Raw genomic sequence first — 143,413 nt, forward strand, 5'->3', positions numbered from 1 at the left:
TAGTCTGGGAAGGCCTCTTGGAGGAGATGGGCCTTCAGTAAGGCTTTGAAGCGGGGGAGAGTGGTTGTCTGGCGGATTTGAGGAGGGAGGGAGGATGTGGGCCAGGGGTCGGCGGCGAGACAGGTGAGTTCTAGGCACAGTGAGAAGGTTAGCATTAGAGGAGTGAAATGTGCGGACTGAGTTGCAGAAGGAGAGAAGCGAGGTGAGGGAGGAGCGGGCAAGGTGATGGAGGGCTTTAAAGCCAAGGGTGAGGAGTCTTTGATGCGGAGGTGGATGGGCAACCGGTGTCACCCGGGGGGTGGGGGGGTGACACGTACTGAACGTTTTTGTAGTTCTACAAAGAGCGACGTATGGAATGGAGTGGAGAGAGACGGGACGTTGGGTGGTCAGTAAGGAGGCTGATGCAGTAACCCGAGCAGGACAGGATGAGTGACTGTATTAACATGGCGAGAGACAGACACCAGACAAAGATGGAGAGATGGAGACAAGAAACATGCAGTTGAGAGACAGGCATACGGAGACAGAGGGACATGGAGAGACACAGAGATGAGAGACTGATAGACATGGAGGTGAGAGGCAGAGAGACCCGGAGAGATGCTGAGATGAGAAAGAGATGGAGATGAAAGACAGATGCAGAAACAGCAGGGCACAGAGAAGACAGAGGGAGATGATGGAGATGACAGAGACAGAGATCTGTAGATGGAAAGACTGAGGTTGAGACGCGCAGAGGCATAGAGAGACATGGAGAGATATGAAGCTGAGAAACATGGAGAGACAGGGATGCCAGGTGGAAAGAGATTGAGAGATGCAGGCACGAGAGACAGATAGGGAGAAACTGGAGAGAATCATAAAGGTCTCGAGAGCACAAGAGGGATCAATTAATCAGTGGCATTTATTGAGCACTTACCGTGTGGGCCGAGGACCGGACTAAGTACTGACACTATAACAGAGTTGGTAGGCGCCACATTCCCTGTCCACAAGGAGCTGACAGTCTAGGGGAACAGACCCGGGTAGACTTAGCTACCGGTAGGGCCGAGCCTCTGCCAACAGGGGAGCGAGCCCTACCCAACGAGCCTCTTCCCCCTTGAGCCCACGGGGCAGCCCGGCTCTCCTGGGGAAGTATCCTCCACAGCTCTGAAAGCACAACCACTGCCCAAGACTTCAGTTCAATTTGCTTCTGTGTGCAGAGCACTCTACTGAGCGCCTGGGAGAGCACACTATAATAGACACATTCCCTGCTCAGGACGAGTTTACAGTCTAGAGGACTGACGGTGTCATCAGCCTCCCTCACTCCCTCCTTACTGACCCGCGTTGTCGTCAGCGCGCTAGCGTCTGGCCTCCCATCTTTCCTCCCGAGGCACACAACCCCAGAGGGCTCAGGGCCTTCCTGAAAAGGGGTGTTGCTTTTATTTTTTTGTTGTTATGGCATTTGTAAGTGCTTCCTCCGTGCCAGAGCTGAGGTAGATACAAGTTAATTAGGCTTGTCCTCACAGTCTAAGGAGGAGGGAGACCAGATAACGAATCCCCATTTCACAGTGAGGAAACTGAAGCACAGAGAAGTTAAGTGACTTGCCCAAGATCCCACAACAAGCAAGTGGCAGAGCCAAATTAGAACCCGGGTCCTCCGACTCCTAGGCCCGTGCTCTTTAGCTGCATCCCACGCGGCTTCATGGAACTTCCACCTGCCGTCGGAATGCTTTCGCAGTCCGAAAAAAGACGTCTGGCTTTCAGCAGGCCCTATCTCAGTGCGATCGCTTCAGCTCTTCTCTTTGAACTCTGCCTTTGGCCTGGCAGCAGCCGAGAAGACAACTCTCCATTTCCTCTGCTTCACCCGCCCTATCACGTCTCAGGACCGATTTCTCATCTTGGCTCCAATGAGTGTTTTCTTCCCACTGCTTTAGCCTTATCCTTTTTTTTCCCAACTCTTGCCAATAGCCCAGCTTTTCCAAGTGTTTCCTATTAAGACTCAGCGACTTTCTTCTCCTCGTTAGCCTCTGTTGTTCCATTTGCTATTTTCAATGCATCCTCTTGAGGAAACGCAAGATCTTGGGGGAGTTTTTTCACCTTTTTTTCCTTAGCCACCTCACCCAATTGCTAGTACCCATAGAGCACTTTTCTTTTTTAAAAAATTCAAATCTAGAGTACCATGAGGTACTCCAACTTTATTTCCTTTCTCTTTCCCTCTCAAAAGCTTTGGCATGAACTCTGAACTAGGCTCAGTCAGTCTCAGCCTGGGCTCCACCAGCCGCCACTGAGGCATTGTGGACTTCAGCAATGCTCCAACCTGTCCCTACCAGCTGAAAGTGCTCTTCTGGTGACGCCTACTCCATTCTGATCCTCCTTGACCTCTCTGCTGCCTTTGACACTGTCGACCATCCCCTCCTCCTCCATACCTTATCTCACCTTGGCTTCACGGACTCTGTCCTCTCCTGGTTCTCCTCTTACCTCTCTGGCCGATCATTCTCGGTCTCCTTCGCTGGAGCCTCCTCCCCCTCCCATCCTTTAACTGTTGGAGTTCCTCAAGGGTCAGTTCTCGGCCCTCTTCTGTTCTCCATTTACACTCACTCCCTCGGTGAACTCATCCGCTCTCACGGCTTTGACTACCATCTCTACGCAGATGACACGCAGATCTACATCTCCGCCCCTGTCCTCTCCCCCTCCCTTCAGGCTCGCATCTCCTCCCGCCTCCGGGACGTCTCCACCTGGATGTCGGCCCGCCACCTAAAACTCAACATGAGCAAGACTGAGCTCCTCATCTTTCCTCCCAAACCCGGTCCTCTCCCAGACTTCTCTATCACCGTGGATGGCACGACCATCCTTCCCGTCTCTCGGGCCCGCAATCTCGGTGTCATCCTTGACTCGTCCCTCTCGTTCACCCCACACGTCCTATCCGTTACCAAGACCTGCCGGTTTCACCTCTACAATATCGCCAAGATCCGCCCTCTCCTCTCCACCCAAACGGCTACCTTACTATTACGGGCTCTCGTTATATCCCGGCTAGACTACTGTGTCGGCCTTCTCTCTGACCTCCCTTCCTCCTCTCTCGCCCCGCTCCTGTCTATTCTTCACTCCGCTGCCCGGCTCATCTTCCCACAGAAACGATCTGGGCATGTCACTCCCCTTCTTAAACAACTCCAGTGGTTGCCTATCGACCTCCGCTCCAAACAAAAACTCCTCACTCTAGGCTTCGAGGCTCTCCATCACCTTGCCCCTTCCTACCTCTCCTCCCTTCTCTCTTTCTACCGCCCACCCCACATGCTCCGCTCCTCTGCCGCCCACCTCCTCACCGCCCCTCGGTCTCGCCTATCCCGCCGTCGACCCCCGGGTCACGTCCTCCCGCGGTCCCGGAACGCCCTCCCTCCTCACCTCCGCCAAACTGATTCTCTTTCCCTCTTCAAAACCCTACTTAAAAATCACCTCCTAAAATAATAATAAAATAATGTTGGTATTTGTTAAGCGCTTACTATGTGCCGAGCACTGTTCTAAGCGCTGGGGTAGACATAGGGGAATCAGGTTGTCCCACGTGGGGCTCACAGTCTTAATCCCCATTTTACAGATGGGGAACTGAGGCACAGAGAAGTGAAGTGACTTGCCCACAGTCACACAGCCAAGTGGCAGAGCTGGGATTCGAACTCATGAGCCCTGACTCCAAAGCCCATGCTCTTTCCACTGAGCCACGCTGCTCCTCCAAGAGGCGTTCCCAGACTGAGCTCCTCTTCCCCCTCTACTCCCTCTGCCATCCCCCCTTTACCTCTCCGCAGCTAAAGCCTCATTTTCCCCTTTTCCCTCTGCTCCTCCCACTCTCCCTTCCCATCCCCACAGCACTGTACTCGTCCGCTCAACTGTATATATTTTCGTTACCCTATTTATTTTGTTAATGAATTGTACATCGCCTCGATTCTATTTAGTTGCCATTGTTTTTACGAGATGTTCTTCCCCTTGACGCTGTTTATTGCCATTGTTCTTGTCTGTCCGTCTCCCCCGATTAGACCGTAAGCCCGTCAAACGGCAGGGACTGTCTCTATCTGTTGCCGACTTATTCATCCCAAACGCTTAGTACAGTGCTCTGCACATAGTAAGCGCTCAATAAATACTATTGAATGAATGAATATTCCTTACCAGGGAGGAAATGAGCACAGGAAAATACTACTAACAGTAGCGGCCTTTACGTGCTTACTATGTGCCAAGCACGCGTGCTAAGCATCGGGGTAGGTTTGAGATAATCAGGTTGGACACAGTCCCCGTCCCACAGTGTAGGGAGAAGGAAGAACAGTACGACAAGCAGCGTGGCCTAGTGGAAAGAGCATGGGCCTGAGAGTTGGAGGACCTGGGTTCTAATTATACCACTGTCCACGTGCTCGCTTCGGCAGCACATATACTAAAATTGGAACGATACAGAGAAGATTAGCATGGCCCCTGCGCAAGGATGACACGCAAATTCGTGAAGCGTTCCATATTTTTGGAGGAGCAGCATGGCTCAGTGGAAAGAGCCCGGGCTTTGGAGTCAGAGGTCATGGGTTCGAATCCCAGCTATGCCACTTGTCAACTGTGTGACTGTGGGCAAGTCACTTAACTTCTCTGTGCCTCAGTTACCTCATCTGTAAAATGGGGATTAAGAGTGTGAGCCCCACGTGGGACAACCTGATTCCCGTGTCTACCCCAGCGCTTAGAACAGTGCTTGGCACATAGTAAGCGCTTAACAAATACCAACACTGCTTGCTGTGGGAGTGTGGGCAGGCCACTTAGCTTCTCTGTGCCTAAGTCTTCTGAACTGTAAAATGGGGATTTAAATCATTCAGTCATATTTATTGAGCGCTTACTGGGTGCAGAGCACTGTACTAAGCGCTTGGCAAGTACAATTCTGCAACAAATAGCGACATAAATCCTCCTCCCTCCTATTTAGACTGTGAGCCCCATGTGAGACAGGGACCGGGTCCAAGCCGATAAGCTCGTATCTACCCCAGGACTTAGAATAGTGCTTGCCACACAAAGTTAAGCGCTTAACAAATACCATAAAACAAAGGTTATATGTGGTGGGCGCACTTGTTCGTCAATAACTTCCTTCTGTCTCTGGCTTGGGAAGACAGGCTCCAACTCAGGTGCTCATAAGAGTTCTTGCCTGCCCTCAGTAAACGCTCAAGAAACACCTACTGATCGACTGTCCTGGAACGGACACGGGGCATGACTCGGGGCACCCTGAGTAAGTGAAAGCAGTTTCGATTCTGACTCACTGTCCAACCTTCTTACAGTTACCCCACTGATCCAGGCATCCATCACTTCCTACCTTGACTCCTGCCTCAACCTCTCTACTGGCCCTCGGCCACCAGTCTCCCCTCTCCAAATCCACAGTTGGAGCCCTGTGATGATGCTGCCCTCATCAGTTTTCTAAAATGTCATTCAAATGTCAGACAAGCGTGTACGATACATGTACCCACAAGAATGAGATGGAAAAAAAATGGGTCATATGCACGACCCAAAATGCACTCACTTTTTCTTGTTTGGGAAATGGAATCCAAAACCTTCTTTCCTCTCTGGGTAATAGGGATTTCGCTTCTGTGGTCTTTTCTTCTTCTGTCCTCACAGTCCACTTACCAGAGCGGTCAATTGCTACCAGTCTCGCTCCAAATTTGTACCCTACAGAGGAAGTTGTGGATAATTTGAAAACAGATTATCTTGGTAGAGCACACCCCTTTTTCTCTTTAGATGAAGGCTTTAGCAGGGACAAGGTGTCCCGGATTAAGTAGTGGAAAGAGAAGACAAAGTGTAGGATAGTAGCAATGATACTGAGTGAGAAACAGGAGGGCCTAGTGGACAGAACCTGGGCCTGGGAGTCAGAAGGACCTGGGTTCTAATCCCAACTCTGCCAACTGTCTGCTGTGTGACCTTGGGCAACTTACTTAACTTCTCTGTGCCTCAGTTATCTCATATGTAAAATGGGGATTAAGACTGTGAGCCCCATGTGGGACGTGGTCTATGTCCAACCTGACTAGCTTGTGTCTACCCCAGTGCTTAGTACAGTGCTTGGCACATAAGAAGCACTTAATAAATACCAAAAAACAAACGCTGAGGGCACCATAGTGCACTGTGCTCGGGTGAGAGCCACTCAAGGGTTTGTTTTGGCATTGTGTCCCCTGAGTTCTTTTGGGCTTGGGGGAGGTCAGAGGACCCTGGCACCTTGTGCCTCTGTGGACCTGAAGTAGATCCACAGAAAGAAGGGCAGGGGGTGCCCAGGGCTTGTAGGAGGGAGGGGAGATGGGTCCACATGAACCGCTATTGGTGGTTGCCAGAAGATAGCCTAGGGAACTCAAAACAAAGTCCTCTTCGGTTCCGGACCAGACTCTTCTTGTATGCCGCAGGCAAATCGAGCATTTACCCTGGGGCTGAGGGTGTCGATGGCTATTTCTCCTCTGTCATGGAAACCCAATACAGCAGTGAGAGGGCCGGGTAAAATTTCATTTCTTGGCATCGAAGGAGGGTGAATTTTTTTTTTTTTTCCAAAAATTTCTTCAGTAAGGACACTGGGCCCCGGTGCCTCTGGGAGCCCATTCGGCCGAGATCTAACAGTTGGGACCTAGGAATCACTGGGTTAATAGAATGAGGCGTCCGTGAGCCAAAAAGGGATTCACACCAGGAATCTGGCTAGACTTCTGGGTCCCACCCGGTGGAGTCAACGAGTTCTGCTTTCATTCTGATTTGGAGGCTGAAGGGAGTACCGTGCAGAGGAGAGTAGGGCTCGTGGAAAACACACAACCCAAAAGACATCCGGCGAGGACACATCGGCAGGTGTACACACATGTTGCCCACATAGGCATCCCATATCCTCCACGTGTGTTCCCCCGGTTTTAGTTCCTCTCTCCAAACTTACCTGCATTGAGAGAAAGAGGCTGTATAAGCTTCACGGGCCTTGCCCCATGCACAGCTATAGGAGAGTTGTCCTCTCTTCCATCTTCTTAGCTCTTTCTTGGTACTGGCCCACAGAACTCCCCCACCCCTCGGGGAGGTGGAGGGCAGAGCTGGTTTCTCTGAGGACGAACACAGAAAGCAGAGGAATCCCCGTCAGCCCCAAATATGGCCATCTTCTACTTTTTACCCACACAGGTAACAAAAATCCAGAGGCAGCTCTCCCCACGGGAAACATCAAACCACCCAAAAAGCTCAGCTCTGACTTCCAGGCCCCGCAAGTGAACGATGCTAAAACGTCAGCGTGCCGGCTTGGAGACGAAGCTAGCTGAAATATTCCACTGGGCTCGGAGTCCTTAAACAGCGGAACACGATTTTAGCCCGCTTATGAAACAGCTTCATTATGATTAAGTTTTCAGTGCCCGGGGGGAAGTAACATTGTGGAGCAAAGAGGAGAGTTTTGCTCGGATAACTGAGCGGGGGCTCCGATCTTCCGAGAACCACCGAGCAGCCCATCTTCCAGGAGGAGGGATCCAAGGCCTAATCCGGTTCTGGCCCCTGACATACCGTTTTAATTTCTCCTTTCTCGGGGCCCTAAATAAAAGGGTTTCTTGCAGGAGGCAGAGCGAGTTGCATTTTGGGAGCTGGTGGGACCGGGGGCCGCTCGTCCTCCATCTCGCTCTCTCTCCCTCTCTCCCCATCTTAAACTCTCACATTTTTCTGGCACGCGAGCAGCCAGCCTGGAAGGGTTCCTTGGACGGGGAGTTGGGGATTGCAGCTGTCTTAAGAAGTCCAGCCCCGTGCAGCCCGTTACCAGTCCGCTCCCAGGCTTCCCGAGAGCAGCAGCAGCCGCCGCCGCCTGCAGCAGCATGGGCTTCAGAGCAAGCTATCTGCTCCTGGGCCTCTTCTCCCTCGTGCAGATCGCCGCCCAGCAGTCAGCGTCCAAAGCCTCAAAGGCGGCCAACTCCAGGAAAGGTGAGGGCCACGCGCACGACAAGGCGGCGTGGAGTCTGGGGGAGGGTGGGGGGCCGTCCGGTCGGGGAGCTAAGCACCTCAGAGGGACTGGCGGTGCACAGGCAGGGGTGGGTCAAAATTTCCAGGCCCCCGGTTGTTAGCAGCACCCGACCTCGACGGCTCTTGGAAGAACAGAGGCGGACCAGGGGTGGCATCACCTCTTCCCACCCCACGCCAACCCTCTGGGTTCCGGGGGTCCGACAGGCTTCCAGTTGACATCATGTCACGTCCTACAGAAGGCTGTGAGTGCAGATGCACGTGCAAGGGAACAGAACTGTGTCTTATGGAACCGGAGTGGACGGTGGTGAATTTTTACCCCCATCTCTAACGGTCAGATGTCTGAGGTTGGCCTTTCTTTCGTGCGAAACAGATCGATCCTTTCTTTCGTTTGATTTGTCTCCCTTCTGACAAGTCCCGGTTGCCCCCGAGCAAAGCATCTGCATCATCCTGAAGGGCACCGTGTCCATCTGCTGGATCTCCCTCACCTTTTTAACTGCTCCTTTTACTTCTCTGTGCCTCTTGCTCGCAAGAGGGGGAATCAGTGCTCGTGGGTTAGGACGGAGTCCCTCAGAGCTCTGAAGGACCCCACAGCGTATGAGCGGGCAGGCTCTATACTCTAATGCTCAGCTCCTGTTGTAGGTTTCATTAAAGTGATGAGGATCCAGGAGGAAACGTTACCAGTTGGCTTTTTGTTCGTTTGTATGATACCGGTCAAGTGCTCACTATGTGCCAGAAACCGTACTAAGTGCTGGGGTAGATACAAGCTAATCGGTCTGGACAACGTCCATGTCCCAAATGGGGCTCACGGCTCTAATCCCCATTTTACAGATGGGGGAACTGAGGTACAGAGAAGGTAACGTGTCCGAGGTCAAAGAGCAAGCAGTTGGCAGAACTGGATTAGAACCCGGGTCCTTCCTACTCCTAGGCCCGGGCTCTACCCACTAGGCCATGCTGCTTTTCAGTTTGTTCCGGTCTTTCTGTGCAGCCAAAATAGTTTGGGACGGCCTGCCGGAGATCAGAGGAGCTTCGTCTGCGGCGAAAACTAAAGGAAGCAGAGTGAGAAGCAGCGTGGTCTAGTGGATAGAGGCTGGGAGTCAGAAGGGCCTGGGTTCTAATCCCAGCTCCATCACTTGTCTGCTGTGTGACCTTGGGTGAGTCACTTAACTTCTCTGTGCCCCAGTTATCTGTAAAATGGTGATTGAGACTGAGAGTCCCATGTGGAACAGGGACTGGGTCCAAAGTGATGAATTTGTACCCACCCCAGTGCTTAGTAGAGTGAGTGCTTAACAAATACCATAAAAAAAAAAGGGAAATGCAAGTCCGGGGATGAATTTGAAAGAAGATAAAACCCAGAAGGCGGCAGAGCGGTATTTCGGTGTTGGCCTAGGATGGCTCCGGCTCCCTCTGCTGTCTTTTTGGAGCCTTGGCTTGGGATCGGAGTCCCTTCCCTCACAGTGAAACTCGTTCATCTGGCTTACTAAGGTCATAACCCTATGTTGTGACAACATGAACCGATGCCATGGAAATAAACTGGGACGTTACCAAGGCAGAATTCAGCTCTCGGACGGGCCAAAGACCGGAGGAAGGGAATTCGAATTGAGAGAGGGCAGGATTTGCAGGAAAAAAAAAATGCCTCAGGTTACATAAACTGTGGGGGGAAATTGGTCAAATATAAAGGAGTGTGGGTAGTAAGAGCATTATCTTTGGGTCAGGCTGGGGTTCCCTCCATAACACTGGATAACTCAATGACTGGGTCCCACAGCTTGGGGGATTCTTCCCCCATCCTGCAAGGGCACTTGAACAGGCTACAATCCTCCGAGCTCTATGACTATTTCCCTTCCCTCCTCTCGGTGCTTATGCTTGACTTCAGTTAAAAAAAAAAAAAAGTGGTAGATATGTGTGAACCAAAGCACTTAGCACATATTAGATGCTCAGTAAATACAACAGTGATTTGGAGGGCAGTCAGTAACTGAGATCCATAGCCCCTGCTTCATGCATTCATTCATTCATTTGTATTTATTGAGCGCTTATTATGTGCAAAAAGTGGTAGATGTGTGAACCAAAGCACTTAGCGCATATTAGATGCTCAGTAAATACAACTGTGATTTGGAGGGCAGTCAGTAACAGATCCATAGCCCCTGCTTCATTCATTCATTCATTCATTTGTATTTATTGAGCGCTTATTATGTGCAAAGCGCTGAACTGGCACTTGCCGACCTTCCTGTGTATCCCCCTCTGGAAGAGGACTCGCTTTTTTTTATGGTATTAGTTAAGTGCCAGGCATTGCGCTACATACTGGGATAGACGAGTTAGACTGGACACGGTACGTGTCCATCATGCAGCTCACGGTCTTAATCCCCATTTGAGGTCACTGAGGCCCAGAGAAGTAAAGTGACGTGCCCCACACGCAGACGCGTACAGAGCCGGGATCAGAACCCAGGTCCTTCTGACCCTCACGTCCGTGCTCTACCCACTAGGCCACATTGCTTCTGCTTATAGTCCCACCAAGTGGAGGCCCATGTACGAATAAACTAGGGGCCAGAGGAACTGGACTATTGATAGTGAAACAGAGAAATTCCTCCAGGGGAGAGGCTCCCTTGGCCCAGAAACCAAACTGCCTACCCCGTAGCAGAGAAATGCCAAATTCAACCACATCCGAAATACGAGTAACAGCTCAAGGGCTCAGCTGCAAGTCCTTATCAAGAGCTTCCACCGTCTCCTTCAGCCAGGGGAGGGGAAACAGGCCAGCCTGAACCTAGCCCATCATCCTCCTGCCCATCCCAAAGCCCACAGGCCTGGTCTGGATGCCCACGGGATGACCAGAGTGTGTCTCCAGGAGGGCACCGACCCCAGGGCACCCTTGGCTTCCCCAGTTAAACGTCAGCGAGACCCTTCACGTGCCCCAATTCCACACACGCCCTGGAACAGAACTCGCCTCGGGAGGAGCAAAGGAAGCAGTGAAGTATAGGGGGAGGCGGCCACCAGAAAATCTACTGGCTGGCAGGTGGGGAGACGCCTGTCGCCTGCCTCAGTTTACCTTCCTGGGAGGCTGTGATGTTAGGAACCCTCAGGGGCTGCTTCCTCTACAGAGTTCGGAGGAAGGGGATAGAGAGGGACAGTGACACTCCGTTGGGAAGCAGGGTGGCCCACTGGAAAGAACGAAGGGCCGCAGGTCAGGAGACGCAGGTTCTAATCCCCGTTCTGCCACTGGCCTGCTGTGTGGCCTTGGGCCAGTCATTCCAACTCCTTACACCTCGGTTTCCTCAACCGTTAAAATGGAAATGAGATTCCATATTGAGATAGGGGCTGAGTCTGATTTGGTTATCCTGTACCTTGAGCTTGGCTCAGTGGCTAGAGCACGGGCCTGACTGTCAGAAGGATCTGGGTTCTAATCCCGGCTCCACCACGTGTCTGCTGTGTGACCTTGGGCAAGTCATTTAACCTCTCTGGGCCTCGGTTACCTCACTTGTAAAATGGGGATTAAGAGTGTGAGTTTCATGTGGGTCAGGGACTGTGTCCAACCTTATTAACTTGCATCTACCCCGGCACTTAGAACAGCACTTGGCAAATAGTAAGTGCTTAACAAGTACCATTATTATTATTACTGTTATTATATTACTATTATTAAATCTCTGCTCCAGCACTCAGCACAGTGCTTAGCACAGTGCAAGCACTTCCATGATTACTAGACTATAACTTCTCTGCTAAAGCTTTGGCCGAGGAAAATATTCCAATATCTGCTAAGCACTGTGCTAACTGCTGGGGTAGAGATTAGATTCAGGTCAGACACCGCTCCTGTCCCACGTGGGTCTAAGGGAGAAGGAGAACAGGTACCGAATCCCCATCTGTAGGAGCAGCATGGGCTCGGGAGTCACAGGTCACGGGTTTGAATCCCAGCTCCGCCATTTATCAACTGTGTGACTTTGGGCACGTCACTTAATTGATCTGCGTCTCAGTTACCTCATCTGTAAAACGGGGATTAAAACTGTGAGCTCCACGTGGGACACTCTGATTACCTTCTATCTACCCCAGGGCTTAGAACAGTGCTTGGCATATAGTAAGCGCTTAACAAATACCATCATCATCATTTTACGGTGAGGAAAATAAGGCACAGAAATTAAGTAATTTTGACTACGGTCACAGAGCAGGCAAAAAGAGTTGGGATTAGAACCCAGGTCTCCTGTTTCCCAAGCCCGTGCTCTTTCTCCTAGCCCACCCTTAACGGATTGATTAAATTTCCTGGTCAAAATGAAGGGGCAGGAGAGAGGGAGGCCGGGAAGAGAGGAAAGTATGAAGGAGAGAAAGCGGAAGGGAGGCTTTTCCAATGACTGTCTCTTCCTATTTGCAAAGGGCGAGGTCAGCCTCACTCTGCCAACCGACGAGTGATTCCCGCATTTCTTAGTGGATAGAGCACACACCTGGGAGTTTCAGGAGGTCACGGGTTCTAATCCCCGCTCCGCCACTTGTCTGCTGAGTGGCCTTGGGCAAGCCATTTCACTTCTCTGGTTCTCAGTTACTTCATCTGTAAAATGGGGATGAAGACGGTGAGCCTCGTGCGGGACAGGGACTGGGTCCAACCCAATTTGCTTGTATCCACCCCAGCGCTTAGTACCGTGCCTGGCCCAGAGTAAGCGCGTAACGAATACCGCAGTCATGATCCTCTCCCTGTTTGCTGTCAGATGCCGTGAGCCCCAAAGTGATCGAAGAGCTCAAAAGCCAGATTGACAGCCTCGCCCAGGAGGTGGCTTTGCTGAAGGAGCAGCAGGCTCTCCAGACAGGTAGGAGCAGACACCCGCCTCCCCCACCCCCGGGGTCCCTCGTGGGCGGTGGGAGCGCCTCCACTCAGCTACCAGAGCCACCGGGTAGCAAACTGGTCCCCCACCTGCGATCCCCCCTGCCCCGACGGCCCCTAACCGGTGGGGTCGCGAACTGACCGGCCCCAGAAAGGAGAGTCAACGACTGCAAGTACCTCAGCCGGGAGCTAAACTCATTACACCCAGATGGCCAGGCATGGTTTTCCTCATTAGAAACTGTGGAAATGGTACCCGGCCTCTGACACGGGCAGGTTGGGGAGGGAGACGGGGGAGGTGCCCGCCTTGCTGCAGGAAGAGCATCCAGACACGCTGAACCACCCATCGAGGGGGAAGCGGAGGAACAGTAAGTTACCGTCCACCCCACGCCCTGTCCCAAACCTTGGCCCTGCAATGAGCGGGGCCATTTGGTGTGGCCAGAAGGAAGAGGAGCTGTGTGTTCAGGGGACTGGGGGGGGAGGGGGAGGTGCCACTCTCTAACCCCCAAGTCACCCCCACTGTCACTGTTGTTTGGTGCTCCCAGAGGGGACCCAGGAGAAGGAAATGGCCTCGATGATGCCTAGACTGACCCCACCCAGACCAGGGAGATCTCTCCTTTTTAGCCCGGCGATACTGACCATTGCTCAGTTTCTGTGGCAGGGGCTCCACTGCCACATCTTCCCAAGGGGTGGGAAGGAGGGAGGAGGGTTCATGACAGCTCCCTTCAGTCCTCCAAGTGAATCCATCATCCCTAGATCACGGAGCTGTGGGCCAGCCAGCTCACGTGAACAAGGAGCCACTGTGGATGGTGAGAACGGTTCCTTCTCTGAGAACACGGCTAGGAAGAGGGAGAGGGATAAAGAGAGAGACCCACCCATTCCAGATGACAAATTCCCATTAACCGGGGCCCATCTAGACAATGAGCAATATCTTAATCCTTTTGTACCTTAAAATGTGTGTGTTCCAATCACCCAAGTTCTCAAAGCGTAACTTTGTTGATAGCTTCCTCTTGCAGCTCTTTTGGATTCAGTTCCCAGAAAGGACCCACTGCGAGTTTCGAGTAAGATGTTCAAATTCCAGTCGAGAGGCGGAGGCTGAGTCTAAACAAACGAACGAGGATTAGGCTCGGGCTAATTACAGGGCAGCCAGAGGGAGGAAAACCCACACCTTCAACCCATAATTCATGGCAGGAGGATGTGTTTTAGCTGATTTTGTTGGCGTGGCTTTTTTCCACCACGTTCATTTTCAAAGGCCCGTAGCTCAGTTCTTTCCCCTCTCAGCTTGCTCAAACCTCTGCTGGGCGCCGAGGGCTCTCTGCCAGCCCAAAAGGTCGTGCTCCCTTTTACGGGTTCTTTTTCGTGGGAGGGGAAATGACGGCGGGACCCGAGGCCAGTGTTGGACTAAGGATCCTGGCTTGGGTCAGGGGTATGACTGGAGACTAAGGATCCTGGCTTGGGTCAGGGGTATGACCGGAGAAGGGGCGAGAGACCTCGGTGCCAGGGATTGGAGGGGCAGAACAGCTGACCGGGGGCCAACCAAAGCGGGCAAAGCCACTGGCACCCCTCAGGGCAAACATTCAGGTCTCTGGAGACTTTGGGCATCCCAAGTGACCTGAAAAGCGGTCCACTCCTCTCACCGTTCTCCCACAGTCTGCCTGAAAGGCACCAAGGTTCACCTGAAGTGCTTCCTGGCCTTCCCCGAGGCCAAGACCTACCACGAGGCCAGCGAGGACTGCATCTCACGGGGCGGCACCCTGAGCACCCCTCAGACCGGCGACGAGAACGACGGTCTCTATGACTACCTGCGCAAGACCGTCGGCAACGAGGGGGAGATCTGGCTCGGCATCAACGACCTGGCCGCCGAGGGCAGCTGGGTGGACATGGCAGGCGGCAAGATCGGCTACAAGAACTGGGAGACGGAGATCACCACCCAGCCCGACGGAGGGAAGGTGGAGAATTGCGCCGCCATGTCCGGGGTGGCGGTGGGCAAGTGGTTTGACAAGCGCTGCAAAGATAAGCTGCCTTTCATCTGCCAGTTCATGATCGTCTAGGCCCTGGGGGGGGGGGGGGGGTGGAGGCATCAGAAGAGATGACGACCGGGTGTGGGGGGGATGGGAAGGTAGGGGCTGGTCGGGGAGCGGGGTCGGTGCCCAGGGTAGGAAAGCTGCTGTAGCTCCAGGCCGGCTACTCCGCCCAGCACCAAGATGCTCTCCAGTCTCTCCTACCACTCATCTCTTCATTTCCTATTTGCAAATAAAGTCTATGCAGCTTAGTAACTGGTCGGCCCCAGGGAGATCCACGTTTAGACAGGAAAAGAGAGTGAGAGAGAGAGAGAGTGTGTGTGTGTGTGTGTGTGTGTGTGTGTTGGTGTGAGGGGAGAGACAGCCTAATGTGTCTCACTTAAGAGGGATACATTTTGCTTGCGGGGACCAAAGCGTTTTGAGATATGTTCAAGGAGTGGGTGTTCTAGGGAAGGATACGAAAAGGAGACATAAAATGATGAACACACACAGAATTTTATCTGAGGTCTGCATCATTTGAACTTCCCAAGGAAACGGTACCACAGCAACAGTCCAGGAAAAGGTAGGGAGGCGATGAGAAGGGACATGGGGAAAGAGAGACAGCGGGAGAGGAAGGCGAAGTGGAAGGGGGTGGGAAGATGAGGGTGTACCCAGAAGCCAGCTGCTTCAATCTGGTGAGTCGGCTACGATCGGAGGTAGGTTTTCTATGGCTCCTTACCTGCTCCCTGCTGATTTCCTTACCACCATTCACCAACCCTTTCCTGGCTGAGATCAGTTTCTGGTCCAATAGATGTTCTACATCTAGCAACAGCACCAAAGGATGTTGGGAGGGACTAATAATGGTCACCTTCCTGGAGATCTATCCCAGTGGGTAGAGATGGACTACCTACCTGCCCTCGCTTTCTCTCTAGTCACCCAAATGGCCGCCCATCAGGACTCCCTGCTGACCAGCTCATCACCTCCATCAGTCCTGCCCATCAACAGCCTTGCTATTCTCCCGAGCCAGGGTCAGACCACAACCCCCTCCCACAGGGTTACTCAGCCCCTCACAAACCCACCCAGAACCGGCAGAAGACTCACCTGTCAGATACAGGCTCCAGGCTGTGGGCGATGGAAACCAGCGAGGGTGGCATCTCCAACAGGGCCGCCAGGCCTTTCCCCTCCAAACTTTTGAGACCCAAGAATGGAATCTGCTGGGGAGAGGAAGCAGAAAGGGAAGAGGTTGAAGATATCTGGCTCCTTTATTGAAATTTCCTCATTTCTCACCCATATTTCGGTTTTTCCAGAAGTCACGCAATACACCCACTCCCTCCCCAGAAGCCCCAGTTTCACCCACCTCAGCCCTCGGCAGAGTTTGAACTCTGGACATCACCAATAGGTTTCCCACCCCTCCCACATGGCCCTGGCAGGTGGAGCTCAGCCCCCGTCACCCAAATGGAGCTCGGGTCACCCCGGGCAGAGGAGACAGTCTCGGCCGAAGGCACGACCACAGCCCTACTCGTAGGCCCTAAGGAGCCCACCGAGGACATGGCTGGTGGCCACCAGCACACCTGGACCCTGAAGTCCCTGAATAAGAAGCCAGCCAGGTGAAGGGGCAGTTGGACCGTGAAATGCTCTGTCGTGCATGTGCCTGTGTGTGAGGGTGTGCATGTCTGCACAAACACAGAGAACCTCACCAAACCCTTAGCTGAAGAACCCAAAGAACAGCTTACACTCAGGTCCTGTCGACAGAAGAGAGCAACCTATTTTGATTGTTGAAAACTCCTTTGCCTCCCATCCCGAATCTCAATCGATCGCTCTTCGACTGCTCTTAAATGTAGAAACGACGAGCACTGGTCCAGGGGCTGAAGAGTCCACCCCGTGCCTGAGAGCAAGTGCCTCAAAGGGTCGATTTTATCCATAAACACTGTCACTGGCCCTGGGATCCTGACCACACACATCACAGGGGAAAAGGGCCAGAAGTTCAGGTAACTCACGAGTTTCCCCTTAATAGATAGGGCAGAACAGAGATCGTGCCAGCCCCCGCTATTTTCTGCCTTTTCTCTGTCCCCCACCACCCTTCTCCCCAGGACCATAGCCCTAAAGCACGGAACTGAAGAAAATGGCTGGGGACACTGAAATGGACCTGATCTTCGCATCTCCTCCCTTCCCACGCTGGCCTGGGCAAAGCTCGGAGAGAGGCCAGCAGGCAGAGAAACGATCCAGCCCCAGCAGCGGCCTGCTCCCTTGAACAAATGGTTCGTTTCCCCGGTCGGCCAGGATTTCTCCCGGGTTTGCCGGCAGTGCCGGGGTTCTGTTAAGTCAGGAGCTCTTGCAACATTCTTCTCCCAACATTTTTCGACCAAGAGCTCTCCAGGACAGATGGATTCCATCTGCGAGGAATGGACACCCTCCCTCTCCCTCCCCATTGGATCCCTCCATGACACACGAGAAACCAAATACCCCCCAGCACAGGAAACGGCTGCTCTCTGTGTGGGTTTCAACCCAAGGACACTGACAAACAAATTCTGCCAAATTCTGCCTTGGGCTGGAAACAAGCAGCATGGCCTACTGGAGAGAGCACAGGACCTAGGTACTAATCCCAGCTCCACGACTTGTCTGCTGTGTGACCTTGGGCAAGTCACTTTTCGGAGCTCAGTTCTCCCTCCTAATTAGACTGTGAGCCCCCACGCGGGACACAGACTCAGTCCAACCTAATTAATCTGTATCTACCCCAGCACTTAGAAGACTGTTTGACATATAGTAAGCACTTAAGCACTTAATACCATTTAAAAAAAAAACCCAAAAACAAGGAGCCAGCGATTCTGCTCAGACTGGCTCACAGTGATACTAGAAGTTGTCACGATTCTTTCCGTGACACCTAGTTCTGAAGGGCTTAATTCTTCTGTGAGGAAATAACTCTCTGAGTTTTATACACCAATTGTTACTGGCACCATCTTCCAAAGTAATGGCAGAACTGAAAGAAAAGCCAGGTGTTCAGGTTCCCGGGGCAGTCTCTAAACAAAGCGACTAAGACAGATTTTGGATTTCAGTTGGGTCTCCTTGGAGAAGCAGGATGGACTAGGATTCAGAGGACCTGAGTTCTAATCCTGGCTCTGCCACATACCTGCTGTGTGACTTTGGGCGAATCATTAACTTCTCTGTGCCTCAGTTACCCCACCTGTAAAATGGGGATGAAATACCTGTGCCCGCTCCTAGACTGTGAGCCTCACGTGGGACAGGAACTGTGTCCAACCCCAGATTATCTTGTATCTACCACAGCACTTAGTACAGTGCTTGGCACACAGTAAGCGCTTAACGTGACTCACCATCATAATAACAACAATCGGCAGCAGCAGCTCTGCAAACAGAAGCAGGAGACAAATGAGAACAGTGCCTGCAGGGCATCAAACTAAATGCTCAGGGAATAAGCATGTTGAGGGCAAGAAGAGGAGCCACGTTAAAAGTGAACGAAGAATCAATCTGGAAAGAAGCATTAAACCGTAAACTGTTTCCATTTATTTGACCAGTGTAGCTTTCCTAACCTCAATTAATTAATTGCATTCATTGAGTGCCTGCAGGGCGTAGTGCAACACAGTAAGAATTACTTAAATTGATCTCTACCCTAGAAGAGTTTATAATCCATCTGGGAAGACTGACACTAAAATCTATTAGAGAAAGGAGGAGAAACGAAAAGGTGACTTGGATGTGAGCTAGTACTTGAACAGCAAGCACGGTCTGTACAGAAAGACTGTGAGAGGCACCTAAGGGCATGGGTGGGCGCAGAGTGCTGGAGAGGAATATAAATGAGGGAGAAGAGAGATTAATCAGGGAAGGCCACCTAGAGGAGTTGTGATTTCAAAAGGCTTCGAACCCGGGGAGAGCCGCGGGTGGTCTGTCAAGGGGCGGGGGCCGGCTCATGAAGTCGGGCCTCACGAAGCTGTAGGAGAGGAGGGTCAGGGCAGGATCGGGTCGGGGGGAGGAGGGAGGACTAAGGCCCGCATCCATGGAGGCTCCCCAGCTCCTCCGATGCCACTTAGATGCCTCCCCTCGGGCGGGCGGGCAGCCTGGCGGATGGCTCCTCCGCAGCCCACATCCAGCCGCACGTGGCTGACAGGACCCAGTGCCCACGGACTGGGCTGGGGCAACGTCTTCTTCGGTTCATCGGGGTTGACTCACTCACTCTTTCCTCTCGGCCCATTCGCTTCCTCCCCACATCAACACGTACAAAAACCATGCCAGTCATTTTACCCTTTGGAGGGAAAGCTGCTGAAGTGAGCATTTTAAGGGATTGCTCTCTCCAGGACTATTCATTGTGGGCAGGGAATGTATCTGTTTACTGTTAGACTGTACTCTCCCAAGCAGTGGTCTGCCCACTGTAAGCGCTCGATAAATACCACAGACAGACTGACTGGGCGGAGACATCAAAAGATTAATAGGGAAAAGCCCCAAACTTGAGCAATCCTGAGTGAGCGTGTGATGGATGAGACGGTGAGGGTTGGAGGTCACATAGCCTCCCGGAAGCTACTAACGGTCACCGGAGGGAGGAATCTCGACGTCAACTCTCTTCATTGGAGAGTTCAGTTCGAGTAGCTCAATCTGTGGATCGCGGATAGTCTTCCCCGACTAGGCCCTCATTTCCTCATCTCCCACTGCCTTCTGTGTTGCACTTGGATTTCAATCAATCGGTCACATTCGTTGAGGACTTACTTTATGCAGAGGATTGTACTAAACGCCTAGTAGAGCACAATATGACTATAAAACAGACGTTCCCTGCCCACAACGAGCTTACAGTCTAGAGATCTGCACCCTTTATTCACCCCCTTTCCCGCTTAGGTACGTAACTGTAATGTATCTATGTATATTAATTATATATTTATATTGATATTAATATCTGTCTCCCCTCTACACTGTAAACTCGGGGGCAGGGACGAGTTTACCTCTCTCCGCTAGACTTAACGAAGGCCCGTAATTCCAGGCCACTGGGCTGAGAATCAAGGGAGGGGTACCAGGATATTGTACTCTCTCAAGTGTTTAGTACAGTGGTTTGCACACAGTTAAGGCTCAAGTAAATAGGATTGAATGATTGACGAATGATGTTTACGGGGCAGGGTAAAGGTGGAGTTTGGCAGCCAACACCTACTCGTTCCTTTCCAGGCCACCAGCCAAACGTCCCAAATGATCTCCGAGGTAATCGAATCCTGAGATCGATCGCTGGATGTGTCCGTAGAATCTCCGGGGGGGCCGACCTGGGGTCCTCCTTGCCTTCCACCCAGAGGCACCGGGAAAGACTGAGTCAATGAGGGGAACACCCTTTCCGTCTCCCAGAAACAAGACTGTGGAAGAAACTAGATCTTTCAAGGAATGCCCTCCCTCCTCACCTCCGCCAAACTCTCTTCCCCTTTTCAAAGCCCTACTGAGAGCTCACCTCCTCCAAGAGGCCTTTCCAAACTGAGCTTTCCCCTTTTCCCTCTGCTCCCCCTCCACCCTCTGCTCCTCCCCTCCCCTCATCACTGTGCTCATTTGTATATATTACTTATTACCCTACTTATGGTCATAACGTTGTCTGGTTTTTGTTTCGTTCTCTTTCTCTCTGCCGTCCGTCTCCCCCGATTGGACTGCGAGCCCCTCACTGGGCAGGGATGGTCTCCATGAGAAGCAGCGTGGCTCAGTGCAAAGAGCCCAAGCTTGGGAGTCAGAAGTCATGGGTTCGAATCCCAGCTCTGCCACTTGTCAGCTGGGTGACCGTGGGCAAGTCACTTCACTTCTCTGTGCCTCAGTTCCCTCATCCGTAAAATGGGGATTAACCGTGAGCCCCCACGTGGGACAAGCTGATGACCCTGTATCTCCCCCCGTGCTTAGAACAGTGCTCTGCACATAGTAAGCGCTTAACAAATGCCAACATTATTATCTGTTGGCCAATCGTCCGTTCCAAGGGCTTGGCACAGTGCTCGGCACATAGTAAGCGTTCAATAAATACTATTGAATGAAAGGCCCGAAGGGGGGAACGTCGTCCCTATAAGGCAACTCCATACTTGGACCACGTGAGGGCACTCTTGGCTCACACAACACGAGGTGCCCCCCCCCACCCCCCCAAAAAAGACCCCAACCTGAGCCTTGGCCTGGGCATTTCAATCTTGCCAGCCCTGGGCACCCCTTCCCTCTCCACGCTGAAGCAATCCGGCCAGTTTCACCCCCTGCATTCACCCCTCTCAATTCAGACCTCGAGAAGCAGCGTGGCTCAGCGGAATGAGCCCGGGCTTGGGGGTCAGAGGTCACGGGTTCGAATCCCGGCTCTGCCACTTGTCAGCTGTGGGACTGTGGGCAAGTCCCTTCCCTTCTCTGGGCCTCAGTTTCCTCATCTGTAAAATGGGGATGAAGACTGTGAGCCTCCCGTGGGACGACCTGATGATCCTGTATGTACCCCAGCGCTCAGAACAGTGCTCTGCACGTAGTAAGCGCTGAACAAATACCGACAAATACCAACATTAACCCTCTGGCTCGTTCACTAATTGCCTTCTGAAAAAAAAAGATCCCTAGTTACCCCGGACCTGACACCCAGAGACAAAGGCGTTAGTGATGACGCGGACTTCAGGACGGACGAAACCCCGGTTAAACACCTCGGTCCAAAAGGTGAGTTGGGAAATAGGACGGTGTCTCCTTTAGTCACCGGCCTGACCACTAAAGCCTTCCGGCAGAACCGTAGGCGGACTAAGCCTTGTCGTTTGACCTTGGGCAAGTCGCTTCGCTCCTCTGTGCCGGTCTCCTCCTTGGTAAAATGGGGATATCTGTTGCCCCTCCTCCTTAAAATGCCAGCCCCATATGGATTGGGGAAGCAGCGTGGCTCAGTGGAAAGAGTCCGGGCTTGGGAGTCAGAGGTCATGAGTTCGAATCCCACCTCTGCCACTTGTCAGCTGCGTGACTGTGGGCAAGTCAACTTCTCTAGGCCTCAGTTACCTCATCTGTAAAATGGGGATTAAAACTGTGAGCCTCACGTGGGACAACCCGATTCCCCTATGTCTACCCCAGCGCTTAGAACAGTGCTCGGCACATAGTAAGCGCTTAACAAATACCAGAATTATTAGCAGGGACGTTGTCTGACCTGATTAACTTGTATATACCCCAATGCTCAGAGCAGTGATAGACACGCAGTACTTAAATATAATAATGATAAACATTATTAGACTGGGAGAAGGAAGATCTGGAGCAATTTTCAGACGGGCATTCCCATTGCGATGGGAGAGCCAGGTTGTCTGAGCCCATATCTGGCTGATACCCAAGTACCAGAATACCTTTGATCCGGGTGCTGGGAGTGAGCTAATTATGCCTGTCAGGCACCGTGAGCTCCTCAGGGGGATGTGCTTTCCGAAAGACGACGACTTCAGAAAACGCCTCCCTCCGATGCCCCTTTCTACCCACCTTGGCAAGGAACGTGCCCTCACGCTCGGGATCGGCTACGCACCCGGATGGGTTCGCCAGGGCACGTTGGAGTCTAATGCGGCGTCAGGCCTTCTTCGGCACTTCTCGGGGCCAGGGCCAGCCCCTCCGTTGGGCTCACAGAGTAGGAAGAGTGACTTCACACATATTTCTCGGGTTCTCCTCTCTGGGACTCAAGTCCCCCAACTGCCGCAGAATCTCCGCTCAAAGCCTTGACGAAGATAGAAATACTGGGGACATCCTGGCAACTGAGCAACCCGGAACAGCCAAAAATAAAGTAAGCAAACATTTGCACCCCAGGCAAGCAAGAGGAAAGTGCTAAAATGACTTGTTAGCTTAATCAATAATTGATTTCCCGGGTGCTTGTAGTTTTTGACCATCTGCCCTGCTTTCCGGGGGAGGTTTAATTTTCCAGGCCTCCTCTCCCCTCGCCAAAGACCAGAACCAAGCCTCTGGGCTGCCGTTGGCTCGTTGCCCGCTCCTCTGCCCGTCAACATCCAAACCCCACCGATGGAGTGCCTTCTGGGAACTCGGTAGTGATTCGGCTGCAACAAACTCAGAAAGAGAAAACGGACCTTGGGAGCCTGTAATCCAGCTCACTCTTGCTGGGCTGCCTCAAGGGCACCATGTAAAAGTGGATCCTGGGCATTTGCGACAGGAAGTAGTTAAAAAACTACCAAAAATCAAGATCTCTCAGGTAGGCAAAAAGCAGGTGCAATACCACGCTCGGTCACTCTGAGAAGCAGCGTGGCCTGGTGGCTAGACCATGGGCCCGGGAGACAGGGGGATCTGGGTTCTAATCCCTGCTCCGCCACCTGTCTGTTGTGTGACTTTGGGTAAGTCACTTCACTTCTCGTTGCCGCAACCGTCTCACCTGAAAATGGGATTAGGACTGAGCGCCCCATATGGGACACGGACTGTGTCCAACCTGCTTAGCTTGTATCTACTCCAGTGCTTAGTACAGTGCCTGGCACATAGTAAGTGCTTAAATACCATACAAAGCATTCATAGTTTAAGAAGTATTTGCAGCAGGTTGATTATTGCATCTTAAAAATCAATTTCACACTTGGAGAGAAAAATCAAAGGAAAGGTTTTCGTTTACTCAAAAGGTAACACCTCTTATCTGAAAAGCAGTGTGTAATGTAACTTTAAAATAAGCCAACCCCCAATCTCAGATAGAACGCTTGTGACCCATCAACACTTGTCTGACTTTTAAAAACATCCTGTGGTTTTTCACCTTCTATTATCAGAAGTTTGTTTTCTGCTCCTTTTGACAGCTCCACTCGGATGGAGCCGGGAGACGGGGGAGTGTCCAATGGGCTGTGCCCCGGGACAGATGGCAACTTTGGACACCCTTTTTGACCTGGGCTTCTTGAATAATTTAGCCTCAGCTCACTGACCCAGTCTCCTCATCTCTAAAAACGGGGTGACCCCGGGAGGGGACGGAGCCTCAAAATGAGCACAGAGTGATTAGACTCCTCTAGACTGTAAGCTCCTTTTGGGCAGGGATCGTGTCCACCAACTCTACTGAAGTGCTTGCTCCCAAAGGCTTAGTACAGTGCTCTGCACATGGAATGCACTCAATAAATATCACTGATTAAGTGAGCGATGGAAAACCAGACCTGGCAAGACAGAATCCTGGAACTGATCATCTCACATTCAGAACATTAATCCGGTAGGCCAACCTTCCATTAGTCCGCTCCTCAGTTTCCAGGGCAATAACCAGGATAGCCCGGGGCAGCAGTAGCCTGAGGAGGTTTCAACTGTTCCACAGCATAAAAATATCGGGACCTCAAAAAGAGCCTGCATGGTCAACTAAGGGGAAAAGAACGCCCCTTTTTCCAAGTAAACCTACCTCCTGACCCATCACCCACCAGAGGAGAGGCACCAGCGGAGCTGAAGCCCTCAAACCACATGGACTCCGGGCCCCTAGCGGCCCCCTGCAGTCTCCCCACGACACACCACAACCACGGTGGAGGATCCGTGGATCCTGCTCACTGTGAAGAGTTGAGAGGCAGGAGGCTTGGGAGGGATGGAAATTCAACCCCTACTTTCATAATAGGCAACCATTTAAAGAAGGGAAGTTGGGGAAGCTTGAAGGGTGACCTTCGTATATCTACCTAGCCGTCTGCCCTATACAGAGCCACTAAATTCAGTTAAGCATTTTAAACCGACTCACGAGACACGGTGAGGTTAAGAGTGTGTGCCTTATGGGTTACTTTTTCAAGTTTGTGGAGAAATGCCAGGAAATGCAGCCTTTTCAGATACGTCCCGATATGAAAGTACTTCCAAATTCTGCTTAATCAGAGAGGTGTGGCCTGGGGTGAGCTCTAAACAAGGAGGAGGGGGGGTTATGAAACCTGAGATCTAAAACAGCCTCCTCTCTTCCTGCAGTTCCACCCTCCCTCCAGAAACCTGTATGAAAGGTAGACCGTGGATACTTACACTCTCACTTTCTCCTGTGATTTCTAAAGGTGTCATTAAAAGGTGAGTGGCACCAAAAGACATTTGCACCCCTGGTTTCTAACGAATGAGCTGATTTGGTGCTCTAGGTTCAGCAGGGGGTGGCGCCTTGTTCTCATTCAGTAATGTTCCTTTCGGTTTCCTTGGAAATCATGCCATCACAGGTGAAAACATGATTCACTCCTGGTTTGGGGAATGAGCCTTGGGGCTTTCAGGACTTCAGAACTTTGCTTCCAAGAGGGCACAGCGGCTAAAAGGGGGAGACCAGAACACCCCGGTGAGGCCCATCCACTCCCAGCATCCTTTTCCAACAAAGCCATTCCTGAATCAGGTCAATGGTCCATCCAGCCCAGCCTGATGGGAGGGAGCCGAAGGGGAACAAATCCTTTTGTTCATTAACTTAACCAAATGCTTCGAAAGTTTCTAACGTCTCTAACGTCACTCTCTAATTACTCATTATGGACGGATGGTCCAGGAAAATGACCCCAACCTTTTATGAGAAGCAGCATGGCCTGGGACTCGCAAGAACCTGGATTCTAAATCCGGCTCTGCCATGTGTCTGCTGTGTGACCTTGGGCAGGTGATTTCACTTCTCTGGGCCTCTGCTACCTCATCTGTAAAATGGGGATTAAGACTGTGAGCCCCATGTGGGACAGCGACTGTGTTCAACCCGATTTTCTTCTATCCGCCCAGCGTTTAGTAGAGTGCCTGGCACATAGTAAGCGCTTAAACCCAAACCAGGGAAAGAGACTGAGAGCCTTTAGAGTGTCTCTGCAGGGTATGACTGTAAGCCTGTCAAAGGGCAGAGACTGTCTCTGTTACCGATTTGTACATTCCAAGCGCTTAGTACAGTGCTCTGCACATAGTAAGCGCTCAATAAATACTATTGAATATGAGCTGGATACGACATGGGGTGGGGAGGAGGAGTTGATGTTCTCGAGCAGGTCCCCTTCGGCGTGGGGGGAGCCCCTGGAGGAGAAGGACAGGGACCACCTCACGGGAAGGGGCTTGAGAAACTCTCAGCACAGAGATTAAAAATCCAGTTCTCATCCAGGGGAGGTTTGGCAGCCATCCTATGAGAGGCCCCCTCACCAATCACAGAACAGCCTGATGGATGACGGGCCCAAAACACGCTGGCTTAAGCCTGACCTGAAGTCTGACTGACCTGACCTAAACAGGACACCATCATCCACCCCCACCGGTAACTTGGAAAAAGAGCCCTCGTTGCGGGGAAAGGGGCTGAACCCAGAGATCAGCAGATCCAGGATGTCAACCTCCTGTCACCGGGTACACACAGGGCTGGGTCCGCATCCGGGGGATGGAGGGTGAGAAGCCAGAGTGACTGGCGCCTTGCAGGAAGGAAGAGGAAAAAGATCAATACAGTCCTGGACCTTCCTTGGCTCTCCGCAAGCCCCGGTCAGAGTCCAAAATCCATTTGATCACTGGAGACCCAAACGTCTGGGGAGACAGTCTGTCCCAGTCGCTGCTTCGCGTTGCCGCCCAGGCGGAGTTGAAAAGCATCGACTCTGATGGTGCGGTTCTCCGGATGGAACCTCTCAGAGGCGGGGGAGCTGGCGGGCCCGGGCTCCACTCCCACAGAGCAGAACTAGGATGGGCATGAGGTCAGAGGAGGAGGAGGGACGAGGGGCTCTGGGAGGCAGTTTGAGGGGCAGCCTCTGCTGTGATTATGTGGCCTCCCACAGGGTGGTCTAATCTCTCCTCCTCCCAGAGGCCGGTTCCAACCCAAATCTGGCCCGGAGTAATCCCGTGGAGGCCAAAGACCCCCCCGAGGGTCCGGGAGCTCTGAGACAGGGCAGAGAAGGGATGAGCCAAGGGAATCTGGCAGGGCCAACATCAGAACTCACAAACTCCTCTTGCTTAGCCACAGTCGCTCTCCACGATCCTACCCAAGACGGCAGGTCAGTGTCACACTTTGTATGAGCATGGAGCTTTCGGGCTGCCTGGTTCCTCTGTCTGGGACTGGAATTAAAGGAAATCGGAAGGGAAAAGTTAATTTAAGCAAAAAGACCTAGCTAACTATGGCCCAGGAATTAGTTATTTCCCCAAACCCTGAAATATACTGAATTTACTTCAGGCTGGAAGCAGCAGCCGCTATACACTAAAAATCCCTCTGGCTGTCTGGGGGCTGATTTTGGGCAGGCCCCAGGTTATCGGCTCCCTTTGGACTCGGGCCATTGCAGGACTTCGTTCGGAGTCCATCTGGCCCATTTCAGCCACCTCCAGAGACCGCAGTGGGGCAGGCTGACGGCAGAGGCTCAAAGCCACCACCTAATAGGCCAAGCTAAAGCTGCTTTTCCACATGGGGAAATGGTGCCTGGCCCCTCCTTCCTTCCTCACCTGCTGCCTCTCACTTCTCGAAATTCCAGCTCTCATAACTAGTCCCTTCACCTTTATCCCCTTGCTTGATCTCATCGCCCCTGAAAGCCAGGCCTAAGAGAAGCAGTGAGGCCTAGTAGAAAGAGCACTGGCCCGGGTCAGAGGACCTGGGTTCTAGTCCCAGCTCCGCCACCTGCCTGCTGTATGACCTTGGGCAAATCACTTCTCCGTGCCTCAGAGCACTCATCTGTACAATGCAGATTAAATCCTACCTTTTTTAAAATTATTATTAATGGTATTTGTTAAGCACTACCTATGTTACAGGCACCGCATTATGCACTGGGGTAGATTCAAGCTAATGAAGTTGGACACAGTCCATGTCCCACATGCGACTCAGTCTTAATCGCCACTTTACAGATGAAGTAACTGAGGCACAGGGCAGTGAAGTGGCTTGCCCAAGGTCCCACAGCAGACAAGTGGTGGAGCCAGGATTAGAACCCAGTTCCTTCTGATTCCCAAATCCATGCTCTGTCCACTAGGCAAAGCTGCTTCTTACCAAGTACTCCTACTTAGACTGTGAGCCCCATTTGGGACAGGGCCTGTGTCCAATCTGATAAACTTGTATCCGTGCCAGTGCTGAGAACAGTGCTAGGCATCTAGTAAGCTCTTAAATACCACAACAACAAGCAGCAATGACCCAACTTACTGACCCCCTCAAAGAAATCCAGGCAGGCCTAAGGGGAAAGAGCTCGGGGGGGAAAGAAGGGGCTGAATTCCTGTTTGTTAATATAGGCCGATGCTGTGTTCCCTTGGAGTAGGGGTTGAAGGAACAGAAGAAGCAACCTAGTATGAATCTACCCCAACTCTTAGAACAGTGCCCGGCATACAGTAAGCGCTTAACAAATACCATAAAAAAATAATAAAAAGGGGCAGGGGGTAGATAGCACTGATAAGTGTGGGTGGGGGTCAATGAAAGCTTAATTACCCAGCGGTTTGGGAAGAGAGTTTGCCAGAGCGGGTCCAACACTCACACGAACGCGGGCTCTTCTAGCGACGGTCGGGGTGGCCGATCTCAGCTGTCACTGTGGCTCCGGGCTTGGGGGGGTCTCCCCGCTGCAGTAGGCACCATTCCTAGAAGGGATGAAACTGACCTCCCGGGCCGGGACTCGGGACCGGTGACCAGGCGGCCCCTTGACAGGAACCGCTGGTCTCACCTCCTGGTCGGCATCCACAGCTCACGGCGATTCGCAATCCATCAGTGGTATTTATGGAGCACTTACTAGGTGCAGACCACCACACATCCAGAGAGCCAGACACCAGTCTCTCCCCTGGGTTTCTAAAGTGCACAACTAACACCTCAATTCAGGGGTGAACACTCTCCTTAGCTCCTTCCACCCCATCAGGCAGGAGGTTGCTTTTACCAGAGTGAGGGAATATGTAAACGTGTTCTTGCCCAGCCTGGATGGGCTCTGATGAGCTGGAAGAGCTGTAGAGACGCCTCCACCTTGCTTCTGATTCACTATCTTGTAGAGACGGGGGGGATCTCGATGCTCTTCAGAGTTGTGGTCCCTCAACTCGAAAGATGAATAATAACAATGGTATTTATGAAGCCCTTCTATGATACAATAGACACAATATAAGCAGATCACACACAATCCCTGTCCCTTAAGGAGCTCAAGTTTAAGGGAGATGCGAATGGGTATTTAATTCTCATTATATAGATGAGGAAGTGGAGGCACAGAGAACAGAAAGGACTTGCCCAAGATCACACAGGTCTCCTGACTTCCAGGCTTATGCTCTGTCCACCAGGCCCTGCTGCTTCTCAGTTTTCCGGTCCCAGTGAATCTCCCATTCCCCTGAAAGGGGCTGAGGCTCCCAGTGTGGGGGCTTACCAGCCAGTGAGGCCAGAAATGAATGTGGATTGGGGCTGGTGTTAGGGGGATGGAGAAGAGAGAGTTGGAGAGAAGGGGGAGAGAGAAGTTTGATTAGCTGCTTAGAATGGAAACTTGTCAGGGTTAGGCTAGGACCAGCTGTGATTTTTTACCCCTCCTTTAAACTATTGAAAATACATCCTAGTAAATGACACAATGCCTTTGTCACTTTATTTCATTAACAAAAGAGAGAACTTCTCACACAGTGAGTTGGCAGTGGAATGAGGTAAGACCTGGGAATCAGAGGACCTGGGTTCTCTTCCCACCTCCATCACTTGCCTGCCATGTGACCTTGAGCAAGTCACTTAACTTCTTGGTGCCTCAGCTTCTCCAATCCTATTCTCTCTACTCTTTAGTCTATAAGCCCCATGTGGATCAGGGGCTGTGTCTGACCTGACCTATCTATCCCAGCGTTTAGTAAAGCACTCCGCACATAGTAAATGCTTAGATACCACAATTATTATTATTAATATTGTCTGCCAGACCAGTGTTGGTCTAGCCTGGAAAAATCACTCAGAAACTGGGGCCCAGGGAAATCAGGGGAATGCAACACCTGGAGCACTCGATCCACCAAACACACACTTGGTCGGGATGTTTCTTTTTATTAAAAAAAATTAAAAGATAAGAAAGCAATAACATGCCACCCTAAAAAACAAAACATATCTTACAGCAAATAAGTTACTTTCTGTCTGAACCCCGGAGAGTCACGGGAACGGGACGTGGAGCCAGGGACTCGCTCTGCCACGGGAGATAGAAACACATGTCTGGTAAGGAGAGAGGCGTTTCCCCTCTTTAAGAAGGCATGTAGAACCACCAGGCCACAAGTAAGACTACCTAATATGTGGGCAGAGGTGATGTGGGCGTCAGGCTGGAGTGATCCTGGCGGCAGACTGGAATACGGGATGCGGGACCTGGAGAACAGGGACCGTTCCCAGATCCAGGGAGCAGAGGGCCCTGGCATAGGATGGCATCATGCCAAATGGGAAAAACAATTGCCCAGCGGTCTGAAAGTCAAACACCCAAACACTTCTGAGTTGGCGCTAGGTAACTTTGCCGGTCTTGGTCAAAGAGCGACAAACTGAACTGTGATAACGTTGGCCACCCAACCCAAGATCTATTGCAAATTGATGCATTTATGGTTGCCAGAGGGCTATTTTAAAAAAAAAAAGGCTCCTTTCCTTGGCCAAAGGATCAAGGGACAAAGTCAGTCTGAACAAAATGGGAGCGAGCAGAAATTGGCCGACCGCAGACTTCTCTTTGTGGAAATAATAGGCTGCTGGGAGAAGTCAAGGCAGAGCCTGATTTTCCAGATGATTGACTTATGCTGCCTCTGCTTCTCCATGTTTTGGCAAAGTGCCACAGAAATAAGGACGAGAGGCACCCTAAAAGGTATATGAGCCCTTCCTTGTGAACAGGGCCAAAGCACACTCAGAGACATTCCACAGAGGACAGACTGTTTTCTGAAAATGCAATTCAAGTTGGACATCAACCTGGAACGACCTGGTTTCGGCAGAACTCACTCTGCCCGTCACCAATAACCCGAACTGGCTTCAAGGTGGCAGAGAGCCGGTGTTCGGCCACCACGGGGTACACTTTTTTCTCTGCCTGCTGGGTTTGTCGTCAATCTCGTCCCCTAAGAAATAGGCCACAATAAATCCTTACCCGGTGAAGACTTAAAGACACACTGAAAGACCCACTGGCAAAGACAAGCTGAATTCCATTTACTGAAGCTGTCCTTTCAGTAAAAATTCCGGCTAAAATGTTTCCGCAAGTAACTGGTAGTGCTGGGAGGCAAGTCAGGGAATCAGGTGGGAGAGAGAGCGAGCCAACTCATCATCATGTTTGTCCCTCAAACATTTCATTTTCTTACTCTTAAAGGGGAGGGGAAAAAAGTGTGCCTCCCTTAAGCACGACAGGGTCGGAACAAGCCATCATCGCTGACACCAAACCGAAGCAAAATAAGAAGTGGAGGGCACTCAGTACATACTTGAGGAGCACAAAGCCACGGTGGCTCCTACATCAGGAATGCGATGAAGGAACCCAGGGGCAATCGACTCCCAGGGTGATGTGGGACATGGGGGCGGGGGGGGGGGGGGGCGCGAAAGGTGGGGTACTTCTAATCTTGTTGCAAACAAGCCCCAGTCTTGTCTCCATCCCAGGAGAGCTGAAATCTTGGCTCTTCAGTATTCCCTTCACCAGAACAATTTGAAGCGCTCTCTCGTCAGATATGCTGCTTTTTCTAGTGTCGTTCAGCCTGTGAAGCAGAGGCGCCTCCCTGGAAGTTAGCTTGCGGATGGCCAACCTGCCAGAAGGAAGTTGGACGGCAAGTTCTCGCCTCTCTCTCTTTCTCTCTCTCTCCCCCCAAGGGGACCAGTGGCTGGCAGAATCACCTCTCTCCCGCAGTTTGTCCCTCCGCTGGCTGGGTTCCGTCATTCAAGCCTCGGTCCTGGGGCTGCTGCTTTTCCGCCCACAGAGTTTCACGATAAAAATAGGGGACGGGCTCTGATGGCCACTTTCCGGGAAAAAATATCTGCAGCAGTGGCAGGCACCAACCGACTGGAATTCTCACAATTCGTTGTGAAAGCTAAAGCTTGAGGTGATTAAGGGAAAAGGACGAAGCTGCATCCAGAAACACACACACACACACGCCCTCTGTTGCCTAGAGAATTCTCTTCCCTCGGTTGCCTCCAGGCCACACCGGCCCCATGACATGCCAGGCGGCTCCCCGCCAAGGAGTCTGTGGCCCGGCTTCGTGTCACTGCTCCGTCGCCTCCCCCTGCTCCCCCTGTTCCTTGCCATCCAGCAAGGGCACCGCTGTGTCCCCGTTGACCGTTTGCTCGTCGGGCTTGGGATGGGAAAAGGTGTACGGCTCGCTCTCCGAAACGGGAAGGAAGGAAGAAAAGTCCTCGGTGCTCGGCCTTTTTGTCCCCGCCCTGGAACAGATGGGAGGCGGGGAGGGGGGCACGCTCGCCGTCGGTCCCTCAAAGGGGCGGTACACATCCACCTCGGGGACGGAGCCATTGGATCCCTTGAGCAGGTCCCTGTACACCATGGTGTCTTCGATCACCGCGTAAACGTGAGAATCGTTGTCTTTCCGTCTCTTCCGGAACTTCTCGGCCTGCCCGGGTGCCTGGATGTTGACGCTGCTGTTGTAGATGCCCACGGCGGGGTGCTTACCGAAGTCCTTTTTCCTGTTGGAAGGAGTCGGTGGGGGGAGGAGAAGCAAGCAAACAAGTGAGGAAGGTCACCGGGTCGGCAGGCAACATTGAGGCCCGGGCCCCGCCACCCCCTCAGCGGCCAACCCACAGTCCCTGTTCGAGGGAGACAGCAGCGGTGACGTGGTGGGGCGGAAGGTGAAGACGAGGTGGGGGCGGCAACTCTCAACATCCCACATCAACCCCCTTCCGGGATATCTCTAGGCCCTCCCCTCCCCAAGACAAGCCGGGGTCTCGGCTGGCACCCCACACAGGCCCATCTTGGACCGCTGCCAACCCCAGGCCTATCGATATCAACCCCATCCCTCCTCACCAATCCAGCGGGTCAACCTGCACTCAGGGAAGGCTCAGAAGTCAGAGGAATACCTTTCCTCATGAGCAATTTTTACAGAAGAAACCGAGAGAATACTGAAGCGGGGGTAGGACGGGGAGGGGAGAAGGGGAAAGTGAGGTGGGAGTATTTTTGGGGTGACTCGTCCTTCACTGCCTTTGAATGGTCAGGTGTCTGCCTCTCCAATGCTGACACTTTGGAGGAAGCTTCTGCCTTAGTTTAAATGACAACCAGAACTACTTTAACTCGCCAAACCACTGACACTAGAAAAACTTCTGTGAATAAAACCCGACCTGTTTTATACTTTGCACTCTGCAAGGGGGCCGAACAGTTGAAGTTCAAGTGACAACGAGAGGAGAGGCAAGACTAAGGAAAAGGAAGAAGAAGACAGCTGACCCATCACTACTGGGACTCAGAGTAAAATATCTTCTCTAGGACCCGGAGCCTTAAAGCATGTCAACTGTCTGCCTGGAGTGGCTCCTTGGACCTTGCTGAACTTAGAATAAATTGCCTCTTTCTAGTGGATTGAAAGGGTGCATCTAGAGACGCCTCAAAGTCCATGCCCCGATGGACGGTGGCAACCTCTTCCTCCTTGGGGGCAAGAAGTCCAAATTGCACACACTGCCAATGACACGCCCAATGGCACCGCAAATTTGCAACACACCAAGCTGGTTCTGCACCCGAAGACTTTTTTTATGGTATTGGCTAATAATGATAATAATAATGGTATTTGTTAGGCACTTACTATGTGCCAGGCACCATACTAAGCGCTGAGGTGGATACAAGTAATAATAATAATAATGTTGGTATTTGTTAAGCGCTTACTATGTGCAGAGCACTGTTCTAAGCACCGGGGTAGATACAAGGTGATCAGGTTGTCCCAGGTGGGGCTCACAGTCTTCATCCCCATTCTACAGATGAGGTCAAGTAATTCAAGTTGGACACACTTCCTGTCCCATATGAGGCTCGCAGTCTCAATCCTTATTTTACAGACGAGGCAGCCAAGGCAACGAGAAGTGAAGTGACTTGCCCAAGGTCACACAGCAGACAAGTGGCGGAGCCGGAATTAGATAGAACCCTTCCGACTCCAAGGCCCGTGCTCTCTCGACTACTCTGTGTTAAGCACTTCCTATGTGCCAGCCACTGTTCTAAGCGCTGGGATAGATATAAACTAATCAAGTTGGACACAGTTCACGTCCCTCATGGGGCTCACAGACTCAATCTCCATTTTACAGATGAGGCAGCTGAGGTTCAGAGAAGTTGTGACTCATCCAAAGTCACCCAGCGACGAGTGGAGGAGCCGGGACTAGAACCCGGGTCCTTCTGACTCCCAGGCCCACGCTCTATTCACTAGATAGGCTGCTTCTCCCCTTCAGCCCCTGCCAGTTTCTCTAAGTGGGGCTGTCACCTACTGTAGGATGGTCACCCCGACCGTGATGGACAAACAGCAGGGAAAGCCCGGCAGTCAGACATCTTAGGGACCGTGACAGTCGCAAAGAAGGAGTTTGAAACCATCCTTCAGAAGCAAGTCTGAGTAACCACTCCACCGCAGGACAGGGAGATACAACCCAACCGATTCCCCCGAACGCCCGGGAGAATCTGATCCTGGCGTACGCTCTCACAGACTAAGACAGAGCTATTTCCCTCGTGTAAAACCGAAGCTGACAGCGTGAGAGGGTGGGAGACTCACTGACTGACTCATTCAAACGTGTGTTCCCTCCGTCTGCCTCTAATGAATGATGAACTTATGTTCCCCCAGGTTCGTCTGGTGCTTCTGGGGTGTGGGCTGGAATGTAGAGAATCGAGAACAGTCGATCTTTATGAGGAATTGGAGGAAGACAGCCAGTTGGCGAGGAAGAGACTGTTTTCCAAAGCCACAGGCTGGCTTCGGAGCCGACAGCCAGGACAGTGAATGCCTTCAAGTGGTGGGGATCCGTGCCAGGAGGGCCTCCATATTAATAACTAGTAAATGATTCCCAGGACCCAATCTAAGATTGATAAGCAGTAGCGGAGATTGCTGGCTTCTCAGAGTACCAGTTTCTCCCCCTTCCCTGTTCACTCCCCATCTGAAGTACAAAGTTCAGTCCGCAACGCTCGGCAGGAAATGAGCCAAGAAAAGACAACCGAGAATCGGGATGGGCACCGCAACTGGGCCTTTCAGCCACCTAAAAAGGAACTGGACCTACTTCCTCTTGGTGTAGCAGATGACGAGTCCGAGGGCAAACAGCAAGGTGGCCCCGCCGCCGACAGCCGCGAGAATGACGACGGTCAGGTCTGTACACGGAGACAAAGAAAACAGGAATGGATGTCTTCTCCAGGCTCCGCCAAATGATAGACCGAGGTCCAACTCAGAGGGGCCCCGACAAGATCCGCCCCAGGAGCGCGTGCCCGGCTTATCCTCGGCCACGCTGAACTTGCCCGAACTAGCCGGGACCGGGCCTTGGCTGAGGAGCACGCAGAGGGAAGGGGAAATGATTCCGAAGCAGAGAAATGAAGGGCGGGGTTACAGGTACGCAGGCCGCTTTCTACAGGAGAGCAGAGGCAGAGGGACACTGATCGGAGAGGAATCGATACGCTGAACGCGCTTAGGCAGGTCAAGGGAGAAAAAGAAAGATCTAACTTGGCCACTAAGGTGAGCAGAGATGCAGAGACGGAGGAGAGGATTATAGGAAATTAAGGACAGGAAAGAAGAGGGATTATTAACTGCTTCACCAGACTTAAAGGTTCATTTAAGGGAAGGCTGATTAGGGCTTGAGGATAGGATATATAGGTTTCTGAGGGGCTGTGAAGTTGGAGAAGGAATAATAATGTTGGTATTTGTTAAGTGCTTACTATGTGCAGAGCACTGTTCTAAACGCTGGGGGAGATATAGGGTAATCAGGTTGTCCCATGTGAGGCTCACAATTAATCCCCATTTTACAGATGAGGTAGCTGAGGCACAGAGAAGTTAAGTGACTTGCCCAAGGTCACCCAGCTGTGTGAGGCCTATGCAGGCCAGGACTCCTGGGACCCTCAGAGGAAAAGGGGATCGGATGTAGAAATTGGAGAGCAGAATGTCTGGGAGTTGGGGATTGCTCTCCCCAAGCTCCATTCATATGACACATACTCTTCTCCTACTAATTCCCAGCTCACACTCTTTGCCCAAACTCACTCTCCCACCACAGTCCCCTCACTCATGTTTTTCCCTCGTCTGAAACCTCCTCCTCTTTGTAACTTGTCAGACTACAGCCCTCTCCACCTTCAAGGCCTCCTGAAATACCATCCCCTTCAGAAAATCTTCCCTGATCAACTCCCAACACCCTTAGGCGTGTCAACCCATCACCCACTCTCAGCTCTTAACAATTACATACATACTGCAGCAAAGCCTAGTGGATAGACCATGGGCCTGGAAGGCAGAAGGACCTGACTCCACCACTTGTCTGTTAGGTGACCTTGGGCAAGTCACTTCACTTCTCTGAACCTCAGTTACCGTATCTGTGAAATGGAGATTAAGACTGTGAGCCCCATGTGGGACAGGGACTGTGTCCAATGTGATCTGTTGCATCCACCCCAGGGCTTAGTACAGCGACTGATACGTAGAAAGCACTTAAATGCCACAGTTAGGACTACATTGCTTTGCATGCATTTTATCTATTCATCTTTCCAAACTCTGGATGCTTCCAGCTTTACCCTTGATCTTCCACCTCCTCCGACTCTTTTATAAATAACACGTCTGCTTTCGCCCCCACTAGACTAAGTTTTTCAAGGGCGGGGATCTCGCCTTTTGTTTCTGTGGCATTCTCCCAGGTGCTTAGTTCTGTGTTCAGCATACAGTCCACTGGCAATATCACTGACTGATGGACCAACCGATTCATTTTTAAGCTCCAGGATGTTCGAGTCCCAGGAGGAGATCTGGGGCAAGGATAAATGGGGGATGGAGCGGTGGGGCTGAGCCACTTGATGCTGGGTCTGCGGTCCTCACGGTGAAGTGGAAACGCTTAGAACCCCAGGATCCCCGGCTCTGTCTCGCTCCCACAGTGGCTCACCGTTTGAGGTCACATCTCCTCCTAGCTGGCGGAGAGATGAGGGATTGGAATGACTCTGCCAGGCCAGGGGATGACCTGCTGGATTTCCTCCCTGGACCCTCCGCTGGGCCAGTCGTCCCCACGGACTGTGCCCAGCCTCAGACTGGCCTTCCCACGCTGCCTTGACGGCCCTGGCCTTCCCCTGGCAAAGGGTGAGGAACCCCTTTTTTTTTAATGGTATTTGTTAAGTGTTTACAATGGGCCAGGCACCGTATTAAACGCTAGGGTAGATACAAGCTTATCAGCTTGGATTCAGTCCATGTCCCATTCAGTCCATTGCTCCCACAGGGATGTCCTGTTCTCTCCTTCCCCTCCACCTGTCCACAGTCTTAATTCCCACTTTACAGATGACGTACCTGAGGCACAGATAAGTGAAGTGACTTGCCCAAGATTACACAACAGACAAGAGGCGGAGCCAGGATTAGAACCCAGGTCCTTTTGACTCCCAGGCCAGTGCTTTAACTACCAGGCCACGCTGCTTCTCAGTTGCAAGATCGCTCAAGCCTCCCCATGACACCTGTGGTCTTCAGGGGTCACCTGCACAGTCAGCACTCAATAAATACGACTTAGTGAATGAGATAGGGCTGCTGGGGGGCTGGTGTTTAACCCTGACGGAGGGTTAGGCCCAACTTGAGTCCCTGAGAGAGAAGAGCAAGCAGCACCGGAAACCAAGCAATGCAAGAAGTATGGGCGGTGCAAGAAAGTCAAGCAGTGAAGATGTCAGCGGCCTATCGTAGGGGATTGCTATCATAGGGATATCCTGTTCTCTCCTTCCCCTCCACCTGTCCACACACACACATCTAGAGCTATGTGATGAACACATTTTATACCTAACCTGAGCCAGATTCTCATTCTGTGAAACTCCATGGACTCTGGCCAACAAATTCTCCAGGAGAGTCTACCAATCCCCTCCTTAACTACAGATCTCTCCTCCAATCGCAAAACTGCATTTCAGAACAAGGAACTGTCTGGATGCCAGCCATAAAGAGATATAGTCACACTCACATCGATTACCACTAGCGTGACCCAGAACCCCAAACAATGTCTGGATTCGGCCCAGTCTCTGTTCTGCTTTGGGTGGGGCACGACTGGGAGGCTCTGGAAGTCACCTGAGCAGAGGCTGTGTTCCAGAAATTTGCAATGCTAGTTACGTCACAGAATCTTTAATGGTCTGTTTATGAGCTACAGCTGGGTAACTAGTGGATGGATCCTCACCTAGCCAGTGAAAAGAGGTAATTATGAGCTAAAGGGGAGAAGGAAATCAAATTGCTACTTTTGCAAAAGACAACAAAATAAAGAAAGGAAACTGATGAAGGATGAACCTCTTAGATCTACTCTTCTCTGAACCACTGAATTCACAGTTAACATTTTGAACCGGCTCATGGCGAGGGATTTTCACATTTTTGAGACTTTTCTGCTAAATGAAATCTGTCCCTCCCTATAAAATCTGCAGATTGAGGTGCAAATAAAGGATCGTCCCAAAGTGCAGCCACACCAAGGGAGAGGGGAGTTTTGCCCCCCACAGGCAGGACTCCACACCGTCCACCTCCCACTCAGCACTCGACAGCTCCATCTACTCACTCTTCACTACTTTTTTCGAGAAAGACACAAGGAACTGTTCAAAGGCTGTTACCAAAACACAGCAGGGAGCCTTTAAAGACTTTCTTTTCCCTATCCTATGAATGAGAATCCAAAAAAATCAGGGGACTATTATGAAGATGTAGGTGAGAGAGTGAGTGTGTGTGCTACTGGAGGGGCTGACTACTGAAACTTCCTAATCCACTGAAGCAATGTGGCCTAGGGGAGAGGGCCTAGGTCTGGATGTTAGAGGACCTGGGTTCTAATCCTGGCCCCGCCACTTGCCTGCTGTGTGACCTCAGGCAAGTCAGTTAACTTCTCTGCGCTTCAGTTTCGTCATCTATAATAGGGTTTCAATACCTGTTTTCCCTCTTGCTTAGACCACGAGTCCCATGTGGGATAGGGACTGTCCGATCTGAGGATCTTATCTCTATCTCAGTGCTTAGTACAGTGCTTGACACACAGCAAGCACTTAAATACCACAATCATTATTATTACTTCAGTACATGGCCGAGGGGAGCTTCCAAGCAGCCCCCCAAAACATCTCTGCTTGTTCAGTTTGATCAAATACACCTACGAAAAAGGGATATCTAGATCGCACATAGGATGGATGATTTCCCGTCATGGTTTGGGAAGGTTGGTGATTCCATTCCATCGCTCATGAGCGGAACAGTCGGGCGGCCCAGGGCCCACCAGACTTCCATTAGCCTAAAGGCGGACCTTGTTGTAGGGGGCGGGTATGGAAATGTGGCAAGGGACTGGGGGGAGGAGGAAGAGGGGTCAGAATGTGCTTTATGCCTAATGGCCAGCAGTTTGGGGATGATTTCGTGCATGCGAAAATAACCACATCAGGCTAATGCCAAAAGGAACTCCACTCTGCCCGCCCACAGCTCCCGCAGCCTCCCAGCCGTGCGCCACTCCCGCTGGGAGAACACTGGTCAACTTACCGGCCTTCCTCGGGGAGAGCGTGACCCAGAACAGCAGATCCAGCTGTTTGCCTTTCATCGGGCTGCAGTTGGAGACGTTGACCCAGAAGCTGTGATGGAGGACCTGAGGCTTGGGCAGCAACTCGTCCTCCCGGGTGACCATCTCCTCTGCCTTGGGGATCTGCTCTCGGATGATCATGTAAGCCCGGCCCGTCTCGCAGGCCACCCCCATCCGCTCCTTGGAGAACTCCAGCCGGGCCACCTGGTTCTTGGGGACGGTGATGTTCCAGGACGCCGAGGCCAGTGGCGGCAGACCCCGGTCCCAGTAGGGGGTTCTCAGGTAAACTTTACCCTTGAGGTCTGGGATCACGGTGAAAAGCCCCTCGTCTGCAGGCAAGAAGGGAGTAAAATCAAAGAGGGTATTTTGCAACCCCATAACTTTTGGATATTTGACTCTACCACTCTCTGGATAGGGACTCAGAGTCGTGCTCGGGCCAAAACCGTGGCCTAGTGGAAATAGTAGAAGAGATATAGTCGATTCACCTGTGCTGGGAAGCAGCGGCACAGGAAAGAGTCGAAGGCTGATGATCAAGTGATCAAAACACTGATCAGAGACAACGGCAGAGGCTCAAGTTTTTCTGCTCGAAAGAAGGCAGTGGTAAACCACTTCTGTATCTTTACCAAGAAAACTCTACAGATACATATACCGGAACCTTACGATAGAAGATAGGTGTTCTGCAGAGGTATTCACCCCCTCACATCCACAGCACTTCTGGACAGATCTTCATATTCTATTGCTTCCCCTACCCTGAAGTTGACTTCGGTGTCTGTCTTCCCCCACCGGAATGTAATCCTCGTGAGGGAAGCGAATAGGTCTATTCACTCTACTGCTCTAATCGCTCAGTGCTCCATCCACTAAGCCAGAAGCAGCATGTCTTAGTGACTAGACCACAGGCCTGGGAGTCAAAGGACCTGGGTTCTAAACCCAGCTCCACCATTTGTCTGCAGTGTGACTTTGGGCTAATCACTTTTCTCTTGACCTCTCATCCACGTCCTGCCTTTGGCCTGAAACGCCCTCCCTCCTCATATATGACAGACAATGACTCTCCCCATCTTCATAGCCTTATTGAAGGCACATCTCTTCCAAGAAGCCTTCTCTAAATAAGCCCTTCTTCCCTCTTCTCCCACTCCCTTCAGTGTCACTCTGACTTGCTCCCTTACTTCATCCCCACTCCCAGGCCCACAGCAATTATGTATATATCTGTATTTCATTTATTTATATTAATGTCTGTCTCCACCTCTAGACTGCAAACTCGTTGTGGCAGGGAATGTGTCCGTTTATTGTTCTATCGTACTCTCCCAAGCACTTAGTACAGTGCTCTGTAAATATGAATGAATGAATTCTCTGTGCCCCAGTTACCTCCTCTGTAAAATAGGGATTAAGAGAGTGAACCCCGTGTGGGACAGGGACTGCGTCCAAACTGATTAACTTGCATCTACCCCAGCGCTTAGAACAGTGCTTGACACACAGCAAACACTAGACAAGTAACATCGTTATTATTGTTACTGTACTCTGGGCAACTGCTTGAGGCAGTGCCCTGCACAGAATCGGTCCTTCACAGTACGATGGACGGACTGACTGGATGAGTGGACTGGAAAAGCATCTCACCTTTGGAAGGAGCTATAAATTTCACCACCAGACCCTGCTCGGAGGACTCGTTGGAGAAGCCTTCCTTGAACTTCCGCAGCATCACGGAAAAGTCCTGCTTCACTTGGATCTTCGCCACCGAGCCCCCGGGGCAGTAGTAGCCGAAGCGGAGATCCTGGCCGGGGACGGCGCTGGTCAGGATGTAGCGGAAGCTCGTGGTGCAGGGCTTCTCTTGGGTGTGCTGCTGCAGCCTCAGCATCGGGGTCATCTCGATGCTGATCTTGTCCTTGGGGGCCAGCAGCTTCCAAGCAAAGTAATTCAGCTCCACTGGCAACTGGACGATGTCGTCAGGCACACGGAGGGTATAGCTCTTTCCCAGGCAGATCCTGGCATCTAGACAAGCTACAAGAAGAAGCAAAGAAGAGGGACTCAGGATGGTGGACAGAGAGGCTTCTCGAAACCTCATTTCGTTATAAAAAACGGGATTTTACGGCACAGGATGGAAAAGAATTACAACTGAGACCTCGGTTTTGCTTTGGGCAGAAGTCTGAACTAGTAAAGATCATTTCCTGCAGGTATGATCAAGTCATTCCATCCACCCTCCCCAAAAAGGCCCCTGGAGCTCTGCTGTTGAAATGGGCTGAAATGGGGTAGAAAGTTAACGACCCAGATCCAATCCTATGGTGAGGCACGTGATTAAAAGACAGACTTGTAAATGCTCCCCGGTATTTGCATTCTTTTAGATGCTCCTCTCACTCATGCAGCCAACCTTTCTCCAAGGGAGGGGTATCAGTATCAAGTTGCTCATTTGTTAATTGGAAGGTTGGATGAAAGTTTTAAACTTTAAAATGAACCCTCTAGACTGTAAGCTTATGATGGGTAGGGATTAAATCTGTCATATTGCTGTACTGTACTCTCCCAAGCACTCAAAGTAAAGGCTCAAAAAATATGATCGATAGATTGACTGAATTTGCTTTTGCAAGGTGAAAGAGCACCGGCCTCAGAGTCGGAGGACTTGGGTTTTAACCTCGGTTCTGTCACTTGCCTGCTGTGTGACTTTGGACAAGTCATTTAACTTCTTTGTGCCCCATTTTCCTCATCTGCAAAATGGGGATTCAATACCTGTCCTCCCTCCTTCTTAGACTATGAGCCCCATGTGGTACCTGATTATGTTGTATACTAAGTGCCCAGAGCTTAGTACAGTGCCTTGCACATAGCAAGCACAAATACCATAATCATTATTATTAGTTACTCCATTCAAAAAGACGATTTAGTTCTGAATACTCCTTCCAAGTGCCCAGTTCTGGGTCAGGCACATGCCCTGTAGCACACAATAACTACTTGAAGAAGACCATGAATCCTTGAGTATAAATTTTCTCTTTGGCATCTTGGCTGTGATCTCATCTTCAATGTCAATGACAGTGCTAATCTACTTACATACTGAACCACCGGTTTGGTGGGTCAAACTATGGTTGTACATCCAGGTGGCTCCTCAAAAAGGGGAAAGGGAGAGAGAGGGGCACTAAAAGGTTGGAAAAGAAGGGGACAGTCAAGAGCTCAAAACCCCAGAATCCCAGCCCGATCATACTTATGTTTTTTTCAGCGAACATCCACAGACGCTTCAGATCATTGCAGAGGAAAGAGATTGTGTATTTGGAGCCTGATTTTAGCGTCAAACTGGGGCTGCAGATCCTAGGCCCCTGGCAGATTAAGCAGGCGGGGACGTAGTTCCGGGTGTTCTGAACTGGCCTCGGTTCTATGGTCAACATCATGACTTTTTCGGTGCTCAAGTCAATTTCGTAGGTCACACCTGGAAAACAGGGCAAGAAGAAGAGGAGGATATCATTCTCACTCAGTGCTGGGAATGCATTCGGCTTTCCGGTAACCTGCAAGGGGTTGAATTGCACAGGGTTCCCTTTATCCAGGCTTCCCCATGGGCTTCCAACACTGTCTGCTGCCCCTGTCCTCTCCATCTGAAAAGTGGGGAAACCCAAGGCTTCTCCTGGGTCCCATCCTCAGAAGTGGATCTGGAAAAGGAGACCATCACATCCACCCAGAGAAGACATAACACCCATGCGAGTTTTGAGTGTAAAAACAGAGCTTTCCCTGTGAGTACCCCCTCTCTAAACAAATCCTTTCTCTTCCTTTAGCACCTCTGCTCTCCAAGGCATTGATCTGACTGGCTTGGATGGCACCTTGGAGATGGTAGTGTCAGTCTTGAAAATCTGAACTCTCAGAACCATTTCTTCTCCAGAAAAATCTAATTACAGCAAAATGTCCTTTCATTCATTCAGTCATACTTATTGAGCTCTTACTATGTGCACAGCACTGTACTGAGCACTTGGAAAGTACAATTCGGCAACAAACAGAGACAATCCCTACCCAACAACGATCTCACCGTCTATAAAGGGGGAGACAGACAACGAGACAAGTAGACAGGTATCAACAGCATCAAACAAATAGGATTATAGATATATACACATCATTGATAAAATAAATAGAATAATAAATATGTACTCTTCAGTGTGGTAGCCATGAGCTGTCTTGTCACAGCATATTTATAGTTTGGGAATTTAGCCTTGCAGAATAATTCAGTCTTTCGATCTGAAAATATGGCCTACGTTATCATCAGTATTCGCTGAGCACCTACTGTGTGCAAGGCATTGAAGTAAGAACTCGGAGGAAAATAACAGAAGAAATAAGAGGTGTGACCCAGCCCTTTAGATACTTAGAAATCTAGCCCAGATTGTTACTGACCTTCAAAGGTTCCACTAGCCCAGTCCAGACTTGCCTGTGCCATACTCTAACATAGAATATGGACAGTATTGGGAGTGGCCAATTTTTTTTAAATATTAGAAATGCATATTTTACTCTTACATAACTGGCTTTTCTTAGTTTCATATGATGCTTTAGATCCCTGGCCTTTTACTAAATTTTTTGGGCGACTAATACAAAAATCGTATCGCTTAAGTCACGGATGGATCTGAAGAGCTGAACCAAGAGCTGGAATGGACTTAGAGAATCACAGAAGAACAGCTGGGGACAGCTAGCGGCCCACACTAGGGAGAGGTCAGTGGGTGGATTGGGGGTTAGGGGGTGGATGGGGATGGGGTGGTAGTCTGGGGGTGCAGATGGCACCCCTGGGACTATCCTCCCGGCTGTGGGCTCAGCCCCATAACCCAAATGCACAGTGAGTGCCCATGGTTATAAATACTGTTTTCAAAGCTCTCCAGGGATGGAGAGTCCAGTCTCTCATGCCAGGATTTCCCAACCTCACCAGGATGTCCTGACAGTGAACTTGCATGATAACCTAAGGAAGAGTCTTCCTCTCCTTCTCCTCCTCAGACACACGATAGGAGTTGTCCTTCTGTTTGAAGAGGACAATGACCATGATAAAGGGTCATGGTGACCTGCCTTGGACCCAAGCACCCCCGAGAAACCTTGCCCTGCCTAGGCCAACTTTTTGGACAGCAAATCCAATAGGAGAAGGGGGCAGATAAAGGGCAGGTGAGGGACCATTCCCTAGAGCTGCCTCCCGGGTTCTGATCTCCATGACTCCGTATGTCTCTGAAGACCAGGAAGAAAACCCCAGGTGGGCTCATGGGAATCCCAGAAACTCATGCTGCTGCCACCTCAATTTGCTAATTGTCCTCTGAATTAACAATTGTTTCTGAGCAAAGAGCACAGGGGAATTGACCGTTTTATAGAGGATTTATCTCGGTGAAAATGGGAGGGAAAGAAATAAATTCAAATAATCAAATCCAAGCACATGCAGGTATCTCCTTTCTATAGACCTTCAAATCACTCGTTATCCAACTGTGAATCTGAAGTAACTTACAACTAAGTAGATATCAGTTGACAAAGAACTTTCAGTCCTTTCTTTCCTCTTTCTTATTATTGTTTCCCTCTCCTCCCTCTGTTCCTGACCAATTTAAGGGAAGGGCCAATAAGACTTTTAGATCTGGTAACAGATTTCAAAAAAAGAACAAAGTTTCAAATTCCAGAAGGCTTTCAGACATCTTGATGCAATTACTAGTACATACAGAGCACCTTTGTGCACCTTTCTAGGCATCTGGGAACATAAAATAGAGTAAAAAGTAAGGTCACTGCCCTCAAAAACTTACATTTATCTGACTTCGATGGGCTTTCGTAATAAAGTGCTTGTAGATGGAGGAATCCAAAGGGATGCAATAATATACTTCTTCAGACTCATTCTGAATGGCTGTTTCTGACTGTGAGCCTCATGTGGGACAGGGACTGTGTCTAACCTGATTAAGCTATATCCCCCTCAGTGCTAATACAGGACTTGGTAAAGGGTGAGTCCTCAACAAATGCCACAATTATTATTACTATGAACAATGGAGACTTCACCAATCACCCCAGGTTAAGAGGCAGCTCGTGAGCAGCTACATCTGAACGTGAATCAAAGGATGAATGGTTCTTTTGTGCAGAACTAAAGTTAAATGGTCCTAAGGAAAAAAAAAACACAAAAGTATACTTAGGGCAGAACCTCTCTGCCAACACCACCGCCCCCCCAGCCAGAGTTAAGAATTTGGCATTATAAAGACTTTCTAGACCTGAGGGGTTGCTGCAGTAAAGTAAGGATGAGGAGAGGAGGTGGGGAGTGAGATTGGAGATGCTTCTGCTGCAGTGCTGGGGTTTTAGGTCTCTGAAGTCAGCATTCCTTCCCACTCTTGCTTTAGCCCCCACTATTAACCATTTGGAGGTTCCATAGGAATTGGCCCTGGAATCACTGGGATTGGTAGGGGACTCCACCTCTTGCCTCTTTCCAGGAAGTGGGTTGGTTCCATCCACCAGGAGCCAAAGGAAATTCCCTCCTCCCTAAAAAGTCAGCAGAGCTGATGGAGAATGGAGGTGGTGGGTGGAGAAGGTGAAGAGAGAAATGCAAACGTGCCCAGGCCTGATCTTTAAGGAGATAACTTAATTGAGTTAGCAGAGTGCTATGTCTGGATGATTTCTTGAAATGGGAAATAGGGAAAACAGAAGAAACAGTCTAGGAAGAAGTGTGGCCTAATTGAAAGGGTCTGAGCCTGGAAGTCAGAGGACCCGGGTTCTAATTGTAGTTCTATCACCACTTGCCTGCTCTGTAACCTTGAATAAGCCACTTAACTTCTCTGCGGCTCAGATTCCTCATCTGTAAAGGGGGGATTCAATACCTGTTCTCCCCCCGCCACCTTAGATTGTAAGCCTCATGTGGGAAAGGGACTGTGTCTGACCTATATATCTACTCCAGCACATAGTGATTACCTAACACACACCAAAATTACTGTGATCAATCGACCAATCAACAGTCTTTATTGAGCGATTACTGTGTGCAAGAGCACTATACTAAGCATTTGGGAAAATACAAGAGAGTGGGTCGACATAATCTCCCCCCACAAGGAGTTTACAGTTTGTAGGAAAGAAAGGGGCAGAAGCGTGGCACTGGGATGTCAGAAGTGATTGGACTCCAGGTAGGTGGGGGCCACCACTTTAAGGGTAGCTACGTACAGTGTGGCAAGGTTAATAAAAGTTTTAATAGGCTGGAAGATTGGCTATGCCAGCTAACAGCAAGATGATTTAAATTTTTCAGGGGGGAGATGAATTAATTTGGAAGTCCCACCCTGTGGCTCCATTGTTTTGAAAAGTGATATTGCTAGCCCACCGATTATTTACTTCTGAAACTCAATGCTTTTAAACGCTAAGGTGTGCCAGAGGACTAGGTCTGCTGTCAAATAAATTAGCTCACATCTGGAACAGCTATAACCCAAATAGAGGCAGGTATCTCCCTCTCCACCACCATACTCATCAAAATGCAACTTTCAAAACACACACACACGCACCCCTCCCAAACGCCCCCCTCCCCCCCCCAGCCTTAGTCCCTCTACTCTTCAGCAAACACAAGAGGTTCCTGAGCAACAGGACAGGAAAGGAGATGTAGATCGATCAAAAACACTCAAGCCAAACCAATGGCAAACAAATCATAGTCCTCAGATACCTCCTGCACTCCTCCTTCAAACTCCCCAATACACTTCACTGGCTTGCCCAAATTCACGATCAAACACTGTGTTTAACCAAGCCCATAAGCTTGGATTTTAGGCAGGCCAGTCTCAACTATCCCTGTTCTATTGGTTTTAATACCCTCTGCGGTTATCCTTTGGGCACCTCTCCCATGTGTTCATGCCCAGCTCAAAATACCAGTGAACAGTTCTCTTAAAAAGGGAAGAGAAGGGGAAGGGGAGTGAAGCCCTTCACTCCTGGCCCTAGAGTGTGTGTCGGGGGGAGGAAACAGTCGCCATCTTTAGACTCAGCCCCTATTACCTCTCCCTCTCACTCCCTCCCCACCAGGATAGACAGCATAATCTTTTGAACACTGGCTGTGGTGGTTCCTCAGAGAAGTTTTGCCATAAGCAATGAGATACTCCAGGATAGTCATTTCCAAACAATTATTCTACATATTTTACCACTGCTTTAGGAACTTTTGAATTTGAACCTGTCATTTTAATCATTCCTTATATTCTGATCGCTCTCTGCTGTCTACACTTGCCTGTTTCAATAGCGAACCACTCGCCAGGGCTACGTACACGTTTGTGATGATCAGGAGGATTTAATACAGACAGTCGACACAAACCACTGCCAGGAGTGTCAGAGCGTGGACTCTCCAGGATAATTATCCTCTGGCCACTCCTTCAGTGCAGCTCTGCTTTCCTTCCAGTGGATCAAGTCCAGAGAAAATTAGAGGAGCCCCAGTTTATATGAAGAGGGAAACCCAGTCCCTACTCAAATGGGAAAGAAATGAGGATTTAAAATGACTTTATCCCACCAAGCTTTTCACGAAGCAGGGGCATTTAAATATCTGGGGCGTTCGGAACCCTACGTTTCGGGTTTACTCACCCAGAGAATCAAAATCCTATTTCCCAAGAAAGCCCTATTTCCCAAAAGGATAGAATAATAATAATAATTAATAATAATGGCATTTGTTAAGCGCTTATTACGTGCCAAGCACTGTTCTAAGCACTGAACCATCACACTGTATAAATGGTCCACGTTCAGGCAGTCAAACTTCCTAGACTGAATGCTTTGCGGATAGCAATTACAAAGGGAAAAGATTGAAAATTCAGGAGCTCCTTAGAATCAGGCTCCCACTGAAAGAAATTGAAGCCCCCCGATTTCTACCTTCATGGGCAGTTGACAAAAGACCCAAAAGTAATTCTTAATAAAGCAACTGAATCTGGTTCCTTGTGGATGGACACTCTTCTACCTTTACTGTACTCTCCCAAGTGCTTAGAACAGTGCTCTGCATGTAAAAGGTGCTCGATAAAGTCCATTGATTGACTTCTCACTACTGCTCTACGACCGAATAGATGATTGTACAGAACGGTTGCTGAAAGCACACAAAGCGAGAAGCCAATCTCTCCCCTCTTAACTCTCACTTGCTGACGGGATTTAACTTACAGAACACTTTCTTCTGGTTATTTGTGAATGTTAATACCGAACCACTCCTTCACTCTCTGTTTCCTCCAAACTGCTGATTCAGTATGGCAGCCAGTCAGTCGTATTCATGGAGCGCTTACTGTGTGCAGTGCACTGTACTTAAAATTTGGGAGAGTACAATGTAACAGGGGGTAGACATGTTCCCTACCCACCATGAGCTCAGAGTCTAGAGGACTCAATCTGAGGATTAGGACTGGGAAATTTATAGACATCAATGGGGATTTGGATGGCAGTTCTTTTATTGTTCAGCCTCTGAATTACTGACCAGATGCTGTACGGCTTCCCCTGTTAGACTGTAAGTTCCTTGAGGGCAGAGATCATGCTTATTAACTCCACAGTATTCTCCCAAATGTTTAGTATTGTGCTCCATACAGGGCAAGTGCTCATTAAACACTACTGATGCATTAATCATCCAAAACAATGCTTTCCAACCAAGTAAAGTGTATATAGCTTGCAGTTGGGTTTTTTCAAAAATAGTATAAAGTGCATACTGTGTCAGGTACCATACTAAGCGCTGGGGTAGATACAAGATAATCAGGTTGGACACAGTTACAGATGATGTAACTGAGGCACAGAGAAGTTGAATGATCTTCCCAAAGTCACACAGCAGACAAGTGGTGAGCCCAGGATCAGAACCCAGGTCCTTCTGACTCAGAGGCCTGTGCTCTATCCACTAGGTCACACTGTTCTTCTCTTGTAGTTGTTGCTGGTGAAAACTTTAAGAAGCTGCCTGTGCTTCCTGAAGTTTGACCGGATTTCAGTCGCTGGTATTTAATGAGTTCCTTCAGGCAGAGCAATGTACTGAGAACAAGAGACATGGAAGAAATGATCCCTGACTTCAAGACTAACAGTAACAGGCAAAACAAACACAAAGTAATTTAAAGATAACAGGAAGAAGGGAATGGCAACATGGATATGTGGACACGGGTGCTGTCCCTCTGTGTTTTGGTGACAGGGTGTTTCTGACATTAACCTGTTGAGATACAAGCTGATGTGGTTTAGGAAGAATCGGCTTGTGCACATACGCATGACATGGAAAGGCCGAGTAACACTCCAGCATGAGCTTCAGGCAGGGATTTGCAGGAATGCAATTCCTGAATTATAAAAAAGGATTAGATGAATCTTTATTAAGGGCCTACAAAGTGTAAAGCACAAGGTATTAAGAGCAAGGGAATTTACAGGCATACTAGTAGTAGCCTTTCCCTTGAGAAATACAAAATCTGAGAGTGGACACATGAAACACAAGGCGGTACATAGAGGTAGGGCACACACATAAACTAAAAAACAACAACAAAGGTATAACAAAATACAGTTCATCAGGATTACGGGGTTACATTTTTGACATATCTTCTATAAGGCCACACCTGCTTTGATCAATGTCATGCATATAAACACAATCAATTCTTCCAACATTACATCACTTCGTAATCAGACAGGCAGATGTTGTCTGAAAGAACATGGCTGATTTCTCAATGATATTCAATCCAAAACATAAAATGACAAGATGTGTTACGGGAGAACAGGCTGTACCTACAAGCACTGTTCTAAGTGCTGGGGTGGATACATGATAATCAGGATGGACAAAGTCCCTGTCCCACATGGGGCTCACCGTGTAAGCAGGAGGGAGAAAAGGTATTCCTGGCTCCACCACTTGCCTGCTGCATGATCTTGGGCAAGTCACTTACCTTCCCTGTGCCTCGGTTCCCTCATCTGCACAGGCATTCAAAACCTATCCTCCCTCCTACTTCAAATGATTATCTTGTATCTACCCCAGCGCTTAGTACAATGATTGAGTGTGGCTTAGTGGATAGGGCATGGACCTGGGAATCAGAAGGACCCGGGTTCTAATCCCGCATCCTCCACATCTGCTGTGTGACCTTGGGCAAGTCACTTACCTACTCTTTGCCTCAGTTACTTCATCGGTAAAATGGGGATAAGAGTGTTAGCCCCATGTGGGACAGGGACTGTGTCCAACCTGATTAACCTGGACCGATCCCTGTACTTGGAACAGTGCTTGGCACATAGTAAATGTTTAACAAGTACCATAATTATTATTATTGTTAATAAACACTTAAGCACTACATTTATTATCACCATTATTAGTAAGTCCACCAAAGAAAGCCTACTGGCTTCCTGGCATCTTTGTGAACCACTCTGGTTTTCGGTGAAGCAGCGTGGCTCAGTGGAAAGAGCACGGGCTTTGGAGTCAGAGGTCATGGGTTCGAATTCCGGCTCGGTCACTTGTCAGCTGTGTGACTTTGGGCAAGTCACTTAACTTCTCGGTGCCTCAGTTACCTCATCTGTAAAATGGGGATGCAGACTGTGAGCCCCACGTGGGACAACCTGATTCCCCTGTATCTACCCCAGCGCTTAGAACAGTGCTCGGCACATAGTAAGCGCTTAACAAATACCAACATTATTATTATTATTAAGTTTCCATGCCTGTATACTGGTGGTGCTGCTTCCTCAAACCCCACCACCCCAACTCCTAAATACCCAAAAAATAGCTAATGGAAGCTAGCCACAAAAACCTCCACACCTTCCTTGTTTTACAAGATGTCTTTCATCATTGCAAGTAAATAAAAATGGACTTCTGACTCTCAATGTAGTTCCTGGCCTAGTTTCCCGTCACATAAAGGATTCGCAAGGGGAAAAAAATATCAGCAAAGTTTATCCACCATCCCGGTTGTGCAATTACAGGCAATATTGCCTGTTAGAGGTATCTCACCCACCCTCTGCCAGGCTGCTGAGCATTTATCCAGCACCTTGAACTCCCTTTATTCATAGTACTTTCCACCCTTCATAAACTTTCACTGGGTCGTGCAGTGAGGTAGGCTCGATTCCTGGAAATGCCATTTCAACAGAGAACAAACCAGAAAGAGAAGGTTAAGAGGCTTGCCCATAGACACGGGGCAAGTCCCTCACTAATTAGAACTGGGACAATTTTAAAAGACGCCCAACGCTCCACTCCTGAATTCAGATCAAAAGGTAATGTCATCTTCCTGTTCCTCAAAAGGTTACAAAGAGACCCACCCTGCACCTGAGATTGCATCACTGGGTTGTCACCGTCACCTAGCAACTCACTCTCTACAAATCTCAATGGGTCCAGGGTCTAAGATGAGTTGTTGTGGACCACCAGGGAAATCCAGTTGGCTGTGGCACCCTCGCGGGGCCTAGACCAGCCAGACATCTACTCACTTTTCCCATTCATGCCTGGCTGGGTGAGGGGTGGAGTAAGTGGAGAGACTGGGGCTTTCAAAGGGGGTGCTACTTACTGCTTTCATTCTGGGGATGCTGAACCAGAACCTGGAAGAGCAAACGGAGAGCCCCGGGATTCAGAGTGTCCTGGTCACAGCCCAACAGGGAGATGTTGAAATTTCCGGCAATGTTGCCCGGCTGCTTGTCTGAGAAGGGAATCACCTCGGGACTTGATGAGCCCGGTATGTGGTACTCCACTCGTTGCTCCTTATTGGCACAGTTGGCGAGGGTGTAGTTCAGGAAGGAGACGCTGGTACGGAGGTGTGGGGGAATGGTAAACCCCCAGGACATGAGCTCGTCCTCTGGAAGTCCCTCCGGGTAGTTGGCCGACATCAGAGTTGCCTCTCCTTCACCCTCAAAGACAGACTCGATGATGCACAGTCCTGTCCAGGGAAGGAAACAAGATGGTGAGGGTACAGGTCATGGAAGGTAACCATCACCCGCTTCATCCAAGTGTCCTTCATTATCTCTGGAGAGAGAATCCAGGGCCGGGTGAACCCCCACCAAAAAAATCACAAGGTCATCAGAACGCAAAAACAATGGCATACTCAGAAACCAGAGCATGATGGACCCTTTTTAGAGCCTACTTCAACCCTGAACTACCTCGACAGTAGTTGGGATAAGAAGAAAACCATGCCGGTTCCCCTTGGCACTTCGGAGGAAAACAAAGAAGCTGCAAAAGGGCCCCAAGGCAGCGGGGGTGGGTTCGGGCAGCTGGTTGTTCAGCCATGAGTGGAGCCACTGTTTCCCTTATCGGTGTGGAGGAAAGATGTAAATCAGGGAGAAGAGAAGCAGCCAGGTAGGAAGCGGCTACCTGGGCATCAATTCTCTGCGGGAAACAGATGTGCCCCTGGCTTCGACAGGTAGGCGAGGGGAGGAGGAGAAGGGAGATTGCTCTCTGCTCCTGGGCCCCACACATGGAGTTGCTGTGCTTGCAGAAACCTTGGATTCCCTTCTGCGTCACCTATGCACTTAGATCCGTGTTCTTTAGGCATCTGGAATTCACCCTACCCTCGGCTCCACAGCACTTCTGCACATTTCTGCAAATATTATAAATGATCTATATTAATGCCTATCAACTCAGATTACTGTCCCCCTTTAGACTGCAAGTTCGTTGTGGGCGGGGGAACGTGTCTACCGGCTCGGTGGAAAGAGGGCAGGCTTGGGAGTCAGAGGTCGTGGGTTCTAATCCCGGCTCTGCCACTTAGCAGCCGTGTGACTTTAAGCAAGTCAATTAACTTCTCTGTGCCTCAGTTACCTCATCTGTAAAATGGGGATTATGACTGTGAGCCCCAAGTGGGACAACCTGATGACCTCGTATCTACCCCAGCGCTTAGAACAGTGCTTTGCACATAGTTAGCGCTTAACAAATATCATTGTTATCATTATTATTCCCAACTCTCCCAGGCACTTAGTACAGTGCTCTCCTCACAGAAAATGCTCAATAAATAAAATTGATAGTCATTGCATGTTGACCCTGGCTGTCCTTTCCAATCAGAAAATCATATTTATTGAGTGCTTACTGTGTACAGAGCACTGTTCTAAGCACTCGCAAGAGCACAATATAACAGACACATTCTCTGCCCACAACGAGCTTATGGTCTATGATTGCAAGCTTGACAAATGAGGACCCTATGGCATGGAGAAGTTAAACGATTGGTCACGGATAGTACCGTGTCATTAGTGGAGTGGGAATAGAGGTCAGACCTCTGAGTCACGATTCATGGGAAATTACTGAGGAAAAATGGAGTTGTTTGACAAGATCGCTCAGAAAGAGTTTTTGGAAAAGGTTTCCCTACAACTTCAGCAACATCTGAGGAAACTGAAAGTGAGACATCCTTCTGCTCCCCAGGAAGAGCCTGTGCCTCGCTCACTGGCTGCCAGACTAATGAACAGGGTGCCTCTGCCTTGGAATTGCCCTCTCCTTGTTTAATAAAGTATTGCTATTGCCCAACAAACAACTCAGAATGGGCAAACACAATTAGATACCACCTTCATACCTTAAAGCTCAAAAGTATAACATGAAATGAACTCCATTCTTCCAGCATCTGAATTACTTCCTTGTAGTAAGTTTAGGACATTAATTCTTTCTAGTCACTAGGCAGCTCAGAGGAAAGAGTCTCTTAATTGAAACAGAACGGGCCTGGGAGACAGAGATTCTGGATTCTAATCCCGGCTCTGTCACTTGTCTATTCGGTAGCCTTGAGCATGTCACTTAAACTTGTCTGTGCCTAGTTCCTCAACTTTTAAATGGGGATGCAATTCCAGTTATCCCTCCTACAGAGTCCGTGTACTATGATTTACTGATATCTACTCTAGCACTTACAACAGTGTTCGACACATAGGAAGAACTTAAATACCATTATTTAAAATAGCATGGGACTAGGAGTCAGGAAGCCTGAATTCTAAACCCACTCTGCCACTGGCTTGCTATGGGCAAGTCTCCACAGCTTTCTCCAGGACTTTGTTTCTCATCTGTAAAAGGGAGATAGGATAAAATACCTGAACTCTCCTGCCTTTTAGATTGTGAACCCTGGGTGAGACAAGCACTGTGTCTGCTTTGATTCGCCGGTATCTAGCCCCGTGTTTAATAAATAACAGAGTTATAGGACAGACAGAAAAGGAGTAAGGTGAATTGGGCAGAGGATTTGAGATCTCACCTGATTTAACCTCTGAAATGTTACTTTGGATTAGATCAGCAGTGGAAATGGATTCAGGGGTTTTGGCAATTAGAGACTCCACTGAGTCTCTCTCAGAATCCCTTGCACCCTCTTGGAAGAGTTTAGGGGAAGCCACCCTGGCTCTGTGGAACATTCCTTGCCATACCCCAATACAGTCTACTGGCTACCTATTTATGTCTATAGCCATCTTGGACTCTGGAAAGAAACTGTAACAGTGAGGTCACAAATATCTGAGTCCATGAAATAGGCAGATTAAAGTAAGCAACAGAAAACCCCAAGGGTAAAAAAAAATCTTATTGGCAAGCTTATTGTACTTGGAAATGGGAAGACAGTGGTAAATGTGGTTTTTCAAAGAGCTGGTAGTAAGTGGGCAGCTAAGTCCTAGGGAAAAAACAATTGGGAATCTCTCACAGGGGGGTTAGGAATGGTAGATAATAGGAATTTCATAATAGAAAGCTAAAGAAAGATGAACAAAGGAGAAAATAACAAATAATTATGGTAGATCTAGAGACTTCATTCTAATGATGAAAAGTACTAATCACAAGAGGAAAGCGGGAGGGAAGAGCCACTGTTAAACATAAAAATGGATTCTGGCAGGAAGCAGTACAGGCTCACTATAGCAGCAGCAGCATCACTTCTGGAAGTCACTCCAGCACGATAATTCTCTATGATTTAAGGGCAACTGAATGCTTACGTTTTATGGGAGAGCTGTGTTTAAAACTGAAGCCAGAAGAGTTGCGGTTTTCATTCCACGGTAATTTTAAGTCCACGATCATTCCCCCCTGCAGCTTGATTTGCGATACCGTGCCGTTGCTGCAGAAGGTCCCAATGTTTACCATCCGGGTATCAACAGAGCCACGGATGCTGTAGCTCACCAAATCCGGGCAGGTGGATCCGGGCACAATCTGCTTTAGGCGGGGGGAAGGGAACTGCAATTCCAGGCCGATCCTCTTATCGGCTTTTACGTGCCAGGTGAAAGTCTTGTTCAGGGGAGGCAGTCTTGGAGGCTGAAGCATTACGTTTCCAGAGGGACAGCGCTCTGCTGTACAATCTAAATCATACACAGAAATGAGTGTGATAAGTAAGGAAAGAGTGACCGTAACACCTTAAAAGAAGGGAAAAAAAAGCTTCTTGCCTCACTCCCTCTTGTCCAAAACCTCCCTGCTTCTCCCTTCCTCACTTCCCCTCCAGCAGCCTAACTTCCCCACACTGAGGTACTCATACAAAAGTGGAGCTCAAAATGTGCCTCTATTAATTAGGCTCCTTGTGCACAGAGAACGTGTCTACCCACGCTGTTGTACTGCACTCTCCCAAACACTTAACACAGCACCCTCAAACAGTACGTGCTCAATAAATACCAACTGATTTATTAAGAACTCAGATCCACGCCTACCTGACCTAGTCTCGTCAGAGCTAGTTTCATAACTCTTGGAGCACAAAACCAGAATTTCCTCCTAAACCTGGCTTACCTCATCAGTAACCAAATTTCCTGTGGATATGGTTCTAATGAAGAGAAATGAGGCGGCTATTTTTTTTTGCTGCATTGTAATTATTATTTCTTTACCAGCGTTGAAGGTTGCTCTGAATTCCACGCAGCACTTTATTGGGCTTAGGCCCTGAGACTGCAACCCACAAGAGAAATTGTTTCGTTTCTATTGAGTGCAGTCTCGTCTTGTCTGAATGACTTGTTTTTGGAAAATTCCTCTCTTCATAAACCTATGATTTGGCTGGGTTTGTTTTTTGCTTTGTTTTTTTTTTTTTTCCAATTCCCTTTTCATTCCTTCAGGGAAATCTTTTGCTTTATATGGCTGCTCTTTTCCCAATAAAATTGGCTGAGGGATTGATCGAGTTTTAGAAATGGAAAGGCTGTGAATAAGAGCAAATGTGTAAGAATATAAATAATTAATCGAAAATATTTATTCAGTGTTTACTCTGTGCAGTGCACTGTCCTGTAGTAAACACTTGAGAGGGTACCACAGGGTCAAAACACGCATTTCTTGTTCTCAAAGAGCATATAATGGAGAAGGCAGAAACAAATTATTTGCAACTTTCTGAAGCAGGAGAAAGAACAGGATATGACCAGTAGAAGCAAAAATATGAAGCCTACTTTGATGGATATATACCTACTGGGAGGGACGTATCTTGCTAAAATACCTGCAATGAGAAGCTGTAGAGCACTTCGCCAAAGCAGTCACTCAAAAGGCACAAAAGAGATGTGCAATCTGGCCAGAACCCAAAAGGGAACTCTGAGTACTCTGAAGAATTATACAAACTCTGATTACATGTGTTCTGCTAATAAATAATATTTTAATCAATTAATGATATTTATTAAGGGCTATATGTAGAACACTGTACTAAGCGCTTGGGAGAGTATAAAGTAACATAAATAGCAGACATGTTCACTGCCCATAATGAGTCCACTGTCTAGAGGTGGAGACAGACACATATGAATAATTTATAATATATTAAAGATATGTACATAAGTGCTATGGGGTTGGGGTGGGGCAAATATTAATTGTCCTACAGTTACAGATCCAAGTGCACAGACAGGAGAGCAAGACAGGGAAAAGAGGGCTTAATTGGGGAAGGCCTCTCAGAGGAGATGCGACCTTAATAAAGCTTTGAAAGTGGAGAGAGCAGTGGTCTTGAGTATAGGGAGGGGGAGGGAATTCCAGGCAGGGGGAAGATGTGGGAAAGGGGTCAGCAGCAAGATAGACAAGATCAGGGCCCAGTGAGTAAACTAGAGCTACTACCTCCGTAATTGTAACAGGAGATACACTTGAAAAGAATGTAAGAATGTAAATTCATATAGAAATTCAACAGCACAAACATATTTACACCGGAGAAGTTCAAAAGAATTACACCAGAAAATAGGGAAGCAGCATGGTCTAGTGGTCAGAGCATGAGCCTGGAAGTCAGGAGGACCTGGGTTCTAATCCTGGCTTCACCATTTGTGGGCTGTGTGACCTTGGGCAAGTGACTTTACTTCTCTATGCCTCAGTTATCTCATCTGTAAAATGGGGATTAAGACTGTAAGCCTCATGTAGGACAGGGATTGTGTTCAACCTGATTAGCTTGTATCTACCCAAGCGCTTAAAACAGTGCTTGACATATAGTAAGTGCTTAACAAATACCATCATCATCATTATTATTAAGCTTCAAAATAGATCATATCAACCCCCATATCCCTGCCCTACATTTCCTCCAACTTAAATTAGGGGATATGGACTTCCTACCCAGCTCTTCAGAGGTAGATGCAGAATCCTTATTCCAACAGCACCAAGAGGAAAAAAAAAAATCTTTCCCTGTCCCTACCAAGAGAACTTGGCATGGATCTATCCAGGGTCACCCCTTAATGTACTGCAAAAAGGTCACAAGTCAGCACCACTGTTTCCTGGGAAACGTAGTTTCTCCTTTCCTTCTCGGCAATTCCCTTGCCAGTATTCAACAGGCCATTTTGGATGTTTTGAACATTCATAGCTCTTACTGAAGACTGACCCCTGTGGAGCACCGTCTTACAGTTCCACTCAGCAATATATACGATCACGGCTATAAGAGCTGAGGGTTAAGTGAAATACCTAAGTGCTTAAGAATGGTGCTGGGCCAGTCCAACCTGGAGTGGTGGACTGACAGAGAAAGGCTTCTTTGAAGAGGTGTGATTTCAGGAGGGCTTTGAGGATGGGGAGCACTGTGGTCAGGAAAACCTGAAAGGGGAGGAAATTCCAGGCAGAGGGATGAGAGGGACAAGAGGTCGGATGCAGGAGAGTTGAGATCAAGGTTCGGTTAGATACTGAGCTCAGAAGGAGCACAGAGCACGTGCAGGTAAATAGAGGGTAAAGATTGTATTGTACTCTCCCAAGCACTTAGTTCAGTGCTCTGCACACAATAAGCAGTCAGTATACACCACTGACAAGTAGGATGGACAGAATAAATAGAAAGGAATTTATGCCTGATGTAAAGGGAAGTGGGTAGCCACTGCAGATTTTTGAGAAGGGGAGAGAAATGTGCTGAACAACATTTCAGGAAATTTTCCGGACAGGAGTGTATAATATAGAAGGGGGTAAAGGCTGGAGGCTGAGGGGCCAGTCAGGAGGCTGACAAAGTTGTCTAGTTATGAGATAATAAGAAATGAAATCAGGGTGCTGGCTGTTGGAGTAAAGAGAAGGGGGTGAGTCAGGAAAATATTAACGATGAAAACCAACTAGATTTAGTAAAAGCTACCTGACAGCAAGAATTTGAAAATGGTAGCCAGGGCACCTGGGAAAGAAAGGATGGTGGTGGTGTCAAAACAGATATGGAGACTTGAGGTGGGGGAAGATGAGTTCAGATTTAGGCACTATTTGTGAGGTGCTGGAGAGACATCTTCGTAGAGATACCCCAGAGGCAAAAGGAAATGTGAGACTGTAAAAGGAGAAAGGTTGGAGTTAGTGATTTAAAGTTTTTTTGAGAGCAGGGAATTTTAGTTTTTCTTTTGCACTCTCCCAGCTGCTTACTACAGAGTTTCCTACATGGTAGGCCGATTCATTTATTGATTGTGAAATAAACCTGTCATGATTGTAGAAATAGTAGTTGAAGGTGAACTTGCCGAGAGAGTAGAAGTAATAATATTTATTAAGCACTTATTGTATTCACAGCACTCTAGTAAGCACTGGGAAAGAATATACAGCTGGAAATTAAACATGGTCCCTGTTCCTCAGCTCGGGGAGAGGAAAGGGGGGGGGGGAGACTTGTAAAGCAAGGATAACAAGGAACTAGAAAATAAGCCTTGTGGGATCGCCACAATTAGGAAATGAGCAATGAGAAGGAGGAGTGAGCACTGTGTTGGCAAATCATGGTCAGAGAGAAGATCCAGCAGTAAGGAATGGTCAATGTCACAGGAGGCTGAGAGATCAAGGAGGATTATGAACTGGACTTGCCTATAAGGAGACCACTGGTGTCCTTCATAATAATTCCTTGGTGTCCTTGGAAAACATATGAGGCCCAAGTAGAAGGGATAGAGTCTGAGAGCGGGCAGGAGACCTACTTCTCCCTCTTTCTCTCTCTCAAAAGACAGCTCATTGGGTAGAGAAAGAGAAGGTAGAGTAGAAGAGTGAGGGTTTTGGGGAAGTCCACACATAGTATGGAGACTTGCTTTCAGTCCAGAAACAGCGGAGGCCTCCAGAATGGCTTCAGGCTATAGCTCAAAGAGTGAAACAATACAGTCAAATGAAAGATGGATAGAGTGACTAAGCAGTGTGTTTGCCATCTTCCAGAAGGATGATTATCAGTGGCCTAAGTCATTCCCTCCCACCCCTGCAACCCCATTCGCTTCTGCCCCTAGTCACTAGCAGGCTTGTTTTTTTTCCCTGCACCTTCACACTTCCATTAACAGCCGCTCCCTTTTCTAAAATCTCCTAGCTCTACTGTGACTTCTGCTGAAGAAAATAAATTATCAGGGCAGTCAAATAAAGCAAGAGTCTCAAGAAAAAGGCATATAAAAAGTAAAAAAAAAATCAACTACCAAATCTTAGGTTCACAGCAAAAGGAACCTTCCTAACACAAATAATTCAAGCAAATAGACCGCAGTCCAATCTCAATACGGCCGTTGGGGAACTATTTCCCATTTGCTTCCACTAGATTACTGGAAATGGTGTTTCCCCAACTTTTCTTTATCCTAATGCTCAAGAACAATTCAGTCAATGATATTTATTGAGCGCTTACTGTGTGCAGAGCACTGTACTAAGCGTTTGGAAAAGTATAATACAACCGAGTTGGTGGATACGTTCCCTGCCCTCAGTGAGTTTACCGTCTAGAGGGGGAGACAATTCACTTTTATTAGGAGGACTATGATCCAACCTTCTCTTCCTACCTCCTGTGACTTCCCCATCAGGCTCCTGCTTCAACAAGGGCAAAACCATTCAGGTCACCAGATATTTCTGAAAATCTCTACTGCAGAATGGACCAATTTGAAAACCACTGTCCTCCACCAATTGAGGCAAGATGGGGTGGGGGGGGGGGGGGAGGAAGGAAAGAGGAGAGAGAGATAGTATTGAAAAAGAATGTCTAAAAACTTTACCAATTTCCTTGTGGACTGTGAGGACAAAATATTTCTCTGGGTTAATGCAGTTAAAATAGAAGGTTTTTTTTTCTCCAGATCTGACTGTCATCGCAGGCCAACAGAGTGATTGAAAACATATTTTACAATGCAGCCCGGTCCCAACTTGAGGTTCAAGTTTTATGGTAACTGTGATGCTGTCTCCAGGGGGCAGAGAGATTTCATAGTATGCTGGAATGAAAGAGAAGAAACAAAAATGCAATGAATGGAGTGATATAAACAGTAAATAAAAGCAGAGACAAAAGTTGCTTTCCATCTCTTCTTCCTCTGGGAGGAACCAACACTTTGAAGACATCAAGCTAGTCTTTGATATGAGAGGAGAAGAATCAACCATGAGCAAACACAGATGAGGAAACTTTCCAGTCACTAGTCTGAATGGCCCAGGATAGTCATTTTAGAAAACAAACTTACAAAATGAAAAAAGGACAAACCAATGAGTTGTGCAGTAACTAACATCCTCAGTTATTCTATTTATGGACATTATGGACATAATGGACAATATCTGAGAGATGATCTATTATTTCTACAAAATACAGCTTCTACCTGGACTGAAAATGTGTGTGACTGGCATATTTGAAGGGAGGGTAGCACCTGAGGAGCTGAAACAGGAAAGAGATGAAGGTGGGGAGAGAAGGGAAATTTCACACACACAAAAATGTTATCAATGCTTCCATGGCCTCTGCCTAAATATCTAGACTATGAGCTTATTGTGGGAAGGAATGTGTCTCTTGTCATACTGTACTCTCCCAAACACTTACTACAATGCTTTGCACACAGTAAATGCTCAATAAATATGACTGAATGAGTGAATATCACTTGACCTTTGAATTCAGCGATGTGGCTACTAATGTTGTTGCCTATGTGTGGAAGTTGGTGAAAGACCAATGCAAGCCCAATAGCACTTTCCACACCGCACAGCAAAATTCAAGCCAAATATATTGGTCGGGTTGCTGAAGTCAGTCCCCATTGTGTTCTCAAGCACTTCATTTCTCGTTTCCAGAGTCAGATAATAAGAAATAGTCTAGATGACTGAAATTCAGAGTTAATCTCCAAACCTCATTTTGGGCAAAAGCATCAACTTATTTTCCCAAATGTTTCACTCTGCCAGAGCTGCCATCAGGGAGCGAGAGGCAGTTATTATGATTCGATTTTCATGGAAGTGTCTAGTCATAATGATGACCGCATTCAGCTTTCATATGGCTAAAGATCATTTTTAAGTGATGACTCAATGCCAACTCCAAGGGGGTGACAGGAGCCACAATCTCGGTGGGCTTCTAGGGCAGAAGCGAACCCATTCTTTTCACCCTATCAGCTTTTTAGACTTCAGTTCCAGGCTCACAACAAGACCTGAGAGCTTCTGAGCATGGCCAAATACCTCTCACCCCCGCCCCCCGTCAATGGCCCAATCAGGTCTTTCTGGCCTGCTAGAGCTCTAAAGCCTGCCTGCCACTCCCAAGCTCCAACCCACTTCCTCCTATCCAGATTCAGATCTGTGCACTCAAAGTGAAAAGGTTGGCATTCACACCCCTCAGCCTTCTCTTCACTGCTTCTGATTATTATTCAATCTTTTTATGATATTTCTTAAGCACTTACTATATGCCAGGCAATGTTCTAAGCACTGGGGTAGATGCACAGTCCATGTCCCACATGGGGCTCGCAGCCTTAATCCCCATTGTACAGATGAGGCAACTGAGGCACATAGAAGTTAAGTGCCTAGCCCAAGGTCACCCAGCAGACAAGTGGAGGAGTCTGAATTAGAACCCAGGTCCTTCTGACTTCTAGGCCCATGCTCTATTCACTATGCCATATGTGCTTAGCAATGCCGGTGATGCTGCGTGATAATCAGAGGCAGGGAGAGACTGATATATTACTGCCCCAATTTACAGATGAGGAGACCGAGATATTGAGAAGTTAAATGACTTGCCCAAGGTCATCCAGCAGGCCAGTGGCAGATTAGTCTGAAGACTAATCCAGCACAGTTCTGACAGATTTGTTCAAATACCAGTGATGAATAATAATGACACACCAACCCTTCCAGACTGAAAACTCCGGGGAACTTTGTCTTCCAACTCTGCTGTACTATACCTTCCCAAGCACTTAGTACAGTGGCCTGCACACAGTAAGCCCTCAGTAAATTGATTGATAAAATGAATGTTTTCACTCTGTGTTTCTACTCGAAGGTTAAGAACTGGGGAAGCTTCCGCCAAAACAAGGAACCTGTTGGATTGCACAGTGTAGCAAAAATCATGATTTGTGGGTTACTGTGCACAACTGGACATTTAAGAAAAACTTGCACTAATATCCTCAACACAGTGTTTTGCAAGAAATCCACCCCTTTGCTATAGGAGGACTGGCTGTATTAAGTGTTACCCATATGCCAAAGCACTGCTAAGCACCGGTGTTGGTACATGATATTCAGATAATCAGAGGCAGGGAGAAACTGATGCATTACCACTACCCCCACACACACATTTTACAGATGAGGAGACTAAGGTATGGAGAAGCTAAGTGACCTGCCCAAGGTCATCCAGCAGGCCAGTGGCAGAGCTGGGATTAGGTTTCGATCACGCTCCTCTGAGCCCCAGTCCCCAAATCATTCCACTAGGCTCTACAGTCTCCCTAATGTCTCTCTTGAAAATGTAGAGAGGACAGTGAATGATTAAAAATGAATTTCAAATCATTCTGCGTTTGAAATACACCTACCCTGCCTCATAGCACACCTTTTCTTGGAAGCCTGTTCATATTTGTTTTGCAAGATCACATGACATCAGGGTGCATTCTTTGTTAACACCCCAACAAAACACAGAGGATTGTATGTTGGTTCCAACTCTGAAGAGCCTTTATGGGGCTGATCAGGGAGAGAGGGAGGAGGAGGAGGAGTCAATGAAGGCTAATTTATCATCTGACATGTTTTATTTAATAAGTATCACTGACCAGCCTAACAGATGGATACTTTTCATTTATTTATAAAAAATACATTTTTCATGCACTTCAAAATTGTATTAGGTGTAGTTAAGCTTTAAGAACATTCCACTTAGGGAACAAGAAAGGATTGAGTGGTTGAGAAACACACCCAACACAGAAACATGTCAGTTCATGTAGAAATGAACACTTTAATAAATAACTCCACACAAAACTGGTTTTCCTCCAGATTTTGCAAGGAGATTTCTGTTGGAAATCAAGAATCCTTGATCTTCTGTGGTTATTATGGCAGGAAAGAAAAAAATATATATATATATATGTATGTATATATATATATACATTTGTTATAACTGTTGCTATTCCAGTATGTGGCTCCTAGTGAAGGGCTAACTTTACTCTTCCTTGAAACTAATTTTTGAGTTTAGTGCCAAATTCCTGGAACTCTAAGGTGGAGAAGAGCCTAGTTTAAAATCTACCCTCCAAATAGCAAAGCTCACTCTCCAGACCCCTCTAAAACTACTTTGGACCTAATTATCACTACGATAATTTTCCCTCCCCCTTCTTATCTGACAGACGATCACTTTCCCCATCTTCAAATTCTTATTAAAATGACATCTCCTCAAGAGGCCTTCCTAGACTAAGTCCTCGTTTCCCCTCCTTCCCCTCCCTTCTGCGTCACCCCTGAACTTGAACCCTTTATTCACCCAACCCTCAGCCCCAAGCCCTTATGTACATATCTGAGTAATTTAAACAGCTATCTTCCCCTCTAGTGTGTAAACTCCTTGTGGGCAGGGAACTCGGCTACCAACTCTGTTGTACTGTACTCTCCCAAGTGCTAGGTACTGTGCTCTGCACACAGTAAGCACTCAGTAGTAGACTATGATTTCTAAGTGGTTGAACCAAGTAAAAAAAAGAGGAAATCTGAGTCTCCTTGCCACAAAGTATCAAAAGGCGTAGACCTAGTTTAGAAACCAAGTACTGTTTCCATAGTCTTCTTATTCTTCTCTATCCAGTATTAATTGCACAGTCTCCCTATTCCACCCCACCATCACTGAGCACCTAAAATCTGACTCCCAGTACATAATTCCTTGATTTGTGACTCTCGTGTTCTCCTAAAACCTAATCCTTTAACCTGTGCTGTACCTATCTCCTCTCACCTCTTAATTACTTGTTACCAAGGTCATCTTTCTACATGCACATTACATCATTTTTAGAAGATATAGCCTATACACTCTAAGGAATGTAATGTACAAATCCTACACATTTTGCTATTTATCTGATTAAGTTTGGAGCAGCACAAAGCTTAATTCTCATTTGGTTGGTTTTGTTGACCAAAGCAGATATTTACAGCCACCTGACAGCAAACTAGCACTGATATCCATGTGACAAATCAATAATTGAGCGCTTATTGTGTGCAGAGTATTGTACTATTGTACTAAGCACTTGGGGGAGTACAATATAACACAGTTGGTAGACTCGTTTCTTACCCACAAAGAGCTACTTTGCTATGCTGCTTAGGTAGACAGCAACAAAGGTCACCAAAAATCAGATGATTTTTGAAGCCAAAAATACAAGTTTAGATATTTTGGATATCTTCCTCCAACCAACAAGCTGATCAGAGCTTTTCAAGATCCCACGAAAACTTCTTGGAACTTAGCATTTTTAGAAAGAGCAAAGGGCTTGACTGAATCCATACTTTTATATGGTGGGATGCTTTTTTACTGGGTAGGGTGCACACCCACTGGTTTTATATTGGACAGTCTGGTTCTCATCTGGACTGCCTCCTGTCCAGTACTAACTGGGAACCAGATGATTTTATGACTAGGTGGGGATTCAGGAGTTCCCCCAGAGAAACATTTTAATACTGGGCAAAATCACTACACCTCTGCAAAATGGCACATACGTGATGAGATCCCATTACTAGACCAATATTCACAAAAGTGGCTCAGTGGTCACCAGGGCCATAAGTGGCCAGCCTATTACGAGGTCAGACCAATGGTTCAACCAACCCAATGGCCTCCTGCTGACAGCGAACAGTTAACAGGATGCTTGAAAGGGCAATATGATCATTTATTCACACTGCTTTACCCTAGGAAATGCTCACTGTGGGCAAGGAATGTGTCTGCTTATCATTGTATTATAGCCTCTCAAGCACTTAGTATAGTGCTCTGCACACAGTAAACGCACAATACATACGACTGAATGAATGAAATATCTGTAGATGCACCCATTCCGCTCTCTCCCTCCTACCTTACGTTTGCTGATCAAGTACAACCCGATCCCTTCACTTTACTCCTAAGGACATCATACTTTGTACTTCATTCTCCTCTCTCTCATCACTGATCCTTTGCCCATGCCCTCCCTCGGGTCTGGAACCTCCTGCCACTTCGTATCCAACAGACCACCATCACTCTCCCACCTCCTAAAGGCATACCTCCTCCAAAACACCTTCCCTGTTAAGCCCTCATTTTCCCTACCTACCCTTCACTCTGCATTATTCATGCACTTTGACACTCACCCCAGGACCACGGCATTTGCGTACAGATCCTCATACTCTACAAATTCCCCTATCTCTATTTTAATGCCTTTTCCCCACAGACTGTAAGCTCCCTGTAAGCAGGATCATGTCTACTAAATCTACTGTATTGTGCTTACGCAAGTACTTAGTTCACTGCTCTGTCCACACTAAGTGCTCAATAAGTACCGTTGATTGACGCAATAATAATAATATCCTATACTGAATAATTTTCAATTCAGGTACCCTAAATTATTTCAATGTAAGTGGCTAGAAACGAAGGCAACAATCACCCCAGGGGTTTATTAGGATCAAGGGGCTTCAAACACAAGAGTTCAAGTTAAAGTTGAGTTTACATTTTAAGTTAAAGTCACTTCCCAGCCTCCAAAGCAGAACATTTTTTCATGATTCATATGGCTCAGCCTTCTGCCTTACTCCTAGACCCCACCCCAACCCACCCCCAACCAACTCCTTATTAGGATTACCCAGAATCTTACATGAGGTATTTTGGGTGGGAATTTCCAGTTGTTCTTCACATCGCTCATCCATGACACACAGGATATTATTACTATTACGCAAAAGCTCTGGCCACTCTTTTATGTCATCTCTTTTCTTTTGGCATTCATGGGGGAGAGATTAAGACCTCTTCATTGGTTTAATTAAGAGGCCTAGCAGGGCTAGTTTGACTCTAGATTAATATAATTGACCAACAAAAGCATTTTCCCCTCCGAAAGAGAATTCATGCAGCCCAGCAGCTCTAACAATAAACATGTGAAAAACATCTACTTGGTCAATAGTATTTAATAAGACTTACTCTGTGCAGAGCACTGTACTAAGCATTTGGGAGACTACTCCCGATTCAGTAGTCATGATCCCTACCCTCGAGGAATTTACATTGTACCGTGTGCAAAGCAATGTTCTAAGTGCCTGGGAGATACACGAGAGTATTTAGTAGGCATGATTCTTACTGTCATGAAACCATGTTATTGCTCCTAATGATTAGTGATAATTTAATACGAATCCAAAAATCCTCATTTGAGCTTTTGGAATTTACAGAAACAACGTATCTACCGTATCTACCAATGCTTTATTACTGAACTCTCCCAAGTGCTAGGCACAGTGCTTTGCACCAGAGTAAGCACTCAATAAATACCAATGATTGACTGAAAACAAGCATTCACATCAGGAAAGTAATTTTTTTTTGGTAAAGTTTTAGCTTTTCTATAGAAGCCTTACCTAATTTCAAAACATGCGTACAATGCTGGAGTTAGCAATACTTCCTTCCTTTAGACCAGGATTGACATTTTTAAAAAATGGTAGGAATCAGAAAAGGAGTAAGAATCACGCGGAAGGAAAAATTTAACACATTGGTGACCCTCTAAACTGCTCATGATGGAGCTTTAAAAGCCTCTGGCCAGAGGCTGTTTGGGTTTCCCCAAATGGCCCAGTTTACTAGTTACCCAGGGGGATGGGGGTAGAGTGTCTGCTGTGTCAAGAACACTGAACTAAGCACTTGGGAGAGTAAAATGCAACTAGTGGGCACAATCCCTGTTCTCAAGGACCTTATAATTTAGCAGAGGCAGCAGACACTTATAGAAGTTAATGGATATAAAAGATATGTACCGAGTGCTAAGGAACTGTGAGTATTTAGGCAGCCCTTTATTTGCTAGAATACAGGCAGGGATCATGTGTATTTACCCTACTGTACTCTTTCAAGCACTTTGTACAGTTTTCTGCCTGATTGATTTAATAGCCTTTAAGCCAAACTGGCCTATTTGCAAAGGATGGGAAGCACAGCTCCCACCTGTTTAATTCTTCCCCTATTTCTCAAATCCTCTCCAAATAGGAATTGAAAGCTTGAATGTGACATTTTCTGCATCTCCAACATTATCTACCCAACGACCCAAGGCAGCAGAGAGGCAATGCAGAAGGGAGTATAGGTATAGGATTGAGGAAGAACAAGGTGGCAAGTTCAAGGACTGGCTTTGGGATTATCAAATTGCAACATTTTCATTTGAAATAAAAAAAGCAAAAATCGAATCAGCCCACTTTATCAATACTCAAGAAAACTGACCCTGGCAGGTAGTAATGGCTTGGGTCCCATTCATTAAAAAATACAATATAGAAGTCATTTGCCAAACACCAAATTAGAAATGAGGTGTGTCACACACAAAAAAAGACTATAAAAATAGAGATAAGAATCAGTGTTAGGTAGTATTTATGTAGTTATATAGATTTTATTATTAAAGGCCGACTGTTCATTCATCTGTATTTACTGAGTGCTGCTTACTGGGTGCAGAGCATGTACTAGCACTTGGGAGAATACAATATAACAGACATATTCTCTGGAGCTCAGAATCTAGAGGGAGAGACAGACATTAATATACATAGATAAATCAATTAAATTACACATATAAGATATTTACACCCCACTGGAGTTCCCTTCCCTGCTGGAGCAGAGAGGGATGCCCAGGAGTCCTGAAGGCGAGGGAGGAGGCAGCCTCTCTCTCCCACGCAGCAGGCCCCCGGGAGTGCTATTCCCAAACGGCAGTGCTATTCCCAAACAAGTAAAACTGTTGCTATCCCTGCTCCAACAGAGTATTTTCCTTCCCCTGCCTTTCTAACACATGAAACCCTGGCGGTGGTTTAGAAATTACTGCTCTCTAGCACCCTACAATTGATAACAATAATAATAATAATAATTGTGGCATTTGTTAAGCACTAAGTGCTAAGCACTATGCTAAGCATGCAGTAGATACAGAATAATTAGATCGGGCCTGGAGCCCAAGTCATTATTAATATTTCAAAATCCACCCCCTCCACCTGAGCATCTCACCCCATCAAAACATTTGCCCCCCTTTTTTTTCCCCTCCCTGACCATTATCTTTAACTCTTTGCCATCCAATAGCTTCTTCTTCCCTGCTTTCAAATATGCTCATGTCTCCCCATCCTAAAAAAAACACCCTCCCTTGTCCCCACGACTCTCTCCAGTTTTAGCCCCTTCTCCCTCCTGCCATTCCTCTCCAAACTCCTTGGGCGAGTGGTCTGTACCCACTGCCTCACCTCCAATTTTCTCCTTGACCCTCCTCCAATATGGTTTCCATCACCTCTACTCCACAGAAACTACCCTCTCAAAGGTCACGGATTTTCTTGCCAAATCCAAAAGCCTCTACTCCATCCTAATCCTCTCAACCTCTTAGCTGCCTTGGACAGTCAACCACCCCTTTCTGGAAACTTTATCTCACCTTGGCTTCACTGACACGGTCCTCTCCTGGTTCTCCCATCTCTCTGGCCGCTCAGTCTCTTTCGCGGGGTCCTCCTCTGTCTCCCATCCTCTAACTGTGGGGGTCCCCCAAGGTCCACTTCTCCCTCTACTCCCACTCTCTCGGAGAAAACTCATTCACTCCAATGGCTTCTACTACAACTGCTATGCGGATGATTCCCTAATCTACATTTCCAGCTCTGATCTGTCTCCCTCTCTGCAGTCTTGCATTTCCTCCTGCCTTCAAGACATCTCTACTTGGATGTCCCACCAACACCTCAAATTTAACATGTTCTAATGAGGACTCATCTTCCCACCCAAACTCTGGCCTCCCCAATTTTCCTGCCACTGTAGACAGCCCATCATCCTTCTTGTCTCACAAGCCCATAACCTTGGCATTATCCTCAACTCCAACCCACACATTTGGCCTATCACTAAATCCGCCCTTTCTTTTCCATTCAAACTACTACCATGTTAATCCAAGCAGTATCCTATCCCACCTCGATTACTGAATCAGCCTCCCTGCTGACCTCCAAGCCTCCTGTCTCTCCCCACTCCAGGGCATACTTTGCTTGGCGGCTCAGATCATTTTTCTACAAAAACGTTCAGTTCATGTTTATTCACTCCTCAAGAACCTCCAGTGGATGCCCATCCAACTCCACAAACAAACAAACTCCTTACCATCAGCTTTAAAGCTCTGAATCACCTTGCCCCCTCCTGCCTCACCTTGCTACTCTCCTAATACAACCCAGCCTACCCACTTCGCTTCTCCAATGCCAACCTACTCACTGTACCTCGATACCAACCTCTTGCCCATGTTCTGCCTCTGGCCTGGAACGCTCTCCCTCTTCATATTCAAAAGACATTTACTCTCCCCCACCTTCAAAGCCTTATCGAAGGCATATCTCCAAGAAGCCTTCCCTAACTAAGCCCTCATTTCCTCTTTTCCCACTCCTTTCAGTTTCGCCCTGATTTGCTCCCTTTATTCACCTCTCCCTCAGCCTCTCGGCACTTATTTACACATCAGTAATTCATTTATTTTAATGTCTGTCTCCCCCTCTAGCATGCAGGCAGGGAAGGTATTGTACTCTCCCAAATGCTTAGTACAGTGCTCGGCATGCAGTTATGTGCTAAATAAATACAACTGACTAGATCCCAAACCATTATAGCATGCAAGCATTAGACTAAGGAGTTAAGAAGAAAAGGTATTTAATCCCCATTTTACAGGAGAAGAAACTGAGGCACAGAAAATTTCAGTGACTTGTTCATGGCCACAGCAGGCTAACAGCAGAGCCGGGAATGAAACCTAGATCTCCTGACTTCCAACCCTGTGCATTTTCCACTAGGCCACGCTGCTTCTCCATGACTCCCCAACACACTTTTGAATGCAGAGAATTCCTGTGTTCGAGTCCTAGCCAAGAACGGGACCTGAGCCGATTTAAAATGGCAGAATGGGCCTGGCCTAGGGCAGGATGACCCATTCTCAGCCCTCAAAGGCTACTATCGATGCACTAAACTGAGAAGGGATGTATTTAGAGGGGGTCACTGACAGCAAAGATACCGTTTATCCCTCACCTGACCTGGAAGTAAGAGTGTGTGACCTTAGGTAAGTCACTTAACTTCTCTGTGCCTCAGTCTCCTCAACTGTGAAATGGGGAGGAAACATTCGTTTTTTCCCCCTCCATCTTCCTCACGCTCTGAGTCTCATGCGGAAATGGGACTATATCTGATCAGATTATCCTATCTACTCCAGCGCTTAGCAAATACCACAGTTGTTATTCAATATTCTAGTTCATAGATTATAATGTTATGATGTCATAAGGACAAGTGAAAAGATTCTTGGTGGCAATCCACCACTCCACAGATGTGGCCAGGGCCTTCGCGACCACCTCCTTTGCTCCAGAGTTACTGCGTTCTCCCTTCCCAGAGCCCTGTAAACATGGGCACCACTGCTGAGCCATGGGACTCAGCTTTAGGAGCAAAGACAGAGTCAGGCCAAATGATTAAAATAATAAATCCAGACAAAAAGGCTTCCAGGGGCATTTCCACATTGGAGAGGGGACAGACTAACAAAGGCAGATGAATGAGGGCGACCACTACTCCTCTGGTCCCATTGCAAATCCTGAAGGAAGGGCCAGGCTCTCTGCAAGCCACAGTCAGGGGGGCAACAGGGATTGGGCCGCACTGGAGCTCTGCCTTGTGCTCGAGAATCACCGCTCTTGTGCCTATGCTTTAGTAATGCTCCGAGTAAATGTTCCATTCCAAAGGATTAAAAGAGAGCCACCCTGACACTTCCAGACACAGAAAATTACAGAAAAATTGGGGAAGGTTAGCTGATCTAGCTCCTGATATCAAATCAAATTTCACCTAGAGCAACATTCCAACGCTGCCATATGCAAAAAAAGATGTGGTAACTTTGAGGAGTTTACAACCTAATGGGGGAGAATGGATGAACAAATAAAAGCATATGAAGATAACCTGCCAGTATACGAATATTTACATAAGCTGCAGCCTAAACTGTGCTGAGTAATGTGGGAACAATAAAGAATGAGGAGAGGCAAAGGTGAGCTGGGATGACTGAAAGGTCTGACAGGAGCCAGGTGGGGCACGAGAACCCCTGGGTCACCAGGCTGTACCCATTAAATCCACCAAGCGGTGCAGCCTTCACAGCAGGCCTGGAAAGAGGGTTCCCAGCCCCAGAGCCAATGCCATCCTTGCATACAGGTCTCCCTGTCTACTCCCTAAACCATCCGCACCTGGGCCTGTCCAGCCCAGATGAGAAACACTCAAGATGGTGACTTCTCAAGGCTTCTCAGGAACCCTTTCCAAAATGACTCTTAAAGAAAAATGATTGCAATACAAACCATGAGTCAACAATCAATTAGATCACCCATTCACCACTCCTCCAGGGGTGGGGACCATATTCCAATTCCCTCTGACTCCTGTCCAGTCTGACTTCCGCCCCCTTCACTCCCAAGAAACCACCCTTTCAAAGGTCACCAAAGATCTCCTCCTTGTCAAATCCAACTCCATCCTATATCCCTTGACCTCTCAGCTGCCTTCGGCACTGCTGGCTATCCCCTTCCGGAAACATTATCCAATCTTGGCTTCACTGACGCTGTCCTCTCCTGGTTCTCCTCCTGTCTCTCTGGCCACTCATTCTGTTTCTTTCACAGGCTCCCCTGCCTCCCACCCCATAACTGTGCGTAACTTCTGGGTCTCCTTCTATTCTCCAACTACACCCACTCCCTTAAGAATTCACACGCTCACATACCCCCTCTAAGAGAATGATTCCCAAATCTACATCTCCGGTCCTGATCCCTCTCCCTCTCCGCAGTCTCGCATTTCCTCCTGTCTTCTTAAATAAAAAGACATCTCTATTTGGATGTTCTGCCATCATCTCCAACATAACACGTCCAAAAGAGAACTCCTTACCTTCCCATCCAAACCCTGTCCTCCCCCTCACTTTCTCATCACTGTAGACAGCACCATCCTTTCTGTCTCACAAGCCCAAAACCTTGGAGTTACCCGACTCACCTCTCTCATTCAACCTACATAATCTGTCATTAAATCCTATCAGTTCAACCTTCACATTGCTAAAATCTGCCCTTTCCTCTCCATCCAAACTGCTACCACAGTAATCCACACAATTATCCTATCCTGCCTTGATTACTCTATCAGCTTCCTTGCTGACCTCCCTGCATCCTCTCTCTACCCAATCCAGTCCAAACTTCATTCTGCTGCCCGAATCATTTTTCTACAGAAACATTCAGTCCGTGTTTACTCACTCCCCAAGAACCTCCAAGGGTTGCCCATCCACCTCTGCATCACACAGAAACTCCTTAACATCAGTGCTAAAACCCTCAATTACCTTGCCCCCTCCTAACTTACCTCGCAGCTCTCCTACAACCACCCTGCACACTTTGCTCCTCTAATGCCAATTTACTCACTATACCTCTCTCTAGTCTCTCTAGGGACATCTCACACACATCCCACCTCTGGGCAGACTTCTCAGAGTCTCTCAGGAACCCATTCCAAAATGATTCTTAAAGAAAAATGTTTGCAATACATACCATGAGTCAATGATCAATTAGATCACCCATTCACCACCCCTCCAAAAAGCCCCACTGAACAAGTATACCTTGCATTCTACAACTCTGCCCCAACATGCTAAACTGGAGTGTTCACCAATACTTAAACTGGAATGAGGGCATGTGATCCCATCTCCCACATCCCACCTCCCATCACATCCCATCACTTTCCCCACCTTCAAAGCCTTAAGACATCTCCTCCAAGAGGCCTTCCCTGGATAAGCTCTCATTTCCCTCTTCTCCCACTCCCCGTGGGACCCTTGCACTTGGATCTGCTCCCTTTATTCACACCTCCCTCAGCCTCACTGCACTCATGTATATATTCATAATTTACTTAAATTATTGTCTGTTTCTCCCTCCCTCTAGACTCTAAGCTTCTTGTGGGCAGGGAACATGTCTACCAACTCTGTTATACTGTTCTCTCCCAAACACTAGTACAGTCTTCTACACATAGTAAGTTCTCAATAAATACAACTGATTGTGTCCAATTTCCAGAGCTTAGTAAGAGTTTCACCACCACCATTATGTTTTCTCACCTAACACGGTCTCATAAAATCTGTACATTTGACTAGCTCCTTTGTTCTCTTAATACTGAAACAGAGTTTTTATTTTCTTGTGCCAGTTCTTGAAAAAGCACAAATCACAGGATGTTGAAAGCAATTTTCCAGAGCCACAGAGCTGGAAGAGACTTAAAGAAGTCACTGATTCCCTCACTCCTACCTCTCCTTGTTCTTTTGTAAAAATCCCCAGATTACTTTGTTAATTCAGAATGTCACAACCTTTCCAGTTTTTTTTCCCATTTCTTCTTGTCCAGGTTTTCAAAAGTGAGACCATGAAACCTTGGCACTCATGGTATTTTTTAAAATTACTCAGTTCAAGATATTGTATACTCTATTTCAGAATTACTCAAAAACTGTAAAAAAAATTGACAGGGTTGTTGCATTTTCTTTGCATCTTACTTCTTTTCATCTCTCCTGGTTTTCTTTCTCACTAAGGTTTTCCTGCTCCTTTATTGTGTTTTCTTTCTCTTTCTCTTCCGTGAACGCTTTTTCCCCTAAGCTTCCTTGATATTCAGTCCACTGCAGAACAACTGAACACCAAAGTCTAGCTTACAGTTAAAATAATCTAACCGTTCCATAGTTTTTTATGGTATTTATTAAGCACCTATGTGTCAAATACTGTTTTCTAAGCACTGGGGTAGGTACAGATTAAGTAGGTTGGACAGGGACATAGGGCTCAAAGTCTAAGTAGGAGGGAGAACAGGTATTTAACTCTCATTTTACAGTTGAAACTGAGGCACTGAAACTGAGACACAGAGAGTGAAGTGACTTGCCTAAGGTCAAACAGCAAGCAATTGGCAGAGCCATAATTAGAACCCAGGTCCTCTGACTCCCAGGCCCAGGGCTCTTTCCACTATGCCAAACTGCTACTCAGGGGCCACAGAAGGCTATTACAAGAAAACCTATAGAGGATATGCATGCCTTCAGGGTTAGAAAGCAAGTCTTAAAAAGTTGCTTCATCATTTATCATCATAAATTAGAAACTGGTTGAGCTAAAATGAGCTGTTTCACTAAATGATTCCAGTTCTTATTTGAAATAACCTTCTATGAAACCACTCCATTCTCAATTAGCTTCAAAACCTAGTGCCAAGCAGAAAACCCTTCAATGAACAACTAAAAGATCAGCTGAACAACTAAAGCTGAACAACTAAAAGATCAATATTTGCTTGAAACCATAAAAGTTAGGAAAAAAACACAGAAATAATCAGATGCTACATTCTTTAGATCCACCTTCTTCCCTGTGACTAACCAGCAGCTCATCAAACAACCAAAGACAGGATTACTTCTGCCACTTGAATATTGAGGAAGAAAATCAACACCAACCCCCTGCCAACCCCCCCCCCCCCACTGAACAAGTATTCCTTGCATTCTACAACTCTGCCCTAACATGTTGAGCTGGAGTGCTCAACAATACTTAAACAGGGATGAGGGCATGTGATGCAGCTAATTTGCATCTAAACCTGAAACTCTCATGCAAAAACATGATAAAAGATTGGTATTAAAGAGAATGCCAGCTGCCAAGAACTTTTAGAAGTAGGCATTCTGAATCTGAGGCTATATTTTTTATTTGTTATATGTTCCCAAGTCCCCAGTACAGTGGCCCTACACAGGAGACACTCAAATGTGGTTGATGAACCTGTGCACATTTAGAAAGAGCAGTATATTAGAGGTAGAGACCAGCTTCAAAGGTGCCTAGTATTATCTACAGGAGAGCAGAGTCAAATACATCGCTTAAGAATATAATCAGAGAAAGATCCCTCAGAAATGCAAGATAAATGATCCAAAATGAAGATGACGGAAACACGATAGGCTGAACCGGCACAGCCCACAGCAATTCTGGCTATAAAAATCCTCTGCCCTTTTGGAGGGAGGCTGCAAATGAGCAGGGTGACAGGAAGCAATCCAATCCTCTTGCAGGTGTTGGAGGCAAAATCTTCTTCTAAAGCAGATGTTCTGGATGAGACCCTATCTGTAAAATGGGGATAATGACATCTGCCTCCCACCCCATAAGGATGGTGTGAGAAATAATGGGATACTGTTTTCTCCAGTGTTTGAACTCCTCAGAAGAGACTGCCACATCAACAAGTAGTATTAGTTGAAATCAGACAATGACAAAGCTGAGAAATGCTCTCGGGACAATCATGCAGAGAATTAAAACTAAACCTGTGGCAGAAAATGCTGACCGTAATGTTTTGACTTCCTTCCAAGACAAGTTTACCACTACAGTAAAATATGACACAGAATATGATACAGTATTTAGGCTACAGAAGATCCTCTGCCTAATGCTTTGAAAATACCAGTCTCTTGCTATGTTTCTACGTCAAGAAGAAATCCACCCAATATATGTGAAGACTTTCCTCTGCCAGAACAAGACAGAATATCCAAATGACTACGCACGGCTTTCTTACCCCATCTCCAGCCCCTGAGGCAGCTCCAGGTCAGGCCAACAGACACCTTGAAGCCAGTCTTAGTCCCAAGAGTTCTCTGGAAGACTGTGATCCTACAAAACTGTTCTGGGCACGGATGTTCTCTAGGCTCACCCAAGTGTAGGCCCACATGCTTCACCATCTGAACTTCCTACAATTCTTATTCCTTTCCCTCTAGACTGTAAGCTTATTGTGGCCAGGGAATGTGTCTACCCACTCTGTTATACTGTTATATTGTACTCTCCCAAGAGCTAAGTACAGAGCCCTGCACACATTAAGTGCTTAATAGATTCCACTAATAGATTGACTTGCTTTGCACACAAACTGTTGCAGACCATATCCTCTAATCAAAATCTCTCTCTCTTTCTCTCTCACACAGGCACACACACAAACACACCCAATACAGAAGCAATTTTCAGGGAACACCAAAGTGTAAAATTTATAAAAATGATGATTCAGTAATGGGCACAGATTAAAAAAAGATGATTGAGAATTTACATTTATCTATTCATCAACGACAGGACACAGAACAGGTTTATTAGTTTAACAATTCAATTTGAATGCCCAGGTAGAAGTGTGAAATGACCAGCACATAAACCTTAGAAAGAGACGAGCAGTCACCTAATCAAAAATAGGCTTTCTAAGTCTGGGACTGTTTCTGGAAAAAGGTAGTTTGGACATGGAATATGAGTCATTTCCTTTATCAACCTCAACCTGGCAGTTGTAAAAGTAATCCAGGATGTTAGGATCCTCTGGCATTAGGTCCCAGATCTCTTCATTATTCAGTTCTCCCAGAGATGGATTTTTCCCCTTTCTTTTTGCTATGATGACTAACAACCAGTGTGATCTTTCTGTCCTTATCAGCCCTATGGAGGGTGACCTCCTCCTATTTCTGGAGCAGGACATTTTCACAATCCAAAGACCACCACTATGCTCACTAGCTATTTTAAAGGGATACTGGTTGTGGGGGAAAATCCCAAGTGGGAAACCCAAAAGCATAAGACCGCAAGCACAGCCCAAGGGCAGGAGGCAATTTCAGGACTGTCTATTGGACTCTATCCCACTCCCAACCCCCTCTTATCATGCTTCTCCCTAGAACCAGGAGAAGCAGCATGGCCTAGTGGAGAGAGCACAATCCTGGACCTGGGTTCTAATTCCAGCTCAGTCAGTTGGCTGCAGTGTGACCCTAGGCAAATCACTAAACTTCTCTGTGCTTTAGTTACTTCATCTGAAAAGTGGGATTAAGGCTGTAAACCTGATTATTTTGTATCTACCCCAGTGCTTAAAACTGTGCTACACACATAATAAGCGCTTAATAAACATCATTTAATAAAAACAACCCACAAACCTACTCCTATTCTGAAGCAGGACCATGAATCCATGTGGCCAGCCTGGGGTCTCTCAATGCTTAGCATAGGTCCCAAGACGGTACCCAAGGGGAATTGTCCAGAATGATTGCAGAGAAAGAGATGGGAGGGCAGAGCTCAGTTTTAGTCCTCCCCAACTCCTCCCAGTCTTCAAGTGGGGTTCTGAAAGTTTGGGGTGAAGCTGACAGGCAAGGGATGAGGGCTGAGGTCAAAGAAAGCGGAGGAGTTGGTACTAGATGGAGAAAGAATGGGCTATGATAGTCTTGCCTGGAGTAGGTTTCACTGAAAATAAACTGATCTTTCATCTTCAGATTCATAAACTATGTAATCTGTCTAAAACAGTCAGGCCTCTCTTGGGGTTACACCATAGGTGAAGTTTTCAATACTAAAATGGGTATTTCCAAAGTTACTACAGACCCCTCACTAGCTCACTGGATTTGTGACCATGCAGATAATCAAGAAACTTGAATGAAAAACCAGAAGACATTTGTCAGAGGCTTATGTTTTCCTGAGACCCCCACACATTTCAAAGGCACTCCTTGCTCCTGCTGGTCAGACACCCTAAATCTTTACACTGCATTTATAGCCAAAGGCACATTCCAGTTGAAACAGAAGAGAAGCCCTAAGAGGCTATCAGATATTTAGATCTTTTCGAGTTGAGAAAGTATGATTTCATAACTCTCTCAGCAGACTTTGCAGTTCTGGCTCATTTTAATATTGGAGGAATTACCAGTCACGGATTTAGACCTCTAAAATGCTACAGCAACCACGTTGTTTTAACTCAGCAGGAGATGATCATTAGAATAAAACCTGTCCTGGTTTGGAATCCCTTATAAAGAATAAAAACAAATTTCTTGTATTTCACATCACAGGGTTTCATTTATGAAAGTCTAGAAATTTGGAAGCTAATCCTTAATTTATCAACTTTATTGGCTCTATAGTGAGCACGGTCCGCCTTAACTTGTAGTGTGTGTTTTTCTATGTAATAGCAAACTTTAAAAATCAGACTCGCAAGAAAGTTCAATAGTTTACAATCCATCCTTTCCTCCTGAGATCACAATTCTAAACAGGAGTCCACCCTCCAGTCTCACATGTTCATAAATTATTATTCACTTTGGAAAAGTGAGTACCAATCAGCCAATTGTTATTTACTGGGTGCTTACTGTGTGCAGATTACTGAATTAAGCATTTGGGAGAGTTCAGTAGAATTGAGAGTCACGATCCCTGTCTCAGGAGTCCCTCAGGGGATTCACACTCTTACTGCTTTGTATTGCTCACTTAAGGTAAAACAGTTACAAATATATGTTTACACTTGAAGTTTTAATAATAAGATTTACTGGAGATTGAGAAATCAGTGAAAGAATGCTCAACCAGGTGAGGTACAACACACAATAAGCCTGTGGGACTGTTTTAAAATTCAAATCCCTGAGCTCATCCAAAGTTTGGGGATGTAGGGAGAGAGTGGGAATGCCCACCCTTGGCTGTGCTTGCTTTAATTCAGTGGGGGAAAGAAGAAGGCATAGCACATATGTGCATATTTTCTTTTTCTCTTTCTCTCTTTCATTCTTTCTCTCTCCCCTCCCCTCCTGGGCTGCTTAAGCGTAATTTATGCACCTGTTATAAACCACAGGACAATTGCAGAATCCACTTCTGAAAAGGAGTAAACTATTAGTACTTTCAAACCGGGAAGGCAACAATTACTTACACCTGATGAAGCTTGAGGCCATTGACAGCTGTCCCTTTCTCTAACAGAGACAATGGATGGTTCAGAAATAAGGCCCAGTGGAGGACTAAGTGGTCCAATTGGCCAGGCCAGTTTAAACCCAACCGTCCTGCTGACCAAGCTAAATTACCAGGCACAAACATCCTGGGACCAGCCGGTAGCAGCCACTGTCATTATCTAAGACACTCGATAGACACAATTTTAAATAAAGGAACAAGCCGAGCCTTGCCGTTACACTTGTGCATGCCCGAAATAGTAGTCAGCAGCAACCTCTTTAAATGTGAGGGACCGTCTAGACAAACCTCCGTCTGTCTTGGAAAGCTTCTGGCAAAGAAGGTGGTGTGAGGGCAGGGGAGACGACAATGGTTAGAAATCATAAAATGGAGAGTCAGAGAGCTATGCAGAGAACCTGGCAAGAGAATAGCTAGCTACCTTCCCTCTCTTTGAGGGCCCAGACTCAAGGATCAATCAACTGAATTTATTGAGCACTGTGTGCAGAGCACTTGGGAAAGTACAATAAAAAGGTTGGTAGACACATTCCCTGCCCACAACAAACTTACAGTGTTCTGCCAGCCTACCTGGAACTTAGAACAGAGCTTGACATATAGGAAGCTCTTAATAAATGCCATAATTCCAGTCATCATGGTTGCAAGCATCCCCTCCCCCTGCAATTCTGCCACCATCCGGATGGGCATGTAAATCATACCTGCTTCAGCAACAGACAAAACAGAAGGGTACAACCAGTGAAGAAAGGAATTCCACATAGCACTAGGCTAATAAGCTTCTTGAGAGCAGAGAGTGTCTACCAACCACATTATACTCTCCCAAGTGCTTAGTACAGTGGTCTGCATAAAGTAAGCGCTCAATAAATACCACTGATTATGTTCAGCCTCGTTACCTTCCCCAGTCACTCTTCCCTGCTGCTAGGAAGCACCCACGAAAAGCAGCCAAGAGAAGGAGGGCAGCTATACCAGAGATGCAGTTTTACCCGGTCCAAGTGACCCTTGGAAAGCAGGGAGGTTGGAGTCTTAACAAGGGAGAAATCATGTGTCAGATGTGTCCACCACAGGCCTGAAAGGCTAGGCTTAAAAGACAAAATTGGCAACCCACATTTTAGCCATTACAACTTCCTAGTTTTGTTTCAGGTTTTGGGAATATGGGTATCCTAACGCCTCTCTACACACTCCTGGAGGGAAATGGTACTTTACAATATCCTACTGTACTAGATCTGGATTTCCTTTTTCTCTCAAAAGAGTATTCAGTAATATTCACGAATATTGCAACGGCAAAACTCTACTGTGTGAAGGTACCTTTCAAAGTGGCAATATACTGCAGACATAATAGCTTAACTTATAGCATCATTGATATAAGCACTCTATCCTCATGACACCCTCCCTACCCTGTCAAAAAAAGTAAAGGAAGAGAGACATTAAGGTGGTGTTCTAAAGGTGAGTTTCCAAGTGAGGTGTTGAGGCAGGTAAGATTTACCAGCTCATTCTGATACAGCCCCCAAACTAAATGGCCTTTTGGCCATTTATCATCACTGACAAAGCTGAGCTTCCTTATTCAAAGAGCAACCTTAGTGCATTCATTACCAGCTTTCCAACTCTAGAATAAAAGAATGCTTCTCTTGGCTCAATCAATGGTATTTACTGAACACTTACACTGTACTAAGTGCTTGGGAAAGTACAATGCAATAGAGTTGATGGACATGATCCCTGCCCTCAAAGAGTTTAAAATCTAGCAGGGCTGGGGTGTCAAAGAGTTTAAGAGGTAGGTACAAAGCCAAGTACACAGGCAACACAAAAAGGAGGGGAAATGAGGGGTTAGTCTGGAAAGACCTTCTGAAAGAAGATAGAATTTTAATGGGACTTTGAAGATGGAAAGTGGTGGTCTGCCGGATCTGAGAGCTTACTTTGCCAAGTACTTGGGAGAGAACAATAGAGTTAGGTTGAACAGGGCTGAATTTGGGTACTGTAATTACCATAGGTTATTGCTGGTGTTATTACTGTCACTAATAGTAACCTTTTGAGAGATCTTGAAGGCAATTAAACTCAGTGATAGTGCCTCCACTCTTCCAAAAGGGGAAATATCCCTCTGAAGGGTGGATGACCCTATTTTCTTTTCTCCTCCCTCTGCCTCATAGGAATCCAGTCATAATTCTGCCAGTTTGGAAAATTGTGCAACAGAATGGGGCTTTTTCCATAGTCTTCTTTGGGGGCCTGGGAGAGGGGATCATCAAGGACATGGAGAAATTATATTGGACATTCCGATGACCTTTTTTTTTTTTTTTTTTTTAAAGGGGGCTAGAGACAAATAGAAAAGTACTTGTGATATTCAAAATATGGTAAAATGTGTGGGCATATGCAAGGAGGATCGAAAGAGTATCCAATAGACTGTGATAAATAAACCATCACTTGACTGCAGGCGATTACTGTAACTCGAATTTTACCTCACCTGAACAAACTTTGAACTTGCACTGACCTAAAGGCACTCAACTCACTCACTACAAGTTCTACAAGTCTATAATGATACTGCAGTGTCATCCATCTTCCTGGGAGAAAACCATATGGAATCGCAGATTTATTGTCATCGTGACAGATCACAAATCTTTTGGATTATTAAAAGCTGTCTTCTTACATAAGTATTAAGTTCAGTCCAAGACATTTCCAAAGCACTGGCCCACAACCCACCCTCTGCCTGTCAGCTTGGAGGTATCAAACTTTCAGCTCCTGGGGTCCCTAGCAAGGCAGTCCAGATTGACACAGTTACACCTCAAAGCAAAGGAAAGAAAAGGAAAGAGGGACAAGTATAAATGGAAGGAAGAGAAAGAAGGAAACAAGTGATGGAAGGGTAAGAAGAGGCAATGTTGGTAGGACTAGAGAGAGATGGGAGCATATAGATTTGTAAGCAAATGTAGGGCCCAGAAAGTTAAAGAATGGATGGGACACAAAGTGGAGAATGGTTGTATGTGGGTAGAAGCAGTGTGGTCTGATGGATAAAACACAGTCCTGAAAGTCACAAATCCTAGGTTCTAATCCCCGACTGCCATTTGTTTGTGTGTGACCTTGGACAAGTCACTTAACTTTTCAGTGCCTCAGTTACCTCATTTGTAAAGTGAGGATTTAGACTGTGTGGGATAAGGATTATGACCGACCAGATTACCCTGTATCTACCACAGCATTTAGTACAACACCTGGCATACAAAGTGTTTAAATACCAGTTTTTAAAAAATGGTAGGAGAAAGGATAGATGTCAGAGAACTAGCCAGAGGTTGCTAATACCAGGAAGTTACAACGGAACCCATCTCATTAAGGTATTAATGGCACTTGCTCCCAGAAATAATTAGTTTTATGTAATCCATACGAATAATACACTCTTTGCCCTTGTCTAACGGCCCCTCATAATGTTCTAGGTGTTACAATCATCTAGTAATCCTCCAAGCCTATCTGAATTTTGATATTACCACCCTTTGGAATCAATTACTCCTTTGGAAATCCCACTCCAAACTTTCAGTTCATCCCCATCCCTGCTGAAAAGGAACTTAACTCCTGTTTTAGTGTCTAAAAAAAAAGCCTGGATTTGAACAACGCGAACAAATGCTCTCCTTGGCTTACCCCCTCATAAATTTACAACTATTTTCAGTCAAGCAACAAAATCTAGGGACCACGCTCAATTCCCGGCGCAAACTGATGTCGACACCTGGATCACGATGGGGCCAGCCATTGAGGCCCAAACTTCAAATTAATTTTTTTTTTTTTTTTTAAAAAAAAGCCATGACTGGGCGCAACCAAGTTTGCTTTCATTTTCTAATTCAATTATCACCTGGCAGGGAGCATATCTCTGACCTGAAGTGGGTGGGAAAGTGGGAAGAGACTAGGCCTACAGCCAGACTTGCCCCACCTTCTCCCACTACCTACAGATTCATTCCATCGCACTTACTGAACGCTTACCGTGTGCAGGGCACTGTACTAGGCGCTTGGGCAAACACCATACAGCAATAAAGGGAGACGATCCCAGCCCCAAACGAACTCACAGTCTGGCCGTGGCGGAGACAGACATCAATAGAAGTAAACATGCATCAAGACGAGTAAACGGGGAGCAGTATAAATAATTAAAAATTCAAAGGGGAGTGGACCTGGATAAAGGTGGGGAGGGAAGTCGGGTCCAAGATGGAAAACCGGCTGTCAGGGAGGCCCTTTCCCTGGATCCAGGCTTTCCCATCCCAAGGCCACATTGCCCGACGGTGCTCTTTTCCTCCTTCCCGAGTGGATTAGTCGGGATGCTCCCCCCGGGGGAAGGGAAACTCTCCTCCCAACAGAGGGGCCGATCCCGGGGTCGGGGGCCTCCGGAGCCCCAACATTTGCCCTCAACCTCATGGACGTGGAGCTGGGCAAAGCGGAGGGCTCCCCATGCTCCCCATCCCCACCCCGTGCTCTCCCTGCTCCCTACTCCCCTCTCCCTGCGCCTCTCCCCGTGCTCCCCCTACTCCTCTCCTACTTCCCCTGTTCCCCTCCCCCTGCTCCTGTCTCCGTGCTCCCCTCCTCGGGCTCCCCAGCTCCTCCCCGTACTCTCCTGCTCCCCTCCCCGTGCTCCCCCTGCTCCCCTCTCCGTGCTCCTCCTGCTCGCCTTGCTCCTCTCCCCGTGCTCCCCTCTCCGTGCTCCTCCTGCTTCCCTTGCTCCTCTCCCGGTGCTCCCCCTGCTCCCCTCCCCGTGCTCCCCCTGTTCCCCTTACTCCTCTCCCCGTGCTCCCCCTGCTCCCCTCTCCGTGCTCCCCCTGCTCCCCTTGTTCCTCTCTCCGTGCTGCCCCTGCTCCCCTCCCCGTACTCCTGTTCCCCCTGCTCCCCTCCCCGTGCTCCCCCTGCTCCCCTCCCCGTGCTCCCCCTACTCCCCTCCCCGTGCTCCCCCGCTCCCCTCTCCGTGCTCCCCTTGCTCCCCTCCTCGTGTTCCCCCCGCCCCTCTCCCCGTGCTCCCCCTGCTCCTCTCCCCGTGCTCCCCCTGCTCCCCTCCCCGTACTCCTCCTGCTCCCCTTGCTCCTCTCCCCGTGTTCCCCCTGCTCCCCTCTCCGTGCTCCCCTTGCTCCTCTCCCCGTGCTCCCCCTGCTCCCTTTGCTCCTCTCCCCGTGCTCCCCCTGCTCCCCTCTCCGTGCTCCCCCTGCTCCCCTCCCCGTACTCCCCCTGCTCCCCTTGCTCCTCTCCCCGTGCTCCCCCTGCTCCCCTTGCTCCTCTCCCCGTGCTCCCCCTGCTCCCCTTGCTCCTCTCCCCGTGCTCCCCCTGCTCCCCTCTCCGTGCTCCCCCCGCTCCCCTCCCCGTGCTCCGCGCGGTCCTGTGCCCGCGGTGTCGATGGGGTGTCCGGGCGGGTATCCGGGGGTCCTGGGGTGGTGGGGGGTGGGGGTCCGGGCTTACCTTGGGAGGGAAAGGGCTGCGCGGCGGCCAGCAGCAGCAGCAGCCGTCCGGCCATTAGCGCCAGCACCGGGACCAGCCCCGGCCGGCCCCGCGGCCCCGACCCCGACCCCGGCCCGGCCGCGCTCCCTCGGCCGCTCCCCCCGGCCATGGCCCCGGCTCGGCGGCGGGGCGCGTGCGGATCGCTCACCACTGCCCTAACCGCTCCGCCCTCACCTGTCCACACCCACACCCCGCCCCCTCCTGCTCCTCCTCCTTCTCCAGCGGCTCCTCCTCCTTCTCCAGCGGCTGCTCCTCCTTCTCCAGCGGCTCCTCCTCCTCCTCTTCTACTCCTCCACCTCTTCTACTCATCCTCTACCACCTCCTCTACTCCTCCTGCTCCTCCTCCACCAGCTTCTCTGCTCTTCCTCCTCTTCCTGATCCTCCTCCACCACCTCCTCTACTTTTTCTCCTCTACCACCTCTTCTACTGCTCCTCCTGCTCCTCCTCCACCACCTCCATGACCCCCTCTCCTCCTCCTCCTCTCTCCTTGTGCCCTTTCCCTCTCCCGTTCCTTCTCCGTCTCCTCTTCCTCCTCCCTGCCGACCTGCCCAACATGCCTCTCCTCCCTCTCCCTCAGCTTGGGGTCCCCTTCCTTGCACCCCCTCCCGGGACCCACCACCTCCAAAACTTTCTCCATCCCTCCCTCACCCCAAAGGCCTTCCCTGATTTATCACCCCCTCGATCAGTCGACTTTTTAAAGTCAATTGTATTCCCAACATGTTGGCCTTTCTTTGTCCTTCCCTCTTTCCTTACTTCCTTTCCTTACTTTCTTTCCTTTCCTTTCCTTTCCTTTCCTTTCCTTTCCTTTCCTTTCCTTTCCCTCAAACAAGATACTGTGAAGAGCTCTGGTGTTACAGGTAGAGTATCTTTCATATACATTTCATTTCTCGTTAAGTAGGTGCCTTGGATGATTTGACACTGTTTCTCCAAAATAGCCCAGGAGACCAGTTAGATGTGAAAGATCATTCAAGTGAATGACAATCTGTCATTCAAGTGATTTGCTGAAAGTGGGGCTCCAGGTAGGATGGAGAGAAGGGAGGGGAGAAAGGTACACTCCCTGAACGTGCAGGGTCAGGTCAAAAGATAAATCTTTCACTAGAAAAATCCCTTTTACCTCATGCAGAACCACTGTATGCTTTCCGCCTTATTATCAGGGGACTTGCTATTCCGTATCATTGCACTCCTATGGAAAGCCTCTTTCTGTGCAGAGGCAGGTGCTTTGTGAGATAGAGTATTTTGGCTTAAGGAAAATGTGTCAGGAGTACAAAAAGCACCCAGGCATGAAGTGAGAAACAAACATGTTTTTACCCACATTTTAAGGTGAGCGAAGGTAGGTTTGCTCTTAAGAAATCCATTTAGTACAAATTTGCCTTCTGATTCATTAGAGAAGCAGTGTAACCTGGTGGAAAGAACACCAGCCTGAGATCTGGTTTTCTAATCCAGGCTGCATGACCGTGCCCACTGTGTAATCTTGTGCAAATCACTCAACTTCTCTGTGCCTCAGTTTCCTCATCTGTAAAATGGAAATTCAATCCCTGTTCTCCCTCATACTTAGATTGTGAGCCTCATGTGGAACCTGGATTGGGTCCAACCTGAAAAATTGGTAACTACCCCAGATCTTAGAACAGTGTCTGACACTAAGTGTTTAACGAATACAATAATCATAATTAGAGCCAGGGATGGCCTGCCAGGCCTAGGACAACTGAGCAGACCAGGGTGTCATGACATCATTGGGCCCAACCCTTGGATGTACTCCAGGAAATGGGTCGGTCAGTCAGACGTGTTTATTAAGTGCTTACCATATGCAGAGCACTGTACTAAGCACTTGGGAGGGTACAATATAACACACACATTCCCTGCCCACAACGAGCTGGTCTGAGGAGCTGCCAAACTGCTGGCTCGTCAGGCCCCGCCTGGGATTTGGAGCCCAGGTGTGGTTCTTTGTTGGTTTTGCCCAGATCCTGTGAGTCTGCATGGAGCCCCAGCAACCACCCTGGTTGCCTGTTCCGGGGTGAAATCTCCTGAACACTCCAGAAGCTCTTCCTCATATCAAAGCAAACTCTTTTTTGGCCCTATAACTCCAAGAGGCTAAAGATCTTTGATTCAGACTCGTCAGTACAGGGTTGTTGCTAAAGCTGTAGCCGATATCTCTGGGTGCCTTTTCAAGTGAGGAAATTACAGCTGCCAGATGCCCCTGGATGCCTCTGGCCTGTGTCAGAGGCATCAACAGAAGACCACTGGCCTCCAGGGATTATGATTGTGAGTCCCATGTGGGACAGGGACTGTGTCTAACCTGATTTGCTGGTATCTACCCCAGAGATTAGTACAGTGCCTGGAACATACCATTAACAAATAGTAATAGTAATTAGAGTCAGAGATGGCTTGGAACAGAACTGAGGGCTTTCCCCCATATGTTTCATTGTCAGTCAATCGTATTTTTTGAGCACTTACTATGTGCAGGCCAGCTGCAGTAATCAATCAGTGGGATTTCCTGAGCGCTTACTATGTGCAGAGCACTGTACTAAGCTCTTGGGAGAGTACACTACCACAGAATTAGCAGACACGTTCCCTTCCCATAACGAACTAGCCTTGAGGTCAAGTTTACATTAGAGGTTCTTAGGGGTGAAGCCACCTTCCTGATCCCTTTTGGATCCCCTGCTGGCTGGAAGATGTGAGTTCATTTCTCTAAAGGTTTACTCCTCTAACAGGAAAGGTTTGAGTCTTGAACTGTTGAGAGAAGCTGGCTCAGTCACGTCTTTTGGGAAGCAGTGCGGCTGCAAGCTTGAAGTGATTCACACAGTGGGATGTTTTCTAGCAGTCAAATATTCCCCACCCTCAGCTCTCCTTCAGCGGGGGCTAAACAGATGGAATTCATTCCCACAGGAAGTTGTAGTAAAGAAGTTCCCCCAAGGGCTTGGATAAATTCATGATGAGGAGTCAGAGTTGGTGGATGTGCTTTCTGGCCATAAGGATCTTGCAGTTTGGAGGGGGAGTCTGACATTAAAATAAATTACAGATACGTGCATAAGCATAGAGCTGAAGGCAGGGTCAATATCAAGTGTTTACAGGGTACTAACTAATCCAAGTGCAAGGGTGACCTAGGAGGAAGAGGAAATAGGGGAAATGAGGGATTAGTTGGGGAAGGTCTCTTGGAGATTTGATTTTAATAAGGCTTTGAAGGTGGGGAGAGTGGTGGTCTGTTTCAATGAAAGGGGAGGACATGAGCAAGGGTTCACTGGTCAGATAGACAAGACTGATGTACAGTGGGCCTCAGTTCCATCATCTGCAAAATGGGGATTCAGTACCTGTTCTCCTTCCTACTTAGACTGTGAGCCTCATATGGGACACGATCATCTTGTGTATAACCCCACACTTAGTACAGTGCTTGGCACAGAGTAAGTGCTTAATAAATACCACTATTTACTATTAAATACTTTTACCACTAAATGCTATCATACTAAATGCTATTATGATTATTATTATGTAAGGTGGGGAGAGTTGGTTGGGTTGGCATTAGATGAGTGAAATGCACGGGTGGGTTGTAGCGAGAAATCAGCGGAGTTTGCTGGACTAAGACTGTGAGCCCCATGTAGGACATGAACTGTGCCCGACTTGGTTAGCTTGTGTCTACCTCAGCCCTTATTGTGGTACCTGGCACATAATAAGTGCTTATCCAATACAATATTTTTTTTAAAAAAACATTTGTAGAGGATTTTCGAAGAGGGCAAAGGTCAGGGATACTGAATGGTTCCTCTGTAAACATTAGAATGGCTGTCTGAGATCCTAAAAGAGTCCCACTGCCACTGTCAGACAGGCTGGAGAAACCATTGTTCTGGCTCAGGAATGGTATTGTTTGGGGTCTCATGTGTTACTTCTCAATCCTGTGTGAAGGCCAGGGTTATCTCCCACTACTGGCTCCAGTCAGAAGGGACTTCCCAGCTCCAGGCAACACCACAGCCAGGATTCACTTCCCTTCCCCCCTCCCCCCCCCCCCCCCCGCATAGGAGCTGGGCAGTCGTGGGGGGGACCCAAGGGAAGGGAAAGGGGGAAGTGAGGGGGAAACTAACCTTGGACGTTTCCAGGGAAATCTCCAAACAGAGGCATCCAAATGTTGTTTTCACCCAATCAGGTTTGGAGACCCTGTAGCTCTCTCTTTTTACTCTTCCCTTCCTCTCACTGTCCCTGCGGCTTCCTTCCTTTACCTGGCCTCTCTACTCAGTCCTACAGGAGCTCAGGATTACAGTTGAAGAAGACGCTACATCTGGGAGATGGTCAGCACTCAGTCACGCTGTAGCTGAACTCTCATTCTACACCATCTCATTGAAACCGGTTCTACTAGACAACTTTTGCCCTACCGACTGATGGAGGTCAGAATAACACCCACTGAAATGGCAGTAATGATCTGTGACAGTAAATCACTTTATGGTGCTCTCGTGGATTGAGTAGGCCTCCTTAAATACTTCACCACTTCCAGGGCAGGTCTTAACATCTAATATTACCGAAGGCCCGAATGAAATCACTAGTTGCTTGTGCAAGACATGCTAGAGTACAGCTTCGCAAATAGACAAGACTTGCATAGGTTTACCAGCCTGCAGTGTTTTTCTTTTTTGACTCTCCTGCATGCTCCCATCCCTTCTTTTCCTTTTCTTCTCTATCCAGGAAATGCACAGATATAAAATACATGAAATTAATATCCTTTACTGCTCATCTGCGATAAATCATTACTCATGCAAGTTGAGTAGCTCTTTGCAGGGCCTAATGCTGATAACAGACTACTCAGCTGTGAAATAAACAGAGCAGGGAATTTCCAGGAAAAGATCCAAGAGGGAGGGAGGGAGAGAGATAAACAGGTGAGAGAAATTGGTAAACAGATCCACAAATTGGAGAAATATAGGCCCATAAAGTCTTGATACATTTTCAGTAGTAAAGAGTCAAAAAAAGGAAGTTATCTCCCTAAATATGCATTTGGTGAAATTCATTCATCTCTCCCTTTTCACATTTTCTTATTTTCAAGCAGTCATTCGATAGCGTTTATTGAGGGTTTAGTCTGTACAGAGGACGGCACTAAATGCTTGGGAGAGTACAGTAGAGTTAGTAGACACAATACCTGCCCTCAAGAATCTTACAATCTAGTGGGGAAGAGAGACACTAAAATAAATTACAGGTAAAGGAAGTAACCAAGTGTAGATATGCAAATAAGTGCTGTGAGGAAAAGAGGTGGGATGAGTAACACAGTGTATAAGGAGTATAGACTCCAGTGCATAGGTGACGCAGAAGGGAGGCAAATGGAGTGGGGAAATGAGGAGTTAGTCAAGGAAGCCTTCTTAGAAGAGACGTTGGACTTCGAAACAGCATGATTCTAAGTCTGATTCTGACATATGCCTCCTGTGGGACCTTGAATCATGTAACTTCTCTGGACCTAAGTTCCTTCATCTGCAAAATGGGGATTCAATATCTATTCTCCCTCCTACTTAGACTGTGAGCCCCAAGTGGGACCTGATCTTCTTGTATATACTCCAGCGTTTAGCACAGAGCTTGGCACAGAATAAGTGCTTAATAAATACCGCTATTATGATTATTATTATGTGAGTTGGGGGAGAGCCTCAAAGCCCACAGTGTGGAGTCTTTATTTGATTGGATGGAAATGGGAAGCCACTGGAGGTTTTATGAAAAGCACCACTATGTCCCTAATCATTCCATATGATGGGCTCTCTGAGGTAACTTGGGTTTTGGATCACTCAAGGAGTACATAATGACACACCACACACACTATCTTCTTTAGAGTCATTAAAACGTTTTGGCTCAAATGAGAGTGTGACTGATAAAAGGTGTTAGCTCCTGGGGAGTCATTTTTCTTGATAGGAAGAAAGAAGGGGAGGAGAAAAGATTTATGAGCCTTTTTTTTTTAGTTACACAAGACTTCCTATTTAAGTTGCTCATCTGCGGGGCCAATGGAATGTTAAACCGTGCACATCTGCTCACCAATGATGACTGCACAACTCTCGGATGTGACTCATAGGGATTTCAAGCCTCTGCTTGCCAGGCTCAGGTGCTTTTTTTTTTCCATTTCAGGGACCTAACTTTGGAGTTTGCTTTCTATAGGAGAGAGAGGTAAAGAAAAGGAACAAAATTGAGGGAAGAAAGTATCTGCTTTATTTTTTAAAAATGAATGCCATTGCCAAGTATAGGAAGCCCTCGGCAGTAAGAATTTTGTCCATTATTTTCTTGAAAAAACAGATGAGCAATTCAGCTGCCCTTGATGGTTGAAAACTGAAAGCAGGTCTTGTGCACCAAAACCTTGATTCACTTTTCCAGTTATTTTTCATCTCTTTCTCTCCCGAAGCGTTCTCATTCTTGCCCAAGCCAATCTTCACAATGCCCCTCAGCAATTTATCAGTTCCTCTTCTGCTTGAGGTATAAACCACGGAATGGATTCATTCAATCCATTCTCCCTTAGGCCTTGGCCTGCTGCAGACTGAGGAACCTCCCTGAGTCATCAAGCCATTGTCAGGGTGGGAGGGGTTTTCAAATTATGTTCAATCTATATCTCTGGCTATTGTACACATTACAACACTTCCCCTTCCTGGCCTAGTGAATTCCCTTTGTCCAGAGGAACTGGTTGGGAATTCTTTCCAGAGCACTGAGTGCTAGTGCTTTACACACAGTAAGTGCTCAATAAATACGATTGAATGAATGAATGCTCTGCATGCAATAAGAACTCTATAAATATCAGTGATTGGTTAAGTAAATGTCTCTGAAAGTCCAGGTGGACATCCACTGTGAAGCAAATATTCCCCATTGGTGTCAACAAACCCTCTTTTCTTTATGAGGAAAAGTGGCAGTGCAAATCTGTACCCTTCCTTGGGAAATTTTCTTTCTATTTGTTCTTTCTCTTCTTCCCTCCTTCTCCATCCCATTACCTCCAGCCCTATTCTTTCTATTTTCCTTGTTGAGGTATTTTTTTTAGGGTTTCTCTTCTTTCTCTTTGAATCTCTGTTGTACTCTCCCACCTGCTTAGCATAATGGTCTGCCCACAGTCTAGCCTCAATAATCAATCAATCGATTGTATTTATTGAGCGCTTATGGGTGCAGAGCACTGTATTAAGTGCTTGGGAGAATACAACACATCAGAGTTGGAAGTCATATTACCTGCCCACAATGAGCTCACACTAATACCCTGATTCATTTCATTTCCTTTTGTTGAAGGTGTTTCTTTCCTCTCATTCCCTTTCTCATTTTTCGTAAGATTTCATTTCTTCCAATTTCCCACCTCAGTCTTCTGTTTCTTTCTCCTTTCCTCCTCCTGTAGTTTCTATCTGAAATAATCTCTGCTTAAACCTGTCCTATGAATACGGTTCTGGAACCAATTGCTTAATCTTGATGGTCCTTAAGGTACCGTTTAGTTGAGACAGTTTAGAGAATTACTCAGAGAACTTAAAATAAATCACATCTATATTTCCTATATTCCCTTCTGGACAATAGAATCAAACCCACTATTTTTTTTTTAATTTCCTATCATCTGCACTTTTCTGCCAGGATGAAGAAGAAAGGGTTCTAAATAAGAGAGTCTGTTTTCCTGTGATTTCCAAAAAAAAAAAAAACAACCCACCAAAAATCCCCCAGTTTTTCTTTTGTGATTTTTCAATGAGATAGTCAATCAACTTTTCAGTTTCAGATGTGTGGTTCGTGAAACTCATAAATAGCTACACTTTTTATGTAATATATGTAATAAGGAAATTCAAATTCAAACAGAACAAAGTTCCTTTAGTGTCCTAAGACTTGCAAATCTGGAGGCTGAATCCATTAAGTAACATTAAAAATAATGAAAACTTGTAAGAATGGAAGGAAAGAAAATGCTGTATAATTTAGAAAAAGTTTGGAAGACACTCCAGGACCTTTACCTTCACCTATCTTCAGTGCTTAATCAAATAAACAAGACAGATAATGAAGGATGTGTTTATACCTGCTGGGAAATTAATGAGAGATTTCACTTCTCAATTTTCTCTTTCTTAAGAAGAATCACTCAGCGGGAGATGAACACAAAATCTAGGCTTAAACTCCCACAACTTCTCAGGAGGAAATTGGGAGAGGAAATCATTTCACTGATCTAATCCCGAGAATCACAACTATGTGCTATCTATACACTAATGATGGAAGAATTCACGCTCCCAATTTTCAAGTCAGTAGAGAGTGAAGTACTTTAAAGTTACCCTCCTCTCTTCACCAAAAGAAACAAAAAATCTTCTCAGAGGCCCTGTTTCCATCCCAGAAATTTCCCAGAGTATTCAGTAATTTCCCAGGGAATTCAGGAGTGACCTAATGATCAGGTTTATTGGAGAGGGGATAGTGAGCATGCAATGCGGAGGGGGTCATTTTGTTGAAGGAGTGTCCCTGCTTGTCTCCTCTTGTTAATGTGGGTGGTCTTACTGGAAAAGGGTTAGGAACTCCTCACCTGTTCATATTTACAATAGCCTCAAAAAAAATGAACCTACTGTTTTGGATTACTGTGCACTTCTCTTTATTGACTGCAAACAAACCTTCTTGGGGGTAGGGCTGTGGCTGCTTCTGCCACCATAAATGCAAGGGCCCAGATGGGTCCGGAAAAGGCCACGAGCTACTTTGGTGGCTTGCTAAACTACACCGTATACCTCCAACGTAGGTTTCGGGTGAGCTTTCTGGGTCAGATTACACCAATTAAAACATGGCTTTAAGAGTCGCCCTCCTCTCATTGGTTCTCTCAGGCAGGATCTGAAAGAACAGAAAAATGCAGTCATTTTCTGCTTAGCCATCTCTATGTCCCTGAACACTGAGGAGGGAGTTTGGTTTGGATAGGCACCTCTCAGGTCATGGGCTCTTAGAACCAGAAGGGGCATCCGGACCATATGTCATCTGGCTCATTTCCGGTGCCAGTGAGCAGGAGAATGGCTAAACCAGGCAGGACAAGTGGGCGTTTATTCTCTCCTTAGGTATCTTCAGCAGCACTTCAATCTAGCACTTCATTCCATAGATCATTCCAGATCGTCAAGAAGCTCTTTCCTATGTCCAATCAGAATTCCTCCTACTTCATTTTAAGCCCATTTCCTCTTCCATCCTCACAAATACCCTTCAGATTCTTGAGGACAGGGATTCATTCCTCCTAATTCTTCTTTTCCTCATTTTCCATCCCCTTAATCATTTTTGCCTCTCTTCTCTGGATCCTCACAGATTTTCTACATTCTTTGTAAAGTGGGTGAACAAAACCAGACCCAATATTTTAATTCAAGCCTGCACAGTTCAGAAAAAAGATTACTCGCTGTTTTCTCATATTTCTTTACCAGTCAATTATTATATGCCACCAGAGAGGAACTAAAGTCATTACTGTCACCGGTCCACATACTCCCTTTGCACAATTCTGCTGCCACTCACTAGGACATTCCTTCTGCCAGTGTTTACCAAACACAAATGCCAGAGGCCATGGTCTAGCTGAAAGAGAAGAGGAGCTCTTTATATGTAAGGGTGTGACTGCTCCTTTGTGAATCTCTGCCTGTTCACCACCCTCTATAATTAAATAATTGCTTGCAGTTTGTACTCTCTCTCTTATCCTCTCTCCCTCTCTTCCCTCTCTCCCTCATTAATGAACCAAAAAAGCAAGCACCGAAGTTTTCATAAAATCAGCAGAACCTTGTTGTGGTTTTGAAGTTTGGAAGATTATAGTTTACTTCACACTTCCTCCCTCTCTCCAACAATGTTTAGAAAACGGATATATAAGAACCACACACACTATCATTTGCCCACATAAACAATCTACTTCTTCTTTGTTAATTGTTGCTTTCAGTGAGAATTTTTACTACTTCCCCAGTGATGCTGCAACCAAATCCCTTCAGGGCAATAGGGCCCTATTTAGTGCACTAAAGTTATAACTTACTAAATTCTCTAGGAAGAGCTAAAAACAGCTTTCAAAAGCATCTGTACCCTCAGAGAGACTCCAGCTCAATAACTTTTATGTTGAGAAGCTGCATGACCTAGTGGAAAAAGTATGGACTTGGGAATCAGAGGACCTGGGATTCTAATTCCGTCTGTACCAATTGCTTGATGAGTGACCTTGGGCAATTCACTTATCTTCTTTGTGCCTCAGTTTCCTCAACTGGAAAGTGGGGATTAAATCCTACTCCCTCCTACGTAGAATGTGTAGAATCCTCCTAGGCCCCACGTGGGACAGGAACTGTGTCCAATTTGGTAAACTTGTATCTTCCCCAGCACTGAGAACAGTGCTTGACACTTAGTAAAAGCTTAACAAATACCATTTTAAAAAATCTGAAGAATGTCTGAAAGGTCGAATGAAGTTTTCTAAAATGGATCTAAGTGGAAGACAGAGCTACACTTTACTAACCCACAGTTATTGAGAAAAGGTATTTAGACTGTGAGTCCGATGTTGGGTAGGGATTGTCTCTGTTGCCAAATTGTTCATTCCAATGCTTAGTACAGTGCTCTGCACACAGTAGCGCTCAATAAATACAATTGAATGAATGAAAGACTTAGTGGCATTGGCATCTCTTTGGTGGATTTCAACCATGTGATGACACTTCAAAGTTCTGGTGGTCACACTCCCAGCTACTGACTTTCAGCAAAGGATATCTTTACCTCACTCAAGTCCCAAAATAGGGAGGGATAGCTTCAAAAAGATCTCTTTCTAGAGAGGGAAGAAGAATAACGAGACAGCTTTAGAAGAGGGATTCTTGGAGAGGAATGATATGCTAATGAAAAAGCTAAACATTCTCCCCATGGCCTGAAAGACTTGTTCCTGGAAGACTTGCCCTGCTAGATTTTAAATAGGGTCCTCAAGGGCAAGGATTGGGATTAATTGCTCTATTGTACCCTTCCAAGCAGTACAGTGCCCTACATGGAGTAAACACTTAATAAATCCATTGACTGATGGATTGACTGGCATTTTCCAGAGAAAAGTGAGGATCCTGGGCACATCTGGCTTACTATGTACTTGCTCTGCTTTATTTAATCCTCCAACTGAATTACGGTCAAGGGTTGTTTCTGCAATTTCACTTCCTCCCATTTTTGTGCTTCAGCCAATCTCTTGTCTATTTCATTTGCATCATCTTCATTCAATTTTATTGTGGTGTCCCCAGAGATTAATCCCGTTAGAAAAACATCAACATCAACATCAATTCCAGGGTGAATTTCCAAAGGCTGCTTTGGTAATTTTTTACCCTTTAATAAGACTTTGGAGCAATATAAGAAAGAGAAATTGAAGGGCTCATTGAAACTGACCCACCAATGAAGACACCTCCAGGAAAACACTGGTTTGTTGCTCCTCTCTTCCAAACCCTAGTTTGTCCAGGGTAAACTGGTTTATTCTCCTTATATCACCACGAGAGGAAAATGCAAAATGTACTGGACATGGTACCAACTATTGATCTTAAGCGTCAGGGGCCTTGAGATGGAAAGCGAAAAGAATGGGCTTTTAGGAGTGTCGGGCAGGTTTCAGAGAGCTCAAAGCCAGAAAGCCACTGTAAGAGGTCCTTTCAGACCCGACTAGAAACTCTCCAGTAGTCTTGTCGGACTCTTGGGATAGGCAAGGCTGGGATTCCAGCTCAGAAAGCAGAGGGGGTCATTGTCCCTGTCACCGCCTTTGGAGTTGTCACCTCAAGTCCTGGGCCCTTTCCCAGAAGTCTTTCTGCCAACAAACTCCAAAGACCTTCCTGACCACCTAGTGGATCGAGCACGCGCCTGGGAGTCAGAAGGACCTGGGTTCTAATTCCGGCTCTGCCACTTGTCTGCTGTGTGATCTTGGGCAAGTCACTTAATTTCTCTGTACCTCAGTTACCTCATCTATAAAATGGGGATTAAGACAATGAGCGCTTTGTGGGACAGGGAGTGTGTCCAACCTGATTAGCTTGTATCGACCCCAGCACTTAGAGCAGTGCTTGACACATAGTAAGCACTTAATAAGTACCATTATTATTATTATTATTGTTGCCACCGGCTAGGAGCACCCAGGATTTGAACCATCTCTCCTCTTATTTGGAAAGGAGGCTGAAATATCCTGGTTTATCGGTGCAACTGTTTCCTTGCTGTTCTCTTAGTAGATCTGAAAATACTGTCTTCTATATTCTTCTTGGCATAGCATACCTCTAGTCTGAAAGTATATAGCCAAAGCAAGCGGTCATTAAAAGCATCCGTCAATGAGTGGCAGCTGTTATTGAGCCTCCATTGACTTTGCAGCACTGTTCTTGGGGTACAGGGGAAGCAAGACAAACCTTCTCTGCCCTCAAGGAGCTTGTCTTGTCTTATGCTGGGACATGCTGGGACACGCTGGGACACGCTGCTCGGGAAGCAGCGTGGCTCAGTGGAAAAGTGCCCGGGCTTGGGAGTCAGAGGTCATGGGTTCGAACCCCTGCTCTACCACTTGTCAGCTGTGTGACTTTGGGCAAGTCACTTAACTTCTCGGTGCCTCAGTTCCCTCATCTGTAAAATGGGGATGAAGACTGTGAGCCCCACGTGGGACAACCCGATTCCCCTGTGTCTACCCCAGCGCTTAGAACAGTGCTCGGCACATAGTAAGCGCTTAACAAATACCAACATTATGCTGCCAAATCGTTTCCGATCCATAGCAACTCTATGGACATATCTCTCCCAGAGCATCCCACTCTCCGTCTGCGGTCATTCTGGTAGGGTATCCATAGAGTTTCCTTGGTAAAAATACAGAAGTGGCTTACCATTGCCTTCTTCCACACACTAAACTTGAGTCTCCACCCTCAATTCTCTTCTATGCCGCTGTTGCCTCAGCACAGGTGAGTTTTGACTCATAGCACATCGCCGTCTGGAAACTGGAGAGGGTCCAGAAAAAGCAATGAAAATAATTCAGTGATTAAAATACAAGTCCTCTGGGGAAAAGTTCAAATATTGGGGGACTAGAGCTTGGAGAAGAAAGGATTGAGAGGTGTATTAATGATTATTTTTTAGATTGGATTGATGGATTAATAAAGTTTTGACAGGGCAACGGGTACAACTTCCTGCCTGTCTCGGTGATAAAAAGGAAAGTTGCAGCACTTCCAGTACTGCAGGTCTTTATGGAGAGGATAAAACACCCATTTTTCCTAAGTATTTCATCGTGCACTGGAAGGGGGTATGGGGTTGGACCAGGAAATCTTTTAAAATCTTCATGATTCTCTGTTTATCTAATTTCTTCTCAGCCTCTGGCCCTATGGCCCAATGCTAATTTGTACAGTTGCATTAAAGATGTCTGGTCCAAGTGGCAATATACCTCTTTCCGAGATCAACCAAGTTGATAATAATTATGACATTCATTAAAGCACCTACTATACGCTAGCATGGCATAGTGGATAGAGCATTGGCTTGGGTGTCAGAAGGTCATGGGTTCTAATCCCAGCTTCGCACCTTGTCTGCTGTGTGGCTTGGACAAGTCACTTAACTTCTCTGTGCCTCAGTTGCCTGTAAAATGGGGATGAAAACTGTGAGCCCTATGCAAGACTGTGTCCAACTCGATATGCTTGTTTCCACCCCCATGCTTAGTACGGTGCCTGGCACATAGTAAGTGTTTAGCAAATACCATAATAATAATAATAAAATAAGGGCTGAGGTAAATTCAGGAATATCAGTTTGGACAAAGTTCCTGTCCCATCCAGGGCTCACAATACATTTTGTCTCTACTTTGCAGATGAGGAAACTGAGGACCACAAAGTTTAAGCAAACTGTTCAAGGACTCACAGCAGGGTCGTGACAGAACTGAGACTAGAATCCCACCCCCATGTTATTTCCACTAGGCCCTAACCCTCCCTGACAGAGCATGGCATGAGATTAGAGAACAAATTGAGATAACTTGTAAAGATTACCTGTGTTGCCTCTTCCCAAAATAGGAATAAGAAATGAATGTTAATAGCCACTTTCTAATGATTTTGATTTTTGCTGGAACTGGAAAGAAAGCATCATTGCACACTTCCCCAGTTCTCTTGGACATCACTTTCAATCTTATTGCTATACCTAAATTTCCTGACTAGATTCATATTGGGTCAAGTTCAGTTAGCCAGCTCCTCCATCACAAGTGTGTGTTTTCATAATTATTTCATTTGCCCTTGGTGAATTTTTTTTTTTAAGGAAGTCACTGTGTCTTCGGGAAGATGTTTTTAAAGATCGCTTGGAAACTAGGGCGCCAATGAAACAGCCGTTAGAGAACAAGCCACAATATTAGAATGAAAACAAATCAGCAAGAAGAGGTAATTAATGAAGAACTGATGCAGTGTAGGTAATTAACTCCAGGAACTGATTAGCCAGTGAGCATGCAAAAAAGGAGTGGGGGGAGAAAGTAAAGTCTAAAAATACACGACTCAGCTAAATTGTTGCTCAACCTTGAACAAGCTGGAGCAAGGACAGATAGGGAGTAAACCTCAAATCTTTTAAGAAGGCTAAGGTCAGAGGCGTCAGAGTTTCCAGGACTGCAGAGAGCCTCCACCTGCTGTATTAAAGTGTTCACACCTGGAAACTCTTGGGCGGGGTCCATTCTAGGGAAGTACAGTAATACCAATTCCTAACAATCCTCAATTCCCAACTCCCCAAGCCACGTCACACTTTTTCTTCTTTTGGTCTTTGTTAAGGGCTTACTGTGTTCCAGGTGCTATACTAATGGCTGGGGTAGATACAAGCTAACCACTTGTCCCACATGGGGCTCACAGCCTTAGTCCCCATTTTACAGATGAGTTAACTGAGGCTCAGAGAAGTTAAGTGACTTGCCCAAGGTCACACAGCAGACAAGGGCAGAGCTGGGGTTAGAACTCAAGTCCTTCTGACTTCCAGGCCCATGCTCTATTCACTAGGCCATGCTGCTTCTCATGTGTATTTACCCTCACCCCCATGGATATATTTGTAAAATCAATTGTACATTCTGTAATTCATTCAGCTATTTCCTTCTGACATTCTGAAACTACTGCTGCACCCCTGCCCTTCTACTTGCTCATTGCACTCTGTGCCTCAGTGGGAAAAGAGACTGTGAGCCGTGCTATGTACACCACGATAATCAATAATTGCTTACAGGTGATCTGTTGTGAAGCCTCAGATCCAAGACATTTCCCCTGTTCTTGTCGTTCTTCATCATCACCATCAAGTGTCATTTCCTTACTCTTAATAATAATAATGACGATGGTATTTGTATAGTAATGATGGTATTTGTTAAGCGCTTACTATGTTCCAAGCACTGTTCTAAGCACTGGCTCCTGCTCCCTCTCTTAGTATGGTCTACAGTTTATTTCTGCCTACCTCCCCCACTAGATTGTAAACGTTTTGATGCCAGGGACCGTATCTTTTGTTCTGGTGTACTTTCCCAAGCATTTAGTACAGGCACACAGTAGGTGTTCAGTAAATATCAAAGACAGATTATCCAATCCAATTTAATATATACTGTCTTCTCCCCATTTTCCTCTCTTCTTTGCACTCTCCCCACCTTCTATTTCTCCCCATTTCCTTCTTCTTCCTCTCCTCCTCCCTCTTTCTCTCTTCCAACATTGTGTGGATTTACTCCGTCATTGTAAGTGTTTATTTGTGTAAATTCTCAATCAATCACTACTGCCCATTTACTGTGTAGAGGGCACTTAAGTGCTCGGAGGAGTACAATCCAATAGAGTTGGTAGGCATGATCTCTACCCACAAGGAGCTTGTGGTCCAAAGGGAGAGACAGAAGGGAGGGCAAATAGGGGGATGAGGGCTTAGTCAGGGAAGGACTCTTGGAGGAGAGGTGATTTCACTAAGGCTTTGAGGTAGAGAGTGTGGTCGATTGTCAAATCTATAACGGTAGAGAGTGAGAAACAGCAGGGCCTAGTGAAAAGAGCATGGGCCTGGGTGTCAGAAGGCTACAGGTTCTAATCCCAGTTCTGCCACTTGTCTGCTCTGTGACCTTGGGCAAGTCACTTAACTTCTCTGTGCCTTAGTTACCTCGTATGTAAAATGGGGTTTAAGACTGTGAACCCCATGTGAGACATGAACTGTGTTCAACTTGATTAGTTTTTATCTACCACAGTGTTTAGTACAATGCCTGACACATAGGGAGTGCTTAATAAATACCATTCAAAAAAGTTACAGGCCAGAGGAAGAACATGAGCCAGGGGGTGGTGGTGAAACAGATGCGACTTAGGTACAGTGAGTAGGTTGGCATTAGAGGATGTGGAGTCTGTGGGCTGAGTGTATTATAGTATAGTTATAGTATCCTTCTCCTCAAATTGAACCGGAAGAGATGTCCAACACTACCACTGCCAAATACAGGTCAGACAGATGTTGTGGGGAACTGCAATCATAGCATTTTTCTTGACAGAAATCCGCCCCTCGCCTGCCACTAGGTATATCTATATTGGAACCAACCTAAAGTGGGGACTCTCCTTGGGAGTGTTGATGGTAGGCCTTACCAGACGGTTATATGTTTTGCTTTCATTCTGGTTATTAAAAAAGACAAGTTTAGAGAAATATGAAAGATTTTTGCCCAATAGGAAATGTCTTCTACTTTTCAGATGGGAGCCACTTGACTGCAGGTGATTATACCGGCTTTAGCATGGAAGCACATCATGGTGTCAGCAATAACCACTGGGCCCTGAGCCAAAAACTCAGAGCCAATCACTCCAGTGTATAATTATTGTCCAGATTACGTTTCACGTCCTGGGACACATGGAAATAGGGTTGGGAACATGTTCAGCCAGTTCTGTCTCAGGGTGCCTTGGCTCCTTTCCACCCCCAGGAGAGGTGGCAGATGCGGGGTTGGAGCCTATCACCTTTCTATTATGCTATTTGTAAAACCAAACTCCAGGATGATTTGACCAGCCACCTCAATGATGAGGGACTCGTCCTGGACACTCTGTAATGTACTGGACAACTCCTTAGGGGGTAGCATCTGGCTGGCAGCTGAATTGGAGACATGGAAGAAATTTCTGCCATGAGACAGAACTTTCCTGGGTCAGAGATCCTCATCTTTCTCCTTTCTCTTCCTTCTCTTCTGCTTCCCTCTTTTGCCCTCCATCTCCCCAGAGGGCCTCCAGCCCAGGAAGGCTGAATCCAGCCAGAGTTACAGGATTATTATTATAAAATAGCTTTCCACTGCTTAATTATGCTGGCTTATCCTTCCTGCTTCCATTCCCAGGTTTTCAGTTTGCCTGAGAAACGAACAGGGCTGATGTTAATGTTTATTATGTAGAGGGAAGAAAATGGCATTACTGCTTAATTGGAATTGTAGTCTCCAGGGGCCTTTTGATTACCGTATCAGTGTCACCATCATCACATCAGTCCTCTCCTAACGAGCCCAATTGCCTGATTAGGGAATAGGCAGCAGGGCCTTCAGGGCCTTCTGCTTTGCATTCTGGGCATCAGCTCAGCATCATTACTCCTACTTTTGCCATTATTTTCTCCAGCAACATGTGGTCTCTCAGTCGGTATGGGCTTCTTGCCTAAAGAGAAAGTCATTTAAGTTAAAGTGTAACCACTAGAATGAATAGGTATTTCCCCCCAAAACAAACAGCATGATTTATGCCCGGAGCAACCTCCATTTCTTAACTAAGATTAGTCAGGCTGGGCCCAGATTGGTCTAGGGGTCTGCTGCTTTGTGGAGCAAGGTGGAACTTACATGTGTATGGGGGCGGGGTGTGTGGGGGTGTGTGTGTGTGTGTGTGTCCGTCCAAGGGCGGAAGTGTTTTGGGCCCCGGTTCCATTTTGACATTCTCCATTATTCCCAAGGAATAAATGGGAATGTGTGATTTTTAAGGATAATGTTGCCAAAGCCCTAGAGTTAACCCCGTGAACATCCTGCCCACCCAGATCACTGCTGGACTCACACAGGGTCACCCTGATCTGACCAAGAATTCTTGGAAACTGTGCTAGGCTGAATTTCCAGTTCTGCCACTCTGGATGTGCTCAGTACAGTGGTCCTTAGAGCCCAGAACTCAGCCAACGTTGTGGCTGGACTGCACGTAGGAGAGGCCTGCAAGTGAGAGGACTCAGTCCAACATCACCAGGACATTCCTCTCTTTCAAAACTGAAAAAGAACTGCCTGGCATCGGGCAGTTCAGGGTGGACAGGATTCAGTCACTTGGTCAGAAGGGCAGGCAGTGGCAGAATGACCCCTCGGGCACCCGGGCAGAAGCTCTAGAGTCTTAGCGACTTGAGGAGGCTCCTCAGTCCTTTAAGGATCTAGGAAGAATGGTATCTGCTATCCCTTGAGAAATGTCCAGCCTTCTAGATTGGGCCACACTGACACCTTAAATTCCCAAATGCATGCTCTATCTGTCTTTCTGGGAACTATGCAGAGTGATACAAAATTACATCAGGATGTACATGGCATAATGTGGAGTACAGCTCTATATCATTTTGCTCCCGAAAGCCTCAGCTGTTTCATAGCAACAGCTGTTGCTGCCGGAGTGGGTAGCTCTATCTTGTCATCTCCACCTTCCTCACCTCCCAGCCCCAGTTCTCATCTGTCTCTGTCTCCTTCCTTGGTCCCTCTGAACCACGCGCTGCCATCAGGAAGTAAGACAGAACGTATTTTGTTAGTCGGGGCACGGAAGGGAAGGAGGAGAGATAGGGGAGACAGGAAGTGAAGCAGGGAAGAAGCTCCTTCCTGCAAATGAGCCGGAGGCATTTTCTTAGGAAGAGCTCGGCCCCAGAACTCTTGGCATGTGGCTTAGGTCAAATCAGTCTTGTCTTAAAATTAGCCTTGTTATCACCTTTTAAAAATTGACTCCCACATGAAAATGGTCTACCAGTTCACCCTCCTCCAAGGGGACACCTACATAGTAAATTAAATAGCATCAGAAATCTTCTCTTCTCTCCTTTCATAAATCAATACTTGCCCAGGGGCAAGTAAATGGATACTCAGTCATGATTTTGGCTCCTAGCCAATCATTGAGTTTGAGGACCAGTCAGACCACTCTTGGTTCTGTCACTCCCTAGAATAACGTATGCATTTGGAAAATTCACCCTGGAGCTTGGTGGATACTTTCAGTAGCTTCCAAGTTCATGGAACATAATAATAATTAAGGCATTTGAAAAGTGTTTCCAGTCCAGAGGAGAAGAGGAGCACAGAACAGGTATTGAATCCCCATTTTACAAATGAGGAACCTGAAATGCAAAGAACTTAAGTGACTTGTCCCAGGTCACACAGTAGGCAAGTGACAGAGTTGAGGTGAGAACCCAGATCCTCTGACTCCCAGACACATGCTCTTTCCACTAGGCAATACTTCTTCTTCCTGAGCTTCTGGCTCCCACCTCAGGATTAGGTCACTTTGAAGCCCACTTTGCTTGCTCCCTAAAAACCAAGGAGGCCCTGGGGCATCTGAACAGGACGGACCAGCAGATTTTCTGAAGGGCTCCCTTTGTGTGTCTGGGAAGGCAGGACATTTTCCTACCTGTGCACTGCTTACACCAAAGCAGTCCGTGTTTTACTGATCATTTAAAAACATACATCCTCACCACCTTAATATGTGTTGAGTTTCAATCCCACAGGCTGATAATTAATTTGCTGGGATAGGCAGTAGGGTTTGGATCTGTGCCTCATTAATTAATGAGCCTAACTTTTCTCCCACACTTCCTCAGTTCCAGAAAAATCTGATTTACATCATCAGTCCTGTTTCTCTGCCCAGAAGGGAAATTCTGCTGAATATAAGAACCTTGTGGAAAAGTAAAAAAAAAAAAAAAAAAAGCCTTGCCTAGGGACAAACAAGGTACACATTACCAACTTGTCAGCCTGTGATCCTATGAGATGACCCAGAAATCCCCAGAGGAAAACAGACAGAAACAAATAAATATTCTTCCCCATTACGTTGTATTGTACTCTCCCAAGTGCTTGGTACAGTATTCTGCACATAGTAAGTGTTCAATAAATACATTGATTGATTGATCAGGGAAACTCTGAGACAAGGTTAAGTAGATTCCTCAAAAGACTCTGTCCTCAGAAATCTGCAAAGCAGAGAGAATCAATCAAGTAATGGTATTTATTGAGCCCTGACGTGGCTCAGTGGGAAAGAGCATGGGCTTTGGAGTCAAAGGTCATGGGTTCGAATCCCGGCTCGGCCACTTGTCAGCTGTGTGACTTTGGGCAAGTCACTTAACTTCTCGGTGCCTCAGTTAACTCATCTGTAAAATGGGGATTAAGACTGTGAGCCCCTTGTGGGACAACCTGATTCCCCTGTGTCTACCCCAGCGCTTAGAACAGTGCTCGGCACATAGTAAGCGCTTAACAAATGTCAACATTGTTATTATTATACTAGACATTTGGAGAGAACAAAAGTGTTGGTAGAAATAATCCCTGCCCTCTAAAAAAAAAATGGTAGTATTTGTTAAGCGCTTACTATGTGCCAAGCACTGTTCTAAGCACTGGGGTAGATATAAGGTAATCAGGGTGTCCCACATGGAGCTCACAGTCATATCCCCATTTTACAGATGAGGTAACTGAGGCACAGAGAAGTGAAGTGACTTGCCCAAAGTCACACAGCTGACAAGTGGCGGAGCCTGGATTAGAACCCTCGACCTCTGACTCCCAAACTCGGGCTCTTTCCACTGAGCCACACTGCTTCTAAGTGTAGACAGTCTAGTGGGAACACAAACATGCATGTGTGCGCGCGCACACACACACACACACACGCCCCCCTCACCAAGAGCAGATAGAGTAGGACAGGCAGGCCTCAACTTTACGCAGTTAAAGTTACAGCAAACGACACTTCAGGCTTTCCTAAATTTATATCTGGTTTCAACTGCGGCTTCCTTGTACTAATCTCTCTTCTGGCTCTAGCTGTTTCCTGCCTTTAATACAGCATTTCATCAGAGATGAACTGGGCTTGTTGAACCTCACTAATGACTGCCTGGAGATCAGCTACTCCCTCCCCTTACCCGTCTTCCCGACTACTACCACTCCCCCCAAAACTTCAATCAATCACCTGCATTTATAGATCATTTACTATGTGCAGACCACTGTACTAAGCGCTTGGGAGAGTACCATATAACTGAGTAAGTAGACACCTTCCCCCCCCACATGCCCACAAGGAGCTTACTGTCAAGACAGGAGCTTACATGGAATGTGGTACCTGATCATGACACATCTATTGAATTGAATTGAATCTGAGCTCCAGGAACTTTAAATACCAAGGGCCTGGATAGTCGGGTTTCTAGTTTTCTTACAGGGCAGACATGATCTCCTTCCTCCCAGTGCCCGGCAGGCCTTCACACTCACTGCATCATGTGGGTGCCCAAAACTAGCAGCAAAGCCCACAAGGAGGGTGTGGTTTGGGTGGAATCAGCACTGGAGGCCCCGGCCAAGCCACCTTTGCTGAAAGAGCCTTTGAGGCGGAATGGAAAGTATCAGCACAGGAGGGTGACTGTATCCCCTATGTTAGAGAAAAGTATTGGTCGAGCCAAGAGAGGTGAGCCGTATCGAACGTCAGCGGAGAAGGTATGTACTTAATCATTGTTTGTCTCAGACTCACAGTAAGGGAATGAAGGTAGAAGGCAGCAAGGTATTCTGAAGATCTATAAATAAAATAGAGCTGAGAATAAAACAACTTGGAGAACTCAAAGCTAATGGAAATCTTAGATTCTTCTTTTTCTCTGCCCCTCTCCAATTTAAAAGATAGCATTTTGTCCTGTTAGTCATCCAAGGAACTAAGAAACTCTTAACACAGTACAGATAGTTTCTAATTTGTTCTTTGGGCACTTTTCCAAGGTATAGGAGAGTAGATTTCATTTCCCCCATTCTACTGAACGCATAAATCCAAGTAAAGAGCCTATGGTCTCACGCTGATCTTGACTCTCTTCCCCACCAGGCTTAGGCTCGGTGTCTTAACATTTAACCTGACTGCTGTTCTCGAAGATTCAGCCTAGACCAGAGCAGAGTAAAGACGAACGTTGGAGTCATTATGCTCCAAGTCCTTCTCCTGTCCATTTAGAGCAGCAAGCTAATGTTGGCGTATAAACTCAGAGGTGTTTCCACATTTGGAGAGCTTCTGCGTGTGCTTGGCCAAATAAAAATGGCACAGTGTGGGATAGGGGAGGAAGCAGAGTGGCTTACCCTCGAAAAAAAAACCAACAAGGGAAGGAGCACCAGTCTAAAGGCACGTAATGGTTATGATTTTTACTGTTTAGCCTGCATTTCAAAACTTTACCCTAGTAAAGACAGAGAAAGTTGCCAAACAGGTTGCCTTGGCACACCAAAGAGTTCTCCAGAATATGGAATAGGCTGGCTGCAATTTAGGGGTAAGGTGCCACCTGCAGAAGGAATGCTGATGAGATTTTTTGCACTCACCCCACTGGGTCTTTTTAGGAAGCAGGGTCATATTAGATGGTGTCCCAATTTGGGCAATTGCCAAGAATAGTTTCAGAAAGGAATAGTTTTGAGAAGCAGCATGGCCTAGTAGATAGAGCACAGGCATGGGAGTCAGAAGGACCTGGGTCCTAATCCCGGCTCTGCCACTTGAGCAAGTTGCTTAGCTTCTCTTTGCCTCCGTTGCCTCCTAAAGTGGGTATTAAGACTGTGAGCCCATGTGGGACATGGACTGTGTCCAACCAGATTACCTTGTATCTACCCCAGCTCTTAGAACAGTGCCTGGCACATAGAAAGTGCTTAACAAATATCATTTTAAAAAAAGAACAGAAGCAGGAGGAGAAATCAGTGCTAGAGACTTCCTGTCTCATGCACTGGGTCATGGAAACACACAGAGCTTCCAGCCAATTTGCCTCCCATTGCCTAGCCAAGCCCAAGACCAACCTTGCCTCATGACCAAAAACAGTTTTAGTTTGCCGCTCTTTCAAGCTTCCTAAGATCCACTGGATGAAATATTTCAAACTTAAGAGTTCTCAAGGGCACATAAACTAGATTTCTGTTTTTCCTCTAATGATCTGGGAGGCCAGGATGTTCCTGCAGTTAATTTAGCCCCATTTAGGTCATTCTAGGCCTAAATTCTAAAGTATTGCCCAGGCTTCTCGCCCATCTCATCCCACTTCTCTCAGGCCACTTCTGTTCAAACAATAAGAACCTGAGAATTGAGCTTATTATCTGGGTGACACAGGGAAAAATGAAGACTGAGTTGTACAGATAATTCCCTCAATTCTCCATTTTGCTGGAGGAGACCCGGTCAACCTTTGTTGTTGCCTTATGCTTTTGAGTTGTCTCTGACCCGTAGCGACTCCAGGTGCCATCCTGGGGTTGGGAGGGAGGGTCAATCTTTACATTTCTTAAATAGCTAGGAAGATTGGGCTTGTGGCTCCCCATTTAATCGATTCCAGGTCCCCTGGTCCATTTATGTTCTTCAATAATTCCCCCTCCACCAGTCACTCTAGCTTACCTTCTCTGAACTCGTGGTAATCTAGAGTGATATTTATTGAGCGCTCACTATGTGCAGAGCACTGTACTAAAAGCTTGGGAGAGTACAGCGCATGGACATCTTTCTGGTACCAAAAGGGTCCAGACCAATTCACTCCTGCCTGAGGTGTATGGTGAGAAGAGGAATCTGGGTCTCCCCACATCCTCCCTTAGCAAGATGCATTTTATAAAGACTCCAGCAAGCTTGGCTTGTTGTGCTGTAAATTAGTGTCATCTTTGCAGCCCAAGATGGCCCTGGGGATGTGTTTAGTGTTACAGTTCACATCGGCTTCCTCTAACTCAGTACCTGTCAACCTCCTAGGCTAGTGTGTATTTTATTGCCCTGGATCTTACTTTATTTTATCTTTGACCCCACAGAGAACCCTATTTCTCAGTCCATCCTGATTTCTATCCAACAGCTCACCATTGCCATCCTCAATGAAGCCACACTGAATATTTCCTGCTCTTGCTAATGATTGTAAAATGAAACTGACTGTGTCCTAAATCCATGGCACCCTAACAAGACACTTCCAGTTGCCCTGGGCCATTATTTTGTGTTAACTTCCTGCATGGTACGATCATTTGTTCATAGGTCAAGTTAAAAGCAATCCAAAGTAAAATAGCTTAAAAATCACTGCCATGGGCTGTTATATAAAATATCCAAGGGAAAAGTCAATCACTCAAATATAAATGTCTTCAGCTCTCCTGCCGGTTCTCCTACTTTAAAACAGTAGGTGAACAAGATGTCCTCACATGTGACGACAGTAATCCACCAGAAAACATTAACTAGAGCAATTAGGATACCGGATGCTGAAACTCCTCTGCTTTAAGCATTACATGGAACAAAAAGATATAAATAATGGAGAGGAAGATGAACTCAGAGAAAAGGAACAGATACTGCATAAGTATTGGCCATATCCTCTAGACTGTAAGCTTATTGTGGACTCGGAATATGTGTACCAAGTCTGTTATATTGTTATATTGTAGTCTCCCAAGCTCACAGTACAAGTTCCCTGTGCGTAGTAAGCGCTCAATAAATACTATTGATTGATTGTTCTGCAATCTTATATAACCCAGTTAAGTAGAAATTTGTCTGTCAAAGTGGAAATCATGGAACATAGATTCCACACTGAATCAGACCACTAGTCCATCCTTCCCTGGGTTCTTTCTTCATTTGGAGTGTAAGTTCCTTGTGAGCAAGGAACACGCCACTTCTCTATTTCATATGTCCCAAGTTCTTGGCACCCAAAAAAAAAGATAAGGGAAACGATAGGGAAGAAAAAGAATCAATGAAAGAAAAAGAGAAGGGAAAAATAGGGAAGAGAGGTTGCTTAATCTGCAAGTTCAGTCCTTTCTGGTCTTTACATAATGTGACCAATTTGGATTGTGATTGGGTCTGAGAGTACCACCCTCCTGCCTCAAGGATATTCCATTGCCCACACCAGGCCTTCTCTGTCTGGGGCTGAGACTGTGGGGAGGAAAGGAAAGCAGGGGTTCCAGTCACCTGGTGATACTCTGGTGGCAGGGAGGGGGCTACGGGGTCTGATTCTACCCTGGGCACGCCAAATGGCAGGTAGAAAGAGCTTCATGGAAAAACCTGGGTTTTAGCAGTGCAAACCATCTGTGCCTCCTTAGCTAATGATAGAGGGCTGGGCTATTATTACTTTTGTCTCATTTAAGGCCAGGAAGCTAGAGTTAAGCCGATAAGGAAGTGTTTCTTCGGATGCCTCCTGACTAACCTAGGTGCTTGCTCCTTGACAGTTTCTTCCCGGCGGTATGAGATATCTGTGCATCCTCCTCTGACCTACCTCACCCACTCTGCTGTCCAGCTGCCTGGTTCCTGGGGGCAGTCCTGAGATCTTGGAGTGACAGTAGGGTGGGAGGCAGGGTTGGAAAATCTGAATCAGACTGGCTGACTCCAAGTTCCAGGGTAGACTTGGCCTGTGGTCCCAGAAACCAAGCTCTTGTCTGCAAAATGTCAGCCCCGCTCCTGTCAGGTTGGCTTCGGGCAGACCCAAGCCCCAGAACCTCTCCAGAAGCTCTAGGTCGAGATCTCAGGAAGCCTGTGACCATGAGACCTTTTGGTTGAACTGAAGGGAGTGACTTGTGAAAGGAGCCAAGTATGAGGTATCAGATGGTGAGCACTGCTTCCAGAGTTTGCAAAGCACTGGAATGTTGGAAGGCGGAAGGTTTCCGATATCCAAAGATCTGTTTAGCGTTGTTTTGTTTAACATTCCTACAGCTGAACTGTTTTTCCTTCCTACTACTGGGGCTATATGGATGGCCCTTTTCTCTGAGCTGTCTTTGCCCAAGGCAGACAGAGAACTCGTGGTCTCTCAGGGGTTCTGGGGTTCCTGGTTCTTGTGGCATTCACCCCATAAGAGGCTAACACCTTCCCTCATCCACGAGGGACATGACACTGCATCCTCATTCCAAAGTTCTGTTGATTCATTAAGAGAATTGACTGCATTTTGTTTCTTTGCGTTAATTATCACTAGACTGGAATCACTCTCTGGGCTGAGGAGCTGGGGAGGAACTCATGTAGATTTTCTATCTCGCTTGCACCCTGGAAAGCTGAAGGGTTGTCTTTCATGCAGAGCCATGGTGGTTTTTTTTTAAAGACAAGAAGAAATGTTTCATGTTACAACTGACCACCCTTAATGGTAGTCAAGAAATGAAGACTTGTTGCCCCAGTAACTTCCATAATAAAGAATCTATTACTCTGTATCCCAAACCAAAGGGTTTCCTTCCCCTATCCTAGAACTAGACTTTCACTCTGAAGCAACCTCAATGGTACAAGGTAATCATAATGTACCTTTCCCTGCCTCAGAACTGCCACCTTAGGTATTATGATTTTTACAAATTCAGAATGAATTTAATGTTAATTTAATAACCATATTTATTAAGGGCTTTCTATGTGGCAAGAACTGCATTCAACACTGAGGTAGATACAAGATCATTAGACTAGAGAGAGTCATTCATTCATTCAATAGTATTTATTGAGCACTTACTATGTGCAGAGCACTGTACTAAGCGCTTGGGATGAACAAGTCGGCAACAGATAGAGACAGTCCCTGCCGTTTGACGGGCTTACAGTCTAATCGGGGGAGACGGACAGACGAGAACAATGGCAATAAATAGAGTCAAGGGGAAGAACATCTCGTAAAAACAATGGCAACTAAATAGAATCGAGGCGCTGTACAATTCATTAACAAAATAAATAGGGTAACGAAAATATATACAGTTGAGCGGACGAGTACAGTGCTGTGGGGATGGGAAGGGAGAGGTGGAGGAGCAGAGGGAAAAGGGGAAAAAGAGGGTTAAGCTGCGGAGAGGTAAAGGGGGGATGGCAGAGGGAGTAGAGGGAGAAGAGGAGCTCAGTCTGGGAAGGCCTCTTGGAGGAGGTGAGTTTTAAGTAGGGTTTTGAAGAGGGAAAGAGAATCAGTTTGGCGGAGGTGAGGAGGGAGGGCGTTCCGGGACCGCGGGAGGACGTGACCCAGGGGTCGACGGCGGGATAGGCGAGACCGAGGGACGGTGAGGAGGTGGGCGGCGGAGGAGAGGAGTGTGCGGGGTGGGTGGTAGAAAGAGAGAAGGGAGGAGAGGTAGGAAGGGGCAAGGTGATGGAGAGCCTTGAAGCCTAGAGTGAGGAGTTTTTGTTTGGAGCGGAGGTTGATAGGCAACCACTGGAGTCCCTGACCTGCAGTAGACTCACAGTGTAAGACGTAGAGGAAGGAGCTATCCTATCACCATTTTAAAGATGGAAAAACCCGGAGAGGTTAGGTGACTTACCCAAGATCATACAGCAGGCCAGTGACAGAACTGAGACTAGAATCCAGATATCCTGACTTTCAGTCCTATGTTCTTTCTAATAGGCCATGGTGCCTTCCATTATGGTTCCTGGACCACCTCAAAGATGGTCACTAAATTTTCTTTTCCATTCTCCATCTTTTCCATCTCTTCCAGGTTGGGGGCTTGCAGTCTCATCAATCAATCAATCAATCAATCAGTCATTGCAGCCCACACACTTCACTCCTCTAGTGATAGCTTTCTCACTGTGCCTCGATCTTATCTATCTCTCCGCCATCTTCTTGCCACTATCCTGCTTCTGGCCTGGAATGCCCTTCCTCTTCAATTCTGCCAGACAATTACTCTCCACGCTTCAAAGCCTTTTGAAGGCACATCTCCTCCTCGAGACTTTCCCAGACTAAGCCCTACCTTTCCTCATCTCCCACTCCCTTTTTTGTCACCCTGACTTGTTCCCTTTGCTCTTTCCACCTCCCAAACCCCACAGCAGTTATGTACATATCCATAATTTATTTATTTGTATTCATCTCTGTCACCCCCATGCTAGACTGCAAGCTTGTTGTGGACGGGGAATGTGTCTGTTATATTGTTGTTTTGTACTCTCCCAAGCACTTAGGACAGTGCTCTGCATACAGTAAGTAATAAATACAATTGAATGAATGAATACGTGCAGAGCACTGTCCTAAGCACTTGGGAAAGTCCAATACAAAAGAGTGGATAGACACTTTCCCTGCCCATAACAAATTTACAGTCTAGAGGGGGTTCTTGTCTTGTCCTATGCTGTCAAGTCATCTCTGACCCATAGCAAGTCCATGGACACATCTCCCCAAGAATGCCCCATTTCCATCTTCAGTCATTCTGATAGTATATCCACTGAGTTTTCTCGGTACAAAGAGGAGGCTGACATTAATATAAGTAAGTGATTTACTTTATATAAAGACATAAGTGCTGTGGGGTTGAGAGTGAGGCGAATATCAAATGCCCAAAGGTCAAAGATAATAATAATAATAATAATGTTGGTATTTGTTAAGCGCTTACTATGTGCAGAGCACTGTTCTAAGCGCTGGGGGAGACACGGGGGAATCAGGTTGTCCCACATGGGGCTCACAATCTTAATCCCCATTTTACAGATGAGGTAACTGAGGCCCAGAGAAGTTAAGTGACTTGCCCACAGTCACACAGCTGACAAGTGGCAGAGCTGGGATTCGAACTCATGACCTCTGACTCCAAAGCCCATGCTCTTTCCACTGAGCCACGCTGCTTCTCAAGACTCCTCCAAGTCTTGATCAGCACATAGTACAGTGGCTGGCACATAGTAAGTGCTTAACAAATACCATAATTATTATATTTAAGAGCCAGCTCTGGGGAGACAGTGAAAAGGAGAGCCCTATTGGCACAAGGGAGGTGGCACTTTCTCTGGGTCCCTGCCACTGACCTGGCCCTACTCGTTGCTCTGCTATGGCTGCTACTGTTATTACCTGCACTGATGAAGGCCCGTGACTGTGCTACTCCGGGCGGGTATAGCTGTGGGTACTACTGCCTGTAGAAAGGGAAGAAATCTGGTGAGAAGGAAGGAGAAAAGGATCATGAATGTGCCTACCAACTCTGTTATACCATACTCTCCCAAGCACTTAGTACAGCACTCTGCACACAGTAAGCGCTCAATAAATACCATTGATTGATCGATCACAAGCCCCCCTCTGCTACAGAGAGCGCAGGAATCGAAAGCCTCAGCTCTGGCATCTGGGAGCCGGCACTCCTGTTCCCTGACTCTACACCTCCCCAGGTCCCTCCAGCGACCTGCGTTCTGCTCTGCTGGAATTTGTGTGAGCAGTGTCCGCGTCTCCACTCAGTGTCCCTTCCCACTGTTTGGCAGGTAGATGGCTGTGGGCTGACTAGCCTCAACTTTCAAGTCCATTTAGGTGGGGGCACCTTGGAGAAAGGGTCTGGTATAAACCTGGTTTTCAGTCATCAACCATGTACTTTTGCTAAGTGCTCACCACATCCCGCACATTCAATAGTGAAATCTAACATGCAGCAGAGTAGGGTCTGCGGGTGAGGAGCAGAGTCTTGATAACTGGTATTTGTTAAGTGCTTATTATGTGCCAAGCACTGTCCTAAGAGCTATAGTAGTACAAGATAATCAGCTCCTACATGGGGCTCAGGTCTAAGGAGATGGGAGAACCGGTATTGAATCCCCATTTTGCAGATGAGGGAACTGAGGCACAGAGAAGTTGAGTGACTTGTCCAAAGTCAACCAGCAGGTATGGATAGGAGCCAGGATTAGAACCCAGGTCCTCTGACTCTTGGGTCCATGCTCTTTCCACTGGGCCATGCTGCTTCCTTGTCTTAGAGATAGATGAATCAGAATCACTAGAGCTAGAAGGGACTGTAACATGGCAATGTGTTCATCCCCCTGACTCGAGCTACCCCAAAATGGTGGTGGCTGCTCTCTTTGTTCCAGGTCTTCTCACATACTCCCACTTAGCCTTTGCCTAATGCATACTAGTATTCTGTTTCTCCCCAGGTGCTCTTCCTTATTAAAAGCCCATCTCCTCTAAGAGGGCTTTCCTGCTAAGCCCTCATGTCCTCTTCTCCCACTCCCTTCTGCGTCACCCTTGAACTAGGATTTGCTCCCTTTTGTCGCCCCTCTCTCAGCCCCACAGCACTTTTAATAATAATTGTGGTATTTGTTAAGTGCTTAATATGTGCTAGGCAGTATACTAAGTGCTGGGGTAGATACAAACAAAATGGGTAGGGTACGGTCTCTGTCCCATGTGGGGCTCACAGTGTTAATCCCTATTTTACAGATAAGAGAACCGAGGCATAGAAAAGTAAAATGACTTGCCCAAGGCCACAGAGCAGACAAGTGGCGGAGCCGAGATTAAAACCCACATCCTTCTGACTCCCAGGCCTGTGCTCTATCAACTAGACCACGCTGCCTCTATGTACATAATCCATAATTTAATTTACATTAATGCCCGTCTCCGGCTCTAGACTGTAATCTCGTGGGAAGGGAATGTGTCTACCAACTCTGTTAGACTGTACTCTCCCAAGTGCTTAACAGAGTGCTCTGCACACAGTAAGTGTTCAATAAATATTATCGATTGATTCCCTTTATTGAAAGAGACAGGATTGGGCATGACCAGGAGAATGTGTCCAGATGTACCATTCCCTCCACTGAATCGAAAGACAACTCTGCTTCAACTCTTGGAAAACAGTAAATGAAATCGTTAACAACAAAAACCAAAGCCAAAGCTAATCAGGGGAAAGAGCATGGAAAACTGGCTGGGCAGGGAATGTTCTCTTAAGGGATGGCCTAAAATTGAGATTGGGAAAGGGAAACAATTTATAATCAGGTAGTAAAACTCATGGCCAACCAGTGCCTGGGGCTTCTCTCCTCCTCTGCATATGGATTTCCCAACAGTGAATGCACTCGGGATTGATAACTCATTCCCACTGAATTTCCTAGAGTGAAAACACTCTCTGTTCCTCCCCCTCCTACCACCTTCCCCCTCTCCAACCTCCCCCGCTTCCCACCCCCTTCAATACAAACCCAAATACTGAAGTTGGGCACCACTCCCCGAGGACCACAGCCGTGAGTCATTCCACACCGAATGCCGCAGCTCTCGGGTGCCATTCCTCAATCCATAATCATTTCCCTTCTCAGGGAAGAGCTGTGATTGTCCACTGGCTGAATCAGCAGGGACAACAGTGGGCTCCGAGGTCAAACCCTTTTTGTAGCTACCATGATCTTTGAGGGTAGAGCTGGGAGCACAACTGACCGTGGCTCCAAAACAATATCCCTGCATGTGGGGTGCCCCCCAGTAATCTGGTTTTGGGCCCAAGGTTCAATTTTCCCCACACAGATTTGGGTCCCAAGGGGAATTTTTCCTTCACAAGAAGGCTTGGCTCCAAGCAGGCCTGGCCTCTGGCTGTGAAAATCCAGGCAAATTGCCAGGGAGAACTAAGCAATTATCGGCTTAGAGAAAAGAGAACGGAATTGGGAGTCAGAGGTCATGGGTTCTAATCCCAGCTGCACCACTTATCAGCTGTGTGACTTTGGGCAAGTCGCTTAACTTCTCTGTGCCTCGGTTCCCTCATCTGTAAAATGGGGATGAAGACTGTGAGCCCCACACGGGACAACCTGATTACCTTGTATCTACCCCAGTGCTTAGAACAGTGCTTGGCACATAGTAAGCACTTAACAGATACCATTAGTATTATTATTATTCTCAAATTGGATCAATGCAGATGCCTAACTGGATCACTCTGATGAAAAAACATTATATTCCTGACTCCACCACCTATCTACTGTATGACCTTGGTCAAGTCACTTCACTCTCTCTACCTCAGTTACCTCATCTGTAAAATGGGGATTGAGACTCTGAGCCCAACATGGGACAACCTGATTACCTGGTATTTACCCCAGAGCTTAGAAAAGTGCTTGGCACAGAATAAGCACTTAACAAATACCATTATTATTATTATATTTATTGAATGCTTATCTGTGCAGAGCACTATATTAAGTACTTGGGAGAGTACAGTTCAATATAAACAGGCACATTCCCTGCCCGGCTCAGTCCTCTGCCTCCTTCAAGAAGGCAGTGGTCATTGTTCGACTGGACTAAGGTAGAGCAGGATTACTGCCCTGGTGGGGGCGAGGGGGAGAGAGGCAGGGGCAGTGGAGCACAGCAGTGAGCTTTCCTCTTGGTTTTTGTCCCCCTGCAGCCCCACACTGTCAGGTCTGCCATTAGGCTGGAGCAGCGACTGCAGCCTGCAGCAGAGGTGAGATGAGTAGGGGAGTTGAGGGCTATTGGAGAGGCAGCGGTGGGCTCTCTTGATGATCGAGGGAGACTCCCTGAGGGGAGGAGGAAGGACTGGTCCAGCAGTCCCATTTGGCCTAGTAGTTAAGGTGACCCAGGTCTAAGTAGGGTCTCAGTTTGGGCTGAGCTAACCTAGGGCATCAAGGACCTGCCAAACCCTAACCCGAGTCCTTGGGGAAGCCGAGAACCACCCCGGGATCCCTGAAGTCCTTGGGACCAAGCGCTCAGTACAGTGCCCTGTACTGATACCATACGGTTGAAGGATTAAATGAATTGGAAATGACCCCTTGACCCCTGGGGAAGGATGCTCACGGGTCCACACACATCCCTAGAGCAGCCCCAGGACAAAACTGTGAGCTCATTATGGACAAACAACTGTTTGTTGTTATGTTGTGCTCTCCCGGTAAATGCGATTGAATGAAATCGGTCCTAATTTGAGCCAGAGAGTAGAACCAGCCATTGAGAATTAGGTCCCCAAAGCAGATGTGAACTCCTGGAGGGCCTGGAGATGGCCTGAAGCCAGATATCCATCTAAACAGTCAGTCAGTACCACAGGAGATTAAACCAGACTGTGCCCACCTTATATAAAGTTTGTCTTCAATCAATCCACCAAACACTCAGATCAATGGAATTAATCAAGTGACTACTGAGCACAGTATCGCACAAGTTCCCTGTCCTCAAGAAGCTTACAATAAATCAATTAATCAATCAATGGTATTTTTTAAGTGCTTAGTGCAAACAATACAATAGAGTCAGTAGACACCATCCTGCCTTCAAGGAGCTTACAGTCTAGAGGACAGAGACGAGCAGGCAAAAATGATTCCCAAATAGCAGGAGCAAGAGGAAGAACAAAGATAAAATAGGTATTGCAAATATGTCAGAATGGTGTAGCTAAAAAGAAATGATATCGACCATTAAATGCACATATTTTCATAAGTGCTGATACTTTCCCAAGCTGTATTTTCCTAAGTACTTAGTTCAGCGTTCTGCACACAGTTAGAACTCAGTAAATATCATTGATTGGTGGGTATGTAAATATCATATGCTGAGAGTGGCTGTTGGGTTGATGTGATTTGAAGCATTGGGAATTCATCAGGAAGGGAATCCTGGAAGAGACAGGTTTTTAGGAGAAATTTGAAGATGGGGCAGTTGGTGGTCTGACACATTTGTGAGGGAGAGAGTTCCATGTTCAGCGTGGCTCAGTGGAAAGAGCACAGGCTGGGGAGTCAGAGGTCATGGGTTCTAATCCCAGCTCCACCGCTTGTCAGATGTGTGACTTCGGGCAAGTCACTTCAGTTCTCTGTACCTCAGTTACCCCATCTGTAAAATGGGGATTAAAACTTTGAGCCCCATATGGGACAACCTGACTACCTTGTTTCCTCCCCAGCGCTTAGAACAGTGTTTTGCACATAGTAAGTGCTTAACAAATGCCATCATTATTATTATTATTATGTTCAGGAACAGTGTGAGAAGCAGCATGACCTAGTAGATAGAGCAAGGGCCTGGAAGTCAAAAGGACCTGTGTTCTATTCCTGTCTCCACCACTTGTCTGCTGTGTGACTTGGGAAAAGTCACTTCTCTGTCCCCTAGTTACCTCATCTGTAAAATGGGGATTAAGACTGTGAGCCTCATGTAGGACATGGACTGTGTGTCCATCTTGATTAGCTTGTATCTCCACCAGGGCTTAGTATAGTGCCTGGCACTTAGTAAATGTTTAACAAATACTATTAAAATAAAAAATAAGCAAAGTGTGACCAAGGGACTATGGGGATCAGAGAATTCTAACCTAGAAACTGCCAGCATATATTCTTAAAGGAAGACAAGCTGGGCTGACACTCAATGCCAGACCTACACCCAGCCCAATTTAGGGTGGACAAAGGATGACAAGAGATTAGGTTGAGTTTGAGGGAAGAAAGAAGATTGGGTTCAGGTTGCCGGGCACACATTGGGCAACATTTAGAGTAGTCCTGCAGATAAGTCCCTAAATCAATCAACCTGTCATTTGACCTGGTCTCCCAGAGGAAAATTATTTACCTCAACTGCATAGGGAGTGGGTGTGTCTCTGCCTCACTAATGGTCTAACAGTTGAGAAGTCCTGGGAGGTCAGTAAGAATTCCTTATTCTGACTTTGCCAGGCACCGGCTACCCTTTATTACAATGCCAATTGTACCACCTTGTGGCAGATACCAGACTACGGCTTCTTACTCGGTCTCGCTGAGGCACAAACTGGGACTCCTAGGCTGTTTCTAAACAACCAAAATGAACAGATTCCTGGCAAAAATGCCCAAGGATTCAATACTTTTTACTCAGTCAAGGCCCCCGTGTAGGCTCATCATACCTGAAGAAGAATTTCTGCAAAACCGTTGCAGTTGTAGAAACACTAAATCTGGGTACCACAAAAGCTAATTGTGGGCAGGGAACGTGTCTAACTCTGTTGTGTTGTGCTCTCCCAAGCTCTTAATACAGTGCTCTGTGCAGAGTAAGCTCTCAGTAAATGCCATTGATTCATTAATTGATTGTGAACTGGGGAGCAAACTCCCATTCCAGTCGGCACTGAGGCTTACCTAATGGATAGAGCATGGCAGTCAGGAGGACCTGGGTTCTAGTCCTCGTTCCACCACTTGTCTACTGTGTGACCTTGGACAAGTCACTTAACTTCTCTGTGCCTCAATTACCTCGTCTGTAAAATGGGGATTTAGACTGTGAGCCCCATGTGGGACAGGGACTGTGTCCAACCTAATTGGATTTTTATCTACCCCAGCGTCTAGAGACAATTACTCTCCCCCATTTCAAAGCCTTATTGAAGGCACATCTCCTCCAAGAGGCCTTCCCAGACTAAGCCTCCCTTTCCTCTTACATTTCCTTCTGCGTCACCCTGACTTGCTCCCTTCGTTCTTAACTTCTCCCAGCACTTATGTACATATCTGTAATTTATTTATTTGTATTGATGTCTATCTCCCCACCTCTAGACTGTAAGCTCATTGTGGGCTGGGAATGTGTTTGTTTACTGTTGCACTGTACTCTCCCAAAGGCTTAGTACAGTGCTCTGCACACAGTAAACACTCAAAAATTATGATGGAATGAATTAATGAATTGCATGAACAGTGCTTGGCACATAATAAGTGCTTAACAAATGCCATCGTTATCACTTCCACAGATGTTTGAAACAAAGGAAATGACACTGCTCCCCAGACCTTAGAGACAGTATGGAGATCAGCAAGAAGGTTGCCATTCTTCAAGCTAGTCACAGAAACAAAGTGGCTTTGGATATTTGGGCTTTCCACTTTCCACAGAAAAGTGATAATACTGGATCTGCTCACTCCATTGTTTCCCAGGCAAACCTGCTCATCTCGGGAGAGCAAGGGAGATGGCTTATCTGGAACTCACTCCAGCTCCCCCCAGGCCATATGCTTTTCCTGCATCCAGTGTCACCTGCTAGAACAGACTCAGCTGGTAGTTGGGGTTGACAGTGACCAGGGCTGGTGGAGACTGGTAGCTCCCTTTTCTGGAGCTTGTCTGGTTCCACATCATCAGCAGGTTGCGGCAGGAGAGTGGTTAGTGAGGGCTGTGACTCAAGGCTCCGCAGAGAAGCAGACGTGAGACATAAGGCAAGGCCAATTTCACAGTTCCCTTTCTACCTATAAGCATACCCAGAATGGGGAAGCTCCAGATTCATATCCTCACTTCAAATCAAAGCAATTCTTTTCATAGTCCAAAAATACTCCTGCTTTATTTCTTTTAAAGGAAGGCCTACCGCTTAGGATATAATGGACCGTTTCGAGGTTGTTGGGTTTGAGCCCCCTCATATCTTAACCAGAAGGGGTGGGGATGCTGACAAGAATAGATTTGTGGACACAGCCCTGTGCTGGCCGTTGATCCAGCTGAATTCTGGACAGTTCATTTTTCAGCTTGTCTTTCCCCTCTCTGCTTCTGATGCTATTTTTATTTTAAATGCCCAACCTCCCTCCACGTTGGGGCCTGAGAACGAACCTCGGATGTTCACTGGGAACTGAAAGAGGAACATAAAATGGTTCTGGAGCAAAAAAGGATCAGTATCACCCCAGAGGTACATTCTAGGTTCTGCAGATTTCCCCAAAACTTCTGTATGATGTTATTATGCTACAAAGCAGAACCAGCCAAGCACAGGTAGAGCAACCTGCATTTGTTCTTTCTGGGTTGTCAAAGACAAAGCTGGTATCCATGTGTGCCACTGGTGACCACACCACCATTTTTTTTTTTAAATGGTATTTGTTATGCATTACTGTGTGCCAAGAACTGTACTTAACGCTGGGGTAGATACAACCTACTCAGGTTGGGCACAGTCCATATCCCACATGGGGCTTACAGCCTTAATCCTCATTTTACAGATGAGGTAACTGAGACACAGAGGAGTTAAGTGACTTCCCCAAGGTCACACAACAGACAAGTGGCAGAGCCGGGATTAGAACTGTGATCCTCTGACTCCCAGGCCCGTGCTCTTTCCACTACGCCATGATGCCTGTCCAGGGCACTTACCACTGACTGCCTGCCTGAAACTACTGACTCCCAAACCTCTTCCTCTATTTTTGGTCACTTAGGTCAGTTGAGGGCCTCAGCCCAGAGTGGTGGATTCTTCTCAGGTACCTAGGCCCTTCTGCATCCTTCCCAGTCTGCACCGGAGGCAGCTGCTCTGCTCACCTCACCCTTGTACTGCTAAGCCTGGGTTCTGTTTATAAAGCGATTACAAGAAGAAGGCTGAGCCTTGCCAATGCTTTATTTGATGATGATTATGGTATTTGTTAAGCAGTTACTAATATGTCAAGCACTGTTCTAAGCACCGAGGTAGATACAAGCTAATCAGATCAGACACAGTCCCTGTCCCTCATGAGGCTCACGGTAGGGAACAGGTGCTGAATCTCCATTCTACAGTTGAGGAAACGGAGGCCCAGGGAAGTGACCTTCCCAAGGTCAAAAACCTGGAAAGTGGCAGAGGTGGGATTAGAACCCATGTCCTCTGACTCCCAGACGCGTGCTTTTCCCACTAAGCCATACTGTTTGCCCAGGGATAAAGAAGACCAGTTTGATGTACCCAGATTACTTTGGAAGATAATAATGCCAGTTACTATGCTGGTATCATTAACTGTAAGGATTCAGTTTGTGTTGTTATAAGTGTTTCAATAAATTATTCACATATTTCATATTTTCACTTTTCTATTTTGCACCGGCTCAAAATGGTGCCCAATATGCAGGAAGTCATTAGATTATTGCATGGCAACACGGTAACCAAAAGGATCTCTGGACTGTAAACTTGTTGGGTGCAGGGAATGTGTTTGTTTAGTGTTATATTGTGCTCTCCCAAACGCTTAGTTCAGTGCTTTGCATACAGTGTGTGCTCAATAAATATAATTGATTGTTTTGCACTAGCTATGGAAGTCAAACCAAATGGCTGCTTGGAAATGAGCCGGATTAAGCCACTTGTCTGTCATTATGTGGCAAAATGGGATGGTTCTGGATAAATGATCCAGATTTCTTTCTGTCTAGACCACTCTAATGTGCGATGATGCTAAAGCTTTGAGGGAATTTTGGGATTTTAGTTGGTTCTGGCAGCTGCTATGCTTAGATTGAAAACTGCAGTGAAATTCAATCTGATTTTATCCCGGACACAAATGCTAATTAAACATGATTTTGGTGCTTATGAATAATGTAGTAATGAGTAATAACTGAATGATAATAACTTAGGTTCATTCAAACACAATAACGAGGTTAGTCATGTTACAGATGTAAATGGGGTTTTCTGTGCTGTGATTAAGCAGTCACCAAGATGGCACTTCCGGTGATAAATTATTTCCTCCTGCTGCTCTTCACGTCAACCCACGCCCAATGCCATAAAGGGGTTTGTCTGGTTACAACCACATTTCTCCTTAAACCTTAAGTCAGGGTTTGGTCTGTAAGGCTAAACCTGATATCCACATGGCATGGTCTCACACTCGTGTCCCCCAAAGGAGTCTCTAGCTGGATTCCACTGAGAAACCAACATGGTGTCCAGGCCAACCTCAAAGGCCATAAGGACAAGGTGAGGCTAAACCCAGTCCCCTTCAGATGCTCCTCTAGCCACAGGAAACCCCCATTTGGGTCCATCTGGGGCTGAGGATACAGTGCTGCTGCAGCAGGGGTGCCATCAGACAGGAAATGACTTGGACCCCTTCCTAGAGTGTACTGCTGTACAGGTATGCCCGGCTTCTCAAAAAACAGTAACACTCGCAGCATCCAACAGCCCAGGGGTCAATGGCCCAATCCACTGGCAGCGAGTGAAACTGGGTTTATTCCTGACTCCTCAGGCTGGGCTGGGCAGGCAGGGATCAAGTCCAGGGAAAGGCAGGTAAGAGTTGGCCGTTAAATTCCAACCCGTTCAGGGCTCTACCTTGCCATCTCTTTTAACAGATGGTTGCAGAATGACATATAACCCTGGTGACATCCCTCCTGGGTTTTCCCAGGGCTAATGAGACCCAGACGATTAAGTTAAAAGTCATATAACATATAAAATCAAAGCCTATGCTCAGCTACAAAAGTTTATTTGAAACGTGTTGCCCTTTCCTCCCTGACAGGCAGGAAAGAGCAGCTGATAATAGATGGCTCTTACAAGAAGAATGCTTTTAATGTTTTTCTACAGGAAAGTTGCCCAAACCAAGCCCCATATACAATGGAAAATTGAAAGGCTAAACTGCAGTAGAAAGAAAAATAGCTAAAAAATACCGTATCGGACCAGCCTTGATGAATTTAAATCAGCAGGGTCTAATAACTTGTCTCCTGGCTAATTCATTGCTGATGGTATTTATCAAGCACTTATTAGGTGGGAAGCACTGTGCTAAACATAGGCCTTCCCAGACTAAGTCCCCCTTTTCCTTAGCTTCCCCTCCCTTCTGCGTCACCTAGACTCACTCCCTTTGCCCCATTTATTTACTTATGTATATGTCTATAATTCTATTTATTTACATTGATGCCTGTTTACTTCTTTTGATGTCTGTCTCCCTCCCTCTAGACTGTAAACCCGGTATGGCCAGGGATTGTCTGTCTTTATTGCTGAATTGTACTTTCCAAGTGCTTAGTACAGTGTTCTGCACACAGTAAGCGCTCAATAAATATGATTGATTTTTATGAATGAAATGAATAGGTGTAGATAGGGAATATACAGGGAACTTAAGGAATTAGCAAGTGACATTGCAGAGCCAAAATACTTTATTTTTAAGATGTTTTGGAGGACAGATGCCCCCGAGAATTGGAAAAGTATGAATTTGCCCAGTTTGTATAGGTCAAAAACTGTAGAGGAAACTGAAATCTTGTGAAACATGCTAACATTATCAACTGACCTATAACTAGGAAGCAAGGTCGGAGGATCAGGAAATTCTGAGATTTGGTCAAAAGTGAAAATTGACTTGCCTGCATTCGAGGGGCCAGATTACATTTTAACTATTGATTACCCATATTTTAGTTTTTAATTGCTCTTTAAACTTCCCAGAAATTGCCATGCTGATTGGTGCAAGCCCCAGAAGAACAGGGCAGGACACACCCTCTTGTGAAGTTAAAATCTAAAAATAAAAAAGTCTGTCTACCAAAACTTGCAGGGACCAGTTTGAACATCAGCAGAGCTGCCCAACGGGTCCATCCAGGGAGTAAAGACCTGGATAGTTGCAGATAATATATCAGCTAAATATGAATTCCAGGGAAGTTATGGGAATGAGATGGCCGTGCTATTTCTATCAAAACCAGATTAACCAAGCACTGTCTCAGTCTTACAGGCTATCCTTTCCTTTCAGCGACTACAAGAAGGGAAAGTGTGGGGATTTAAGTCCTATACTGGGACATAAAAATGGAGAATGTCTTACGTGTAGAACAATTGCTCTGTTGAAGTCCGTGCTTCGAGCTTTAGCCAGAGCAGTAGGTAGATATGGATAAGGTTGGACTGACTGGGTTAATTAATTCATTAGTTGAGAAGCAGCATGGTCTAGTTGCAAGAGAATGGGCCTGAGAGTCAAAGGACCTGGGTTCTATTCTCAATTCCACCATTTGTCTTCTGTCTGAACTTGGGTGAGTCACTTAACTTCTCAACTTTTCTGTGCCTCAGTTTCCTCACCTGCGAGATGGGGATTCAAAGCCTATCTTCACTCCCTCTATGTAGGACCGGAACTGTGTCCAGCCTGATTATCTTGTAACCACCCCCGTGCTTCATACAGTGCTTGGCACACAATAAGCACTTAACACGTATCACAATTAATATTATCAGTTGGGATGGTTGACAGGCCAGAAACCAATGACTCTGAAGGGAGAGACCCAAATCCAGGAGACCATAACCAGTTCATAAAATCAAGAATTGGAGCATCCCTGGCAGAGTACAGTGGGCTTAGTCTGCCTGGAGCACAGGTTCTGCGGAGGGAGAGCGGGAAGCAAACAGGGAAATCTAATGCAGTGGACAGAGTTCAGCGAAGATCAGAGTTTGAACGGGGCCCTCTGTAGCACCTCCTCCAGAAGATTTCTGTCCCATTCCCAAAGCTTAGCATGAAGAAGGGTGACCCTGCTGCCTCCCCTCTGAGCTGACCGATTGGAGCCCCTGAAGGAAGTCACAAATCCCTATGGGCAGGGTGGGGGGTCCAGGGGCCTTTTTGCGGGGTAGCTTCTTTGGTAGGCTGCAGGGCCCCGGCATTGTGCCTTCACCAAAGAAGGTGTATAGCAGTGGTGGGCTTCTGATGACAGGACCCCCTGGGGCAAGGTGGGGGGCTATGGAAAAGGCAATGGGAAGAAGGTGGGAGGGTAGGAGCCCTCTGGCAGTGGCGACTGTGGAGGCTAGTGATCTATCCAACCTAACCCAACTATCTGCCTGCACCATTAGGTTGCTTGTTGCTTTTCATTTCTTTTCCCTCTACTCTCAGTCTTTCTCCCAGCAAAGAGAACTGACGGGAGTCCGAGACCTCCCTGGATCTCTCTGGCATAGAGAAGCAGTGTTTCCTAGTGGATAGAGCACGGCCTGAGAGTCAGAAGGTCATGGGTTCTCATCCCCGCTTCGTCACTTGTTTGCTGTATGACCACTTCACTTCTCTGTCTCTCAGTTACCTCATCTGTAAAATGGCGATTAAGATTGTGAGCCCCAATGTGGAACAGGGATTGTGTCCAAGCTAGTTAGCTTGTATCTCCCCCAGCGTTTAGTACAGTGCCTGGCATTTAGTAAGCACTTAGCAAATACCATAAAATGAAGTCCTCATTTGTTGTCGGGTTGGAAGTTACCCGGGAGGAGAAGGAGGAGGAGGAGCTGGGACCTGGTAAATGGCCCTGTGCTCTGTCTTCTGACTGACAGTTGAATGACTGACTGGAATGTGAGCGTTTGGCTTTTCAAAATATTTTTCAACCCAAGTTACTACCTGATGGTGAATTGATGCAAGATCGGCATGAATTCAAAATAATAATAATTGTATTTGTTAAATGCTTCCTATGTTCGGAAGCACGTACTAAGTGCTGGGACTGATATAATACAGTCAGATAGGACACAGACCCTCTCCCACATAGGACTCTCCCACTCTGAGTAAGATGGAGAACAGATATTAAATCCCCACTTTTACAGATGCAGAAACTGAGGCACAAGGAAGTTAAGTGACTTCTCCAAGGTCACACAGCAGGCAAGTGGCAAATTAGAACCCTGGTCCTTTGACTCCCAGGTCCGTGCTCTATCCACTGGGACACAAATGGGGTCGGAATGATAACAGGGAGTTAGCTTGGACCCTGGGGTGAATAGAGGCGGAATGGACTTAGGCACTAGGATCGCCATCATCAGCATCATTATCGTCATCATCAATGGAATTTATTGAGCACTTACTGTGCGCAGAGAACTGTATTAAGCACTTGGGAGAGTACAATACAACAGAGTTGATAGATGATTCTATTTATCTTGATGGTATTGATGCCTGACTACTTGTTTTGTTTTGTTGTCTGTCTCCCCCTTTTAGACTGCGAGCCCATTGTTTGGGTAGAGATTGTCTCTATCTGTTGCTGAATTGTACATTCCAAGCGCTTAGTACAGTGCTCTGCACACAGTAAGCGCTCAGTAAAAACGATTGAAAGAAAGAATAAATGAATGACTTCGCTCCCTGCCCAGTTCAGAATGGAAGATAGACGTTAATATAAATAATTTGGTCCACCAAGACCACTTCGTTTTTAGCTCCCTCATGAGTCCAGTTGGGTCTGGTCAGCAGGTCAGGCTCATTGGGAAGAAGCGTGGCTCAGTGGTAAGAGCCCGGGCTTGGGAGTCGGAGGTCACGAGTTCGAATTCCAACTCTGCCACTTGTCAGCTGTGTGACTGTGGGCAAGTCACTTAACTTCTCTGGGCCTCAGTTACCTCATCTGCCATATGGGGATGAAGACTGTGAGTCCCACGTGGGACAACCTGATTACCCTGTATCTACCCAGCACTTAGAACAGTGCTCTGCACATAGTAAGCGCTTAACAAATACCCACATTATTATTTCTGTAATGCAGCTGGAGAAGCTGAGTCAGGCCTGGCGGCTAGGGTGACCTGGGTTTGCTGAGTCTGACTCACTATCCTCTGACATTTCTCACTGCTACCCGGGGCATTGAAGCGGCAGGTATTGTTATCCCCATCCCCAGGTGGGGGAAGCAGGGAGATACATCTTCATCCACTCATTTGTCCTTACTTCTCTGCTTGCTAGGGTAAGGAGGGAAAGACAGCTCCAACTGCCCGAGAATCTGGCTGGTATAATCCATATTCCTGGGAGTGCAGTTGCCTCTTCAGCAGGGTTCACTACTTTCTCCTGGGTTGTGCGCTTTGATACTTTCTCTGTCCCTCTTTCTATCTCCCATTCGCCAATGACATGCTGGCTGACTAGCATCCTGACTGGAAAAATTTCTTCAGTTTTCATTCCCCTAATTCCCTTCATGATCATGTCTTTAAAGCCCCCTGGAGCCATGTCTGGAAGGCAGCTCTGGTGGAGAACGTAGTGCTTGAGGGGGCCCCTGTAGAACAGCAAAGGCTAGTGATATTTGGGGTGCGATGCACCCCCTCCTTTGTCCTCTCAGTGAACGAAGCCCCCGACAGCGTGGAAACTTGACAAGGGGTGTGTATCTTATTCACGGCCTAACTTAGGTATTCAAAACCAAGATGACAATTCACAGAGGCTCAGAGCAGCCACCATTTGTGTATGTACTGTGCCTGGGCCTGAGGGGGATTGTCTTGGCAGTAGCAGTCCTGGCTGCTGAGCTAATGTGTTACAGGATTTCCTAAATAAATCACAACTGTGAACTCCGGCAGGAAAATCTGCCAAGCACAATTGGGAGGGGGAGAGAAAAGGACAAAAACAAATATCAGGAGAGTGTGACTATGGCTCTCAGGTTCCAGGGTACCTAACGGAGAAGGGTAATTTTTAAGCTGAGTCGGGGTGGTGGGGAGGTAGGGATAGGGAATTAGATTCACTGAAACATGCCAGATCACAGCGATTTTAAATAGAGTTCCAGCTTCCCTGTAATTTACATGCAACCTTTTCTGTGTGTCCACGAAGCTGAGAAGCTGCTGGGAAAGTTTCCTGGAGCCGCGACTTAAACCTCCTATAGATGTTTGACTTTTGAAATTCAGCTTCAAAGATTCTGATTTTGGTATCTTTATGGTTTACACTTTGCCAGAAGGGAACTCAATATTAGCGGAATTCAGTATTAGCCCTACATACTCGGGTTTCCCTGATTGACTAAGCTACCACTTCAGTTCTGATGTAAGCAGCGCCCTTTTGGTTCCTTAAAGCAGAAGGAGACAAGAGGCTTAGGATGGGAGGGGAGGAGTTGGTTCAATGATCTCCTCTTCCTTCCACCCAGAAGGTTTGAGGAGGGGGTGGGAGGGGGAGGTGGGAGGAGAGGGACAGGAAATGGTTCTGTGTGTGTGTGTGTGGGCAGAGAGACATTTGGGCACCCTTCTCAAATGCCCCCTGTGATTCACCTAACTGCTTTAAACAACTTGTATGCCACCCAAACACATGGAGTTTAAGATATTCTGCAATCTGTACATGTCTCTCATTTCCAGAATTGCAACATTAACTTCTCAGTCTCACACCCTTTGGTAATAGCCATGCACCTCACAAGCACCCACTCCGCTGGGGCGGGACATGACGGTCGCCACGGCTGACAGAGTTGGACTCCCAGTCTTGCAAATCCCAGGTCCCTGAGAGTACCCCATCAGGGCAGAAAAGACCCCCCTACGGTGGCTTTTTGACCTGTAAGAGCTTTGAAGCTGTCCCCTCCTGGTCCTCCTCCCCACTAAATTCCTGCCTCATTTTTGCTCCCTCCTTCCACATGAAAATTTGATACCTAGGATGCACCTTACCCTCTTTTCCCACAATTCATCTGCCAACCAAAAATATGACTCCTCTCTGGACTACCTTCCCTTCTAAGAGAAAGGAGAGCACATTTCCTGGTGGCTAAATTACAGAGGAGTCGGTACCCTGCCTGACTTCAGTGGACTTCAGTGGAATGAGTCGACCAGGCTCATTTCTTTGGATGGAGAAAAGATAAAGCTCAGGCCTTCCTGGCCCAACTCACTGTACCAGCCTGCCCTGATCTAGACAATTACACCAATTCACTTATCCCGAAAGGACAAAGTTGAGTTTTGCTTCTTGATCCTCAGCCCATTCATGGATCGTAAAAATAGGATCGCATTGGGGCTGTGGCTTTAGGAGATAAATCAGTTTTCAAGGTCTCAGAGCCCAGAGATCATCCTAAATTGTGATTGCTGTCTACATAGCATGCCACAATAACAATATCCATCCCCAACTGATTGAATCTCAGAATTGGTTTTAGTACAAGGAAGCATCAAATAAGCTCAGATAGCAGTGTCGGGGCAACAGGGTAGTTGTGACTTCAGAAGATGAATCAGGATTTTCATCTTCTAAAGTTGAATTGCACTCTATCTCATCTGCAATTGTGGAAAGAAGAGGCAGTGAGATTTCCGCAAGGAGAATGGAAAGTTTCCTCTGGTTTCTGTGTATCTCTGGGGATGATAAACTTGGAATGGAAGAGTTTGTAGGTTTTCTCATATACCCAAATCCTTTGTCATTTCAAAATATACATAATTCCACAGATCTTCAGAAGGCAGTGTTTTCGGTGACCTCTAATGGCCGTCTGCTCTTAGCCTCTGATTTTCTGTGCCCCACAGATGCTTCCTCTATTATTTTCTTTTCAGCCCTTTTGTCCTACAGTTTCTACTGCTCAAATTGCTTTCCTACGCATACCTTATTTGCTAGTGCCGCTCTTCTATTAACTGCGGTTTCTTTTCCAATGAGAAAAGAAATCCTCATCTTACTCTTTAACAAGATGACTTCAGTTATGTTTTGGCCTTTTTTCTTCACCACACATCATTGCCCTCCTCCTCCTCCTCGGACTGCTTTCCCTTCTCCTATCTTGCCTCCTCATCCTCCTTTCCAAAAAAGAGGTGCCTGAATATTTCCAGTTTAGCAACTTCAGGTTACTTAGCAACACCAGCAAGTACATCAGGGTAAAGTCCAGAAGCTTAGAGCAAGATAATCAGTCAAGAACGGAAAATAGAATTTAATTCCAGTCAATGAAATCCTCCCTACAAATAAAATATGCTTAGCTCATAAGAGGGCCAAGGAAACAGAAATTCTAGATCACTGTCCCATCTGAGCCAAAGGCTTCTGCGTGAAGCCTTTGGGAAAAGCCTAGCCAACCCATTATTCATCTAGAACAGGATGCTGGTGACCCTTTCTGTTTCATTCCCTGTTTCCCTTATTAGGCCAGACTTGCAATTAAAAAAAACCCAACTACCAGCCCTCAATCAATCAATCAATTGTATTTATTGAGCACTTACTCTGTGCAGATCACTGTACTATGAGCTTGGGCGAATATAATATGACAGAATCTCAAACTACTTTACACTCTAAAGTAGTAATCCTTACTATTTGAATCTAACCTAATTACTGTGCAACTTCCTTGTAACTACCCATTACTTAAGCATAGGGTAACAGCTGAAAAATCACTAACTCAGTAAGTGCTTAATAAACACCACTGATTGATTTACATTTGTTGAACATTTACTGTGTGCAGAGCATTGTATCAAGTGCTTAAAAATACCGTGATTATGATAAAACTATTACTTTGGAAGAAGCACAGGCCTGGGAGTCAGAGGATTCTAGTCCCAGCTCCCCCACTTGCCTGATGTGTGACTTTGGGCAAGTCAGTTCACTTCTTGTGCCTCAGTTTCTTTATCTGTAAAATGGGGATTCAATATCTGTTCTCCCTTCCATTTAGATTGGGAGCCCCATGAGGGGCAGGGACTGTGTCTGACTGACTATCTTGTATCTGCCCCTGCCCTTAGAACAGTACCCGGCGCCTGCAAAACATTTAAGAAGTGCTACTGTTATTATCACCTGGCTTGAACTAGTGGTTTAGACAGGGTTGCTTGTCTAAGCCGTGAACAATATTGATGTTGCTAAAATGTCCCTAAAATAATGCTCATTAAAAGCACCCTTGAAAATACCTTGGGCTTACTAGCCCAGGGAAAAAAAAAAGTATATCAGACTAGCAGAAAGAACACACATATTTGGCTTCCTTTTTCCTCCTCATTTCCTTAGGTGGAGAGGTGAGGGTGGTAGTCATGTTTGCCTGGGATGGTATGATTTAACACTTTAATAACACTTTAATAATAAAAAAGTAGTACATTTTTTCCCAATGTATGCTGAATATCATATCTCCCCTCTATCTTCCTCTTCTTTCCTTAGCAAAAAACAGTGCAATACATGAACTTTACTGCTACTCTCCTGAGGATGGGAAAAGGGAAGGGAAAACTTTAGCTCTTTCCTTTTCTAGGATGTGAGCTCCCTTTGGATGGGGACTGCCTCCAATTTATATGTGTTTTGTATATTCCCAGGTGCTTAGAACAATTCTAGGCAGCACAGAGAAGTTCCTTAACAGTTACATCAACAAAATGATGTGTTGAGTTTAACTTCTCACTGTGGCCAGGGAATTTGCCTGTTTATTGTTGTATTATACTCTTCCAAGTGCTTAATACAGTGCTGTGCATGCAGTAAGATGCACTCTAATCTCCAAAAGATTTCGTGTGATTTCATCACATTCCATTTTGTGGCCTGTGTTTCGTCGGTAACCAAACATATGTTGTTATTTTTGGGTCAACAAAGGAGTGTCCATTATCTTCACGTGACCCCCTCAGTAAATACGATTGAATGAATGAACTTCCAAGAGCTTCCCTGGCACAGCCCCTAATTTGCTGAAGACCGTGAGACTTGCCTCTGGCTACTTTGTAGAGGGCATAAGCTCCTTGAGGCCAGGGATCATGATTACCAACTCTATTGAATTATTTTCTCTCAGTCACTGAGTAGAGTTCTGTGCACACAGTAAGCACTCTATAAATAGCATTGATTGATTGATCGATTGGACAGGGGTGGGATACCCAAATTCACACCCCACTCCCTCTACCCCGAGCACTTGTTGGCCCTCGGTAACTTGCTCCATGAGTTGCTTGTCTGGGTTCTGAGGTGAGAGCTGGGGCCTGACCCTTTTCATCGCTGTCACAGAGGTGGGAGGGGGGGCAAGAAGGCAGGAGAGCAGCCTGTAGGCTTGTTCTCCATTCTGACGGCATCCCTCACCAAACCTTCCAGGTGCCATGTTGCTGCTCTTTGAGGAATAGGGTGGCCAACAGGCTAGTCTTATTCTGCTAGTTTTATTCAGTTATGCTGTCCCCTGTTCAGTGCTCTTGATTGCTATATGTCCTGAATTTAAATTCTGCTCGCTGAACTTATCTCCACCTTGGCTCTGTCCACTGTGTCCTGTAGCTCAGAAGTACCGCTCGTGGCTTAGAGCCCTGAGAAGCAGCATGGTATAGTGAATAGAGCACGGGCCTGGGAGTCAGAAGGTCATGGGTTCTAATCCTGGCTCCACCACTTGTCGACTGTGTGATCTCGGGCAAGTCACTTTGCTTCTCTGGGCCTCAGTTACCTCATCTGTAAAATGGGGATTGAGACTGTGAGCCCCATGTGGGACAGGGACTGCATCCAAACCTGATCTGCTTGTATACACCCCAGCGCTTAATACAGTGCCTGGCACATAGTTAAGCGCTTAACAAATATCATTATTATTATTGTTATTATTACCTGGAAAGGGAGCACAAAGGCTATATAGAGAGAGAAGGGGCCGGGAGACCCATGTCTTTGTCGTCCAGTCGGCCCTCCCCAACTCCACAATGCACTCTAAGGGTCTGAGGATTTCTCCAAAAGATTTCGTGTGACTTCATCATGTTCCATTGCGTGGCCTGTGTTTCGTCGGTAACCAAACATATGTTTGTTACTTTTGGGTCGTCAAAGGAGTGTCCAGTATGACAAATGATGGGGGAGCCCATGGTGCCGGTAGCCACGTCGGATGGGAGGGCTGTCCAGGGTCAGAAGCGGAGGGGCTGCGACACCCTTGAGACCTGAACCCAGACAATGTCCTGTGAGCCCAGGAGGTGGAACTGACCTGAAGGTTCCCCGTTCCTCTCTTTCTGCTTCCACAGTAGCCCATGAGAGGGAAGTGGGGACAAGTCAGGGGTGGCCATGGAGCAGGAAGCAGCGTGACCTAGTGGCAAGAGCACAGGCTTGGGAGTCAGAGGATGTGGGTTCTAATCCTGGTTCCGCCACTTGTCTGCTGCATGACCTTGGGCAAGTCACTTCACTTCTCTGGACCTCAGTTACCTCATCTGAAAAATGGGAAGTAAGACTGTGCGCCCCATGTGGAACAGGGGACTGTGTCCAACCTGATTTTCTAGTTACTGAGTGCTTACTGTGGGCGGAGCACTATACTGAGCACTTGGGAGAGCACAATAGAAACAGAGTTGGTAGACACGTTCCCTGCTCACAACAAGTTTATAGTCTAGAGGGTGAGACAGACATATAAGTAAATAGATTACTGATATGTACATAAGTGGACCATACTGCCTCTGTACTTCCAAATAATAATGGTACTTGTTAAGCATTTACTATGTGCAAAGCACTGTTCTAAGCACTGGGGTAGATACAAGTTAATCAGGTTGGACACAGTCCTTGTCCCACATGGGGCTCACACTCTCAATGCCCATTTTACAGATGAGGTAATTGAGGGCCAGAGAAGTGAAGTGACTCGCCCAAAGTCAAACAGCAGGCATGTGGCAGAACCGGGATTAGAAATCAGGTCCATAAACTCTATCCATTAAGCCCTGCTGCTTCTTTAATTTAGACAGGTAGAAAAAGAAAGGGAACATGGATATGTGAATAAGAAGAACTTAAATGAAGTAGGGTAAGTCAATATGTACAGAAGTGCTATGGGTGGTTTTGAATATGGAAGAGAGAAATTGATGCAGAAGAGCTGAAGTGGTGATTGTGGGGATATAATCCAGGGAATGGGAAGGTAAATTAGTAGGTGAAATACTTCCTGGAGGAGTTGCAATTCAGAAGGGTTTTGAAGATGGGAAGAGCTGTGGTTTGTCTAATATGAAGAGGGAGAGAGGCCACGAGCAAGAAGTCGATGGAGAGATGAGAATGAGGTCCAGTGAGTAGGTCAGCTTGAAGGGAATGAAAAATGTGAGCTGAAGGAGAATGGGAGAGAAATGAATTTAAGCAGGAGAGAAAGAGCTGATTGAGCACCTTAGAAGTTAATGGTTAGCACTTTCTGCTTGATGAGGAAAAAAATGACGAACTTTAGAGGAATCACTATTATTATTATTATTATCAGTATTATTATAGTTAAGTGCTTAATATGTATCAAGCACTGAACTTGGCACTGGGGTTGATGTATGTCCAACCTGACATAGTCCCTGTCCCTCATGGGGCTCACAGTCTTGGTAGGAGGGAGTAGGCTTTAATCTCCACTTTACAGATGAGGTAGCTGAGGCCCAGAGAAGTTAAGTGATTTGCTCAGATTTACACAGCAGAGAAGTGGCAGAGCCAGGATTAAGCCCCCGGCACTCTGTCTGACTTCCAGATCTGTGCTCTTTCCACTAAGCCATGTTGCCTCTGCATGGTTTTTGAGGAGCAGGGAGAGTGGGGTAGGTACAAGTTAATCAGGTTGGACACAGTCCCTATCCCACATGGGACTCACAGTTTAAGTAGGAGGGAGAACAAGTATTGAATCTACATTTTACAGTTGAGGAAACTGAGGCACAGAGAAGTTAAGTGACTTGCCCAAGGACACATAGCAAATAATGCTTTAGAACAGTGATTTGGGCAGCGGAGTGAAGTAAGAGCCGAACAGGGGAGAGATGGAGGCCGATGAGGGTGCTGATGCAGTAGTCAAGCCAGGCTACGACAATTGCCCAGATCAGTGCGGTGGCCACTCCGAGAAAGAGGTAGGGATGGATCCTAAGCATGTTGCAGAGGAAAAATTGGTAGGATTAGCAACCAATTGGAATCGGGAGGCTGAAAGAGAGGGAGAAGTCAAGAATAATTCTCAGGCTGTAAGTTTCGGAGGCGGGGGACAATGGTGTTGACAACTGTGATGGGAAAGTTAATGGGAGGAGAAGTTTGGGGAGGGAGAATAAGGAGTTTAGTTTTAGACACAGTGAGCTTAAGGTTCCAGGAGAACATCTTTATGGAGATGTTCTAGAGGCATCAGGAAACATCAGATTATAAAGGTGAGAGGTTGGGTTGGTAAAGTAGATTTGGACTTTTTCCACATCAGAAGGGTATTAAAGCCAAGGGATAGGATGAGCTCCCCGATCCTGGGGCAGCTGGCCCTGCCTCCACCTCCACCCACCTCTGCTTCTGACTTTTTCGTAATTTTATTTTTTAAGTGCTTACTATGTACCAGGTACTGTACGAAGCCCTGGGGGTAGATACAAGGTTGTCAGGTTGGACACAGTCCCTGTCCCACATGGGGCCCCATTTTACAGATGAGGTAACTGCCCAAGTTCAGTGACTTGCCCAAGGCCATACAGCAGACAACCCCATTTTCAAGCCAGCGGGGAACTGATGCAATACCTAAAGATTGCTAGAAGAGCCCAGTATGAATGTGGGGGAAGGAAGGGAGGAAACAGAGGTGTGGAGGCTTAATAAATAGGCAGGGGGCCTGTCTGCCCTGCTCTGCTGAGGGTGGGATAACAGGGCAATATTTGCGCTGCCACGGGTGACCCCCTCCCTCCGCCCCATCAGGGGATGCAGGACAGTCCTCCTCATTAGGGGGTGGAGAAATGGGTGGGAAGATGAGGGAAGGTCGTATCCACTGAATGCCCTCAGACCCCAGGAGCTCAGGTGGTTTTGGCTCGGTGCCACCACTGACCATGGGCTTTTTTGAAGTCAGAAGGTCCTGAAGTTCCTGAAGTCAGAAGCCTCCGCTGCCCTGTGGGAGGGACAGGGGCATGCCTAGGGTCCAGACTACTGGCTCCTAAGATGAGCATCCAGCAATGAAAGACATCTGGGAGCCCCGTGAAAGGAAAAGAGAGGCCGGGATGGGAACTGGGTGGACAGGGTGGGCCAGAATCAGATACCAGATTGGGAGTGATGAGAGGGAGGAAGGAGGAGGCAGAGGAAAGTGTTGCTTGGATGGAAGAGAGGTGTTCTGGGAGCAGTGAGGGAGGAAAACACTCTCATTTGGTTATTGGGTGTTTGATATCCCCTTATAACAAGATAGATGCATTTCTTGCCTTACCTGAACAATACGGTATGTTTCATTTAGACAATAAACTCCCTGTGGGCATAGAATGTGTCTACCTACTCTGTTGCATTGTACTTTTCCAAGCACGGTGCTCTGCACACATTACTAAGTAATAATGTTGGTATTTGTTAAGCGCTTACTATGTGCCGAGCACTGTTCTAAGCGCTGGGGGAGATACAGGGTAATCAGGTTGTCCCACGTGAGGCTCACAGTTAATCCCCATTTTACAGATGAGGGAACTGAGGCACAGAGAAGTGAAGTGACTTGCCCACAGTCACACAGCTGCCAAGAGGCAGAGCCGGGAAAAACAAGTAAAGAAAAACACTGCAGTAAACATTTGGGAGAATGCAGTACAACAGAGTTGGTAGACATGTTCCCCGCCCACACGGAGCTTACATTTTAGAGGAGGAAGACATTAAATAAATAAATAAATAATGTATGGTTATATACATAAGTGCTGTGGGGCTGAGGGTGGATTAAATCCCAAATGCTTTTAAGACCAACAGCTCCTCTATGTTCTATTTTTGCACAGAATAAGTGTTCAATAAATACTATCAACCGATTGATTGCTCTTGGTTCCCCCTTGAAATTGAAAGTTGAGGGGAAAGACTCTGGTAGTCTAATGGAGAGCGAGAACAGCTGGAGGACGGAGGCTAGGCTGTCAGTCCTGGCTTTTCCTCTGATTTGCTGTGTGACCTTGGGTTTCTGTGCCTGTTTTCTCAGCCATTAACAAAAAAACCCCAAAAACTAATACCTGCCTGTCGCTACCTCATGAAGATAATGTGAAGTCAAATGAAATAGTTAATGGGACAGCACTTTGGAAAAATAAAAGTGCCATTTAAGGTCAAAATATGATTATTCTTTTTCTGGTGGCCCTAATGTTTTGCAACCAGTGGGTGTGTGATACAATAAATACTATTGTCTGACTGACTACTAAATCAGACTGTTTTGGCTAGCTCAACCTAGCACTTGAGAGGGGCAGAAACCACCTGCAAAAATGGGACAGAACATTGGAGGAGCTGTTGGTCTTAGGAGAGTTTGGTATTCATTCCACCTTCAGCCTCACACCACTTATGTACCTATCCATACATTGTTTATATTAATGTCTGCCTCCCTCCTCTAAACAGCAAGCTCCTAATGGGTAGGGAATGTGTCTACCAACAGTGTTGCATTGTACTCTCCCAAGCACAGAATACAGTGCTCTGCACATGGTAAGCACTCAATAAATACTTTTGATTGATTGATTGATTGATTAAAAGAGTCAGAATTATGTAGTGACTAAAAACCAAATGCCACTGAGTGCTCCATTTAAAAATCAGTCAAATAATGATAACAATAATTAATTATTATGGTATTTGTTAAGGATTTACTATGTGACAAGCACTGTTCTAAGCACTGGGGGGAGATACAAGTTAATCAGGTCGGACACAGTCCCTGTCCCACATGGGGCTCACAGTCTAAGTAGGAGGGAGAATGGGGATTGAATCCCCATTTTACAGTTGAGGACCCTCAGGCACAGAGAAGTTAAGTGACATGCCCATGGTCACACAGTAAACCAGTGGTAGTGCCAAAAACAGAACAGGTATTGAACCCCCATTTTACAGATGAGGTAACTGAGGCACAGAGAAGTTAAGCAACTTGCCCATGGTCACACAGCAAGTCAGTGGTACACCTGAGATTAGAACCCAGGTCCTCTGAGTCCCACACCCATGTTTTTTCCACTAGGTCACGGTGCTTCCCTAAGCCTTCTGAGAGCATCTCCGAAGGGGCAAAGTAAGAGGCACCATTTGTCCCGGATACCGAGCCGCGGGGCAGCCAGTCAAGTCCTGGAAACTACAAATTGAGAGAATTTCTGCAGTTCCTGTGAGAACTCACTCATCAGAGGGGATCTGAGTGGGTGTTAGCTGTGTGTGGGGGTGGGGGTGTGTGTGAATGTCTGTTTGGGGGCACATTCAGTGCCCAGAAGAAGTGAGACATTAGCAACATCACCGAATCCTTGCCTTGCTCTCTGGAGGTTCTGCCTCTCTGAGAATAGCAACAAAAGTCTCATTAAGGCAGTGGGGAGCCACACAGAAAGCTCCTACCTGTGGAGTCTCTGCTGGCAGTTCAGAAAGGAGCCTGTTGTCAGGAATCTATAGAATTGTTCCTGTTTCCTTGGCAGCCAAAGTAAAGGACGAGAAGCAGCGTGCAGCTCTCTGGGTCCCTATAGAAGTGCGCAAGTGAGATTAATGTCAAACCTACCCCTCACCGGGCCCTCAAGTGCTGTGGCCGATCTGCTGAGGGTTTACGGTCAATGCAATGTTTTTCGATCCCAAACTTTTTCCTACAGATAAAGGGATTTGGATAGCGTTACACAGAGCCTAAGAAAACGGGAGCAGGGGAGGAGGCTGGAGGAAAATGGGATGAGAGAATTCACATAGAAAGGGGAGAGGAGAGATGGAGAAGAGAGGCAAGAAGAAAGGCAAGAGACAAGGCAGAGAACAGAGAAGACCGGGCTAAACGATGGAGCACATGAGAAGTAGTGAGCCAGTTAGGAAGAGCATGGGGAGTCAGGAGATCTGGCTTCTAATCTCTGCTCCACCACTTGCTTGCCGTGTCGTCTTGGACAACTCACTGTAACTTCTCTGGGCCTCAGTTACCTCATCCATAAAACGGGGATTCAACACCTGTTCTCCCTCCTACTTGGACCATGAGCCCCCTGTGGGACAGGGGCTGTGTCAGACAAGATTCATTTGCATCTAAGACAGTGCTCAGAACAGTGCTTGACACAGGCAGCACTTAAATACCAGAATAATTAGGGATATTTAACTTCTAGTAAGTACTATCAAGTCTAAGTTCTGGGCATTCTGCATTTGTATCATTTTCCTAGTACGAGAAAGGCTGTGACACTCTGATCATTTATTATCATTATTATTACGAAATAGAACACAATATAATAATAACAGTATTTACTGTGGGCAAAGCACTGTACTAAACGCTTGGGAGAATACAATATATGTCCCTTATTCTTGGCCCTTATGCCAGAATGGACAAACACATCTCTCCCTAATGGCCCAGTGAATGTTTTGGTCTTTAGGTGGCATGACCTGTGAGGCAAAACTTCACCACCAAATACTGATGGGGATCTTGGAATTGTTATGGCTGGGCCTCACAGTGCACATCACAACGAGTCCTCTAATCAGTAGTTCTAGTAACGGTATTTTTTGAACACCTCCTGCGGGGCAGTGCTCTGAACTAAATCTTTGGGAAAGAACGGCAGAAGGAGAACGGTCATTCCTTGCCCGCAAGGATGGGAGTCCTCTCTGTCATTCCACCCCCATATTCAATCTGTCACCGATCCTTTCGGCCCCAACTTCACAACATCGCTAAAAGCCACCTCTTTCACTCCATCCCAACTGCTAACCACATTTATGCAAGCACTTATCCCGCCTGGACTGCTGCATCAGCCTCCTTGCTGACCTCCCAACCTCCTGTCTCTCCCCACTCCTGTCCATACTTCACTCTGTTGCCCGGATCACATTCCCACAAAAACGTTCAGGACGTGTCACCCCCACCTCAAAAATCTCCAGTGGTTGCCCATCCACCGCCGTATGAAACAAAAACTCCTCACCATTGGCTTTAAAGCACTAAATCACCCCGCCCCCTCCTAACTCCCCTCACTTCTCTCCTTCTACAACCCAGCCCGCACACTTTGCTCCTCTGGTGCCGCTAACCTTCTCAATGTGCCTCCAATCTCCCCCGTCTCACCGCCGACCCCTGGCCCACATCCTGCCCGGTCCTGGTACGTCCTCCTTCCTCATATCCAACAGACAATGACTACCCCTGCCCCCTCAAAGCCTTATTGAAGGCACATCTCCTCCAAAAGGCCTTCCTGACAAAGCCCCGTTTTTCCTCCTCTCCCACTCCCTACTGCGACGTCTTGACTTACTCCCTTTGCTCTCCCCCCACCCCGCCCCCACCCCCACAGCACTTATATACGTATCTGTAATTGTATTTATTTGTATTGATGACTGCCTCTCCCCTCACCCCCGCCCAGACTGTAAGCTCGTTGTGGGCAGAGAATGTCACTGTTTATTGTTCTATCGTACTTTCCCGAGCGCTTTGGTCAGTTAGCTCGGCACAAAGTAGTAAATGCTCGTTAAATATGATTGAATGAATGAGTGATTGAATGAGTCCCTGGATCAGCTATTGCTGGGACCCTCGGGTATAAGCTAGTGCCGTGCTAATTCAGGTTCTCTTAACCCTCCCTGGTGTTTGAAACAAGAATTAAAAAAAGAAGGAGATATGGATTTAAAAACAAACAAAAAAACAAAATCAAAACAACCCAAGGAAGTTTTCACTCTACTTCCAGGTCGTGTTAAGATTATTTTAAAGACGCTTTTCTGGATACCCTTTGAATCAAGTGTACCAATAAGGATCGGCTCCATCTGTTTCAATAACCGAAAGAACCTACAGAGAAGTGCTAAAGCCACCGGTAGCAAATATAGCACAAACGTTTGTAATTATAGGAAAAGAAGGTGGTTTGGCTTAATGCGACCATTAGAGTTGGTAGAGGTATGACTAATTAAAATCTTCCTTAAGGTTCGACCATGTGGCATTCAATTAAAACAGCCATTTCTGGAGGAAAAAAGAAAGAGCCCTCAGATAGCGGAACGGGTGTTGGAATTCTTTTGGCACAATGCACTTGGCTGGAGACTCACAGAGAAATGTCAATAAAATAAATCAAAAAACAATCGGACTCTCTAAGGTGTGTAAAGGGGAGTGAGGAAAGGAGAGGAGGGAGTCAAATCAATCGTGCTAAGAAAAAGCTTTGATTCTCCCAACAGAATCATCGAGGCAGACTCATTCTTTGTGATGCTTGTCTTGATTATTTCAGAGATGTCATTCCTTGGTTGCAAGGCAAGATATCCCTAGCCTTTTCCAGGAGTAAAATGGACAAACAAATTCTCCACGAGCGCTTTGAGAGGAAAACGTCTGTATTAAAAGCCAAGAACCACAGGATTACGAGAAGAAAATACACACCAGAAGACTAGGGAAAGAGACTTGAAAAAGAGTCATTAAAGTCCAGTGTCAGCAGTCACAATAGATCCGTTTTCAACCCTGCCCACAGAACTCCCCCCTACCTCCCCTCTATTTTATAAATTAAAAAAAAAAACCGTAAGGACAACTGTGGTCAGATACAAATAGCTAATCTTACTACAACAACTGCGGTTTTATCCCCCCCCCCCTTTTTGTGGTTGTAGTTTTTACTAAAACGTTCGTTTAAAACGGTTATTAAATATAGAAAACAAATACACAGGATCTGGTCGTTTTCTGCGCTGTTTCTTGGGCCCACGGGGGCGGAGGAAGAGGGACAAGCAGCGAGGCAATTGCCTTCTCGAAGCTTGGGACGTGTAAGGACGGATTCCCGGGATGGGCCCGATGCCCCCCCTCCCGACTTTGCGGACCACCCCAAAGGTCGGTCCGGGCTGGAAGGCACCCCTTCCTTTTTTAAAATGCGCCCCCAAAGATATCTTGCAGATGTTGGCCAAGGCCTCCTCCCCGTCTAAGGAAGGACGGAAATAAGGGGGACAGGAGTCAGTGCGGGGGGGAGAAGAGCGAGGCCGGTCCTGTCGGGGCTTTGGCCTGGGAAGCCTCCCCAGGGTTCCCTCGCCCACCCACACTGGCACACACACTCACCCACACTTACACAGGCTCACACACACACACACTCACCCACACTTACACAGGCTCACACACACACATACTCACCCACACACATATACACAGACACACACAAACGATGGGCAGACCAAGGGGCAGCGCGGCCTAGTAGCTCCGGCTCGGGGCTGCAGGAGGAGGGTGTGGGTGGTCACAAAGACCTGAGTTCTAATCCCGCCTCGGCCCCGGGCCCTCCGGCCTCGTCGGTGACCCCGCCGGCCCTGGACCGGCTGGCTGGAGCTGGGGAGCGGGCCCGGGGCCCGGCACCTGGCTAGGCCAGGTGGCACGAAGGAGGTCACGAAGGAGAGAGGGGTCGCCAAGGAGGGGTCCCAGGACCGGTGGCAGGGGCTGGGCGGAGCGGTGCCGGGGGGCGAGGAGGGGGCTACTTGGCAGACGTGACGGCGGCTGCGGCGGCGGCGGCGGCGGCGGCGGCGGCGGCGGCGGCGGTGGCCGTGGCCGGGCCGGCGGTGGCGGTGCCCGGGCCGGCGTTGGCCGTGCCCGGGGCGGTCCTGCGCTGCTCCATGCCGTTGGGGAGGAAGCCGGCGATGATGGGCACCGGCCAGATGAGGGCCGCCACGCTCCAGACGATGATGACCAGGGTCATGAAGCAGGCCACCAGCGTGGACTCGATGGGCTTCCTGTTGAGCCGCCAGCCCGCCTCCCCCTGCAGGTCCTCCAGGCTGAAGTCGAGGCAGCAGAAGTCGAGGGGCTCGGCCTGCAGCCAGGGCGGGTCCCCCGGCCCCCTGGGCCCCCGGGCCCCCCGCCGCCCCCGCCGCCGGCCCGGCCGCAGCCCCCGGGCCCGGCCGCAGCCCACGCAGAGGCGCAGGTCCTGCGGGCCGGCCCCCGCCGCCAGCCCCAGGTGCTCCACCAGCAGCGGCGGGGACACCCGGTGGAAGGCGGCCGACAGGAAGGCCCGGCCGTGCCCGCCGGTGGAGAAGAGCAGCAGGTCGCAGGGGATGCCCAGGGAGCGGCTCCACCGCACCAGCAGCGAGCCCACCAGCTGACGCTGCACGCTGATGTTGCACCGCGGGCCCTCCTCCTCCTCCTCCTCCTCCTCCTCCTCCCCCCTGTCCTCCTCCTCCTCCTCCGGGGGACCCGGACCCTGAGGCTGGGGAGGGGAGGGGGGCTGCTGATGCCCCCGGGCAGGGCTGGGGGGCTGCTGATGCTCCCGGGCAGGGAGCTGCTGCCCTACCTGTTGGGGAGGGCTGGGCGGCGGCTGATGCCCCCGGGCAGAGTTGGGGGGCTGCTGCCCCTCCTGCTGGGGAGGGTGAGGGGGCTGCTGATGCCCCCGGGCAGGGCTGGGGGGCTGCTGATGCTCCCGGGCGGGGAGCTGCTGCCCTCCCTGCTGGGGAGGGCTGGGGGGCTGCTGATGCCCCCGGACAGAGTTGGGGGGCTGCTGCCCCTTCTGCTGGGGAGGGTAAGAGAGCTGCTGATGCCCCCGGGCAGGGTTGGGGGGCTGCTGCCCTACCTGCTGGGGAGGGTTGGGGGACTGCTGATGCCCCCGGACAGGGGCAGGGGGCTGCTCATGCCCCCGGGCAGGGTCGGGGGGCTGCTGTCCTTCCTGCTGGGGACGGTCAGGGGGCCGCTGCTGCTCCTGCTGGGGAGGGTCGGTGGTCTGCAGATGCCCC

The 143,413-nt window shown here is 47.3% G+C and overlaps 3 protein-coding genes, 2 long non-coding RNA genes and 1 other non-coding gene across 6 annotated transcripts in view; 2 read left to right on the plus strand and 4 right to left on the minus strand.

Moving 5' to 3' along the window:
• The first annotated feature begins 4,354 nt into the window (after positions 1–4,354).
• LOC114813928 lies at positions 4,355–4,461 on the plus strand. The gene has a single exon (XR_003761672.1). It is a non-coding gene; the product is annotated as a U6 spliceosomal RNA (small nuclear RNA).
• Positions 4,462–4,966: 505 nt separating this feature from the next.
• On the minus strand, positions 4,967–12,375 carry LOC103170006. The gene is made up of 3 exons (XR_485912.2): positions 12,333–12,375; positions 6,866–7,022; positions 4,967–5,634 (listed from the first exon to the last, which is right to left on the minus strand). It is a non-coding gene; the product is annotated as an uncharacterized LOC103170006 (long non-coding RNA).
• Positions 7,643–14,979, plus strand: CLEC3B (C-type lectin domain family 3 member B). Its single transcript, XM_003430453.5, has 3 exons — positions 7,643–7,875; positions 12,594–12,692; positions 14,354–14,979. The coding sequence occupies exons 1-3, from the start codon at positions 7,770–7,772 to the stop codon at positions 14,752–14,754; spliced, it is 606 nt and encodes a 201-aa protein (XP_003430501.3). The 5' UTR covers positions 7,643–7,769; the 3' UTR covers positions 14,755–14,979.
• LOC114813851 lies at positions 12,403–24,831 on the minus strand. Its single transcript, XR_005660290.1, has 5 exons — positions 24,586–24,831; positions 22,123–22,351; positions 15,805–15,914; positions 13,651–13,804; positions 12,403–12,436 (listed from the first exon to the last, which is right to left on the minus strand). It is a non-coding gene; the product is annotated as an uncharacterized LOC114813851 (long non-coding RNA).
• A 4,621-nt stretch (positions 24,832–29,452) lies between these two features.
• On the minus strand, positions 29,453–84,504 carry CDCP1 (CUB domain containing protein 1). Its single transcript, XM_029071222.1, has 9 exons — positions 84,432–84,504; positions 60,122–60,331; positions 54,761–55,117; positions 51,403–51,768; positions 42,222–42,443; positions 40,655–41,035; positions 39,007–39,372; positions 34,604–34,691; positions 29,453–32,062 (listed from the first exon to the last, which is right to left on the minus strand). The coding sequence occupies exons 1-9, from the start codon at positions 84,484–84,486 to the stop codon at positions 31,627–31,629; spliced, it is 2,481 nt and encodes an 826-aa protein (XP_028927055.1). The 5' UTR covers positions 84,487–84,504; the 3' UTR covers positions 29,453–31,626.
• Positions 84,505–141,043: 56,539 nt separating this feature from the next.
• Positions 141,044–143,413, minus strand: part of TMEM158 (transmembrane protein 158) — a 3,034-nt gene continuing 664 nt past the window's right edge. The window contains exons 1-2 of the mRNA XM_029071396.2: positions 142,978–143,413; positions 141,044–142,854 (exon numbers count right to left, since the gene is read on the minus strand). The exon at positions 142,978–143,413 is cut by the window's right edge and continues 664 nt beyond it. Coding sequence (XP_028927229.1) covers positions 142,168–142,854; positions 142,978–143,413 — 1,123 coding nt within the window. The 3' untranslated portion in view covers positions 141,044–142,167. The remainder of the gene's footprint in view (positions 142,855–142,977) is intronic.

Source organism: Ornithorhynchus anatinus, chromosome 8, assembly GCF_004115215.2.
Source record: "Ornithorhynchus anatinus isolate Pmale09 chromosome 8, mOrnAna1.pri.v4, whole genome shotgun sequence".
Taxonomy (NCBI): Eukaryota; Metazoa; Chordata; class Mammalia; order Monotremata; family Ornithorhynchidae; genus Ornithorhynchus; species Ornithorhynchus anatinus.

Excerpts from the sequence above, each read along its gene's own strand:
- CLEC3B (XM_003430453.5), top strand. The coding sequence starts at position 7,770 with ATGGGCTTCAGAGCAAGCTATCTGCTCCTGGGCCTCTTCTCCCTCGTG. Across the intron at positions 7,876-12,593 it reads GGCGGCCAACTCCAGGAAAG|ATGCCGTGAGCCCCAAAGTG; the intron begins GTGAGGGCCACG and ends GTTTGCTGTCAG. Across the intron at positions 12,693-14,353 it reads GCAGCAGGCTCTCCAGACAG|TCTGCCTGAAAGGCACCAAG; the intron begins GTAGGAGCAGAC and ends GTTCTCCCACAG.
- CDCP1 (XM_029071222.1), bottom strand. The coding sequence starts at position 84,486 with ATGGCCGGACGGCTGCTGCTGCTGCTGGCCGCCGCGCAGCCCTTTCCC. Across the intron at positions 55,118-60,121 it reads CACAGTCCACAAGGAAATTG|ATTGTACAGCAGAGCGCTGT; the intron begins GTAAAGTTTTTA and ends TGTATGATTTAG. Across the intron at positions 42,444-51,402 it reads GCATCCCCAGAATGAAAGCA|GTGTGACCTACGAAATTGAC; the intron begins GTAAGTAGCACC and ends CCTGTTTTCCAG.